We start from the raw sequence: 144,179 nt of genomic DNA, 5'->3' as shown, positions 1-144,179 counted from the left end.
GAGTTAGTAGATGCTAAAACGCCCCCAAGGAATTGAGCATATCCGTTTCTCTTTAAACTTGGCATTTTGCTGGATAAAGTGCTTCCGAAAGATGTTCTTGACTCAACAGGTTTCATGCTAAGGAACTTCAGCTTAGTACAAATCGTGGGCTAATATCTGAACTATGAAACAAACCCTAAAGGATGCACCATTAGAAATGCAGTTCTGCGTCATCTTACAAGTAAGAGAGTAAATATCTTTGGAATGCCAAAAGAATCCAAAAATTGCTACGAAGGATGTACAACCGTAACGTTTCAAGAGAATCTAGTGCACCAAGGTAATGTAAACTTAAAACTAACAGTTGACGACTAGGGCAAGCTTCTTGATAGTGCTTCTGGTAACACATTACCGGTTGATAAATCATTTCATTATCTTTCTAGTATTAGTCTTCAAAAGAAAACAAGAAAAACACAGTCGTATTATTGTAACAACGTCATAAGCCATATTTTGTCTACGTACCTCAACTGTTACCTACGTAAATATAATGTAACGTTAGACGATTCAATCGCAAGCCAAACAAAAGGGGTATTGGCTGAAAATATCAGTAACAAGTACATAAACGAATTGGTTAGAAGCAAAGCGTGGGTGAACGTGCAATGCAGTTATCGATACAACGGATTTAAATTCAGATACAATCATTAAATCTAATAGCATCAATAGCAAAACGCATAACGGACTGGCAGGTGAAACTGCGTACTTCATCGGGCTCATATATGACGAATGTAGGCAAAACTTTCTTGTCTTGGGAGCATCGATAGACGGCCTTCACTAAATCTAACACATTTTCAGAGTCCTTATTAGCTGTTCTCATTCTATCATTGTATCCCAAATTTTCATAAAGTGTCCATAATACTTTCTTTGCATCAAGGATAGATTCACGAGAGAAGAACTCGACAGCTTTATTAACGAAAACTTCTGTGTTTAATCCACATGCTAGTGATCGGGTAAGTTCAGTAACGGATTCCATACAAGTTCGGTTAGCTTGAACGGATTGCATAGTCCCCATTTTACATCAGATTCATCTGCAATAATGCAGTTTTCTTAGGACCAGCTGCCCAATGTATACAAACATAGAGGACATAAGTGAAACATTTTTCTCTATCGACTCTTACAATGCTGTTGTTTTTGTTGTTGTTTAGTTGACGTCTGAGCGAATCAACCGCTCGTATACGTGCGATCCTCTTCTGAAAATAGGGCTTATGAAGCCACGTCACTTTGAAAAACACACAAATAAAATTTTGGCACAGGCCACGTCTACCCTTAAGATATCTTGGGAGAATGCTAGGACGTTGTACAGAGTGTTCTTGCTTAAATCACGTGATATTCAAGTATGAATATCACACCTCTATTCTGCTAATATTGCTTAAAATATCTGTGAAAAGGAACATATTCAGATTTAAATAAAGCTAAAATACAAGAATAAATAGATAGATAAAAAGGTCAATACAATAAAAATATAAGTTAATGCAGTTATTACAATTAAAACATTTATAAATGGAAACAGTAATAAAAGAAACATCAATACAATGAATATAGAAGTCAATACATTATAAAAAAAAAAATCAGAGAATGTTATCTAGATTACAACTGTTTATATACTTAGTCAACAACAACAAAGTCTTTCTATGGATCCACTTAGGGGACTTAGCCTGACCTAGGATTGCTCTCATTGTGAAAACACCAAAATACTTTATAATTTGGTTTCTAAACAAATTTCTTTGTACTTCATATTTTGTGCACTTCATGAGAATATGCCTAACATCATCATACTCATTACAAATATCACAGAAAGGTGAGCTAACTCTCCCCCACTTATGTAAAACTGAACGGGTTTTGACATGACCTGTCCTCAATCTAAAAACAGTAACAGCAACATATCTAATATCATGCACAGATTCATCAGGTGGTGCCTTATAGTCATAAGGTTCTAAAATTAAATTTATGCAACTTCTAATAAAATTATTGGTCTCTCTATCAAATAACACCCTATAAATACATGTAAAATATTCATTTTGAGTGGGCTTTACACTTAGACTCTTACCACTTAAAATACCCCACTTTGCCATTATATCAGCAGATTCTTTTCCTGGAATTCCCACATGTGCTTTTTCAAGTAATTTAACCCGTAGTCAACCTGCGTGTGTTCCCCAGCGAGAACCTCCAACAGGTACAACTCTAGTTTGACATTTGTGAAGGGACACACATGCACGGAAAGGTGTAGCATAAATGGCAGACAGTAACAACAGCAATCAAACGGATAAAATTAACCCTTGACTGGGCTGCCCACTTAATTCAACAATCTGTCTTGGCTTTTTTCTACTATTTGGTGGATAGAATGTAAAATAGCTGAACTATTTGGATGAATCTGATGTAAAGTGGGGACTATGCAATCCATGTAAGCTAACCGAACTTGTATGGAATCCACTACTGAACTTTATTATCCGATCACTAGCATGTGGATTAAACACAGAAGTTTTCGTTAATAGAGCTGTCGAGTTCTTCTCTCGTGAATCTATCCTTGATGCAAAGAAAGTATTATGGACACTTACAAAACAGCATTCCACCCCTCTACCATACTCGGTCGTAGTGAAAAACCCTCCGAAGTCTCCTGAATCTCACAAGGCCTGTAGGGACTTTATTCTGACTACAGGTGGAAAACTAAGTGACGATATATTAGAGCTCAAGAAAAATAAGGACGAGTGGAAAGTAATGGTCAAATCAAAGGATTCCGCTGAAAAGATTGCTAATGCTATGAAGGTAGGAAATAGTCTACTTGAAACAAGCGTTAAGTCAAAGAGGTTCTTAGGAGTTCTGCGATTTGTCCCAAATGATTTTAAAGCAGAAGATGTGGCTAAGTTGATCCCATCCTGCGAAAAAGCTTAGTAGATCGGTCAGTTCCGCACTTTTAGACCTTATTTCCCGTCAAAAGAAGCCTTGGAGCCTAATATGAAGGAACCTCTCAAGATCGGTTTTGAATACTTTCGTATTGATGTTTTTCAAACATTACCATGCCGTTGTTTCAAATGCCACCATGTAGGACATCTGGCGGCCGATTGTCATAATGCCGAGGTCTGTTCCGAGTGCGCAGGCTCCGACCATATAAGTACCAAAGAGCAGCCATGCATGCAGAAAAAAAGTTGTGTTGTGTGCAAAGCTTCGGGTCACTCATGTTATTCAGTGTCCTGTCCCAAAAATCGGAAATTGACTGCTGAACAGTACAAATCTAACATCTTTCAATGAATATTGATGGTTTTCTTTCTGTTATGTCATGGAATTTTAACAGTAGCATTCTTGATAAACTACCAGTCCAGGAAAATTTACGCGAATCCTTTAGTGTCATCTGTATTCAGGAACACTTTTTGACGGATTTGAATTCTCAGCTTTTTTGCCCTTCCTCTAATGTAACAGTACATCTCTCTCCTACAAGAAGATTTAAAGCTAAAGGAAGGCCAAGCGTTGGTTTAGCCGTTCTGACAACTTGTCAATCAGAATTGCTTGAAATGTGTGATTGCTATCTTGCTCTGACGGTTGATAACTTGGTAATAGTCAATCTTTATCTTCCAACCAATTACAGGGACGAAGCTTCTGAAAGAAAATTTGCTATTACTTGCAGAAAGGTGGCCAAACTGTTAAAAAAATCGAGAAGATGAACAGAAAGTGTATACTTATTGGAGACTTTAACTTTGATCTACTTGAGACTTCAAGTGCTAGAGCCGAAACGTTTCTATCTATTCTACCAACCGGTTACTCGATTGTACCGAAAGACCGAAATTATTCGTTTATTTCAACTTTTGGAAACAATTCTAATCTTGGCCATGTAGTCTTTCTCCATCCTCCCAATCCAGATCTTATTGTGAAAGTCGGTTTGGAAGGCGAATATAGTGACCATATCCCTTTGTTCCTGTCGATCTCCATCCGAGATGCTCCCTCTTCTGAATTTGTCGAAGAAATCTAAATTTTTACGTGTTAAAGCTTGGGACAAGATTGATAAGGGTATCTCCCAAGGGGAGTGTGACTTCATGCTAGATCAAATCCGAGTTCCGTTTCAACTGCTCCAACGGCAACCTGGGATGGACAAGTCTGACATTCGTATTGAACTGAATTTTTATTTAGCGCAGATTACCCACGCTCTAAAAATTGCCGAAAAATTCGCTGTCCCTGTGAGAACGTGTAGGTCTGGAACCGAAAAATTTGGATGGTCCAGTAACAAGAGCCTAAAATCCGCTTGTCAGTCCTTTAAATTTTGGTTACGGTTGTGGAATGATTGTGATAAACCTAGTGGCACTGAAAGCGCCACTTTCAGAGGGAGCTCAAAGCTCACCGGATTGGCCAAAGTGTTGCAATTGCTGAATCGATCGCGAATGACCCTAATAAGTTATGAAAAACGCATTTGGCAAATAATAAAACTCGGGAAAGCAAAATTACAATTAGTGAGTACAAGTGGCATTCACATTTCAAAAGTCAGTTCACCGAACCTGACGTTAACATTCTCAAGAAATTTGAAACGGATTTGAATAATCGCTTACGGACTCCTAGACCGGGTATCTTTTTAGTAAATTCTAGTGAATTACGTGATGTTATACGAAAGCTGAACAAAAGACAGTCTATGGGTTATGATGGTATATCCGTCCTTCATTTACAAAATGGATCCGATAAGCTTATGTGTCATATTTCTTTGTTGTACCAAATGATTGCTGCGGTATAGTTCGAGATTCTTTTTGTTTCGGTCGTATTTCACCGATTCTAAAAAAAGGGAAGGATCCGTTTGAATGCTCATCGTATCGACCTATAACTGTTTCAAGCGTTTTTGCGAAGGTGTTTTAATTGCTTATAATTAATAACCTACATTCTATCTCTTATTATATCCTCACCAGTTTGGCTTCCAGCCTAAGCTTGGTTGCTTCCATGCTCTAAATTGTCTGTGCAATTTGTTGATCGATACAGATAAATCCGGTGGTACTCTAGCGCTTGGAACATACGATGTTAGTAAAGCATTTGATTCGTTGTTGCATCCCCAAGCAATGAATGAGCTTTAGAACCGTGGTGTATCGCTAGACTTTTGTACATGTACCGCCATATGAAAGCAAAAATACGTATATCTGGAAGCAATTTGCTGACTTGATGATATGCCAATTCATATCGGGGCTAAGCAGGGTGTGGTTACTTCTCCCACGATTTATAATAATGCAACTCTTCCAGCTCAGTGCCAACTTTCTTCGTGCTGTATATATAAAGGTACCGATTTGTCGATATTATGTTATGCAGATGACGTTTTTAATATTAGTAGGACTATCAGTGGGCTAGAAAAATGCTTTTTGGAGATATGTAAAAACTACAGTGATATTGGACTTTCCCTAAATGCTGAAAAATGTGATGTTTTAATTTTTAATGAAATAGATACGACTAAATCAGATAATATATCTATAAATCTGAATTGTACAGAAGTAAAGCCTTGGGTTAAGTTGAAATATCTTGGCCTTCCTATTGGAAAAAATCTGAGAAAGTATGGAAACGAAAATCCGTCGTACATATGGTACAATTGTTAGTTCTCAGTTCCATTTGAATAGAGCCCATCTTGCGAGAATTTACAATAGAGTCGTCCTGCCACATATTCTGAATTTAGTACCGTTTTACCCTATATTTAGTGAATCTGACAATCTTAGGATGAAACGCGTTCTCTTCAAATTTGCTAAGTTTCTATTGCGAGTTCCTCCGTGGACCCGCAACTCCTATTTGATGAAAAAACATAGCTTGTCTGACCCGTGTGCTAAGTTAGCTGAGCTTAATGTACACATGTGCAATAAGCAAACCAGCCATGAATGGCAAAATTTTGTTTTTTCACGTGGAATTATTTTTGTTTGTATTTAGAATGTAATTACGACATGTTGTTTCTTTCTTCTTTTTTTCCTTTTTTTTCAATGTACTCCATCACTTCATTATTTTGTATGATGGGTTATAAATAAATACATACATACATACATAGAGAATATGCAGTTCAAATTAAAGATTATAATTCCAGTATTATGATGAAGTTTGTGTTTTTCATATAGGAGTATGGCTATGCTCCAATGTCACTATGATAATTGTGAATAGTGGGAAAATAACTATCCTGGTATGATTACAAAGAAATCTATAGGGCACTTGATTTTTATCTAATTATTTTGATATTGATATTGTTTGATATTGATATTGACCCGTTGACCCCGTTGTTTGATATTGAGATTGATATTGTTTCGGTTTTTTATTGTTTTTGGAAAAAATGCTTTAATTGTTTGAACCATAAGAGAGTATGGTTTCTACTGGTTACTATGGTTCATGATACTGGTTCCTTGCAGCTCCTGGTATTGCTTAAGCAAATAGAAACAAGTTGTTTCCTAGTATGAATGAAAAATTGTCCTTTAGCTTACAAATATACACAATAACCATGACGTTACAGTATATTGTAAGAAATATAATCCTGACTTTGTACTTCAAGATACATTCATGATTAATCCTAATGATCCAGCACCTCCAATTTTTTCGACGATGGGCATTTTCATATAGAAGACGAGATTTAAGTTCAATAAGTTCTGTTCTCTTTGTGTTCTTATAGCCAATACATATAATGAAAAGCTAATATAATCATCAGACTCAGCAGGATATATGCCTCGTTGAAACTATTATAGTTGATCTGGCTAAAGTTTTAATCTTAGCCAGTTCAATCACTTTGCTACACTAGGTGACAGCAGGAGATTTAGTCGACATTGGCTTTTGAAATATAACAAACTGTGTATTTCTTGCCGTTCTCAATTTGTCCCTCGTCTAATTTGCAGACTCTATTCTGAATATGAGTTGCACTTTAGAGCGCATTATCTGCGTTTTCAAATCGCTTAAATTCGGCAAGGTAAAAATCAGCCTTGAATTGAATGCTGAGAAATCTAAAGCTGTACTCTTCATCTGGTAGCGAACACCCCCAGAGGATATTTTTCTAGGCGAACAGTAGGATCAGGCCAATCAGCCATATCACTTACCATGGTCTACTCATTGGTTCTTTGATAAAGCACGCACGACAACTCCCAATGAACGACATTGAACGTCGAGTCGGGCTGTCGTATGCATCTTTCGTCCCAAATAATCTACGTTTTAACCACCGTCTTATTTCGAAATTTTTAACTCCATCGCTCTACCACATTAATTATGCATTGCACCCACGGCCGTATCCAGGGAGTTATGACAAATAGCACCTAAAGTCCTCCCCCCCCCCCAAAAAAAAAATCCCCTTAAAGTTTGCCTGACTAAAAAAACGTAACAAAATAAATATAAGAAAAAGGTTTGATACGTTGTTTTAAGTTTCTTGTAATCAAACCCGGAAAAAAAACCCTCGCCAAAAAATTCCTAATAAATCATTGATAGCACAATTTTAGAAAATGTTTACAAGTTCAGGTAAGTTAAAACACCTCTCAGTTTTCTTTCACATTGCAAAATAACCTCTATGTTTCCCCCGGAGACTCGAAACTTATCTTGACAGAAATTTCAACTTAGCTGACCCCGTTATCTCTGAAGAAAAACCATTGTCTGCCACCGTCCTTGGACATCGGTACTAAACCAATAGCTTATTGAAGTACTTGTTCTGTTTTGTAATTCTTTCTTCTTGTGGTTATTTTGGTTTTTCTTTATTATCCCTCTCAATTTTCCTTTGTTTATGCTCAGTCTTCCTGTTTTATTTGATGAATTTGCAAATTAATGATAATACACTTGCTTCAAACTCGTGTGTTTGTGACTCTTATTTTTATAGGAATTGCAACCAATGCCACATGATGTACACGAGAAACTATTTTGACACCCCATCTTGTGGAAAATCATGTGCAGCCGGTAGTGTTTTCAACGATTGCACAGACATTGCTCAAATTGCACCATTTGTCATTGATCCCTTAAACCCCGGAGTGAGACCTTTACTTAACCAGAGAAGAATACACAGGGCAGAGCAAAAAAGAAAGACTTTTCCAAAGTTTTGCAGGATGGGAGTATGCATCTAACTCAGAATATTAGTTTCCTTTTATTCCTTTTATTTATTTTACTGTTTAACAATTTCTTATTCTTTGTCTTAGCCTAAAAATAAATTATGTATGAAGCTGCTTTGTTATTTCCTTGTCTCTCACTTCAAAATATTAAACTATCTGAAATGGTAAAGACTCATCTTGCATAAATTTGTATTTGTCATAAAGTTTTTTTTCAGAGACCAGACCGCCAAAAAGTAGTAGTTTTCTTTTTTAAATCAAGTGGGTTTTGTAGAAAAACTGAAAAATGTTTTAAATTGTCACAAGTGACTAATTTACAAACAAAATGCTGAATTACATTTGCTTTTCCATAAGGTATATCTTCATCCTAGTTTTTTTATTTTTACCTCTTATTTCTGAATTGACATAGCCAAAGCTGTTGACCTTGTCAGTAGGATATATTTCGATTGACTATGTTTCGTCTTAAGAGTCATAACATATTCATTTCAGTCGATTTTTTAATGTGGATAATTCAAATCCATAGAGTGACCGTTCCTAAGTTGTTCTCTTCTTCGTTACTATTTCGATACTAGCTTCGATGCTATTTCTGCTAGGGGGATATCCTATTTTATTAATACTTATTACCCCTTCCCCTTTTCTCCTCATATCTAAGTTGAACAATTTTTTTATTTATTATCAATTTTTTGTTTCACTGCCTTTTATATTGGCTTAAGTTTTTTTTAGCTATCATAATTTTATAAATACGGAAGTTTTTATCTATTATTATGCCAAAGTTTTTATCTGAGAGATTTAGGTAACTTAAGGTTTCCATAGTATGTTTGGTAGTAGCCTAGTAATAGTTCTCTTGGTTATCTCAGCATTTATGCTTCGCTTCTGACACGTAATGTTGTCTGCGTGTTCCTTTTCTAGATTTTTTTATTTCAAGTAAATCAGAGTAAATGAAGGAAAGAAAGCATAGTAGGCATTCTAATAAAAAGTAATTTCAGTAAAAGGCTTTTTTTACTTCCTTTTAATCGCAGTACAAGGCCATTTAAGTGAAATAAATGCAAATTTCCGTAGACTGAATGATTTCCTTGAAGCTAAAAAAAAAAAACTTAAAATGAGCAGTTTTAATTCTTAACTACAATTTTTAATTTTTAGGCTTACGTTGTTTAAGGCATCATCCGTTTCCTAGCTTAAGAGTTCTAAAGCCACTTTCTGTTTTTAACAGTTCCGCCTTTTGAGATAGTAATGGAAAAATGTTTTCAAGGGATATGTAGTATCAACAGTATAATTATAACTGAATTAAAATAAACAAAAAATTAATCATGTCTTAACAAAAATCCTCCAATTGAGTTGATGTTTCCACAGTCTGGGATGAATCTTTGATGATAGGTCATGCAGGAATCGCCACAAAGTTCACCATCGAAAAAGTCGCCAAATATTCTCTTGCACTGCTCACAATTTTGCATACACAAATGCAGAGTTTTCGACCCGTGGATTTCTGCACATATCAGGGATATGAGCATTAATAACATCGTTTTATTTAGGCCCATCTTTCCTTATCTGTAAGAAATAAAGAGAGATATAATGACCTAAAAAATAATTTATATATTTTTTTTTTTATATATAAGCGACAACTCATTCAGATACAAGGTTGAGATTCACAGACATTCCTACATGCATGGATTTCTACTTTGAACTTCAAATTGATGAAATTCCACAGTTTTACATATTTCGTGATAATGTGCCCAAGAGAAGCGCTATTCAAGTATTTGAGCATACGCTTTTAACTTCCAAATTAGATAGATTAAAATTATAGGAACAACCATTTGGATACATGCTTTCAGTCTAACTTGTAGAAAAGTAACTAAAACGAAGTCCTCAGCACATATATTTCCCGCATCGGCCCAAAACTAAAGATGTATTTTCTTTGTTCTTTTTTGTGTGCTGAGGCAGAATCGGTCATTTCAAGCCAACTGCTGTTTTTATTTTGGGTCCACCCTTTTTCAGAATCTACTACCACAGGCGAAAAATTTTTCTTCGTATTTTATTACCGAAAGACGGGAAAAATCATCGAGTTATGTGTCATTAACAATAGCTTTACAGATATTCAGCCTCATATAGTTCAGGATTTTCTATAGTTCCTAGAAAAGGGAAACTTCTAACAACAACTCACTTCAGCACCAAGCCACCTAGGACAACACAGCTACGCATATTCCTCCTTCATTCCAATCTATTCAAAGCCTCCCTTTCTACAACCTCGCAGGAAGTTCCCATTTCCCTTAAATCTTTCTTTACAACGCTCTCTCACCTAACCGCAGACAAACTGCTATCCATTCAGCCCTAGACGGTTGGCCAAAAAATACAATCTGTGGCAATCTGCCGTACTTCATCTGCAGAACGTGCCCTACTGATCTCAACCTGTCTCTCATTATAACCCTAGAAAGCGGGATTGAACTACAATTTTCATACAGTTTACAGTTTGAAATAGAGGTCAGTTAGCAAGGTACCCGAAACAATCCGTAGGCAATTTCTATGGAAAATATTTAATAAATCTTCTTTCGTTTTTCAGAGTGCCAATGCTTCAGAGCTGTATTTGACCTCTGTCATCACTGTAGCTTCCAGTAGTCTAATCTTGAATCAGAGACTTATCTTCTAATTCTCCCAAACTTTTATTTACCTGTGAAAAAACCCCCTGAGCCTTGGTCATTCTATTTTTAGCATCCTCACTGCTTCCAACGTCCTTACTATCAATACTACTACGGTAAGTGAAGCTCTCCATTTGATCAATCTTATTTGTACCCAACGTTACCTTTTATTTTCTCTTATTCATAGCCTTAGTGACTTTTTCTTCTTAACATTTACTATCAAACCTATGCTAGTGCCCTGTACTCACAAAACCTCCAAAAATTCATTCATTTTGCTTACACTTCTGCCTGCAATTCTTAAATAATAAGCATAATATAAGTCCAGGAAACTTTCTTGCCATTTGATTATGTGTTTTCCCATTGCCTTTCTTGTGCTCCTTAAGACTAAGTCCATCAAAATGATCCATTTAAACGGGAATAGAACACAACCCTTCTTAAATACTGGTTTAATACGGAACCAGTTACTAACCTCATTTCCTTATCCGCAGCAGTGTTATTCTCGTATATAGCACTAATTACTTTAATGTGTTTGGCTGGTATACAATACAAGGATAACACCTTCACTAAAACTTCTATTAGCTGAATCGAACGCTTGCTCATAATCTATAAGACTGAGAGCTAAAGGTGTTTGATGAAGCATGCACTTCTCAATTATTTACCTAAGAATAAAAATTTAGCCGACAGATCCTTTACGCTGCTTGACATAGCACTGTTCTTTTCTTTAAACTTTGTCTGCAGAATCTTTCAGTCTAATAAGTGTCATAATGCTAAGTAATTTGCAAGCTGCAGAGAGCAGGCAAGTGCCTCAATGATTATCACACTCACCCTTATCACCTTTCTTATACAGGATTTTAATTGTGCCTTTCCTAAAATCATCAAGTACCCCTTTTTCAAAAACAATATTCATAATCTTCAGTAACTTATTTCTAACCTGATATCCACCAAATTTAAGAAACTCATTTACCATATTATCCGCTTTTGGGACTTTCTATCTTTTAATGTTTTTAGTACCGTCACTAATTCTTCCTCGCAAAATTAACCTTTCTTCACATCCATGGTGTCACGAGCCTTCTCATTTTCATCTATATCTTTTCCTGTAACTCTATTCCGGCTAGTGGTGATGCCTCAGTACGTTTAAAGAGACAGATAGGGGGGGGGATAAACCTGTAGCTACTACTCCCTCAAGGCGTTATTAAGCGCACCTGTGCAATACTATAACGCTATAACGCACCTGTAACGGTACAACACACCTACGTCATAGGGTTTACTTGTTACTTAATAGTTTTTGTTTACTTTTGGTTGTTACATAATACGGTTTGTTTACTTCTGGTTGATGTCTAATGCGGAATATTTTCTAAGAGATACACGTGCTTGTTACGTAATAGAACTTATTAGAATATGTTGGTTAAGTGGGGAGCCCCCGCTTGTAACTGAGGGGGGCACATACATGGGTGTTCCATAATGATGGTACACACGTGGGATGTAACACAATCATGCGTGACTTTATAGATTTATGGGGGGTAACGTAATCTTACGTGACTAGCTAATGACGGTTCACAAATGGGTGTTACGTAATGGCAGCGCACACTTGACTGTTGCATAATGGCAGCGCACATGTGGGGTGTTACGTAATGATGGTACACACACGCGTGTTAAATAATACCCTAAGAGATTTTCTCGGGATTTCATTTTCTTTCACGGCGTAATTCTTTTTTTATGGCACTTGGTATTAACCAAGTGACATATAGCAATCGCAAATTCTGTCGGTCTGTCGATCCCGGTTTTGCTACTTTAAGCACTTCCAGGTATGCTAGGACGATGACATTTGGCAGGCGAATCAGGGACCGGACCAGATTAAACTAGAAATAGTCGTTTTCCCGATTTGACTATCTGGGGGGGAGGAGTTAATTCGAAAAAAATAGAAAAATTGAAGTATTTTTAACTTACGAACGGTTGATCAGGTCTTAATGAAATTTGATTTTGTGGAGGATATAGTGTCTCAGAGCTGTTATTTTAAGGCCCGGCCGGATCTGGTGATATCGGGGGGAAGTTGGGAGGGGCAAACCTAAAATCTTGGAAAACACTTAGAATGGAGGGATCGGGATGAAACTTGGTGGGAAAAATAAGCACAAGTGCTAGATACATGATTAACATAACTGGAACGGATCTGCTCTCTCTGGAGTAGTTGGAGGGGGGGGAGGGGTAATTCTGAAAAATAAAAAAAGAGGTATTTTTAACTTACCAACGGGTGATCAGATCTCAATGAAATTTGATATTTAGAAGGATATTGTGTCTCAGAGCTCTTGTTTTAAATCCCGACGAGATCTGGTCATATTGGGGGGGGGAGGAGTCGGGAGGGGGAAACCTAAAACTTGGAAAACACTTAGAGTGGAGGGATCGGGATGAAACTTGGTGGGAAAAATCAGCACAAGTCCTAGATACATGATTGACATAACTGGAATGGATCTGCTCTCTTTGGGATAGTTGGGGGGGGGGGGGTTAATTCTGAAAAATTAGACGAAATGAGGTACTTTTAACTTACGAACTGGTGATCGGATCTCAATGAAATTTGATATTTAGAAGGATATCGTGTCTCCAAGCTCTTATTTTAAGTCCTGACCGGATTTGGTGACATTGGGGAAGTTTTGGGTGGGGGAGCCTAAAATGATGGAAAACGCTTAGATTGGAGGAATCAGGATGAAACTTGGTGGGGAAAATAAGCAGAAGTCTTATGTACGTGATTTACATAATTGGATCGGATCTGCTCTATTGGGGGGGGGGGTATTCTGAAAAATTAGAAAAAATGACGTATTTTTAACTTACGAAGGAGTGATCGGATCTTCATGAAACTTCATATTTAGAAGGACCTCGTAACTCAGATCTCTTATTTCAAATCTCAACCCGACCCAGCGTAATTCGGGGGGGGGGCAGTTGGGGGGGACCGGAAATCTTAAAAAATACTTAAGGCGGTGAGATCAGGATGACACTGGATGGGAAGAATAAAAACCTGTCTAAGATACGTGACTGACATAACCAGACCGGATCTGCTCTCTTTGGGGTAGTTCGGGGGGGGGGGTTAATTCTGAAAAATTAGAAAAAATTAGGTATTGTTAACTTACGAACGGGTGATCGGATATCAATGAAATTTGATATTTAGAAGGATATCGTGTCTCAAAGCTCTTATTTATGTCCCGACCGGATCTGGTGACATTGGGGGGAGTTTGGGGTGGGGGAACCTAAAATGATTGAAAACGCTTAGATTGGAGGGATCGGGATGAAACTTGGTGGGAAAAATAAGTAGAAGTCTTAGATACGTGATTTACATAACTGGAACGGATCCGCTCTATTGGGGAGCGGGGGGGGTAATTCTGAAAAATTAGAAAAAATGACGCATTTTCAACTTACCAAGGAGTGATCAGATCTTAATGAAATTTCATATTTAGAAGGACCTTGTAACTCAGATCTCTTATTTTAAATCTCAACTGGGTCCAGCGTAATTGGGGAGGGGGCAGTTAGGGGGTATCGGAAATCTTTGAAAATAATTAGAGCGGTGAGATCAGGATGACACTGGATGGGAAGAATAAAAACCTGTCTAAGATACGTGACTGACATAACCGGACCGGATCTGCTCTCTTTGGTGGAGTTGAGGGGGGGAATTTGGAAAATTGATGCATTTGTAACTTACGAAAGGGTGACCAGATCTTAATGAAATTTGATATTTAGAAGGATCTTGTGCTTTAAAGCTCTAATTTTAAATTCAGACCAGATCCTGTGACATTCGGGGGATTGGAGGGGGGAAACCGGAATTCTTGGAACACGTGAAAATTGGGGTATTTGTATCTTACCAATAGATGATCAGATCTTAATGAATTTTGATATTTAGAAGGACATCGTGACTAAGAACTCTTATTTTAAATACTGACCGGCATTAAGCCTCTTATTTTCCTTTTAAATCAATCTACTGATTCATAGAATTTTGTTAGAGCTAATACCATATGATCTCTTGGCTTTTAGCTCTTCATGCCTCGTCACAAGTGCCATATGAGCTCTTAGCTCTTGTTTATCTCAGGTAACCTTAACAATCTAAGGATTTTTTTGTCTACATTAGGATTCGAAAGGGATAGGGCTACCATGGAATGGAGCGCGAGGCAGGTGGACTCTGAAGGCCTTTCTAACGTTCTGGTAGTATATTCCACATGATAACCTTTAGCACGCAAGGAGAATCCCTTGTTCGCACATACTAGAATGATTAAATGAATTGCATGTTCCCATATTACTGCAATAATTGACATGCAGGATGGAAATTGATTACTAGAAATTGCTTACTTTTGGTATGCACTTGCATTTTAAGCAATGCTTTTAGAGATTTTTAAGAGATAATATTGGGGCTTGTTCATAACTCGTCTTTTTAGTAATAGAGTCTTTTACTCTATTGGACCTTGAATGTGTGACTAATTCTTTTACCTTTTAAAACAGCCATACAGGGTTTGGAAAACTCTGTTGCCTGATTCCGTGTGGTTTTTTCTTTACTTAATTCTAAAGCGAAGATTTTATGTTAAATAAATAACTCTCTTATTTTTTAAAATAGCCTTGCGGGGTTTGAGAGACTCTGTTGTCTGATTCCGTGTTTTTTTTCTTTACTTAACGCTCAGGAAACAGAGAACACAGTCTCTCAAACCTTGTAAAGCTCTTTTGAAAGATACAAGAATTATTTTCTCGGCGGAAAATCCTCGCCTTTCAACGAGCGTCAAATAAAGAAAAAAAAACACATTCAATGAGGCAACAGAGTCGCTCAAACCCCGTAAGGCTCCTTTAAAAGACACTATTTACTTGACAGTAAATCTTCACTTTTTAATGAGCGTTAAGTAAAGAAAAAACTATACGGAATTAGGCAACAGAGTCTCTCAAACTCCGTAAAGCTCTTTTAAAAGATACATGAATTATTTATTTAACAATAATCTCTGCTTTTTAGTGCGCGTTAAGTAAAGAAAAAATCAAAACGAGTCAGACAACAGAGTCTGTGGTTCATCTCGTTCAAGGTTGCCCTTAATACATGTGTAAAATTCTCTGTAGTGAAGAGAAAAAAATCTTTTTGATTTTGTATGAAGGTGTACCATATTCTAGCTATAATGATACTATCGCTTTTATTTCATCTCTGATAGCACATTCAATCTCCGACAGAGTAAAAGTCTCTATTACTAAAACAAGGTGTTATGAACCAGCCCCAATATTATCTGATAACACTCTAAAAGCATTACTTAAAATCCAGGTGCATACCAAAAGTACGTAATTTCTAGTAATTAAGTAACAAGGAAACCCTTTGACGTAGGTGCACTATATTGTTACAGGTGCGCTATAGTATTGCGCAGGTGCTCGTAATAACGTCTTGAATGGTAGTAGCTCTGGATTTACCACCTTTCTGTCGCTTTAAAGGCATTGACGCATCATTATTCTGGTTTAGCATATTTTAAAAATGTTCTGCCCCTCTCTCTTCAACTCTTTCCCTATCACTAATTGTGGGCCCATTCCTATCTTTAACTGGGACATGTCCAGGTTGACTACTCTCTCTCAATTTGTTCAAATGCCAGTACAAAGTTTTATTATTATGCTGTCTAGCTGCATCTTCGGCAATTGTATCCATGGTGTCCACCTCACAACTCCTTAGTTCATATTTTAATGTTTTCTCCATTATCTTTGCAATCCTCTTATTTTCATATGATCTATCACTCAAATCCCTTGCACAAGCACCTTCTCCTCAATACAAACATAAAGCCTTTTCACTAATACTCCTATCTGCGATCTTAACTTTCTTCCCCAAGACACCATCAGTAACTTCACAAATTATTTTCCTAAAAATATTCCACCCATCGTTTTCATTGTCAAGTTTTAAATTCTTCAGTATAGTATTCAACTTTCTCAGAAAATTTTGTCTCAAATTCACATCTTGGAGTATACTAACGTCATAACTTCTCAGAAGATAGTTTACCTTTCCAAAATTTCAGCTACAAATTAACCGTAGACACTACTAGATGGCGATCTTTACTTTCAATATCAATAACAGCACTTATTACTTTTTCAAGTTTTCCTATTATCTAGTTTTTGTTTAAACAGTCTATAGTTCTCAAACTCAGAGCGTTGGTCTTGATGCATTTAAGCTGCGAAAAATAGCCTTGTACAACTTGATCGTATGTGGTGCAATATAGGTACCTATTTAAAGAGCAATATGGCTTCAACGGACTATAGGAAAAAATGTTTTAAAACCGGAAGCAAGGACTAACTTTAAATTAAAACGAAAAAAAATTGTTCCGTATATTAGAGGGGCTGCCATCCCTTAAGCCCTTCAGTCTTTTTGCTAAGGTTTGACTGTTTTTCCTGATCGTATATCAACAGTGGCCCAATCACAAGGGGCGTTTAGTTGTAATGAGAGACTTTTTCCAAAAAACCTTAAAGCTTAGTGTAAAGAGCAAGGGATTGAGGAGGGAGCAGCCCCCTCACATACAGGATCGTTTCTGTTGGTTTTAATTTCTAATGATGCTCATTACTTTCATTTGGAAAAACTTGCTTTTTTAATTCAATGCTAAACTCGCAAGGACTGTTTTGTTTGAATCAAAATTTCCAGTTATCCAGTTTCCGGTCATAGAATTATATTTCTTTTTTTTTAAGAAATTTGTTTTGGTGTTTAAATTGTGTTAAATAGAGCGCAATAATTACGGTCATTTAATAAGTGATTTAGTACGGTTATAATCTCTGTTGAACACCGCGCGATTCAAGCCTAAAGCTATTTTTACAAACACTGCGTTCAATAAGCTTATTGTGATTAAGTAAAAAAAACAGGATTTCTCAACAGAAAGCGAGGAGCAACTTTAAAACTAAATGCGAACAGAAACTATTCAGTATCTGAAAGGGTTGCCTACTCCTCAATATCTTGCTCTTCACGCTAAAGGTTTTAGCAGTTTTAAAAATGTTTCTTATTCTAAATAAATGGCCCTTGCGTTTCAGGAGTCGTTCTTAAGAAATTGGGATAATTTCTCAAACTTTAGCGCGAGAGAAACTCAAACTTTAGCGTAAAGAGGAATGTATTGAGGAGGAGAATAGCCCTTTCATATACAGAATATTTTTTTCGTTTTGAGTTTTATTTACTTCTTATATTCAGTTGGGAAATTCAGTCTTTTTATTTAATATCTGACCGTTGTTCCCATAATGCCAGTAAATATCGCTCACTCCCTATAAAAAATTCCGTCCCCTCACGGGAACTCCACCGTGGAAAGTTCCTCCTACGAAAAATAAACCTTTACCCTTTAAAATTCCTTCCAGAAAATTCTATCCTCACTGAGAATCCCCCCTTCCGTAATTATTTTTCGCAGACGATTCAACCTGAAAAAATATCCCTAGCATACTTTCATTTGATGAAAGGCTTTAAGCTCTAATCGTTTTTCCGATCACTCTTGAAATCCCCCTCCATGAAATTTTTTTCCTAGAAATCAAAACACGCTGAAAATTTCCCCAGATCATTTCCTCCGAACATCTCCACGTGCAAAATTGAGTTGCCAAAGATTCTGTCAAATCTCCCCAGTGTAAAATTTTACCTGGAAAGTTCGCCCTTTGAGATTTCTCTCCCCACGGAGAAGTATCACCATGGAAAATCCACCCCAAGCACAAAATTCCATGGGTCGTGGGGGAGGGGTTATGTTGGCTCCAAAGACATAGTTTTGGTACCCTTTAACTATGCTGAACAAAATGGCTATCTTAAAACTTTGATCGACCGATTTTGGGTAGAAAAGACGTAAGAACAGGGCTAGTTGCCCTCTTTCTTCTAGCAAAAAATAAAATATTCATCAGTTTGTAAGATAGGAAATACTGTCCGATCGGTCTTGTGGTCAGCAGACAGTTGAAAGTATTGTATTGAGATCAAAAGCACAGACTGAAACCTAAACAATTAATTCTTTGCTTCTTCTGCGTCAGAGATCAAAGAGCTCAAATTTGATTGTTTTACATAGAAAATTCTTGGCAATATTGCCACCACTTGGCAATACTGGCTCGAAAGTATAAAAGCTCAATATATAGGTTTTCAACAATTTTAAATTGAATTGCTATATCGGTATTTTCAGGTCATGTACAACATAGTTTGTGTATTGAAATCGCTGAAAATATCTATTTCCTGCGTTCTAGCCGTTTTAGCCACTTAAAAGGGTAATTAAACTTTTAAATTGCGTTTGAATGTGGCTATACTTGACTTCCAAGGACCATTGGCTCATTACGGTATACCATGGGGGGTGGGGAAATAAACAGGTATTCGTGTTCTTCTTGGGGAAAACGGAAAATTCAATGATTTTTCAGATATGAAATCTATCAAATCGGGTTCCCTGATAAGCTAAACCTGACGATGTGATTTTCATCAAGCTCTTAACTTCTGATGAGCAAAACTTAAAGCTAATATATTTTATATACTTGCAATAAGCATAAAAAGCAGAGTAATCTGATATAAAAATAGCTACCGAAGTTTTCTAGTTCTGCTGCCTTTTTAAGAGTCAAATGTAACTGGAGGGCATCTATCCTCCTCCCACCCCCTTTTAACTTCCTGGACCCCCCCCCACCGTTCAACTACTAAGGAAATCTGATAAAAACTTTGAATTAGCCATTTTAATAAAAATAGTTGGTAGTTCCAATAACTAGGATAAGTCTCCAGGGATGACAGGACCCCCATGAATAATGGTATATGTTACCGTAAATTTCGAAATTCGTAAATGTTCAAAATATTTTTTTTCTTTTCGGATTTAGTCAGCGTTGCCAGTCAACTTTTCAATTTCATGCAAGATTTGATGATAACAGGTTATCATCAGACCTAAGCTAACAGATTAACTTAGGTTTTTAACCCATTTCAAGCCAAATTTATCTTAATTTAATCTAATCTAAACTAGCATGATACAACCTAACTTTGACTTTTACCGTCACAGCTTGCATTATACTGAAAAAACTGGCTCGCAAAGGTAATTGAATCCAAGAAGAGAAAAAGAAATTTCGGACATTCACTGGTGAATGTCGACATTAACCAGATTTCGAACATTTACGGTAACATATACATTAAAATTTCAATCTACGTTGAGTTCTTTTTCTGCAATTTTCACTATTAAAGTTAAATTCGTATATTGTCAATGATGGTATGACAAATAAAAATTCATAGTTCGAAATATAAATTGTTTCCAGTAAAGGAAAAATTACGTTTTTGTCTTTAAAAGGTATTGGGGGACTTTCTCAGAGTTTTATTCACTATGGATAAGGTTTGCTTTTGACCAATTGTTTACTGATTTGAACAATTTGACTCATTTATGACCTTAGGATATAAGCAAAAAGAGTAAATAGGTGGAATTTTAATTACCATAAACTTATAACATCGTAATTTGGATATCCATTTTAAGGAAATGTTTCACTTGTTGAACATCAAACACTTGCTACTAAGAATATAAACCTTTCGCCTTGCCAAGGTAAGTTGCCTAATAATCAGTAGAAGAAAAAAAAACCTTTAAGAGACTTTATTTGACAACTTGATGAAGAAAAAATCAATGGTCATTGACTTACAAGGAATGAAGGAGCAATCCATTTTAGACGAAAAATAAATCAGGTTTTAAATTGAGCACACCGTCTTTTTTAGATGGGCTATATTTATAAGAGAACATTTTTGTTGAATGGTTTAACAGTAAATAGTGCAAAATTAGCACAAAGAGCCTCTAAGCCGTTCATCAATCAAGCTATTTAACACCCGTAAGTTGAATACAAATATACAATTTTTCAATGAACTCCTTTGGCGCAACCACTCAAGGTAATGATTTCAGGTTTGTGTTAGTTTTTTTTTTAATGTTACTTTTTTCCTTTCTTTTAACTAGTTTCGGTCGTATCAAAACAATAATCATAGGATGTCGAAAGAGATTCTTTCGGAAAGGAAAAGGGAGGTTTTATGACCTTTTCAAATAGCAATAGAAATGGTGCCGCACCGAGGTGCCGATTCCTGCTACACTGTAGCACAATATTTTTTCCAAAGTGTTAGAAAGTAAAAATCCTAAGACATCCAATTAGGTTAAAAATGTCAAAAGCTAATAACTCAACCTCCCAGTTTTAGAAACAATGCTACAAAATGCTGTGCCTTTATCCCTAAACATAAATAGGACACAATTGACATAAAATGAATAGTTATTATTTAAGGTTTACACAGTAACTCGAGAAGATTTGTAGCATTAGATGGTATCATACCGACTATTATAATAGTAATTAAATATGGTATATTTTAATGCTGAGGTGGTAATATTTCTCCTCTTGCTGAGGACACCTTATTTTTCTAACAGAAATTACAATAAATAACCAAGTCAAACTCAAAACGAGCAGAAATTAACATAAGTAGGGCTCATAACTCTTATGCCTTCCAAAGGTCAGAATATAATTTGCACTTTACTGAAAAAATACAAATGAATGTGGATTGTTAGTTTGATGTACATATACTGATATTTATTAATTAAAATGTTGATATTATTTTATTCATTTAAAAAATAAAAGTAAAAATATTTAAAATAAATTTCTTCAGTAAAGTGCAAATTATGCTCTGGCCTTGGGAGGCATAAGGGTTTTGAGCCCTACTGGTGTTAATTTCTGCTTGTTTTTAGTTTGACTCGGTTGTTTATTATAATTTCTGTTCGTTTTGGGTTTTATTCATTTATCAATGCTGACCTGTAGTTTTACGCTTGGTAGATTATTTGATTTAAATTTTGTTTATTTTTGGTTTAATGGAGTTCTTTACTTTTCTTTGAAAAACTTATTTTATGGAAAAACCTTTTTTTAATTAATTTCTATTCGTTCTATATTGACATAGTCTTTTCAGGGAAAAAGAAAATACTAGCTTAAATCTGTTCAGTCTTTCTTTAAGAGATCATAGTTTCGCCTGCTATTTGTGTGCTGAAGAAAATTTTCAATAATTTTCAACACAATTCACCCTTTTAAAAATCTTAACAGAAATATTATTGTTTAATTTAGTTTTATACCTCATCTAGTTAACCTGAAATAGAAAACTTGATATCATTTGCAAAAAAAATCTAACTATGATCTTTGACAGCTTGGTAGCCTCGAAAGTTTCGTTCTTGGGATACTGCTGAGATGCCTTATTGGCTATTAGCATTAACACCGTGCATTTTGATTTAATCTTAAGCCAACATCTAGTTTTTAAACATAATGGGCAAATTGCAACTGCGGGGGTTGACCTATGCAATAGCCAGATAGACACGGTTACAAGGCCGTTCAGCTATGCTGAACAAAAAAACTATCTTAAATTTTGATTGGAAGTTTTTGGAAAATATTGAGCTAAAGAAGAGGGCTGATTGCCCTCCAATTGCTTTTGACTCTTAAAAAGAGGTAACTTTGAATTTTCATCCAAATTAGCTCCTTTAAAATATCAACGATATTACTTGTAATGATAGAGAAGCACTGCCTATGATATTGCTCATATATTGCTCTGATTCGACGTCTTTGAAAAAATGACGAGTGTGGTAGGGGGAGGTTGCTCTCAAATCACTTTTGACTCCTAAAAAGGGCAATATAACTTCAAATTCCAAATCAAATGAGCCCCATCTGAGGTTTATACTACCACCCATTTCATGAAGACCTTATTTGCCTATACGGCATTACTTATAACCTTATCTGCTCAATATTGGGGGGTTTTGTCAACCCTAGAGGTGTTGTTATATCTTCTTTGGACTATTTTGAGCAAAATTTCTATCTCACAATTTTAATCATTTTCCTTTGGTGGACAGGGGTCATTGGGGAGAGGGAGGACACTTGCTCCCCTTAATCATTTGCACTCTTGGAACTAGAACATCCATTTTTCAACTAAATAATCTTCTTTTAAAGTTTATACAGCCATTCCTTCCATAAAAACCCTAAATGCCAACGGGGCATAACTTATAAGCCTTCCCCCCAGTGTCTAGGGGTTTGTTTCAACCGCAAAAGTCTTGTTATACAATATTTAGACTATTTTGAAAAAAATAACCACCTAAAATATTCATTGTTGGAGGAGGGACGTAGCTGCCCTCCAGTAACTTTGACTTTTAAAAAGAGCACTTGAGCTTTTGATTACCAATCTGATTACCAGCCCCCTCCCAAGTTCATATGACTACGTTTTCTACAAGAAACCTATATGCCCCCAGGGCATAACTTACAACCCTTGCCTTGAGGTCTGGAGGGAGGGGGATTTCCATCCTAAAAAAAAATAATTTCCTGACTTTTTGACTACGTTGAAGAAAATGGTTATCTCAAAATTTTCATTGGAAGTGTTTTAGGAAATGACGAGCGTGGGTGGGGGGGGCATTTGCCCTCCGATTAATTTTGACTAATAAAAAATGGACTCGTTCTCTCAATTTCACATCAAATGGGCCGTCCAGAGGTTTCTACGACAACTCTTTTATAAGAACCTTATATGCCCCCTGGGCATAACCTACAACCTTCACCCTTTGGGCTCTGGAAGGGCTGTCATTCTCAAAGACATTACTTCCAGACCTTTCAACTATGTTGAACAAAATGAAATTCTCAAAATTTTGACTGAATGTGCCTGGGAAAATGGTGGGCGTGGGAGGGGGGTTAGTTGCCTTCCAATCACTTTAGACTATTCAAAAGGGTACAAGCCGTTTCAATTTCCAATCGAATGACCCCTTTCTAAAGTTTCTACAACAACTCCTTCCATACAAAGTGCCCAGGTAAAAAAAAAAAAAAAAAAATCTGCCAACATCGTTCTTTGCTTAGGCAATGCTAATGCACTGCTTCTGATTGGAACCTTTTTAAAAGTGATAACAGCTTTAATGGAAAGAGCAAGGTATTAAGGAGGAGGCAATCCTTTACATACGGAATGAATCATCCAAAATGAGTTTGTAAATTTGTATGTTTATTAGTTTTTCATGTACTGTGAGTCAAATTTGAACCTGCTTTAGCTGAAAAACGTTAAGATATTAAATAAAAAAGGACAAACTTTTTGACTGAAAGTAAGAAGCGACATTAAAACTTAAATCAAACAGAAATTATTTTGTATGTGGAAGGGGCTGTCTCCTCTTCAAAGCCTCACTCTTTACGCCAAAGTTTTTACTGTTTTAAAAAATTAAGTTGTGAAAAATTTGTCATGTCATATCATATCTCTTTATGCATGTATGCAATACAGAGGGGAGAACCTTATTTGGGCACTATATCTTCCCTATATTACAGAGGATACACCCTTATTTGGGTACTATAGATTGCTTATACTAAACTTGAGCATTGGCCTACATACATCACCAGCTTCCCACAGGTATTTGACGCATTTGGGTGAATGACCTACATATTCCTGTCAGGACTTGATTACTAAATATTCGATCTTCACTGAATAAAAGGAGTGACTAGTTTTTAAAATACTTAATATTCAAGTCATGATAATTATATGAATACGCTTTTTTGTCTTTTTTTAAAATATTGCTTAATATTAGGAATATGCATAAAGTAAAAACTAATAAAATCGTATATATTTTAAGCAATGATATGACAGCCTGTAGTTATCCAATCTCCAAGGGCCCTAATGCCCCGCCCCTGAACTTGAACCTCCAACTGTTTTGGACTCAAAATTTCTAATTGACTTAGAATTCTATGAACTTATGATTTTTGGAGTCAAAATTTTTTGAACTTACAATTTTTTGGACTTTTAGAGTCAGAATTTTGTACACTCAGAAGTTTTTGGACGTATAATTTTTGGAGCCCAGCCTCCAAGAGCCCAATGTCCCTCCCCCAAACTTTTACCTCTCTGTTCTTGGAATCAAATTTTTTTGGAATTACAATTTTTCGACTCAAAAGTTTTTGAACTTATTTCTGGACTTACAATCTTTGAATAAGTGCTATGTCACGAGAAAACATAATGAAGTATTTTATGGAATGGTTTCAAAGTATTCATTTTTATTTTTATGATGATATCTTACATGTGATTATTTCAATAAAAATATTTTCTGCATTACTTTGTTATGCTTCCATTATTTCAGTGTACGCTAGGAACTCGAACGCTTAGAAGGTCAATGAAAAAGTCGGAGATGTAAGAAAAACAATTTCCAGAGACATAGATACTTCTAGCGGGCTTGTAGAGGGTATATTAGAATCTGAGTTAGGTTAACAGGGATTTTAAAAAAATTACAGACACACAGTTAGACAAAAAAACACGCAAACACAATGCATAGAGAGAGAGACTGTCAAACACCTGCATCCGCACAGACTTTCTGGCATAGTAAGAGAGACAAGCAAATATCCGCTCAGAAACACAAGCAAAGTGAGGGAGAGAGACAGAAACACCTACAAACATACGGAGTCAGACGCAAAAACAAACAAAGACAGAGATTACAACATGCAAACACCAGCTAAGGAAAACATACTTAGTGAGAGAGACAAGCAAACAGCCACTCAGACACACAGGCACCGTGAGAGAGAGACACAAAAACACCAACAAACCACCAGAGTCAGACATACAAAAACACAAAGACAGACATGGAAAAATGCAGACACCGTTCTTATCAATAGGCATAGCGAGAGAGACAAGCAAATCAGCCACCCTGGTGCTCAGGCATAGTTGGAAAAAGAGAGACAAAATATCTACCAATGCACTAGATACAGAAAAACAAAAAGATAGAAACACAAAAAGACAGAAACGGAAACAAGTAAACATCCACTCAGACACAAAGTCGTATTGAGAAAGATAAGCGAACAGCCGCTTAGACACAAAGACATAGAGAGAGAGAAAGAGAGAGAGGAGAGAGAGAGAGAGAGAGAGAGAGAGAGAGAGAGAGAGAGGCAAAAACACTTGCAAACACACAGAGTCACACACACAAACACACTAAGACAGACATGAAAACATGCAAATATCCACTGAGACACACATGCACAATGAGAGAGACAAGCAAATAGCCGCTGACACGCAGGCATGCTGAGTAAAAGAGACGAAAACACCTTCAAACACGCAGATTCAGCCACAAAATCACAAAAGACAGGCACTGAAACATACGAACACCCACTCAGGCACACGGGCATAGAGAGAGAGACAAGCAAAAGCCGCTCAGAAACACAAGTATAGCATGAGGACGAGATAAAAAACACGTACAAAGCACAGAATCAGAGACACAAACACACAAAGACAGAAACGGAAACATGCAAACACAAGGTCAGATATTCAGGCATAGTGAGAGACAAACAAAAAGCCACATAGCCACACAGGCATAATGAGAGAGAGAGAGGGAGAGAACAACACCTACAAACACACAGAGTTAGATACACAAACACAAAAAGACAGACACAAAACATGCCAACACCCGCTCGGAAACAAAGGCATAGTGAGAGAGAGACAAAAAATGTAAAAGCACACAGATTCAGACCCAAAAACACACAAAGAAAGACACGGAAACATGCAAACACCCTCTCAGACGCACATGCATAGTGATATATATATATATATATATATATATATATATATATATATATATATATATATATATATATATATATATATATATATATATATATATATATATATATATATATATATATATATATATATATATATATATATATATATATATATATATATATATGCACAAAAAAACTACAAACACACAGTCAGACAAATAAACACACAAAGACAGACAATTTGCCTGCTCTTTCACTATGCCTATGTGTCTAAGTGGGTGTTTGCATGTTGCCGTGACTGTCTTTGTGTGTATGTTTTTGTTTTTCTCTGTCACTATGTCTGTTTGTCTGAGCTGTTGTTTGCTTATCTCTCTCACAATGTCTGTGTGTCTGAGCGGCTGTTTGCTTTTCTCTTTCACTGTGGCTGTGTGTCTGAGCCGGTCTTTGGATGTTTTGGTGTTTGTCTTTGTGTGTATGTGTATCTGACTCTGTGTGTCTGTAGATGTTTTTTTCTTTCTCTCTCATTATACTTGTTTTTCGATAGGCTGTTCCTTGTCTTTCTCAGTATGCCTGTGTTTCTGAGCGGGTGTTGGCATGTTTCCGTGTCTGTCTTTGTGTGTTTGTTTGTCTAACTCTGTCTGTCAGTAGGTATTTTTGTGTCTCTCTTTTTCACTATGCCTCTGTGTTTGAGCGGCTATATGCTTGTTCCTGTCACTATGCCTGTGTGTCTGAGTGGGTGTTTGAATGTTTCCGTGTCTGTGTTTGTGTGTCTGACTCTGTGTGTTGGTAGGTGTTTTTGTCTCTCTCTCTCATTCTCTCTCTCTCTCTCTCTCTCTCTCTCTCTCTCTCTCTCTCTCTCTCTCTCTCTCTCTCTCTCTCTCTCTCTCTCTCTCTCTCTCTCTCTCTCTCTCTCTCACTATACCTTTGTGTTTGAGCGGCTGTTTGCTTATCTTCCTCAATACGACTTTATGTCTGAGTGGATGTCTGCTTGTTTCCATTTCTGTCTTCTTGTGTTTCTGTATCTGACTGTTTGTTTTTGTATAAGTTTTGGTCTCTTTTTCTCTCTCGCTAAGCCTGTTCTTCTGAGTTGCTCTTTGCTTTTCTCTTTTGCAATGCATGTGCGTTCGAGCGGATGTTTGCATGTTTCCATGTCTTTTTTTGTGTCTGACTCTATGTTTTCTTACGTGTTTTTGTCTCTCTATTTCTCTCTCTCACTCCCACTCTATCTCTCTTTCTCTCTCTCTCTGACTTTGTAGAACATCATCATAAAGATTAATGCTTTGAATGTATTCCATAAGATACTTCATTATTTTTTCTTATGACATAGTACCTATTCAAAAATTCTATGTCCAAAAAACTGAGTCCAGAAAGATTCTAACTGAAAAAAATTCCAAGTCCAAACAATTTGAGTCCAAAAAAAGGGGAAGGGATGAAAAATATTGCGAAGGGCATTGGGGCCCTTTGAGGTTGGGCTTGGATCACCGAGGTCTGTCGTATCCTCGCTTAAAAATATATGTGACTATGTTAATTTCGACTTTATGCATATCCCCAATACTAAGCATTACTTTTTAAAAAAGACAAAATGTATTCATATAATTATAATGACTTGAAAATTAAAAATTAAAATAACTCATCACTCCTTTTGTTCAGTGAAGAAATATTTGTCAAAATCCTGATAGAAATATTTGGGTAATTAACTCAAGAGCATCGGATATCTGTATGGGCAGTTGGTCACGTAAATAGGTCAATATCTTAGTTTAGTATAGGCTATCTTTAGTGCCCAAATAATGGTATATGCTCTGTAGTCTTGGGAAAATTCAGTGCCCCAATAAGGATGTCCCCTCTGTATTGCATGTATGGACACTACTTATATCTTACTAAGAAAACACTTACAATACAATTTCAGAAGATTTTCAAGAGGAAAAAATAAGGCAAGGCCTTTATTTAGCTTTTTATTTATTTTTTGCTTGGAAATTGCAAGTTTACATACAATTTTCGAGCTTTTAAACGGGTTTTAAGCCCCAGAACATGCTTCTTCTTATCTACGAATCCTTTTTGAAGGAAGTTAATACTGCCGATTTATATTAAAGTAAGGAGATAGATCAAGATGACCTAGTACAAATGTCAAAGAAGAATTAAAACATTGTCTATCTTTGAACTGTCCCTTTTATCTGCTTGCCTTAGTCAAACACTTCCATTCAATTCATTGTTTGACGAAATCATAAAGGAGCTTTCTATAAGGAAATTCATTCGTTGGTTGTTTCATTCTGCATCTTTTTAGGTATTTCTAAGCAAGGTGGATAAGAACAGAAGATTGTATCCAAGTAGATCAAAACTTTTTTAATATCTTGATTTTTTTTTTCAAGACAACTGTTGTTGAGAGGAAAGGTATAAACTCTTTTGTCCAATAAAATATTTTTGTCAGCATCATATGTCCCTGTCAAGTAAAGAGTCCAGAGCTTGAATGCCTTATATAATTTTGCTGAAGCAATATAAAGTCAATATTTTTAAGGGTTGGATAGATGAACTGCTTTGGAAACAAATTAAGCGGTTACCTAATGAAATTTCATTTTGAAAATACAAAGGGGCACAGGAATATTTATATCCCATCTTAGAGAAAATATTTATTTACTGGAAGATATTCAAAATTAATAAAACAGACAGTTCGTGATAATGAACTTCAAGTGAGGGACGACTAAGCTCAATAGTCATGAAAACTCTGTAAAACGGAATTTTGATAACATTAGATATATTAAAAGAATTGGATTTTTATAATGATTCCAAATATACAAAAATCTTTAAATCTTTCAGCTTGATGTTACCCATTAAAAGCTACGAGCCTGAGAAAATTCACCAAATTATTATAAAGGAGGAACCACCCTCAAAAAGTAAACTGATCTTCATGAAAATTACGCCATGAGATTTAGCGTATAGGAGAACCTAATTGCAGAGGTTTTAATCTTCCATCTAAAAAAAGTAGAAATTTGCATTTTTTTGCCAAAAGAAAGATCACGGATACAAGTTTGTTTGCTTTTTGTTGTTTTTTACTCAGGAGTGATTGTATCTATCAAAGATTCCAGATGACCGGGAGAGGGCTAATTGGCACGGAAATTATAGTTCTAGAACCCTTTTTAAGCTAACAAAAACATTTAAGGGCAACGATCCCTCCTCCCATTCCCTTTTTTCCTCAACGTCATCTGATCAAAATTTTGAGATGGCCACTTAGTTCAGCATAGTTAGAAGGTACAACAGCAATGCCTATAAAAGCTGTTCACCATCTATACAAAAACGATATTTAATATTTTCTGCATAATTTTTCGCTTTTGTACTTCTGACCACTATAGCGAGTAAGTTAAGCTTTGTGACACAGGTCAAACCATTTAGCATGTTGCCTAACTTTGTATTATCGTTTAGTAATTATGATAGTAATGAAGAGTAGGAAATGAGGATTAAGATAAAACTTATATATTCATAAAACAGGCATTAAACATTAGATATTAGTTCTTTTAGGGGTGTAACAAGAAACATAGAACAAAGAGACATAAATACATAGAAGAGAATTAAAACGAGGGCTTTAAGTACAGGTAATAAAGCATTAACCTGTCGCAATTTCCTTTTAAAAACAATGTTTTAATAAATAGGGTCAACGTTGATGAAATATCAGAAGTATCTAATAAAAATTTCACTTTTCGTAATAACGTAGCGTATCTTTCCACTTTCTAAAGGTCGGTATATTTGGCTTAAGTTCCAGAATTCACATTTTTATAAGAAAAAGTCTATTTCTTTATTTCTACTCAGCCATATCTATTAAATGCACGGTCAATCTCTACCTAAATATTTCGGTGAACGTTTATAATGGCATGTGCTGTCAGTCTAGAGTCCTGTCAGTTTAAAGCTCTTCGTTAGTATATTCCCTTCTATTCATCCTAAAATATTCGAATAAAGACCAAAATCGTCAGAAAAATATGAACTCCAATAAAGATGCATGTAGGTATGTGCTTCAAACTAAGTATATGGGTCGCAACACTTCTTAAAAAATAAATAATTACGTTTGTTATTTTTGTATTTGATAGGCAAAAAATCGGTGATTTAAATTCTCAGGGTTTCAATCTGAGGTAAATTTCTATTGTTTTTTTTGTCCTTTAAAAACTTTGATTTATAAATAAACAATCGTGGAAATATGATTGGATGACATGTATCAAAAATTCCTCGGCGGTATATATAGCAGTTTATACAATTTTATGAACAAAAACATGCAACTCTTAAACAAAAACATAACTATATTTTATGACTGGTTGGTATTGAGAAGGTGAGAAACTCTGAAATAATATTTTAGTTGCAGTCCATTTCCGTGGTCTACTTAAGTAGCCTGAGTTTCCACTTTTTTTCAACATTTCATAAGTAAACGTTTAACAAAATTGATGCCATTCCACTGATTCAAACTGAGAAGTCAGATACCCATCTGTACCCGTTAGAAAAAAAAATACATAATTATTTACCTTCTTTTATAAAATTTTTTTCGAAAATCTATTTTTCCTAAATGACTATGCCGACCCTTGAAGGAGTATTTTCAACTCATATACTTAGTTTTAAGTGTATACTTATACGCACCTTTATTAAACTTCAGGCATTTCTAAAGAGTTTTGCCTTTATTTTAATGTTTTAGGATGAATAGAGGAGGTGATATTCCATATTAAGCAGAGCTTTAACTAGATGAAAATAACCTGTAAAGTGGCCACCATTTGCTCAGCGAAATATAAAACATAAATTAATTATATGTTTGCACTTCTCATATATTTACTTTCTATTATACAAATCCCCTTAAAAACAATGTTGTAAAAACCGCCCCGCTTCGCAAAAAAAGAAACTTTATGACAGCCAAAATAAGAAATGATATTAGTTTCTGTATTTACTATTCCGCTAAACTGGGTTTACTAACGTTAAAATATTTAAGATAAAAATTTTCAACATATTCTGGTTTCAGATAAGGCAAATGATTTTCTGGCAGTTAGATGCCTTAAGCGGTGTCCTTTTCCTTTCTGTGGTAATTTACTGGCTTAGTTTCGGCTTGACTTTTGTTCGTTTTATGTCTCATTGATTCTTTAACGCTAATATCTATTCATTTCAAGCTTAAATTAAAAAAAAAAGCTAGATTTTTTCAACTGAAAGTAAGGAGCAGGATTGAAACTTCAAACGGACAGGATTTTGTCGGTATATTACGGGTGCTAATCCCTCCTCAGACTTCGCTTTTTATGCTAAAGTGTTAAAGTTTGTTGTTGTTTTTTAAAAACTTTCTTTCAAATTTGACGGTCCTTGTGTTTGAGCATTCTTTCTCAAAGAAGGATGACAAAAAGTCACACTTTAGCGTAAAGAGCAAGGGTTAAGGAAGGGGTGGCCCCTTTTAATCTACTGAATAATTCCTTTTCATTTTACATTTTAGTGTTGCTCCTTATTTTCAGTTCAAATAACTTTCCTTTTATCTAATATCTGAACGATTTACCGATCATGCCAGGAAATACCATTCTCTCTCACCTCCATGTGAAATTTCTCACTGAAAGCTTTTCTCCCCTTGGAAAATCCCCCTTCCATGCAAAACCCCCGCAGAAAATTCTCCCAAAAGTGTTCGCATATGTTCCAAATAACAAACACTAAACTTGAACAATGGACAAATTGTTCAACTTACACGCCTTTGCTCTGAGGTAACAGGGGGTCTTGTCATACCCAAAAGCAAAATTATTGGACCTTTCAACTGTATTCAAACAAATTACTGTCTTAAAATTTTGATCGTATGGTTTGAAGAGAAAAAGGAGTGTGGAGGGGGGGGGGTCTAGTTGCCTTCTAATCTTTTTGGTCAAACAAAAAAAAAGTAGGCCTACTGGAACTTTTGATTTCCTAGCACCATTAGTTCGATACTATTACCACTGAAACAAAAAAAATACATCGACCATCTTTCTTGTGGCAAAAATTTCAAAATTTCCCATTTTTGTAGATAGGAGCTTGAAACCTGAACACTAGGGTTTTCTGATATCTTAAATATGGTGGTGTGATTTTCATTAAGGATCCTTGACTTTAGAGAGTGTTTTTCATCTTTTTTTTGAAATCAGGTAAATTTTCTTTGGCCCGTAACTTACAATTGGTTACATTAAACTTGACAGATTGTTATGTATTTGGAACGATCATAAAAATGATTTTATTTTGGTGTATCAACTCTTAATGAAATTCTGTTTTATATGCCTTCGGTTACTATCTGACCGGAATACTCCTTACTAGTTCCTTAAAATGAATTATTTGATTATCAACTTTATTTCTGCTTGTCTTTGGTTTAAAGTATACCTATATTTTTTTTTTAAATATTGTTTTTGGTAAAAGATTTTTTTAGTTAATTGATGCTCGTTTTTAATACAAATTGTTTTTACAATTGGATATTAAAGAGAATATTTGTAATGTTTTGTCGTGCTGGTCAATCAATATTCAATTATCTACTTTTTATTTTCGTTGGCGCAACTGTCTAAGATTGTGAATTGGGTCGCCCGCCTGACACTATAGGTAGCCTAGGCGGGCCCAACTATTTAGTTTTTTTCTGGAAATTATTCCATATAGTAAAGGTGTTCCTCAACACCTCGCTCTTTAGGCTAAAGTTTTTTTTATCTTTTTAAAAAGTAGAGTTGTGACAAAGAGTCAAACTTTAGCGTAAAGAGTGAGGTGTTGAGGAGGGGACAACCCCTTTTAATTTTAATGTCGCTCCTTACTTTCAGTAAAAAAAAACTTGTTTTTTTTTCATTAAATCTATCAAGAAGTGAAAATGACATCATTTTCATAAATTCCTGAAAAAGGCTTATGCCAGCTGTGCCTCTCACTCAGACTATCTGTCTGGGCTTTTTCTCCAATTAGCCATGGATTGATGGCAACTTGATTTTAATTCAACTACTGGGGACCATCCTAACTCTTCTATTATAAAATTTCTAGTCTAAAATTTCTTGTAATAACTTGTATAGATTCTATAGGACATCTGAATAAACCACAGAAAACGAAAAGCCGACACCTGCCTTTCTGGGGAATAAAAACAAGTGCTTAAACTTCTCCCGTTTTGCACCAGGGTTAAAAATATTCACTTTTAACGAAACTTATCGAACAGTCCATGGTAACGAACCGTAAGTAAAGAGCGATGCGGCTGGATTGTAACCAAAAATCAAAAGGTCTAAAAGAGTTTTTCATGGGAAGGGGGGAGGGGCCCAACATGATTTAAAAAACAATGAGAAATTAAAATCTGTTTCAAATGAAAGTGTGCTAAGAAAAAAATTTCAACTGGAATCGTCCACAAGGAATTTTCAGGGAGAAACTTAAGTTAGAATTGAATTATCTGGGGAGAATTCTCCTTGTATGGGGTATTTTGCGGGGAAGAAACTTTCTAACGAGGGATTTTCCATGGATGAGGATTCGGAATTCCTGACATTATTTACACGATCCGAAATTAAATTTAAAGCAAACAAGTTTTTTAAACAGAAAGTAAGGAGCAACATGACAACTTAAAACGAAAGAAATTGGTAGGCACATGAGGGGGCTTACGCCTTCCTCAATTCCTCGCTCTTTACGCTAATTTTATCTTAGAACTTATAAAAAAAGCTTATTATACTATCAAACGGCCTTGTGTTTCAGGAGTCGTTCTTAAAGAATTGGGAGAGAAAGTCAAACTTTCAAACGATTCTTGGTATCGGAGTGTAAGTAAGGAGCGACGCAGCTTAATACTAACTAAAACTCTTAAAAATGGCATTTTGATATCAATTGATATATCAAAATAATTGGGTTAGTCTACTGATTCCCATCATAAACGTTTTATTAAGTTTAGTGTTACTCATCAAAGGCTACAAGCCTGGTAACATCTGCCTGATTTTTGATAAATGCTGAAAAACCCCCAGCAGATAAAGATCAATCAGCTCGTGAATTTAATCAGAAAGTAAATTAAAAAAAAAAATTTTCTACTGAAAGTAAAGAGCAGCGTCACAACTTTAAACGAAGAAAAATTATTAGGTATATAAGGGAGCTTACGCCCTCCTCAATATCTTACTGTTTGTGTAATAGTTTTCCTTTAAAAAAAGAATTAAAAAGAAAAAAGATTAAAAAAGAACTTAAAAAACGTTTATTATACTAATTAAACGGCTCTTGTGTTACAGGAGTTGTTCTAAAGGAATTGAGAGAAAAAGTCAAACTTTCAAACAGTTTGTGGTAACAAATTGTAAGTAAGCAGCGAGGGGACTCAATATTAACCAAAACTCTAAGAAAAAGGATTTTGACATCGACAGATACATCGAAAGAATTGGCTTATTATGTTGATTACAAATATATGAGTTTCATTAAGTTTAGTGCTATTCATCAAAGGCTACGAGCTGAAAATTTGCCTGATTTTCAAAAATATGAAAAGCAACCCCTGAGAATCAAAGAATCTTAATGAATATCACACCATTAGATTTAGAGCATGAAAAAACCTTACTGTAGAGATTTTTAAGCCTCTACTTACAAAAATGTGGAACTATGTGCTTTTTGCCAGAAAAAAGATCATAGATCCATATTTATTTGTTTTTGTTTATTTGTTTTTCCCAGGGAGGATTGTATCGAAGATAGGCCCTAAAACATCGAGAAATCGCTCATTCGACCAGAAATTAAAAGTTATAGTGCCTGAATTAAGTGACCAAAAAGATTGGAAGGCAACTAGGCCTCCTTCTACTCCCCTTTTTCCTTAAATCTTCCTGTCAAAATATTGAGATAGCTATTTTGTTCAGCAAAGTTGAAAGACACAATAACTATTCCACGGGGGGAATTTTCCGAGGGGAGGGAAGTTACAAGGGGACGAACTTTTCGGGGGATATTTTACATTGGGGATTTTTGCCAGAATTTCTCTACGAAAGAAGATTTTTAAAAAATAGTAACAAAATTTCGAGCCAATGATTCTCAGTAGCTCTCATTTGCGGCTATTCCCCTTCGAGAATTTTCTATGGTGTCTTTGTCTTTGAGACCGACAGCCAACGCTGAGGCTTGTAAAAAGATTTTAATACACAGAATCCCCTTAAGAAGTAAAATTTTGGCTTGGTTTTTATATTTTGAATTCAATTGTACAATAAAGATAAAAAAACATTATTATTATTATAGAATTTTGGATAGGTGTGGAGAGTGAACATTATTCAAATAAATAGATTGTAAATCGACCTAACTTTTACCATTCTATAGAACAAGCCCTTCTGATCCCTATCCTGCTATAACCTTTAATATAGCTAAAATATTGATCGAGCATTGTACTTTAAGAATATTACTGTATTAAGTTCTGTCTTTACAGCTTCTTTACTTGAATTAGAAAAAAAAGAAGAAATAATGACGGCAATTAGTATCGCGTCTAGAATCAGTGCAACCAGAATCGTTTCCATTTGAAATTTCCCTGTTTCTAAAACTTCAATTGAGGTGCTTTCATGGCTTTACATTTTGAGCTGATGAGCACAAAAGCAAGAATATTTTGCGATAAGATCCGATGTAGCCGCATTTTTCTTATAAAATTTATCGTTTTTGACAAGTTCTCCTTGGTTCCACCATGAAAATTTTAAATGTACTTGATTCCCTTTCCAATATTTGATAATGACTCTCGGCTGGGTCCCTCAAGCTGTTAATTTTTGCCCTTAGTTGTTCCTGAGATATTAAAAATACACCCCTCTGACAGCCTAAAAGCATATATAGGGTCTTTTGATTTAATGAAACGCCACCCTCAACTTTCCATAGACGTTTTAACTTTCCGCTGTCAAGATATTGCTCTAGATGTTGTAAAAACACCATTTTGACAGCCTGGATGCACTTAAAGTCTTTTGATTTAGTTTAATTTACCCCTTAGTATACCCTGAAAATTTCAACTTAATAGCCTTAGAAAATTATTAGATATTGGTCCTTTTTAACAGCCTGGAGGATTAGTGTCTTGGATTTTATTTAAATAAAAAACAAGTTTTTTTAACGGAAAGTAAGGAGCGACATGAAAACTTAAAACGAATAGAAATTATTCCGTATAAGAAAGGGACTGTCCCCTCCTCAACGCCTCGCTCTTTACGCTAAAGTTTGACTCTTTCTCATAGCTCTATTTTTTAAACAATAAAAACTTTAGCGTAAAAAGCGAGGTGTAGAGGAGGGGACAGCCCCTTTAATATACGGAATAATTTCTGTTCGTTTTATGTTTTAATATCGCTCCTTACTTATCGTTGAAAAAACTTGTTTTTTTATTAAATCTCTGAAGGTTTTGGAATTAATGCAGGTTTTGAATTTGGCTTACCGTACATGAATAACTAATACAAAATTTGCATATTAATTTTACTTTTTTTAAACTAATAATAACCTTATAATAAGCTAACTTTGATTTTTGTTTCAGTTTAAGAATGAATCCTGAATAACAAAGGCTATTTAATTAGAATAATAACCTCTTTTAAAAGATAAAAAATAAACTTCAGCGTAAGAGCGAGCTACTGAGGAGAGGCAACCCGTTTCATAAACCTGATATTTTCTGTTCATTTTACGTTTAAATATTGTTTCTTACTTTCAGTCGAAAAAACTTGTTTTTTATTTCCTTGTTGATCGTTTTCAAATATTATCGGGAAATCCGAGCCTCTTTTTGTAAGGCATAGGAACAAAACGGCCAAAGAGGTCGAAACTATTTTTGTGAAAATGAGAGTCTCAAAAAGATCTTTAAAAGTAATACGTAATAATTTATGCTCGTTTTAAGGTTTAACGTTATTCCTGTCTTTCAGTTGGAATTTTTTTTATTTAATAACAACCACAAGCCAAACCCATACAATATCTCTGGTTTATTATCATATCAAAATCATAGTTATGAAGCTGCTTAAATTAAAATTAAATGCTAAGATTGGCCGGAAAATAAACCAAAAACAAATTATTCCTTATATTGACCATCATTTTACAAAATTCGAACTTTAGCATAAGGACCGAGGTGTTGACGAGGAGGCGAACTTCCTCATATACGTAAAATGAGGGGTTCACCCCTCGTCAATACCTCGAAAGTTTGAATTTTGTTCTAATTCTTTAAGTAAGACCCCTGAATCACAAAGACCGTTTCGGTATAATAAATAGCTTTTTTGAAATAACTTTTGTGTAAAATACTTTAGCATAAACAGCGAGATATTGACGAGGAGACGAACCCCCTCATATAAGTAGTAATTTCTGTTCGTTTTAGTTTTAATGTTACTCCTTACTTTCAGTTGAAAAAACTTTTTTTTTATTTAATCTCTGATCGGTTTTATATAATGCTGGAATATTCAGCACCTCCTTCATAGAAATTATCTTCCCTTATGAAACATTTCTCCATAGAAAGATCCTCCCACGTAACCCAATCCCCCTACCAGAAAAAATCCCCTTGAAAACGTCTGTATACTTACCAATAACGAATACTATATATAAACAATGGGCAAAGTTCATAGTTTGCATCCCTTCCCCAGAGGACTGCACACGATTATGTCATTCTCAAAGCCATAGTTATTAGTTATTTCGACTATGCTGAACAAAATGGTTATTTCAAAATTTTGATTGAGTTACTTTGGAAATAAAATTAGCGTGGGAGGGGATATAGTTGCCCTCCAATTTTTGGTCACTTGATAAGGGCACTAGAACTTCTAATTGCCGTTCAAATAAAACCTCTCGCGAAATTTTAGGACCACTGGGTAGAAACGATCATCCCTGGGGAAAGAAACAAATAAACACACATCCGTGATTTTTCTTCTGGCAAAAACAAATACAAAATTCCACATTTGTGCCGATAGGAGCTTAAAACCTCTATAGTAGGGTTCTCCGATATGTTGAATCTGATAGAATAATTTTCATTAATATTCTATGACTTTTAGGGGTGTTTAACCCTTTATCAAAAATAAGGCAAATCCTCTCCTGTTCGTAACTTTTGATGGGTAGGGCTAAAATTGTTGAAACTTATATATTTAAAGTCAGCATAAAAATTCATTTCTCTTTATGTATCTATTGGTATCAAAATTATGTTTTTAAGAGTTTCGGTTACTATTGAGCAGGGTCGTACCTTACTTACAGTTCGTTACCACGACCTGTTTGATCCGAAATTCCCCTCAAGAGGTCCTGAGCAGGAAGGTGAGGACTGTGAATGCAGATGGCCTCATATTTACAGGTAGATTTTATTGCTGGGAAACAGGGGTACGTTTTGGTCATCAATGTCCTTAGTTTGATCCCTAGCTCCAGATTACCCTCAACATTCTCTCAAAATATTAACATTATAACTTTGGCTGCTTTTGAGATATTTCTGATACAACCTTTCGAAAACCTGAATGCATATATTGTCTTTTGATTTAGTTAAAAAACGGCCTCAAAATTTCATAAAATGCTTAACTAGCTCTCCTTTGCTTTTCCTAAGTATTGAAAAAAACACTTTTTTAGACACCTGGGTTGCCAATGTCTTTTGATTTAGTTTAAAATCACCCTCGACATTCCCTTAAAGTTTCAACTTAATATTGTTGTCGATTCTTCAGATATTGCAATGCAAATGCTTACTTTTGATAACCTGGATGCACATAGTGACTCTGGTTTAGTTCAAGATCCAATAAGCAGTTAATTAAAGTTTAACCTCAATACGCCAAGACTTGTCAGACACCCAGGTTCTAACATGCCCCTTTTCCAAGTAATAAAACATATATGGAAACAATGGGCGACTTAAATAATTCACAGTCCTCATCTTCAGGGCATGTTGAGGAAGATATAAAGCTGAAAAAAAGCTTGCCCTCTTTTCTCAAGGGACGGATTGGCAAAAGGACCTATCTTCAATATCACAGGAACGGATAAGGTTATTAAGTGGAAAAATACTGAGCATGTTCAACTAAGTCAAACGAAACTGTCTGAATCCATGTTGTCGAAAGGGTACATCTGCAATACCTCAGGAACTGTTAGGGTATTGAAATGAAACTTTTAGGACCAATAAAATTAAATAAAAAGATGGTATATGACGGTAATGTCGATATCACCATCATAATTCCCTAAAAATTCCAACTTTATATTCTTGATCATCACTGAGATATTACAGAAATCGCTTTTTGACAACCTTGATGCATATAATGTTTTTTTATTTGGTTCAATAGTTTCCTCAATATTCCCTAAGAGTTTCAACTTAATACTGTTGGCCGTTCCTGAGATAATCCAGATACACCCTTTCGAATCGATGCATATGGTGCCATATGATTTAGCTCAACATCTCCCTCAGTATTCTCTAAAGTTTCAAATTGACCCTTAGCTATTCCTGGGTATTGCAGATACAGAGCGTTGGACAACCTGGATCCACAAGGTGTCCTTTGATTTAGTTCAACTTTTCCCTCAACAAAACATAAAAGTGTCAATTTAATATCCTTAGCTGTTCCGCATATGCTCCAGATACATCTATCTGACAAACTTGATACAGATTATGTCTTATGACTTAGATCGTTATCCCCATCAATTCTTCTTGAAAATTTTAGCTTGGCACCCTTAGCCGTTCTGATTTAGTAGATAGACCCTTTTATCAGTCTGGATGCATGTAGTGTTTTTTAATTAATTTCAACACTCCCTTAGACATTCCACAAAAGTCTCCTTTAGACATTCCGAAGTCTCAACTTAATATTTTCAGCAGTTCCTGTGACTTTGCGGATGCACTTTTTTGGCAACCTTGATCTTATTTAATTTTATATACCCTAAAGGTTCCGACTTAATTCTCCTAGCCGTTTATGAGATACCAAAAGTACGCCCTTTTGACAAAATGGAATTTAAACCAAAAAAAAAAAAAAAAAAAAAAAAAAAAACACAATGTGAATCCAGGTTATCAAAGTGTGTCTGCAATATGTCAGGAGCAACTAAGAGCATTAAGTTAAAATCTTCAGGAAATATTTTTTTCTTTTTTCCTTTTTTGGGGCGGGAAATAAGAAGAATTTTTCCTCACTATAATATATTAAATCCAGTCTATCAAGGTAAGCATCAAAGAGAAAACTACAGCTTTGCAGTTGAGAGGCATTTGATAAACTTACACCCCTACTCGATGGATTAAAACCATGGTAAAGCTGGCCTCTAGACCGAACTATCATCCACAATGTTAGAGTTCTCAACATACATATTGCTGCATAGATTTTTGATGTATGCATTTTTCACTAGAGCAGTATAAATTAAGCCTTGTTATGTTACTACCAATCATACTAGTGCTAACATAAGAATCCGCTGAAAATAGTGTTACCTGTATCATCGAAGCTGAATAATTTTTTTTATCTTCCAAGAAAAGCTGTTTAATTCCATGTTTCGAAAACATAATTAGAAAATGAAACAATACAATTATTACGTTAATGCGTTCCTTTGGGGCAGATTAATGTCAAGTGAAATGAAAATATAAGACCTATCTACGATAAGCTCTTTTTCCAGAAATTGCTTAAAAAAAATTAATTTGATCATGATATGAACTTAGCGAATTAAATCTGAAAAAACAAACAAAATTAGCTTATATACGATGTCAGACATACGACGGGCAGAAATTACTATGCATGAAGGAAAGCAATAAGAAATTACAATGAAAAATGATGCTGAACTTACAACCAGCATAAATTAACAGATATGATGCGGGTACGGCCGCCGAAGGAAACCCCCCGAAAGAATATAGTATCACATTAATTGAATTTAAAATGGAAAATCTTCCTTGAATTGAAGGTTTTGATCAAACAAATAAATTCCCTGTACATTTGAAAGGAATGGATTTAGAAGCAGCACAAGAGTGGTGAAAATAAAGTTTTACTAAAACTTTAAATCCTATTTTCTTATCAATATATTAAATCGATAAACTTTTATCTCAGAAGTGTAGTGCTGTTGCTCTTTAAACCCCAAACAGACTAAAAAGTCGTTTTCACTTTACAAGCAACTAATTAAATAGTTCAGGTTAAAAGTTTAAATTCTCAATCATTTAACAGAAATTGGTTTTAGAGGAATCGTTTATCATTTATTACGGTATATCTTAAGCCTATAAAGGGTAAACAGAACATACTGGCCAAGGAAAGGGATCGTTGGTATTCTGAGAAGTATAAAGTTGTTGTTCTTAATATCTTAATTTCTGGCCCCTGTGTTGAGCTTATTTGTTAGGAAAATGAAAGTTCTTGTTCACTTTTTAAGAGTCAAAAGAGATCAGAAGCCAACTAGCCCCCCCCCCCTTATCCACACCCGTATCCTCCAAATATATAAGTTAAAAAATGTAGCATAGCCATTTTGTTAAACATAGTTGTAAGGTCAGACAACAAAAACTCTGGGTGTAGACCCAAACTCCAGGACCCGGAATAGTCGTTGTAAGTTTTGCCCTGGGGTATAAATGGTTCTTATAGAAGGGATGCTCGTGAAAACTTCAAAGATGGCTCATTTGATTCAACATTGAAAGTTCTAAAAGATAAAAATTTTGAGATAGCAATTTTTAAAAAATATTTCAAACATCAGATAACAAAAACTCTGGTATCGACATAACGCCCCGGGCCCTGGGGGTAGGCGTTGTAAATTTTGCCTTAGGGGCATATATGATTCTTATAGAAGGGATATTTGTATAAACTTCAGAGAGGGCTCATTTGATTGGATGCTGAAATTTCTAGTTCACTTTTAATAGTCAAAAAACATCCAAGGGCAACTAGCTCCCCTCACGCCCATTTTGCCCAAACCCATCTGATAAAAATTTTGAGACATCCATTTCAAAAATGTTTAAGTATTAGATAACAGAAACTCCGGTGTCGACACAGCCCCCAGGGCCCAAGGGCAGGCATTTTAAGTCATGCCCTGGGGGCATATATGGTTCTAATGGAAGGGATGCTCGTATAAACTTCCAAGAGGGGTTATTTGATTCGAAATTGAAAGTTCTAGTTCACTATTTAATATTCAAAAGTGAGTGGGGGCAGTTAACCTCCTCCCCCACGTCTTTATCCACAAATGCACCAAATAAAAATTCTGAGATAGCTGTTTTCTCAAAATTTGTTCAAAGATCAGATATAAAAAATACCGGGTCAACACGACCCCCAGGGCCCGGGGGCGAGCATTGTAAGTGATGCCCTGGGGCCACATGTTCTTATTGAAGAAGGGATGCGCGTATATAATTCCGAGCGGGCTCGTTTAATTGTAAACCAAAAGTTTTAGTTGACTTTTCAGAGTCAAAAGAAATCGGAGGGCAGCTAGCTCCTCCCCCTCTACACCTTTTTCTCAAAACCTATCCGATAAAAATTGTGAGATGACCTTTTTTATAAAAAAAAAAGTTCAAACCTCAGATATTAAAACTCTGGGGTTGACACAACCCCAAGGGCCCGAGGGTAGGCGTTGTAAGTTATGCACTGGAGGAATATATGGTTCTCATAGAAGAGATGATCGTCTAAACTTCAGAGAGGGCTCATTTAATTAAAAATTGAAAGTTCTAGTTCACTTCTAAAAAGTCAAAAGAGATCGAAGGGCAATAAGCCCCCCCCCCAAACCCTTTTTTCCCCAGATTAATTTAACAAAATTTGGAGATGACTATTTTGTTAAAAATAGGTGATCCGTCAGATAGTAAAAATTTCGAAGCTAAACACAAACCCCTTGAGTCAGGGGGCAAGTGTTTTAAGTTATGCCCTGGAGCATATACGGTTTTATATAGTCAGAGGTCGAATAAACTTCAGAAGTGGCTCATTTGATTGAAAATGAAAGTTCTTGTTACCTTTTTATGAGTCAAAAGGTATCAGAGGCATCTACCCACCCTCCCCCCCTCCACACACTTCCCAAATGTATCCGATCAAAATTTTGAGATTGCTAGTTTGTTTGAATTTGTCCAACCATCAGATAACAAAGACTTTGGGGTCAACATATTTCGTTGGTCAACATATATGTTGACCGTATATGTCGGGGCATACAAGGTTTTATGCATGAGATAGTCATATAAACTTTAAAGGTGACTCAAATGACACCGTCCCTAGCCATTTTTCTAAATGCTTCCGATCAAAATTTTGCTTTGGCTATTTTTTTCAAAATCATTCCAGTGTCAAACAGCTACGGTTCCAGGTTTAAATCCCCCCACCCGTGGGGAAATGGCTGTAAGTTATTCTGGCAGTCCATCTTTAAAATATAAAGTTTCTACGGAAACCATGGTCGTATAAAATTTGGAAGAAGTTCATTTCACCGCAAATTGAAAGTTATTATGCATTTTTTGAGAATTGAAAGTGACCAAAAAGTAACAAACCCTACCCCCACCCCGTGTGCATTTTATTCTCAAATGTATTTTATCAAAATTTGGAAATAGTCATTTTGTTCAAAATAGTCCAAAATTAAATTATTATAACTGTTTAGTGATAGTTCAAAATTCAAATTACTATAACTAAAGGGGTTGAGAAATGCTCAATAGCCCCGGGGCAAGGATTGCAAATTATGTAAGTTGTCTATTATTAGAATATGAGGTTTTTGTGGAAGGGGGTATCATATCAACTTTGGAGGGGGTTCATTTCATAAAAAAACATACAAGTAATAATATGAATGAATAAATAAATCTTAAAGCGAGTAATGCTTAACTTGAATATGCAAATCAAGCTTAAAAAGAACAAAAATATTTTGCGATTGAAGTATAAATAAAACTTAAAATGAACAGAAATAGATAAACAATCGATGCAAACAAACATAAAATAGATACTAATATGAATAAATAAACCTTAAAACGAGTGAAACTGAAATTGAATATGCAAATCAAGCTTGAAACGAACAAAATCAATGCAAACAAGAATTTGGGCATCGCCTCCATCTCTCACTGTAAAAGTTTAAAACCAACTGCGTCATTGACCCTTAACTGAAAACTATTTGTGTCGTGAACAGTATAAACAAAATAAAATTGAACATTTGATATATAATGATATTAATTATTGAAAGGTCCATTAATTAAGATTTTATTACACTGCAATTTCATTTTCTTTTTTAATGCTGTAAGAACTGAAAAAGGAAATATTTGTAATATAATTCGTTTTCAGTGAAGTGCCAATGACGCAGTAGGCTTTGGGATTTACATTTAAGGAAGGTCGCAGTATCCAAAATCTTGTATGTAGTGAAACTATATTTGTATTGAACAATGTTAGAGAGAACTAATAAATTAAACTGAATATTGGATGTATAACGATATTAATTGTTGATATCTAGTCAACTCCAAATTTTGCTGCAATTTTCATGTTTGTTTTCAATGTTAAGTGCAAAGAAATATTTGTAATTTAGCTATTTCCAGTAAAGCGCCAATGAAGCAGTAGGTTTTAAACTTTTACAGTGAGAGAAGGAGGCGATACCCAGACTCTTGTTTATTTTGATTTTTGTTCGTTTCAAGCTTGATTTGCATATTCAGTTTAAGTTTAACTCGTTTTAAGATTTACTTATTCATTTATATTAGTATATGTTTTATTTTTGTTTGCAATGATTGTTTATTTAATTTATGTTCGTTTTAGGTTATATTTATACTTCAATAGAAAAATATTTTTTTCACTTAAAGCTTGATTTACTTATTCAATTTAAGTATTACTTGCTTTAAGATGACTGTTTATTTAATTTCTATTCGTTTTGGGTTTCATTTATTCTTTAATAGTAATTTCTGGTCGTTTTGAATTTGAATTTTAACAGGTATTTTTATCTGCTGATCTTAGGTTTAAAATGGCCATTACTTTTCTTTGAAAAACTTCTTTTACATAAATATTTTTTAATTAATATTATAAATTACCCTCAGGTTTATAATCTGCAAGACCAGAAATCCTTAAGGGCATATAAGGATTTGGAATGTAAGCATTCCTGAATGATTCAGGTTCAACAGTAATACACTGCTTCTATATTTGTCAAGTAAGGAAGGCAGGGTCTTAGGATGGAGTACGGGTCCAAGGACTCACTTTTTATCCTCTAATCATAGAAGTTGAAAATTTTGCAATACAGCCCCCCCTTTTTTTGCACACAAGTCCGGTCGACATTGTCCGTCAAGATTCAACCCAAAAATCTCGATCATCCGTAAAGTTCTATTACTATCTACCTTAGTTCTACCCTAAGATGGATGGATGAATGATAGAATATCTATCAATATGTGAAAATGATATCAATTTTATACATTCCTGAAAAAAGCTTATGCCAGCTGTGCCTCTCACTCAGACTATCTGTCTTGGTTTTTCTCCAATTAGTCATGGATTGATGGCAACTTGATTTTAATTCACAAGGTGTGACATTTTCACCATTTATTAGATATAGAGGTAATATATCTTGAATTTCAAAACCCATTTTAAATTTTTAACCTCAGATATTCAATCAGCAAGTTAAGAAATTTTAATAGGCGAATTTATATGGAATTAAGAAGGGTAGCACAAGCGCTACTGATGAAAGAGCTCCAAAGAGACGGACAATTGACAAAATTTATTTCACATTTTCAACAAAGAGATTGAGGAGGGGAGGGGAGGTACAGTAGACCAAAGACACTAAAGACGGAGTGGGTAAAGATTTAACAAAGGCGGTAGAATCCAAAAATTAGGTACTCTACCTAATTTTTACCTACCTAATGGCGGGGGAGGAGATTGTAGGTACTGCTGAGACAAGGGGGTAAGGGCAGATTATGCGTGCCTTTTAACACAGAGGATCGGAGATAAGGATTAAGCGTTACTGACAAACCTGATTAGTTACGGAGCTTACACAACTTTGACCAAATGAGATCAGAGGCATACAATACCAACAGTTGGCTGACGCGAGTAAGTGACAAATACGTACTTTTTGACAAAAGAGACCAGAGACGTAAGCACTATTGGGCAAAGAAGCCAGAGGCAGAGTATAAACATTTTTGAATACTGAGGGCTACATAATAATTTTTTTTGAAGAGGGGCGGAGATGGAACTTTTTCAATTAGAGGAAGAAGAACAACAAATGGACCACGCGAAATTGGGAAGTAATGCTTAGAAGATACGTCACTCTTTTCTAAGTCAATACAATTGTATTGAAGATTAAAAAGAAAAACTTACCTTTATCCTTCAGACTTCTCAGTAGCACTAACAGAATTGCTTAAAAATGTATCCTCTTATATTCTTCTGTGTTAGAACTTTCTTATTTACCCCTTGTGTTGACATAGAATGCTTGCTTACTCGTTTTAATACTGACTGCTTTCATTCACTTATATGATTAGAAACCGTATTGTCTTCGCAGCTTGAGCAGTATTGTGCCATTTGTACTTAAAAGCTTTTAAAATAAAATTATCACCCACGGAAAGCTTTTCTTAAAGTCCTAATGAAGGCCACCATTCTAAGAAGTGATATGGACAAGAAAAGGACTAGGGTTTATGACCCTAAGCCTTAAACAAGATTTATCAAAGAATATTAAGATGGTGCTTCTCTTTTTTTTTAGGTTAAAAAGACAAAATTAAATCCTATAGAAATGTCAACAGCAGGGATTTAATTTAGGTCCAAATTGTTGATCCCTGCAATTTTGAACTACATACCTGTTTTCACAAAACAGACAGAATTTGATTTATCAACAAAATACAAACTTGTTAGATATATGCGTTTATTTTTTTTTTAAGAATTTTTTTTGTTAAAAATATCAATGTTTTTTTTTGTAAGAATTTTTTAATACATGGAAAGTAGATAATTAAAAAGAGTTATTAGTTTTACAGCAATGAAAAGTCTTGGGTAGATTGAAAATTTTGAAACGTAACGTACAATACATTGAAGGCCCAAAAGTTACATAGAAATAACAACCACATTTTAAAAAGCAGAGGTAATATGCAATGAATTACCATAAAAATCGTATAGGTGTGATTTTCCCCTAATATATCATCTTTTTTTCAAAATAAACCATCTAAAATTAAATGATAAATAAATGATAAACTTCACCAAAAATTGTTAGTAGAATAATTCTGCTCGTCCACAGCAACACGTTTATTGATCAAAATTAAATAAAAAAAACAAGTTTTTTTAACTGAAAGTAAGGAGCAACATTAAAGCTTAAAACGAACAGAAATTACTTCGTATATGAAAGGGGCTGCTTCCTCATCAACGCCCCGCTCTTTACGCTAAAGTTTGACTCTTTTTTTCTCTCACTTTTTCTTTTTAAAACAGTAAAAAAAACTTTAGCGTAAAGAGCGGGGCGTTAATGAGGAGGCAGCCCCTTTCATATACGAAGTAATTTCTGTTCGTTTTAAATTTTAATGTCGCTCCTTACTTTCAGTTGAAAAAAAACTTGTTTTTCCTTAAATTTAATTTCTGAACGTTTTTGAATCAATTCATGTTTTGATTTTGGCTCTCCGCAGAGGAATAATTAAAACAAAATTTGCAATTTTTTGTTTTTTTTTGGCTAAATGGCTTTCTCATAATTTTGATCGAATTATTTTGAGAAAAAAAGAGCGAGGGAGGAAGCCTAGTTGCCCACCGATTTTTTGGTTAATTAAAAAGGCAACTAGAACTTTTAATTTTTTACGAATCTTTTTATTAGTAAAAGATTTACGTAACTTATAAATTAGCTTACGTAAAGAACTTTTGTATTCTCATGTTTTTATTACATATATGAGGGGGTTCGCCCCAACATTTTCAAACAGTTCGTGGTAACGAACTGTAGTAAGGAGCGACCCGGCTCAATAGAAAACGAAACTCTAAAAACGGAATTTTGATGCTAAAAGATACATCAAAAGAATCGAATTTTTAGTGATTTTAAATATGTAAGTTTCATCAAATTTAATCATTGTCATCAAAAGTTACGAGCCTTAGAAAATTTGCCTTATTTTGGAAAATAGGGGGAAACACCCCTTAAAAGTCAAAGAATCTTGAAGAAAATCACACCATCGCATTCAGCGTATCAGAGAACCATACAGCAAATATTTCAAGCTGCTATCTACAAAAATGTTGAATTCCGTATTTGTTGCCAGAAGACAGATCACGGGTGCGTGTTTATTTGTTTTTTTGTTGTTTTTTTTCCAGGGCTCATCGTATCGACCAAGTGGTCCGGAAATGTCGTGAGAGGGCTCATTCTAACGGAAATGAAAAGTTCTAGTGCCCTTTTTAAGTGACCAAAAAAATTTGAGGGCACCTAGGCCCCCTCCCACGCTCATTTTTTTCCAAAGTCAACGAATCAAAATTTTGAGATAGCCATTTCGTTCCGCATAGTCGAAAACCATAATTACTATGTCTTTGGGTTGACTCACTCCCCCACAGTTCCTGGAGGAGGGGCTGCAAGTTACAAACTTTATCCAGTGTTTATATACAGTAATGGTTATTGGGAAGTGTAGAGAAGTTTTCAGGGGGATTTTTTTTTGGTTTCGAGGTAGTTTTGAGGGGAGGGGGCTATGTGGGAGGATCTTTCCTTGGAGGAATAGGTCATGGGGGAAGAGAAATTCAATGAAAAGGGCGCGGGATTTTCTAGCATTACTATAAAAAAAAACAATGAAAAAATAAACATAATAAAGTAATAACATGCTGAAAGTAAGGAGTAGCATTAAAACTTAAGCGAACAGAGATTATTACGCATATGAGGGGTTCTAAAAATAATTTAGCATAAAGAGAGAGGTATTTAGGAGGAGATAAATACCTTGCTCCTTATGCTAAAGTATTTTTTAGTTCAACTATTTATTCTACGACCTTTCTGATTCAGGGGTCATTCTTAAAGAATTGGGACAAAACTTAAGATTTAGTGTAAAAAGCAAGGTATTAACGAGGGGACAAACCCCCTCATATACAAAATAAAATATATAAGAATATAAAAGTTTGTTACGTAAGTTAATTCTTAAGTTATGTATATTTTTTACTAATAAAAACGTTCTTAAAAATTAAAAGTTCTAGTTGCCTTATAAATAGCCGAAAAATTGGAGGGCAACTAGGCCTCCTTCCCCACCCCTTATTTCTCAAAATTTTCTCATCAAAACTAAGAGAAAGCCATTTAGCCAAAAAAGAATTAATATGCAAATTTCATTTTAATATTTTATGTGCGGAGAGCCAAAATCAAAAATACATTAATTCCAAAACATTCAGAAATTAAATAAGAAAACTAGTTTTTTAACTGAAAGTAAGGAGCGATATTAAAACTTAAAACGAACAGAAATTACTCTGTATATGAAATGCGTAGTCCCCTCCGCAATCCCTCGCTCTTTACGCTAAAGTTTGACTCTTTGCCACAATTCTACTTTTTAAAACAATTAAAAACTTTATTGTAAAGAGCGAGGCGTTGAGGAGGGAACAACCCATTTCATATCGTTTTAAGTTTTAATATCGCTCCTTACATTCAGTTAAAAAAAAGATAGTTTTTTATATTTAATTGTAGATAGGAGCTTGAAACTTCTGCAGTAAGGTTCTCTGATACGCTGAATCTGATGGTGTGATTTTCGTTAAGATTCTATGACTTTTAGGGGGTGTTTCTCCCTATTTTCTAAAAAAAAGCAAATTTTCTCAGACTAAACTTGATGAAACTTATATATTTAAAATCAGCATTAAAATGCGATTCTTTTGATGTAGCTATTGGTATCAAAATTCCATTTTTTAGAGTTTTGGTTACTATTGAACCGGGTCGCTAGTTACTACAGTTCTTTACCACGAACTGTTTGATCAAAAGAAGGAATCATTTCTAATAGTATAATAAAATTAGAAATTTTTAGGCAAATTTCAAGCAAAGCCCTTAAAATAAGATGAAATAAAAATGATAACAAAATAAAGTCTCTTCGCTTTCAAAATATTTGTCGACTGTTCTTATGTTATGCAGATTTGCTTTTTATGCCCTGTAGGCTTTAAAACGTTATCAGCTGCTTAAAAACGTTGTTTGTAACATTTTATGTTTGTTGAGAATATTAAACAGGAATATAATAGGTTATAATTTGCAAATCCTCCAATCCACAAACGAACTGTTGCCAGTAACTGTTAGAAACAGATGGGACAATGGAAACACGGCTTGGTTACACGCGTTCAAAGCAATCATGTTTTCAGTTTTCTTTCTGGAATAATAGAAAAAAAAACTCTTCTTAATCACTTCTAATAAGGCTGGGTCTTTCAATCTCCAATAAATTTGGATTCATTTTTTCATAGACTCCTGTTACACATAAAACAAAAAAAAAGTTCATAACAGTTTCATTCTTTTTGAACACCATCCAACTATAGATGCTATTTAAAAACGGCCTTACACTGGTGATTGTAGAGCTGATAAATATGGCAATGTGTTAAAGAAAATGAAACTGCTTTAGGTTTTAGCCTCATAACATAAACTCCTAGATTGTAGAACACGTTTAATTTTTAATCGAGGGAGAGCATGCTCTATAATAATACGTGAGATAAGACAGATAATCCCATGTACTGTTTGTTCGTGCAAGCCAACCCCTAGCTGCTCTTTAAAATGCTATTGGTAAAAATAAGAACATTTTACGGGACACTTAAAAAGATACTCAGCTTCTAATGGATTACTTTTGGGACATCCATGATAGGGTTCATAGAAAACCTGGTTGAAGATAAACGTAACATATCAGAATATGAATTTGATTAAAAAATGGCCTTATTCTGCTTTATAGTATTACAACACAAATATTTCTCTTTTGGCACATAGCTATCAAGCCCTTGATTTGGTTTTTGATCAAATCTGATAATTTTGTTTCAAGATTGAACAAACTTTTTAATGTTAAGAAATAACCTTTATTCCTACTCATGCAAAGAATACTTTTGAAAACTATTTATTTCCATCAATAACTTATCCACATATGTATTTTGTACATCAACTACTAAAACACTTTATTGCACACATAAAATATCATTATGGAGAAGAGTTATGTTACTCGTAAAATCTGATTGTAAAGTCAGCTATCTAAAATCAGAAGTCATTTGTTACGAACGTAAAGCATTGTCAGAAACGGGTTAAGATTCTAGACGCCAAAAATGGAGTTCAATTTTATTATTATTTATGTATGTTTCTCTTTGCCTTAAGCAGCAACATCTTCAAAGAAAACGAAGTGGTAAGGTACTTTCCACTTAGTTTAGTTAAGTCCCCTTAAAACAGTTTAAATATACTCTTCGAAAATTTTGTATTGCTAAAGTGTAAGGTAAATTAGTCCAAAGAAAATGGAAATCTCTAAATTAAATATAGTCAATAGAATTAACGTAAAAGACATAATGTCCGAGGATATGTAGGATACTGAAATGAAGTTAGTCACATAGTCATAGCAGGATCTCGTTAAAATATCAGTTATGTTATTTCTAGGGCAGTGATGCAGTGATTCTGCAGTGATTCAGCAGTGATTATTATTAAAAATTAGCATCAAGCAGTGTGGTAGTCGTGAATTCCCACCTCAAATCAATAAATCAAGCAATCAATAAACATGAAAATGTTGGTTGTCATACAGTATTTGTGTTGTATTCCGATATCATACACTCATAAGTCAAATGTGAAATTCTTCAAACGATAATGCTGGTTTGGTTAATAATTACGCAATTGAAAAGCAACTTATTGAAACAGATTAGACAGAAATTGTCATTAATGTGAGACGAAATTAGATGTTTAGTTCAATAGAAGGAATGCATTCCACTATTTTAGACACTGACCAAGGGAAGTTAAATTAATCGATTTGAAGTGGGAATTTTATTAAGATGGTGTAATAACTCAGCTTCACCAAAAATGATGACTTCTACCGTTTTCTTACAACTAAACATTAATTCAATAGAGCATTTAAAAGGGCTTTAATACTACCTTATTGTTAATGCTGCTTTGAAAATTTAATTTCACCGATCAAAAGAATTTTTAAATAAGGTGTCTTTTTGAGGGCTTTTCATGATTTGAAACGTGAAAAAACCCTGATATCGGATTTACACATTTACAATTTAGTCTATGATCTATTCTAGATTGTACCATTCCCCTGTAACATTCAGCGTTACTTAAGTGGAAAGATAGATAGATTTATCCAACAATCATTTGAAAAATTGCTAAATTAATCATATTTCTTCAAAGATAATTAAAAAAATGAATCGGAAGACTAAAAAAGGAGATCCCTATCATTCATCGATTTTTGGTATTAGCTATTTTTCCGAACAGTGAACTTTTTAACTTAGATTTAATGCATTTAATGTAAGTTGTAGTTTTTGACCAAAGTGGAGCACGTACTTTTGACGCAATGTAGATTTTAATTTCGCTTTACATTTGTTAAGGATCATTATATACAATAATATATAAGTTATAAATATTGTTCGAAGAGGCATTATTTAAACTACAAATTAGATTTTTTCTCCAGTTTTTCAATTATATCACGAAAGGTGTTTCGAGTCCTAGAAGGATGTTTACGTTTCCTTAAAGGTTTGTCAGACCTCCGGTTTTCCACAGACAAAGGTTTGGATATTTTCAGGTCGTGTCTACGTCGTAAAGGCCTATTTACTGGATTGAAGGAACCAGGGCAACAGTTTTTCTGAGGATGTCTAAATGGGGGTGGCTCAACAAAGTGAGGACGCTCTTGATGAATAGGTTTCTCAAGAGGCACAATGTCCTTTGAAGGTACAAAGTTCGTGTTATATGCATTAGTAGGATCTATATGTGGTTTCAAGTTAGCTCCAACAGCAGTAATAGGAATGTTAGGGAATTTTGGAAAGTCAAATCCGGGGAGTCCCATGTCTTTAAATGGCTTCAAGTCGAGGTCTAAGTTGTCAAGTCCATCGTTTTGTGTGTCCAATGCATTCAGATTCTGAAAAAAACACAAATCAGTATTTGAAGTTGGCAGAAGTTCTAAAGGCCTTCTCTAAAGATAATTAGGTTTAAAACTTGCTCATAGAATTTAAAATTTAATTTTGTCAGTCTAGTTTGGGTTGTTGGACGTCCCGACCATCAAAACTGAAAATGCAGACGTTCAGAGAAAGAGCATCAAAACTGAAAGTACAAATTTTCAAAGAAAGAGGTCTTTAGACAGATTGAAAAAAAAAGTCTACTTAGAATATAAAAATGATAAAGAAAGCTACCATCTATACACACATCTCTGAAAACTCTTTTAAGTGCAAGAAATAAAATCATATAAAAATATCCATCTCGTATAAAAAAACATACATGTAAATCTATATAAAAATAACTATCTCTTATAAAAATATATAGCGCATACATAAGTGCGTGTCTATGGAATAAATTTAGAAGTTCTACTAAAAACAAAATAAGTTCTGCTCTAAAATTTGTGTCTTTGAGCAATTGTAAAGGTTTCTTGCAGTGAATCTAGAGTGATACAACTCCTAAATAAAGTAAACTATAAAGATTAATCGACAAATCAAACATATGCACTAATGCTAAATTATTCTTCATTCAATTTACCCAAGCTGAAAATCGACTTAGTAAGGAGAACCTACTGGATATATGGAAGGTGAAGGGCTTCTTGGGTTTTCTATCCAGGCAGACAGGTCCATCCTTTGAAGAACACCACTTTTACAGGCAACTCGAGGATTTCTATAACGAAAAAATACATTAGTTACACTCTCTCTTATGATGTCTTTAAAGTATAAAGGTAAAAATAAATTTTGGATAACAAGGTTTTCTTTTTCTTCAAATGAAAGTAAAGAGTCAATTGACATACATTTAAATTTGGAAAATGAAATTGAGATTGTTCTAGAGAATCAAATGATTCCGAAATGTGTTGAACCTAAAATTTTACTCAAAGACTTTTTAGCACCCTTATTTAGCACTCATCGATTAGTCTGAAATTTTCACTCAAAGAACTTTTATCACCCTTTAGACCAAAATTGTTATTTGACGCCACTAAATGACTGAAAAAGCCACTTTTTTGTGGCAGAATCTGTTTTGTTACTTAAAAGGTGATAAACATTTAATGTCATTTCAACAGATCCTTCTACAGACAATCTAAGACCCATCATTCCATACACCCTTAGAATAAAAAACAACTAATAAACACGAATGTGTGATCAACCTTCTCAAGAAAAATACAATATTTCTTGTTTTTAGATAGGGCATGATACCTCAACAATAGAGTTTTTTGACATACTGAAGTCAATGGTGGAATTTTCGTCAAGGCAACTCACTTTCTTGGTGTATTTTCCCTTATTTGGTAAATGGACCTAATTTTTTCAGGCTCATAACTTTTGTTGGGTATCTTCAAAATTACTGAATTTTATGCATTTGGAATCAACATAATGATTCCATTTTTCTAATGTACATATTGCATCAAAATTCCTTTTTAGAGGTCTGATAACTAACATCATAAATCGCAAATAAACATCACTGTAGATAATTTTATAAAACATCAAATGAATCAACTTAGATAAATGAAACTTAAAAGTAAATATCTATATTGAGCGCTTCTAATGACCGTAGGTCATTATTTTCAATATTTTCAGTTTTTCAATAATTGCATTGAGCAGCTTTTTTCGTGCAGATCATCATATGAATATAAACTCTTATGGCACACGAAAAACTTTTTTTTAGCAATATGAGGGAAGCTGTCATAACAGAGCACCCATATTCAGGCTTGGTTTAAATGAATTAGAAGATTATTTCCACCTCCCCAGTCCCTCATACGCACTTCAATAGCTATTTGAATGCTTGTGAAAAGTTAGAAAATTGGCATATATTAATGTATTTCGAGGTACTACGCACACCCCCTTCACACCTAAAAAATGACTCAGAAACCAACCTTGATAATAATGTTATCAAACATTAAGTGAATCATCTTAGTTTAGTGAAGCTTTAAAATGACTTCCTATATTAACCAGTTTTTGTGTGTGATTACGTGACCCTTTGTGAACAAATTCACCACGGTGCGGTATTGTTGCCTCTGAAGCTGGAAAGTTCAATACACAGTTTTTTTATATTCTTAAATTAATTGGCTATATCTGAATTTTTTCTTTATGCCACTCAGTTTTGTACAACAAAGTGGCGGAAAACACCACTTAGCTGCGACAAAAATCTTCTTGGTTACTTTAAAAAGAGCACTAGAAGTTTGAATTTTCGTTCAAATGAATCTTCTCTCGATTTTACAGAGACTAATAGTTCAGTACAATAGCCCATGAAAAAAAAAAAATCAATATGCATCAATGATCTTCCTTCTCAAAAACAAAATGCACATTTCCATATATTAATAAATTGGAGCTTTAAGCCTCTTTACTAGGGTAGCAGCATTGAAACTTAAAATGAACATATATTATCTTTTATATAAGGTGCCCCATCCTCTACTCCCTTCTCTTTACGTTGAAAGTTTGAAAACTTGGGCTTAGAGCTTTTTTGAGGCCTTAGGTACCTCGCTTCCCCATAAAAAAAAGTCCGGTTTCCGCCCGATTATGTGATGAACAACTATGTGATGTTATAGGCTATTAATGCTAGTTTTATCGATATACAGTAATGTTTTGTTTTAATGTTTTTTTTTTGTGAATCGATTTTATGTTTAGGAGCGAGTGTTATACCGTCTGCCAGTAAAGCCTCTAATACTCGGAGGCTGTATAAATGCCCTTTTAATAGTTCTTAGAACCCCGATAGTATTCCGACCCTGTGCAGATCGAAATCCCTTTTTTGCACTTTTATAAATAGTCGCTTCAGCGTTATAGAACATTATGAATGTCATTCTATCACGATCATACTTAAATATTAGGAATGCTTCAATATCCCCTATGCATTAACCAAAGTTTTTTAAATTTAAGTTTATTATCCGTACAATAATGGTTCGACCATCCCTGAGTGTTAACTTACCCTAAATAATTACACACCTAAACATATTTCAAAGCTTGGAGGGGATGAGCAGGTTCTGAGAAACTTAAATAGATTTTTCAGGTTGCAATCTCCGGGATTCTCAAGGGGAAGCTTTAAAAAAAAACTGTTTTTTATATAGATGATACCCCTTTGATACACCACCTTCTGTAGAAGTAAGCAGAGTTACGCCTAAAATAACTGGGCAATAAGAGGAAAGTTGTCACTCCAAAACATCATTTTATAGGCTCAGTCTTTAATGTCTTTTGTAGGAGATTAAATTAAAAACAAGAGCTAAGAGCTCATATGGCACTTGCGACGAGGCAAGAAGAGCTAAGAGCCAAGAGCTCATATGGAATGAGCTCTAACAAAATTCTAAGAATCAATAGATTAATTTAAAAGGAAAGTCAGAGGCTTAATGCCGGTCAGGATTTAAAATAAGAGCTCTGAGTCAAGATTTCCTTCTAAATGTCAAAATTCATTAAGATCCTATCACCCACTTGTAAGTTATAAATACATCATTTTTTCGAATTTTCCCTCTCCCTTTAGCCCCCCAGATGGTCAAATTTGGGAAAACGACTTTATCAAGTCAATTTGTGCAGCTCCCTGACACGCCTAACAATTTTCATCGTCCTAGTACGTCCAGAAGCACCAAACCTGCCAAATCACTGAACCCCTCCCCCCAACTCCCTCAAAGAGAGCGAATCCAGTACGGTTATGTTAATCACGTATCAAGGACATTTGCTTATTCCATCCACCAAGCTCCATCCAGGTTCCTCCACTCCAACCGTTTTCCAAGATTTCCCCCTTCATCTCCCCCCAATGTCAACAGATCTGGTCGGGCTTTGAAATGAGAGCTCTGAGACATGATTTCCTTCTAAATATCAAATTTTATTAAGATCTGGTCACCTGTTCTTAAGTTAAAAACACCTCAATTTTTCTAATTTTTCCAAATTAACACCCCCAGCTCCTCCAAAGAGAACGGATCCGTTCCAATTATGTCGATCACGTATCTAGAGCTTGTGCTTATTCTTCCCATTAAGTTTCATCCCGATCTCTCCACTCTAAGCATTTTCCAAGATTTCTGTTTCCCTCCTCCAACCCATATGTCCCCAGATCCAATTCGAGTCGAAAATGGTGCATCTGAGACATAAGATCCTTCTATATATATCAAGTTTCATTACGGTCCGATCTCCTATTCGTAAGATAAAAATATCCCAATTTTCACGTTTTCCAAGAATTCCGGTTTCCCCCTCCACTCCCTTGAGCTTTAAAGCACAAGATCCTTCTAAATATCAGATTTCATTAAGATCTGCTGACCCGTTCGTAAGTTACAAATACCTTATTTTTTCTAATTACCCCCCCCCCCCCCAAATCCCCCAAAGAGAGCAAATCCGGTCCGGTTAGGTCAGTCACGTATCTTAGACAGGTTTTTATTCTTCTCATCCAGTTTCATCCTGATCTCTCCCATTTAAGTATTTTCTAAGATTCCCCCCCCCAACTGCCCCCCAGCCAATGACGCTGGATCTAGTTGAGATTTAAAATAAGAGATCTGAGTTACGAGGTCCTTCTAAATATGAAGTTTCATGAAGATCCCATCACTCCTTCGCAAGTTAAAAATACGCCATTTTTTCATTTTTTTCAGAATTAAACCTCCCCCTCCCAATAGAGCGGATCTGTTCCAATTATGACAACCACGTATCTAAGACTTCTGCTTATTTTTCCCACAAAGTTTCATCCCGATCCCTCCAATCTAAGCGTTTCCCATGATTTTAGGTTCCCCCCCCCCAATGTCACCAGATCCGGTCGGGATTTAAAATACGAGCTTTGAGACACGACATGCTTCTAAAAATCAAATTTCATGAGAAGCGATCACCCGTTCGTAAGTTAAAAATACCTCATTTTTTCGAATTTTTCAGAATTCAGTCAAACTTAAGCGTAAAGAGCGAGGCATTGAAGAGCAAGGTAAAATCCTCATATACAGAATAATTTTTGTTCGTTTTAAGTTTAAATGTTGCTCCTTACTTCCAGTTGGAAGAACTCGCTGTTCTTATTGAATTTCTGAATGTTTTTCAAATAATGCCAGGAAATCTTGCTCCTTTTCATCTAAAATTCCCTCCACTCACGGGACACTCCCCCACAAAATAGAGCCACCCAAAAAATTCCCTTTGGATAATTCCATCCTTGCTGAAAATCCCCCCATAATCCCCCCACGTTTCTTATGGATGATTCCGCCTTAAAAATTCTCCTTTGCATACTTTCATTTGCATACTTTCATATAGAATTTCTAACCATTTTTCAAATCATGCCAGAAATCTCTCCTTCCGTAGAAAATCTTCCGAGGAGCCTGCGCCCCTTCCCCATAGGAAAGTTGCTCCCATGGAAACTGGCTCCCAAGTTGTCCCATGGAGAATTTGTCCTGCGGAAAGTTCCCCATGGAGAATTTCTTCCGTAAGAAACCCTCCCCCCCCCCAAGAGTGAAATCCTCAAGACAATTCCTACCCCGTGGAAAATTTGCCACTAGACAATTCGCCTAGAACATATCTACATGGAAAATTAAATTGGCAACAGAAAGTAAGACAAATAAAAATAATATCAGATGGAATCCAGTCAAATTTCCCAAGTTTAAGATTCCCCTGGAAAGCTGACCCGCGGAAACGTCCCTCCCTCCCCACAGAACATTCCGCCCTAGAAGCCCAACCCAAATAGACTTTTAATATGCTGAGCAAAAGAGCTATCTCAAAATTTGAACCGAAAAATTTTTCTTATTAAAATTTCTGATCGTTCAGATGGTGTCGATTTTCATTAAAATTGTTTGACTTCCTGGGGAGGTTTCTCTCCTTTTTTTAAAATTAAGCAAATTTTCTCAGACTTTTTAACTTTTGATGGGCAGCAGTAAGCTTACAGAATATTATAAATTTGGAATCAACATAATAAGCCAATTCTTTTGATCTATCTGTTGATACCAAAATTCTGTTTTCATATTTTTCGGTTAGTATTAGGCCAAGTCGCTCCTAACTTACAGTTCGTTGCAACCACTGTAGATAAATTGAAACAGAAGCATTTTTAATAATATTTGTCTTCTATATTCTCGGCGCGTATAAAAGCTCCTACCATTTAATCTCCCATCAACCATCCAGTGCATATTTGTCAGTCACTGAATAATGGTGCGAATTTGTATTGTTCATTGTTGTGAAGGCAGAAAGAAATGTAGTGAGCCGGCAAAGCGGTTCACTACTGTCCCGTCTCACAGGTATGACTTAACTGATTGGCCTATCAAGGATTTCTAAAAGGGAGGTTTGACCTAAATTTTAGCAGAAATACGGAAATTTCTACTGCTAGCTTCTAGTCAACACTGTAACCCAATAGCAATGATTATTTATTAGGTTTCACAATAATCTGTGGTATTAGATAGTAACATTGGGCCCTGGAGCGTCAAAACTTTTTTTTTCTTGGTGAGGAAAAATATTCGCTTGAATTTTCCCTCTTTTATACTCCTTTTTTGGGTCATAAGAATCTCCTTCGAAATTTGATGTAGGACCATTGTTTTTCTTCTACTCACTGGTGGAATAGCCATATCCGATAAAATACCAGATGTCTGTTAAAAGCTGTTCTCCATAAAATTCTTAGCGCGTCTTCGGAAAATTCAAGGACTTCAAAAGAATTGTGTTTGTATTGTAAGAAGAATACAAAGTAATGTTTGTTGTTATTATTGTTGTAAATATTCTGCTGCAAACTTGCAAATTATGCAAAACATTCTCTTCAGAAAGTAATTTTTTATGACTCATTAAGTCGACCCTCATGATTCTTTTCCTTATCTTTCTAGTTTCGGGTTACGTGCAAGTTTGGTATAAAACTTAGAATGTTTCAGAACATTGCTAAGAGTATTTTAAATTGTCTAATCATTCCCTTTGAGAACCATATAATTTCCAAACCAAACGACATAATAATTTCCACGACCATAGCCACATAAGTTTCCCTCTGAGAAAAAACGGACAATAGTATGGAACCGAAATATCAATGTGAAGTGCCAAATTTAACTAATCAAATTTCATCATGTTATGGCATTGTTCAAATAAAACTTATTTTTTCTTGATTGTCCTTATATATTCATTTTTTGTCTTCTTTTCATTCTTAAACCAACGTTATCCTTACCTTTTGCATTATTACAACCATACCAATTATTTCCTTCTGCCACACGTGTGCCTACCCATGAAAAATTCTAATATCGCTTATGTTTATACTTGTTTATATGTTCTCTCGGTCCGATTTTATCTAGTGGTTGAGATAGGGAAGGATTCTTCTGTTTAAATTTATCTACAGGGGTTAGAGCAAATTGTTTGATTAGGGAGGAAATCATTCCTTTTTAATCCATACTCATCTGAAGGTCTCTGAAAGGTAGTACATTTTGGCCAGAAAATTCACTCGTCTAGGCTTCAAGCATACCCCCTCCCGTAGAAACATGTAACAGCCCTCAGCTTACGTTGCTGAGGCATTACTATTCACCACTGTGCATATTTCTATGAGCCCTCAAGTAGAGAAACTCAATTGCGTGCAGTTTAGAAGCAAGTACCTTATAAAGAGTTTTTATTTTGTGTGGACTGCATGTATCTTGGAACAAATGTCCTATCGTATTCATTATGGGCTCTAAAACTAGCAAGCTAAATACAATATTTTTTGATAATTCTGAGGCGATCAGTTATATCAATATTTTCAATCGACTGTTCAATTCCAACTTCCAATCTTCAATCAAAGAGGTCCTCTCTCAATATCTTTGAACCACAAGTCCAATGCAATCGACCCTTGGAAAAGAAAACACCAGTAAAATGAAATAAATAAACATGTGTCAGTGACCATGCTTCTAAAAAAAAATGCTTATAATACTAATAAGCGTAACAGCATATTCGTCACTAATCTAGTGCTGAGTTTGAATACCAGAAGCTGAATGGTATATATTTATTTCTTTACTTACATATCATGATCCGGCAATACCATGGCATAAACTTGAACTGTATCTGCAGTGTCACTGTTGTCGCAAACTAGTGTTGATAGTCTGGACTTTCTAATCTCTCGAATTTGATCTGTTGAGAACGAAAACAAATTCAGAAAGTCATATTTAAATGTGAAAGCAGGGTAGACTTCAGCTAATTGGGATGGTTATGCATTTTCAAAGGCAACTCGAGCAATATTTATCCAAAAAAAAAATTATTTTCCCCTCTTTTTGTACATTCAAAATTAGGAAGTAGTCTTCTTTTGAAAAGACCTATTTTCAATTTCATAATAATAAGCTAAGTTTCCTAAATAAACGATAATTTTCACATGAGACTGTAGTGAAAATTTTAATTTTTAAAAGATTACTTTTACAAATTCGAATAAATGCATGACATTTAAAGAGGAATCAATTTATGTCACATAAAATTTTGGCACGTGGCCAAGGAAAGTAGAGCTTAGGGATTGTATTCCCTCACGCAGAAATGTCAAGGGTCTTAAAGATCCATTCGTATTAATTATATATTTTCAGTTATATCCACGGTAATTGCAGTTTTACTCCAGTTTTGGCACCTAAAATGTTTGATCTCCGACGAAAGCGCCTGATATGCTAGCGAAACTCTCTTTAATATAACTATAACGTAAATATTAAAAAATTATTAATGAATAAAAAAACTTCATTAAAAAGCTGATTGGTAAGCATGATATGTTTTGTGTTATTATTATATCCAGTGAGCTAATTTATTTTTCTTTTCTTTATGTTTTCTTTATAAAGATTAACATATTTCAATACAATTGAAAAGTATAAGTTTTTCACAACCTATTTTTACTAAAAAAGCAAATATTAAAAGTAAATAATAAAATTATGTCAGATCTGTCATTGCCGTTCGGTTCCGAGACTGATTTCGTAATTTTTGTTGAAACACAGAACAAAGACTTTCTTAACGAGCAGTCGAGTGTGCCCAGTTTAATTTTTTTTTGATCTGGCTGCAATATGAATTCAATCAGACCCCCTCATGACTTACTGGATTTAACACTCTTGCTCAGCAGGGTCACCAGCGTAGAGAAAACTAGCTGAAAGCATCGTCAGCCTTCTCCAGGTTGCCCTGTCCCGGGCTAATGATGGGGACTCGATTGGGCTAATATTGCAGCTGAGGAGTCGTTAGCTTACGATATCAGCCCACCTAGTACGCGGTCTTCCTCTAAGACGTGGCCAGCCATTTTCCTAGGGGTTGAAATCCATGATGATCCTTGCAGGGGTGCTTGGCGGGAAAAGGACTAAATGGCCGTACCACATCAAGGAACGAGTTTCTACTTGAGTAGAGAGATCTGCCAGTTTGAAGGTTTTCAGGATCTTGGTGTTGTGGATCTGGTCATACCATTTGATGCCCTTTATTCGACACAGGTGTCTAGGCTGAACAGAATCGACTTTTCGTAGCTGTGTCTTAGTTATCAGCCCTGTTTTAGAAAAATATAGCATGGCACTTGAGAAAGCGGCGTTGTAAATTCGAGCTTTGGTTTGGCGACTAATTTGTGGTATGAGGAAAACTACCCTCAGGAGTTATCCAAATACAGGGTTTGCCTTCATTTATCTGACAAAGGTTACGGAGTCAAGTGTGCCGTTTCAGGATATAATTGATCCGAGGTATGGGAACTGCCTTACCAAGTCGACAGCTTGACCGTTAATCTCAACAGTTAATTGTGTTTTTGAAGCGATCTTATCTATGGTCTTGATTGGAGTTGACTATGACTATGACTATTGACTATGGAGTTGATTTAAAGCCCTAACCTAATGTTCTATGAAGTAGAGTGTCTCGAGTGCAGACTTAAGTTGGTCAAGATTGTCACTAAGGACAGCTACATCATCGTGATATCAATACCAGAGAGGGTCCTCCGGGCATAACCGATTCCAAAGGGTGGAGAAGGTATATATTGTTCGGAATGTGGTCAATGACGCAGTTAAACAGCTCAGGTTGAGTAGGTCATCCTTGCCGTACTCCGTTGTTGAACTAGAAGGAAGAAAAAAGCTTCCTATTAACCAGGACGGCTCTTTCTGCATTGCTATAAAATTTTTAAAGAGGCGGACCTTCTTTGTAGGTAAGCCCGCAGCTTCCAGGATTCACTAAAGGGATCATCTACCCATCATGGTAATATAAAAAATATAAACGTGCTGCATACCGGATAATACTAAATGCAACTTGGCTAAATATAGGTTCTTGGCACATTACATGCTGTTTTGAAACTTATTATTGTTGACCCCTATTAAATACGAAATTTTGTGACGAGCGTAAAAGAATAGCTTACATTAAAGGAGAATATTATTTATGTTGCTGGATTAATTAGTCTCTATCAACTAACCAAGCCAGAATTAAATATTTACTTGGACTATTCCTTATAGATTGATCTAAAACTACTTAAAACATAGAAAAAATTCCTATTTGCACATTTCCTACCGATAAATATAAATCACGGTTTGAGTTACACTGTGGGTAAGACATATGCTGTAGACCAACAGTCTTCTCCTCTCTTATCAGTTCGTGTTCGTTCAAAGTTCGTGGGCACACTCTAGGGTGATAAACTAATGCCGGGAATGGAATTAAGACACTTTGAAGCAACTTTAAAAAGTTACGATAGGTTAGGTTAGCTTTGGCTATGTTTGCCATTGTTAAAGACAAACTGATTTCTAATTTTTTTATGTTAACTCAACTTTTGTTTTTATTTAGGTAAGTTAAACTAGCTTAATTAATTAACATGTCAAAGAGATAAAATGTTGTGGTTTTGAGAAAATATAAAAAGAAATTGTCCCCAACAAAACCCATAAGAAGCTATTTGGCATATTAAGAAGCTAAATCTAAGCTATGAAATGACATAAATTTTTTGTTCTCATTTTAAAATAAAACCAAGTGACTGCAGTAAAATAACACACTAAAATCTTGCAAAGTGAAAATATACATCACTATAAAGGGATTTATATAGTAGGTCCTTAAATATGTCTGTTTACTATATTGTCGGTGCGTATAAAAGCTCTGCCTATTTTCCTTTGTTTATAGTATCCATTACATTCTTAAAAGTTGTCAGACCAACTTTGGAAAATGGTGCGAACTTGTATTATTTATGATTGTGAAAGCAGAAACAAAGGGGATGAGCCGGCGATGCGGTTCACTACTGTCCCATCTCACAGATATAACCTGATTGAGTGGCGTATCCAGGATTTCTGAAAGGCGGGGGTGTTCTTTTTTTCTTCTGGTTAGGCAAAAATATTCCTTCGAAGTTTGATTCTTTTATGCTCTTTTTTGGGTCATAAGAATGTCCTTCGAAATTTGATGTAGGACCTTTGTTTTTCTTCTAATAACTGGTGGAATACCCCTATTCAAGAAAATACCAAACGTGTGTTAAGAACTGTTCTTGTGAAATTCTTAGTGAGTTTTCAGAAAATTAAGGAATATCAAAAGAATTGTGTTTGTATTGTAAGAAAAATACAAAATAATGCTTGTTGTTATTATTGTCGTGAATGTTCTGCCAGGAACTTACAAATTACATACAACTTCACATCAGAAAGCATTTTTTATGACTGATTAAGTTAACCCTCACGATTCTTTTCATTATTTTTCCAGTTTCGGGTTACATGCAAGATTGGTATAAAACTTGGAACGTTTCAGAATTGTGTTGAGATTATTTAAAATTATTTGAATATATATTGATACATTTATGCTGAGTGCAAAGACTTAAACTGGGAAGTTGGTTGCGGGGACTTCCCCCTTAAACAATTTAATTGATATTTTTTGAGCACACGCGCATATTACGAAGTGAAATTTATGAATCGAGAAATCAACAGGAATCCCAATCAAGGAAAATGAACTAGTAAGTAATTGTTTTAGTTTTAGTAGTTTAGACATTTGATCATCTCCTTTTTTGAACAAAGAGGCAACAATTTTTTAGAACTAGTATTTGATTATCTTGTTGATGAGCTCCCCAGTAATACATACAATAAAAATCAGTAAACATATGTAAAAAAAGGAAGTCACTTAATTTAATTTATCTGCGAGTCTGCATTCATGCCAACCACATAATTTCCCTTTGCAAAACAATTTATAAAACTCACGTACTGAAATATCAACGGGAAGCACCAAATTTCCGAATCAAATGTCATCACACTATGGCATTGTTCAAATAAAACTTATTTTTAACTTCAATATCCTTATAAATTCATTCTTTGTTTTTCTTTCCATTTTTCAAACTAATGTTATCTTTACCTTTTGCATTATTACAGCCATACCAATCGTTTTCCTTTTCTTTTTTATCCCTTCTACGTATCGCATTCTCCCTTATCCCGTAGACGCTCGATTCCTCTTATTTCCTTCATTGTTCTCCAGGCTGTGAATACATATGCCACACACTGGCCTACCCATGAAAAAATCTAATGTCGCTTGTGTTTCTCTTCGTTTATATGTTCTCCGGAGGAGCAGCATCGCGGTCCGACTTCGTCTTATTGTTGAGATAGGGAATTATCCTGCTGCTTAAGTCTATCTACAGTGATTTATATTAACGAAAATTCAGAGAATATCTTAACCATTTGGAGTAAAACGTAGCGAGATCTTATAATATAACAAACAGAGATGACGCAGTTTTCCAGTATACGACCACAAAAAATTAAAACGTACTAAAAAGTAAACAATATTTGAATGACCGTTGCTGAAAGTTTAATAGTTGCATGGCCAAGTCAAAAGCCAAAAGCAATTACAAAGCAATTACAAGTCAAAAGCAACTACATTGCCTTTTTTCAGTTGAACGTTACACATACTTCTCCTTTGGTTAGTTTCCACTAAGCTTGCAAACTGATTGTTATGTTCAAATTGGCATTCTGAGCTAGCAAATTGAAGAATGGTATCCATGGGGGGAGGGGTGGGCATAAAAAAGCAGCTAAGAATATTAGCATGAAACCATTAAGCTTCGCACTGTGTTAGGGGTCTGTAGAAAAATTTTTTGTTGCAAAAAAAGGAAGTTAAGAAAATTCAGAATGAATAAAAACAAGTATAACTAATACATGAAATTCAAGCCATGGATAAAACTGCTGAGCATATAAAAAGTACAGGCAGATGAATTAATTGCTAGATATTGTAATGACGTGCTAAAAAGAAAATTCTTTGCTTAATTGTAGAGGCATTAAGCTGATACATTGAATATTCAAATTGTTTAGCATGATAATTATAAACCAAAAGGATGCTGTAGATAGGGTTTTAAGAAAAAACAGTGTGAAATTAGAACAGGGATAGGATGTGTTGACAAAGTGTTAGAGCTTATGTTAATAACTGACAAGTGTCTGAATAATCAAGTACCTACTGTCCTGAGTTTTATTGATAATTAAAAGGCAATTTATTCAATAAAATGTTTGAATAAAAAGTTTTAGTGAAGGTCTTATTCTAGTATTGTATACCAGATCAGTTTGTTAAAATGATTGCGATTATGCAGAAGAATGGCGCTGTTAAGTTTAAGATTGGTCGCTAAGCTGAAAATAGGTCTGGTCGGAATCCTGAATTAATCTGGTTTATATTTTAACCCATTTCTGAGGATTACTTTTGTCGATCCTCGTTGAAAATATGGTTTTAATGGGAAGGTAAAACCCCTTTCGACTTAAATTTCGCAGACATTTTATGTGTACTAGACAAAAATGTAGTGAAATGAATAATTTTCGAGATTCTGAGAGATTTCAGCATGAGAAAAGGCTTGAATATTAGTACTGAGAGGGTAGAGTCACTGAAGTAAGGGATAAAAGAGGCAAAAGTAAATTACAAAAAAAATAGCCTGTTGGTCGACTCACCTACCATGGCAGGACTATTAGTAAGGGTGATGGATAAACTGTAGATATAAAAAAGAATAGCAATAGTGCAGGGAAAAAAATTACCTGGAGTAAATGCACTTGGATATCCTTGATTTTCGTACCAGAATCTATCACCAAACTTTAAATTATAGAAATTCTTTGCAATGATGCAAGAAAATACGGGACCAACTAAACTTCCAGGTCGAGATTTTTCTGATATGCCAGCAGACCAAAGATCCAGATCATCAGGATGACTAGAAATATTCCAATTGATAAAAAATAATACTACTAGCTATTAAGCTTGGTTGCACGCCTTGATCATAAACAAATAATTATCATTTTATCTTGTTGACAAACAATATTTGGGGGATATTACTAGGCAAGAACTTATTTTCAGGTTTTAAGATATTGAGAAACAAGTAATTCGTGTGTTTATTTAACTCAGATATTGTTTTAGTTTTTCATGCAGATAGATTTTTACTTAACATGAAGGGGGATGTTATTCATGCTTGATGCAATATTTGAGGAGATATTACTAAGCAGGAACTTATTTTCCTTACCCCCTAAGCTTTTACATAGAAGTAAGGTATTTTATATCAGTGGTACTGAATTAATCAATATTCAGATATCAGCAGGGTAATTAAAAAAGCAAACCAAAATCTTGCATTAATTTTTCATTTACCCCAATGGACGGTGACAACTGCCCACATGCTTTGTCCTTTCAAAGCTGTAATTTTATTTTACTCATAAAACACAAGAATTATTAAATGCTTGTATCCTGTATATGTTAAAATATTTTTAATTTTGTTTAGTCAATGTTTCAAATGAAACCAGACACAAGTATTTTAGAAGAGCTACAAACAAGATAAAGAGAAAGACGCAAAAATCATAATTAGAAAAGAGGCAGAAAATATATCAGAGCACTGGCAGATAATAGAGAACTACGCAAGATGGAGAGTTGAACAGACATAAAGTTGAATTATACAAAAGCTAATAATATTGTTTTTCTTCTTCCAATATATTGGGGAGTCTACTTAAATCAAGCTTTCATGCTTAAAGCTTAGGTTGGTAAATCATTCAGGTCACAATTGACGAAATTGTTCTATTAATTTGTAAATGTCAAACAGAATAGCAGAGCACATTATTTATTTTGAATTTTCATGTCTACGTTTGAAAGTCGTTGAAAGACTGGTTTCAGGGTCTTAGCTCCTTAACTCTTCTATTATATGACATTGGATTTATCTGTTTGTATGAAAGGACCATCTACATAGCCATGCTATTTCCTACCTTTGTTTGCAGACTACACAAATGTTATCTCCTCTTTCTGTTTTCTTTTTTTAGTGTTCAGAGCAGTTATGATGCAATCAATCAAAAATTAAAAACTAAAATAAATTAAATATAAATACTTCAAGAAATATCTACATATTTGCAACAATGGATCAGTTGCACAAAATTTCGAAGTAAGTAATTCAAATGTACAAACGGATGGTACATCTTTAAAAGTTATGTTGTCACCTTAAAAACTACTAGGTAACAGCTGGGTAACTGGCAAACAGCTCAAACACTGCTATTTATGAAGCAGCATTTCCTATGGGCAATAAATTTTGGCCGGCGAACGGGATTCACAGTTTAATTCATGTACCAAATCCGTTTCACTATGTTGTACCAGGACTCCCAGCAAAATTTAACGAGAATCCCTAGTTTCAGAGACAGGATCGTGAAATTTAATTCTGAACTGTAAATATCATCTCATTACACTTCGTTTTTTGGAAGGGGCAGTAAATATAGTTTCTTAGTTTTCTTTGCCAGTTCTTTACTTTATTCAGCAGTGCTTAACTTTCAGGTAAATTGAAAGTAAAATAACAATTTCAGGTAAAATGAAATTGTCTTGGGTCAATCTGAATAAGCACACATATGGTGAAAAAGCAGAACATGAAATGTCACGAAGGAAGTGTTTGGTTTAATCGGCTGAAGTATTCCATGGGTGCTATTTGCATCGGCGTGGCTCAATTAATTAAAGTTTTAGTAGGTAAATAAATGAGCAGCGGTAGATAACAAGATAGGTAGTCACTCTCTGAATACATTTTCCTTAATTGCAGTTGCCCAAGACGGAAAAGTTAGCAAAAACCAAAAATTTTAAAACCTACTGGGATGTAGAATCACGGCATCAGCATGCTAATTTTGGGACCTAAATTCAATAAACCAATGCTATTCAGAAGCAGAAATGGAAACAGAAAAATTAATTTAAATAGCGACTTGGGTGAAAGTGATGGTTATTTTAAAGAGTATATTGAGTAAAGGTGATGACAAAGTGGTTCGTTTTTTTTCTAGGATGCTTGATAATTTTTTATATGGCTTTTTGGGTTTGGGTTCGAGAGGATTTTATTCCTTGTTTCTAAAATTATAGCAATTTCGAAGTGAATAGCCTTTCGTGAGTAACTTTAAAACATTCCAGATTTAGAACCAGTATGAATAATAAATTTTGTTATTACATATGTTATAATCGACCATAATAGTATGCAAATTTGAATTATGTATGTAATACAAATATAATATCCCATTTGCGTTATTTTTATATGGTTCCACGGAGGAGGGGGAAGGTCTAGGAAAGCTCACCTTTGCCTTTCCCCTTATTTTTAAAGGTTTCGGGTGTTTTGTAGGATTTCAATTTTTGATCTTTAGGGAGGGGGAAAGGTAGAATCAAACTCTCCAAAACAGTTTGTCTCCAGTTTCTTAACATCTGTACTCCTGACTTCAGATTCAATAGTGTCCTAATTTTGCAAAGTAATGATCCCAACAATGGCCAGCAAACACGTGATTGCTGTCTATCCATCCCCTTTATTTTATTAATCTTTATAGGATACCGCCATTAGTACCCTGTAAACTCAAATTTAAACACATTTAAAATTCTTGGGTACCGAAATGTGCTATTAAGTTCTTTATTTGCATCTTTCAGTGTGTCGAACGGCTCCAAAGAACTGATTTTAGTTTGAATGGGTTTAATACAACTGACTTAGAAATATCACATAGGCCAAGAAAGATGTCAAGTATTGTTTTTTGTCTAGTTTTACTTGCCTCCCATTTCCATGCTCATTCCTTATTCTAGTTTATTTCAATAGACTCGAAATGGTTTTACGTTTATTGAATAAATTTTAATTCCAGTGGCGTCTCTTAAAGTATCTTATTTCTTTACCCTTTTTCTGGTTCTGCTTTATGCTCACAGCCTTTTTTTGTAAATATACGATGCATTTTTTCTTGTCTCCCTGCTTCCTCAAGCTTGTGCTTAACGTTATTATAACTTTTGGTTTCATTATTTGCAAAGGGTTTGAAATTAAGATATGTGTAATTGTTGATTCTGATATCAGTTTCAAATCAATTATTATATAATTTGACCCTGAGCATAATTGAAAGTTGCAGTAATATTTCAAAACCATAATTATGGGGAACATAACTTTTGGGAAGTGGATGAAACATACAGACATTTCTTTCGAGCTACAAGTCTGGGCATTAAAAATACTTGAAGCCAAAATAATATAAAAAGCAAACCAAACAATTTCAGTTTTCGAATAAATAACAAATACAAAGATACACAACAAATGCCTACATGGTCTTCAGGCCTACTGTAATGTAAGATTTCCAGAAGTCATGTATTAAACCAAAACAAACTACGACTTATGATACTTTAGATAAAGTCTAAAAGATAAAACTAATACAAATCCAAAAGTAAACAGAATTGGTTTTATATGGATTTTTTAATACCACTATATCCAAATCACTAGGCTTTAAAAACAAAAATAGATCTGAATCAGAAATCTGTCTATCCTAAAATTGTAAGTCATCAAAATCGTTTTCTGATCCCCAAGAGCCTCGGGGATCACAGCCTCTTTTACAGGATTTATTCTGGATTTTCGACTATGTTATATCTACACAGAATTAGCCAAATTTCGTGAATAAAGTTTAAAATAAATAGAGTTTTATCATAAAATCAGTGTTACAGCACTGGCAGAGATGCAAATTACATGCAAGGAGCCAAAATATTGATAATAAATATTTTTGATTTCTCAAAAACGACACGTTGTGTTACATCTGAATAAATTTGAACGAATACGTTTCAATTTACCTATAAAGGGCTGTGTAAGCTCTGAAAGTTTCGTTTGTGAAAACTCCAATAAGATCATCCCACGATCTAGCTCGATTCAAGCCACAGTACTCTCTAAATGCATTGTAGCTAGGGATACCGTGATCTCGGCCACGTTGGATATTAATGGCAGCCAGATCAAGACCCCATCGCTTGTCTTCGTCTTGGAAAAGGTGATTTGTTACCTATAAAAATTAAACATTACTATTCATTGAGAAGTGTTTTCCAACATTTAAAATTCCTGACAAAAGTGCGTAAAATTTCGCTTTATTTCTGGCCTTCATGAGTCTTTTTTTGACAAATTTTTATATAGGGAATTTATATGATAGTATATTATGAAATCATCATTCACTGATATTTAAAGGTATTGCTACATTGGTATAGTTACTTGTTAATTGTATCTAAAAAAAAATACAAGCACTTAACTAGCATGGAAGTCAATTGAGCGAAGTAAAACATCTTAAATATTTCAAAAGAAACGAGGAATTTAATATGTTTAGTGTGTTACATACAGTTTTTATCACATAATTTTGTAATTTTGATCAATTAAATTTTATGGTAATTATAGCTCGACTAGTAAAACCTCCCGAAGGCAATTTTTTTTTTTACCTTTAATTTTGTTTTTTTATAAGTCAAAATAATTTTACTGCGTTATGCATCTTCGATATGAGAAAGTGCCGATTAAAAATATAACTATTTTTGGCTTTTTCGTATATATGACTTAAATGTTAGCCTTACTTACAGTTTTTTTTTAATTTGAAGATTGTTTTATTGACTTTTTAATTGAATGTGACAGTCAGAAAATTTTAGGGTTTAACAGTGAAAACACATCTAAGCCTAAAGAAAAATTTGACTTATTGTTCCTAACAAAAAAGAGGACGAAATTGGGAACACAAATTTTAATTAGTGAATATAACTACTTATACAGAAACCCAAAATGCGCCCTTCTCCCTAAAACTTACTAAATTCACTATAATTAGTAAAAGAGCCCAAACTTCTGTGCGACAGATTAAAAAGTATAAACTAACTTCTTGAGTCATGGATTCATCCATAGCTTGAGCTACTTGGTTCATCATGCCCAGCATGTATTCATCACACACTCCAGGTTTGTACATATCAAACGGTCGTCGCAAAATTTCACTGAGTCTTCTTGATTCTAAAAAAATGAAAAAGAAGTCATTCTATATAAAATCATGAAAACTAAAATCTCTGTAATTGGTAAAATGAACGAACATGTCGACAAACTTTTAGGATATTATTTTCAATATGAAGGGGTTTCTGGCAGAGAGTTCTGGGCAAAAAAAAAGTTCCGCTCATTTCTTGAAAAAAAAATTTGGCAACATTTTTCCTTTGCAAGCTGGTATTAGTTTGCTTTTTGAGGGGAGAAGGGGGGACCCTGAAAAACTATAAGTGCAATGATTGGCTCTTAAATAAACATCAAGTGTGTTGAAATTTAAGTAACAACTACATTTAAGGATATTTCCAGGAAGTAGAAGGGACCTAGCCTCTGAGGTCCTTTCGTAAAATGTGGAACTCTAGCTGAATTACCACATATTATATTAGATTTTAGAAAGCGATGTATAATTCTTAAATGGGTTCAAAAATGATCGTTGTCACTTTTCTATGAGCCAGAGCCCATAGCGTATGGGCTGAATGGGACCTTCGCATTGTGTATTAGAGAAGACTATCTGAACCTCTTGTGCCAGGTTTCCGTTCCTTCGAGACTCGTTTCTACTTTTGAGTAGAAATATCCAACTAAGCAGGCAGTGGACAATTCCAAACTGAAGATAGATTGACATTCCAAATTAAACAGATAGAATAAATAGATAGATTAAAATAAATAGAAAAATCTAGAAATCAAAAAAGGACATTTTTTTTCACAGGTCCAAAAATGGTGTCATCTATGCAAGCCATTTCTGTTTGTGATTCTGTTAAGTATTTGATTTTATTTGGTCTTATTTGTGATTGAGATAGAGCTAAGGGGTTACATTTAATTCTTAAAGTTTAGCAGTTCCCTCATTGCTGAAGAATTTGAGGGTTTGTCTTTGCTCCTTTCTGAGTAAAGATATCAGAAAGCTATACCTTTCTGAAAGCTATAAATTACTCTGTATATGAAAGGGGCTTTTCCTCCGCCCCGCTCTTTACGCTAAAGTTTCTTACTGTTTTAAAAATAGAGTTAAGAGAAAGAGTCAAACTTTAGCGTAAAGAGCGAGGCGTTGAGGAGGAAAAGCCCCTTTCATATACGAAGTAATTTCTGTTCATTTTAAGTTTTAATGTTGCTCCTTACTTTCATTTAAAAAAACTTGTTTTTTTTTTTATTTAATTGCATTTTGAGGCAAAGTGACGTAGCAATAGCTTGTAGACACTGCAAATTTGAAAATAAAAATATAGATTGGGTTTTATGCTTTGAGGGAAAGAAAAAAAAATTAAGCTTTTATACATGGTACATTTTGAAACTAACAAAATTGAATGTGTGTCAGGAAGTAGAGAATAAAGCTGGTTTTAAAGCAACGTATTTCATAACGCCTCTAAAATACATGTCATCATTTGCTTTGTTTTTTTGTTTTGTTCCTAAATGTTTGAAAAAGAATTCTCGAGCCACAAAATTTTATACTTTAACGGGCTTATAGCCACAGAATCATGGTTTTTCAACAAAAGAAACAAAAGCGATCCGCAATGCTTTTGTCAGAAAAGCCTATCAAGTGCTACGAAAGCAAGGTAATGCAAATCAGCAACCTAAATCAAGTTTTAACAGAATTCTAATAGGGGTTTAAAGTTTGCTCATCAAAAAGCATTCTAATTTTAGTTTTCGGTGGTTTGTCCATTAAAAACATTCTGATTTTAGTTTTGGGTAGCTATATAACATTTCTTTATCTCATACTTCAATAACCAGTTCTATAATTCTTTTGCTATATAAATAAAGTGTTTATTAAAGTACCCCTGCTAAGTGTTACTTTGAATGAATAAAGTCTATATGGTACGTTAAATCTTAACTACTATACAATTTACAATAAAAAACTTAAAGTACATAGACAAACGTGTAGTGAAATTTAAACAAGAAACAAACTTACGGTGGTATTTATGATTTTTGTTCCATCTTTCAACAGTAGAAGGCAGCAATGTATGAAGACGAAAAGCAGCAGCACCAAAAGCATCCAACTGAGATGGCTCAAGACTTGGGTCATAGCGGTGTTTTGTGTATCCCTAAGAAAAGAGTTGTGTCAAAAAATGAGGTCTGCCCCACGACAAAATACACCCAAACATCTTTGTTATGCTCATCTGAATCTTGTGTCTTTATTTAGGTCTCATTATCTTTGTCTTTATGGCTTATAAGCCGATCGGCTTATAAGGCATATGGAGCTGAATCATGAACTTATACAAAGGCGGAATTGAAACTGAACATTTCTTTCAAAACTGTCGTCTTCACTTAGTTAACCTATGGGACCTCCTTTGGTCCCAAGGAGGGACCAAAGGAGGTACTACATGCCTTGTAAGTTTCAGACACTGCTTGAAGAAAACAGAATTTTCGTCGTCTAGTTTCTTAGGGCAAAAATATCAACGGAACCTTTTTTTTCAAAGGTTTCTCTTCCTTGATCTGTACCTGTCCATATCTAAGTCCCCCTCAGCTTTTAAGCCAGAAACTGAATAAACAAATTCCTTCTATTTCCAGACGTAACGAGTCAACACAGCCAAAATTAGTTTCAGTTTTATTTCTAAATTGGGTCGGCTTGCCACAAGGACTTACAGATTTAAGGTGAAAGATAAGGTGACCAATCGGAGACATGAAAGATATTGGCCCGTTTTGGTGCATCACTTACCTTTCAATTCTAACCGGAAAAAAAAATATTTGACCCATTTTCAGGTGAACCAAATTTGTTTTTGGGTTCTCTTGACCCTAAGACTTAAAAATAAAAATTTTAAGCTATTCAAAAAAAAAATTATTTTGTCCTTTTTAGACCCCATTTTCGATTGAAACAGTTTGTCTTCAATTTCTTTATTGTAATTACTATAAACGTATGTTTCTATAGCATTTCCTTTCTGTTTCTAATAACGCATTCTGTATGATATAAATATAATGAGTTATCCCATGTTAACTGCTCCTGGCCTTAAAGTTGAAGTTAAGCTTTCACATTGTAATGCTTCGAAAATGACAACACATTTTTTGAGGAGGCTTTGAAATGTTAATAACTTTTCTTGTCATGATGTTTATATATTTAGAGTAAGATATGCTCGAAAAATATTGCTCTAGGGGAATGCCCCTTCCCCTTTCTGCCATTTTACAGTTAAAAATGTGATACGATATTTTATTGACAGCACAATAGCGCTGCCTAAATAAAGAGCGATGTCGGCAAAATGTATTATTTATTTATGTAATTTTAATTTTTTACTTTTATTATTTTTTTTTTTTTGGTTCGTTTGTTTGTCTTAGACCAGGGCACTTCGTATCAAAGGAGTTGCCATAGAAACTTCAAAAAGTACTCATTTGGTTGGAAATCGAAGGGACTAGTGCCCTTTTTAATTGTTGAAAGTGATTGAAGGGCAAATAACTCCACTCCCACGCCTACCGTTTTCCCAAAGACATCCAATCAAAATTTTAAGATAGCCATTTTATTCAACGTAGTTGAAAGGTTCGGAAATAATGTATTTAAGGATGACAACCTCCCCACAGCCCTCAAGGTGAGCGTTGTAAGTTATGCCCTGGAGCAATATAAGGTTCAAATAGAAAAGATGGCAGCATAAACTTCAGAGGGGATACATTGTATTGGCAATCATAATTTCTAGTGCCCTTTTTAAGATTCGGAGTTGTCAGAGCGTAGATTTCCCCCCTCATATTTTCACGAAATGTATTACATAGAAATTTTGAGATGGCCAGTTGTTGTCGTAGAAACTTCGAAAAAGCTCATTCGATTGGAAATTGAAAGACCCAGTGCCGTTTTTAATAGTCAAAAGTGATTGAAGGGCAAACCCTCCTCCACGCCCATCAAATCCCAAAACACATCTAATCAAAGTTTTGAGATAGCCATTTTTTTGACGTAGTTTAAAGGTCTGCAAATTATGTCTTTGAAGATGACAACCCCTCCCCTAGGCAACCCAAGGGTTGTAAGTTATGCCCCGAGGGCTTATAAGCCTTTTTATGGAAAGGGTGGTCGTGAAAACTCTGGAACGGGCTAATTTTCTAGGTTATCAGATGCTAACAAATACAAAGTATAAACAATAGGGAAAATCTTTTCAAGACAGTGGAAATCAGATCTGTGAATATTTCGGCCCTATGTACAAGGGCCGTCTTCAGCACAATACGAGAACAAGAGAGAAAATATGTATATATAAATAAACTTACATTAAATTGTGACAGTTAAAACTAAATAATGTTTTTTAAAAACTTAAAAAAAAACAGCCCTAGCATCCTTACTTCAACGAAGTTCAACCAGGACTGACAAAAAGAATGAAGTGAGAATATAAATTCATTCAAACTAAAGAGAACAAAGTGATTAACTATTCCCTTAAGACCTATCGTAGAGTGTACTGAAGCCTCACTGCCATTATTAGGAAATGGCTTTGGACAGCTTTCAAACCTTTACTGTATTCTCAAAATTCCTATATTCATAATTCGGCAGATTTGGTTGAAAAACTTAGCAACACAAGTATGTCAGAAAACACAATAGTTATTAGTTTTGACATTCTTTCAATGTATACAAATATAGATGTGACTATTTCTGAGGAATTATTAAAAAAACAAAATAGAAGAAAATTACCACTTAATCGAGGCTTCAGCGACGGAAATTGACTGTGAAGTTTTAATGACTCTGGTTAAAATTTGTAATAAGTTTTCTATGTATTTTCAATTTCCTGTCTTTTTATTAGCAAAAAAATGGGTTACCCATGGAGGCACCTTTATCAGGGCTACTGGCAAATATTTATGTCGAGAACCTTGAAAGTTGGGCATCAAATTCTTATTTTTTAAAACACGTCTATTGAGGTCGTTATATGAATGACGTAATTTCACTTTGGAATTATGGGGAAGCTGAACTTCGGGGCTTCTTAGATCATCTTAACACTTATGATCGAAATTTGCAGTTCACCCTAGAAGTTGAAATTGAAAATAAACTACCGTTTCTAGATGTGTTAATTATTCGTAATGCTGATAAACTGGATTTTACTATCTATCGAAAGCCAACACAAAACAATAGATATCTTCACTTTAATTCAAATCACCCCCCACAAGTTAAAAGAGCAGTTGTATCTTCCCTCACCGATCGTGCCCAGAATATTTGCTCCGATTCGTATATAAATGCAGAAATAAACTTTATCAGAGATATTCTTTTTGGTAATGGATACCCCATTCCTTTTATTAATTAAATAAAAAAAACAAGTTTTTTAAACTGAAAGTAAGGAGCGATATTAAAACTTAAAACGGACAGAAATTACTCCGTATATGAAATGGGTTGTCCCCTCCGCAATCCCTCGCTCTTTATGCTAAAGTTTTTAATTGTTTTAAAATGTAGAATTGTGACAAAGAATCAAACTTTAGCGTAAAGAGCAAGGGATTGCGGAGGGGACAATCCATTTCATATACGGAGTAATTTCTGTCCCTTTTAAGTTTTAATATCGCTCCTTACTTTCAGTTTAAAAAACTAGTTTTTTTTTTAATTTCTGAACGTTTTTGAATTAATGCATTTTTGATTTTGGGTCTCCGCACATTAATTAGTAAAATGAAATTTGCATATTAATTTTTCTTTGGCTAAACGGCTTTCTCTTAGTTTTGATCAGACGATTTTGAGAAATAAGGGGTGGGAAGGAGGCCTAGTTGCCCTCCCATTTTTCGGTTACTTAAAAAGGCAACTAGAACTTTTAATTTTTAATGAAAGTTTTTATTAGTAAAAAATATACGTAACTTAAAATTAACTTACGTAACAAACTTTTATGCTCTTATATTTTTTATTATGTATATGAGGGGGTTTGTCCCGTCGTTAATACCTCGCCTTTTACACTAAATCTTAAGTTTTGTCTCAATTCTTTAAGAATGACCCTTGAATCAGAAAGGCCGTGGAATGAGTAGTTGAAATTACTAAAAATACTTAGCATAAAGAGCAAGGTATTTATCTCCTCCTAAATACCTCGCACTTTATGCTAAAGTATTTTTAGAACCCCTCATATGCGTAATAATCTCTGGTAGTTTTAAGTTTTAATGCTACTCTTTACTTTCAGTCGAAAAACTTTTTTGTGTTTAAATTTTCATTGTTTTTTTTATAGTAATGCTAGAAAATCCCGCGCCCTTTTCATTGAATTTCTCTTCCCCCATGACATATTACTCCAAGAGAAGATCCTCCCACATAGCCTCCTCCCCTCAACCCCACCCCAAACCAAAAAAATCCCCCTGAAAACGTCTGTACACTTCCCAATAACCATTACTGTATGTAAACACCGGACAAAGTTTGTAACTTGCAGCCCCTCCCCCACGGACTGTGGGGGATTGAGTCATTCCAAAGACATAGTTAATATCGTTTTCGTTTATGCGGAACAAAATGGCTATCTCAAAATTTGGATCCGTTGACTTTGGGAAAAAAATGAGCGTGGGAGAGGGCCTAGGTGCCCTCCAATTTTTTTGGTCAATTATATAGGGCACTAGAAATTTTCATTTCCGTTAGAATGAGCCCTCTTGCGAGATTCTAGTACCATTTGGTCAATACGATGACCCCATGAAAAAAAAAAAAAAAAAAAAAAAAAAAAAAAAAAAAAAAAAAAAAAAAAAAAAAAAAAACACGCACCTGTGATCTGTCTTCTGGCAAAAAAAAACGAAATTCCACATTTTTGTAGATAGGAGCTTGATTGAATTTTCGATATAGGGTTCTCTTATACGCTGAACACGATGCTGTGATTTTCGTTAAGATTCTATGACTTTTAGGGGGTGTTTCCTCCTATTTTCCAATATAAGGCAAATTTTCTCAGGCTCGTAACTTTTGATGACAAAGATTAAATTTAATGAAACTTATATATCTAGAATCAGCATGAAAATTCGATTCTTTTGATGTATCTTTTAGCATCAAAATTCCGTTTTTTAGAGTTTCGTTTACTATTGAGCCGGGTCGCTCCTTACTACAGTTCGTTACCACGAACTGTTTGACAAAATAATTAACCGTAGAATAAAAAGACATTCTTGTAAAATCGAAGAAGATATTTCACAATGTGAGGCAACTGATAAGCCCTCAAATATTGTCTATCTTCCGAATATCCCAAACATCACTACAAAAGTAAAAAAAAATATTTGCACAAAATAATCTGTACGTAGTTTTTACTAATAATTTTATAATCATTAATTTCTTAAATTCCAGTAAAGATATGACCCCAGTTACTCGCCAAAGAGGGGTCTATCAAAAACCCTGTGATTGTGGAAATTACCATGTCGGCAGGACCCATTAGAATCTAGAAAAACGGTTACAACAGCATAAAAAAGACATAGACAAGGCATTAATTTCAAATAGTTCCAACAACTCCTTTCATTCTGCTTTTGGTTGGCATATATTTAATAATCCATCCCACACGATACTTTTTGAAAAATCTTCACTCATCAGTAATGATTTGGGAATAAAACAGATGGTTCGAGAATCAATCGAAATTAATTTCAAAATAAATAATAATATATCTTTGAACAGGGACTTAGGGGAATACTTACTAAATTATTTATACTCAAATTTAATTAAAAATGATCTAACAAAATATTTTACTAAACCGATTTATAATAGTATTGAGCCAGCTACAAAAAGGCCTTTCAGACAGGCTGCTAAAAAAGTAAGGTTGGCTCTGAGAAATCGCATTTAATCACTTTGTTCTGTTTAGTTTGAATGAGCTTATATTCTCACTTCATTCTTTTTGTCAGTCCTGGTTGAACTTCGTTGAAGTAAGGATGCTAGGGCTGTTTTAAAAAAAAGTTGTTAAAAACATTATTTAGTTTTAATTCTCGCAATTTAATGTAAGTTTATTTATATATAAATATTTTCTTTCTTGTTCTCGTATTGTGCTGAAGACGGCCCTTGGATATAGGGCCGAAATATTCACAGAACTGATTTCCATTGTCTTAAAACGATTTTCCCTATTGTTTCTACTTTGTATTTGTTTGTTATGGAAAGGCAGTGTGGTCTTCGTCGTTATTTATATCAGATATTCTAGTACCCTTCTTATGAGTCAAAGTGATTGGAGGGCAGCCCCCCCCCCAAGTCTTATTTTCCACAAATCCATCCGATAAAAATTTTTAAATAGCCATTTGTCGTATTGATTGGAAGGAAGCTAACTCCCCCCCCCCACACCCATCATTACCCCATACACATTCAATCAAAATTTTGAAATAATCATTTCGTTCAACGTAGTTAAAAGGTCCATAAATTATGTCTTTGATGATGACAACCCCTCCTCCAGCCCTCACCGCAAGGATTGTAAGTTACGCCCCTAGGGCATATAAAGCTTTTATGGAAAGGGCGGCCGTATAAACTCCGGAATGAGTCTCACCTGATTGGAAATCAGATGTTCTACTACTACTTGTACTACTACTACTACTACTACTACTACTACTACTACTACTACTACTATTACTACTACTACTACTACTACTACTACTACTACTACTAAGACTACTACTACTACTACTACTCTACTACTACTACTACTCCTACTACTACTGCTACTACTACTACTAATAACTGACTGCTGCACCAAGCCACCTGAGGCTAACACAGCTACGCACGCTCCTCTTCCACCTCAATCTATTTAAAGCCTCTCTCTTCACACCTTCCCAGGAAGTTCCCATTTCCTTTAAATCTTTCTTTATGACGTCCTCCCACACCAGACGAGGACGACCTGCTTTCCGCTTAGCCCTAGACGGGTGGCCAAGAAGGAAAATTTTCGGCAATCTGTCATCCTTCATCCTCACAACGTACCCTAGCTATCTCAACCTGTTTTTCATTATAGCCCTAGAACTCAGAATTGAACCACATTTTTTTTTTTTTTACAGCCTACTGTTTGAAATACGGCAGTCAGCCGGGAAGGGGTGGTCGTTTGAAATTTAAAAAAGCCTCATTTGATTGGAGGGGCCAATCAAGAGTCAAAGTGATCGCAGGGCACCTACACCCCCCCTCCAAACCCATCATTACCCTAAACACATTCAATAAAAAATTAACGTAGTTAAAAGGTTCAGAAATTATGTCCTTGAGGATGACACCCTCCCACAGGGCAAGGGTAGTAAGTTGTGCCCAAGGGTTGTATAAGGTTTTATTAGAAATGGTGGTTATACATGCTTCGGAGAGGGCTTATAGAACTTCTAATCAGAAGTTCTAGTATATTTTTTTGGAGTCAAAGTGATTGTAGGACAGCTACCCCTCCTCTTCTAATGCCAATCATTCCCTCAAAACTATTCAATAAAAATTTTGAGATAGACATTTTGTTCAGTGTAAAGTCCCACTAAATTGTGTATTTAAAGTTCAAACGGAAATGGTGCTGGTATAAACTACGGAGGGGGTTGAGTGGATTGGTAAGTAGAAATTCTAGGGCCCTTTTTAAGAGTCAAAATGATAAGAGGGCAACTTGCTCCCCCCCCCATATAATTTATTTTCCCCAAATGCATCCGATGGAAATTTTGATATAGCCATTTGTTCAAAAATAGTCCAAATGTCACGTAGCATGGCTTTTGAGATTGACACAACCCCCCAGAGTTTGAATGCCAGGGTTATAAGTTATACTCCTGGGGCATATAACCTTTTTATGGAAGGTGTGGTTGTTTTAACTTTAGAGGAAGCTCATTTGATTGGAAATATATAGTTATGGTTCCCTTTTCAGAGTCAAAATTGATGGAGGGCAACTAGACCTCCACCCCTTCTCCCTGAGAACCTTTTTTCCCCAAGCACAATCAATCAAAATTGTGAGATAGCTATTTTGTTCACATTAGTCCAAAGAGTATATAACAATGGCTTCAAGGTGGACACAGCCCTCTAGAGCCCAAGTGCAAGGGTTGTAAATTATGCCCGGGTATAAAAGGAATGGTTGTATAAGGCTCGGGTCGAATGTGGCGCATTCGATTATAAGTTGAAAGATCTAATACCCTTTTTAAAATTCAAAAGTGAATGGAGGACAAGCAACCCCTCCCCAACAATCCTATCGTTCCCCAGAACATATCAAATCAAACTTTAAGAGAACTATTCTGCAAATTATGTTCTGGTCTTGAGAAGGCATAGGTGTTTCCAGCCCTACTCGTGTTAATTTTCGCTCGTTTTGAGTTTGACTCGGTTATTTATTGTATGATTTAATTTTAAAAAATGCATTTGAAATATTTTCAATTTTTAACTTTAATAAATGAAAAGATATTACAACTTTAAAGCAGTGGTTCCCAACCTTTTTCGGTCCGCGTACCCCTAGTCAAGGCCCAAAAAGTTTGCGTACCCCTTTCTTGAGAATCGTTGTTTTACTTTTTTCTTAACTAAAATCAGATTTTCAAAAACACGAGATTTATTGTCCAATATGACGGTGCTTAAATGTACGTACAAAATCAATGAGAAACTTGAGGCTGCTTTTTTGCTAAAATATTATCAAATCTTGGCTCGATGTCACTAACGGCAATTATAAGGTCATTTTGTACACTCAGTCTGTTTCTGTGTTTGGTTTTGATCAATGACATTGCCGAAAATGACACTTCACAAAGGTAAGTGGATCCGAATGGTAACAAAGCAGACATGGCGATTTCACTTAGTTCCTTGTATTCTCCTTTCACCTCCAGCCAAAACTGGGAAACAGTTACATTTTGGAATTTCAGTTCTAAGGCGCGATCACTGGCAAGTTCGATCAGATTCTCTGTAAGCTTGTCACTAAGACCGGAGCTTGAGGTCACGTCTTCAACAAATGGATTTTGGATCCAATCCTGCGTTCTATCTTGGTTCATAATCGATGGGAAATATGACACAAGTTCATCTCGCAACTTTGTCAGATGCTCCCGAATACAATCACAGATTGTGTTGAGGTTATCAATTTCACTATCGTCCGCAAACTTGTCAAGGGTCGGGAAGACACTAACGCTGTTTCTTTGAACCTTTTTAAGCCAGAACTCCAATTTCTTGATGAAAGCACACATCTTCGAATTCAGGGAGAGTTCGTCTGTCCGGAAACCTTGCATTGACAGATTCAAGTCATTCAGTTTGTCGAAAATATCCGCAAGATAGGCCAGCCTGCAGACCCAGTCCTGGTTTTCAAAAAGTGAACTGAATGCAGATTTTTGCTCCAGAAGAAACATATGAACTTCTTGTCGAAGCTCGAAAGGTCTGTTTAAAATCTTCCCACGAGACAACCAGCGAACTTCTGTGTGCAGAAGTAAATGTTGATGTTCTGAACCCATCTCTTGGCACAGCAACTTGAACATTCTTGAGTTCAGTGGTCGGGCTTTGATGAAGTTGATCACTTTTACAGCCTCGTTGAGGGTCTCGTGCAGATGTGCGTTCATCCTTTTCGATGCAAGAGCTTGCCTGTGAATGATACAGTGCAACCACTTCACCTTTGGATTTTTCTTCCTTATCCAGGCCATGAGCCCATTATTCTTCCCTGTTAGGGCGGCAGCTCCATCACTGCAAACTGATAGACACCAGTCCCACAAGATGCCCCCTTCTGCGAAGAATTTGTCAATCACCTTGAATAGTTCTTCTCCTGTTGTTCTTGACTGTAGGTTTTGACAAAACAGAATATTTTCTCTTATGTCAGAACAATCTTGATATCGAACAAAGACGATCACCCGGGCTTCACCTGACACATCCGTGCTTTCGTCAAGCTGTAACACAATCATCTTCGTCAACTTTATTTGCTCAATAACCTGCATGACAATATCGCTTGCAATGTCTTCTATCCTTCTTGAAATGGTATTGTTCGACACAGGTATAGACTGAAGGGCAGTAGCAGTTTTCGTGTCAAACATTATTTCACTGACTTTCACTAGTGCTGGTAATATCAGACATTCAGCGATGGTGTGCGGTTTTTTCTGTTTCGCAACTAAATATGAAACAGCATACGAAGCCCGGAGAGCCTTTGAAGAAACTGATGCCACTTTTGCAATTTCCAAACAGTTACTAGCGAATGCTTCTTGTTTACGCTTGAAAAACTCTATGGGCTTACCGACATGAGAAGGGTGCACAGTACTGAGATGCCGGTTCATATGCGCAGGTTTCATGGAACTGTTGGCCAAGACTTGACCACAAAGAACGCACTGTGCATTCACTGGATCAGACTTTGTCGCACTAAATCCGAGCCCTAGGTATTCTGACAAATATCGACGCACTTTGACCGATGATTCGTCATATTTCTTCTTCTTAGGTGCAGGTTCAGAGTTTTGGGTACCATCATTCGGCTTCTTGTTATTCCTGATCAGGAATCTATCCATCTTTGTTTGCAACCACAATTCACGAACTTCATGTTTCAACAGATGACAAGATACTGAACCCGCTGAGTTTAAATCGAGACCTTACGGCTATGGAGAAAAATTAGCGGGTTACTGAAAGCGAAAGTTTTGAAAATGAGTCTGAAATTACGTACAATGGGTTATGTTATCTGATTTTGAAGGAAATGTTGGAACTGAGTCAGAAACAAGTTTTAAAGATGTAGACTAAATTAATTTTGGGACCTTCGCGTACCCCCTGCGAGGGTTTCACGTACCCCCTGGGGTACGCGTACCACCGGTTGGGAACCTAAAGAATATATATGAGTACATGCATATTAAAATGACAATCCACAGTCATTTTGTTTTTACTTAAGTGTATTCCAGTCTTGAGAAGGCATGAGAATTTTCAGCCCTGCTCGTGTTAATTTTTGCTCGTTTTGAGTTTGACTCGGTTGTTTGTTGTACTTTCTGTTCGGATTGAGTTCCATTTATTTATTGATGGCGATTAGTACTAGTTTTACGCTTGGAATACGACTTCCTCGTTCCATTGTCTAGGCATTTCTGTTCAATTTGAGTTTTAGTTGAAGATTAGTTTTATTTTTGTGTAAATTATAAGTTCATTATTGGTTTCATTTTTATTAAGTTATTTCTATTAACTTTGGTTTTTTACTTATGTTACAAAAAAAATAAACAGATAATTGCAACAAACAAAATGATCAAAAATAATTAATAAACAAAAAGCTTATCAGCATAAATATAGTTAAATGGAAGTTATTCAGAACGGCCCTACAATTTTCGATGTGTTCCATATTTAATTTGAGGATCCCCCCCCACCTTATTATACAAACTGAAGTGACCTTGCAATTCACACTAAAAATGCTTATGCAATGATTGGGGAGGTATTCTCATCTCAGCCTTTTTATGACATACTTACTTGTGATGGTCTTTTCAATCACACTAAAATGCTTATGCGATGACTAGGGAATCATTCTCCCCTTTTCATTTATGTGACATATTTAGTCCAAATATGTTATTTCCAATGATGGGACATCAGAGGTTAAATCCCTTATCCACAGTGATTGGAAGGACCTATGACGAATAGAGGGATAATTTGACCCTAAAGATGTGCTCTTTGAGAGGTTGGAGGCCACTTCCCAAAGAGAAGACCCATTGAAGCCCCCCCCTCTACCAACAAATGTTGTGCAAAAATAGAATACCATCCAAACGTATTTGAGCTGAAATTTCTCTTTTGTAGCACAAAATGGAAGAAAACAGCAAATTACCGCATTAGGACCTAAAATTTTTAGGCTATTTATATACCTTGTTAATAGTCTTTAACCAATTGGGGATTGTACTAGTTTAACTCGATAGTACTTTCACACCACTCGGACCGAAAATTTTATTTGCAGCACAACATGGCAAAAACCGACTGTTTCCTACAGCACGATCTCTTTCATTACTTGAAGGGGACTATAACTTTTATTTTTCGTCGAGTGGACCCTCTCCCGGTATTCTAAGATCACTGCTTTAAACGTGATTACCTCTTGGATAAAATAAAGAATAAAAATAACCAAACGAAGAAATAAACACTACACCCTTATCGCCCTTACCAATTTCTGGGGGAAAAATCAAAATTTAATATTTGTACTCATAGGAGCGTGAAACCTCTGTAATAATGTTTTTACATATTTTGAATATGGCAGTGCAATTTCCATCAGGATCATCCACCTTGTACGGAGTATCACCCCCTCCTTTCGTGCAAAGAAAACTGAAATTGAAAAAGTTAGCAAATCAACTGAATCTGAAATTTTCATTTTTCCCATATCTTTTCCCACCTAAAGGGAGAAAAGTCAGATTTGAACAAATGAAATATTTTTTAATAAATGCAAATTTTCTTAAAATATGGTCGGAAAATTTTTGGGCGACAGGGGGGGAGGGCTAATCAAGATTTTGCCTCGGCCACAAAAGAGGCCCGAACTACCAGTGATGGCAAGACCGCCCAATCCATTCTAAACAGTTTGGCCATACCAACTAAAAGAGTTTATAATGGAGGTAAGAACAGCATAAAGAAAGTCTTACATTTTTTTCTAGAATCAAATTGTAACGGGTCATCACTTCTCTTCCAAGGACCATAGGCAAGAATTCACTGTATGTAATGTGCTGTACAATAGCCGCAATTATATGTCTTGTTTCCTGAAAATAAATTTAGTTACATAAGTATCAGCTGTTCTCTAAAGCATAAAAATCCAATTGACAAAAATCGTTCATATTATGTAGTTGCAAAATTTTTTAAGTGCTTAGACGATGGTAGTAACTCCAACATAGCAGACTAAAAGCATAAGTATAGCCAATCAGGCAACTCCAAGTCAATTTTTGAAACGTTTAACTTCTTTGATGGCGGAAACAGTCACCGTTTTGACTTTCTTTTTTAATTAGAGGTTTGAAAATAAACTCAAAATAAAATTCACCATTAATATCAAAGTTGCTTCCCTTGCAAAAGAAGGTTGAATGCATGCCTTAATTTTATTTCCTTGGCCAAGGTAACAGGGTGTTCCCCTAAAGAATTTCAAGTTTAAAATTAGCGAAGTTCAGTTGCTGGTCTAACCAGATTTGTGTGACAGTTATGTATTTACTTCCAAAGTTCCAAAGATAATAAAATTTGGCACTCTTGCCAAAGCGAGAACGAAAAAGCGAAACAATTTACTATAAGCTATCTTGTTCGAGCTTCGATCAAACAAACTTAATGGGAAAGTCAAACTTACTAGTTTGATTGTCACTCATAATATTGCAACTATAATCAAACAGTTCGTGGTAACGAACTGTAGTAAGGAGCGACCCAGCTCAATAGTAACCGAAAATCTAAAAAAATGGAACTTCCATACCAACAGCTACATCAAGAGAATCAAATTTTAGTTACGAGCCTGAGAAAATTTGTTATATTTTATAAAATAGGAGGAAACACCCCTAAAAGTCAAAGAGTCTTAACAAAAATCACACTATGGGATTAAGCTTATCAGAGAACCCTACTGTAGAAGTTTCAAGCTCCTATCTACAAAAATGTGGAATTGCGTATTTTTTGCCAGAAGACAGATCACGGATGAGTGTTTATTTTATTTTTTTTTTGTTTTTTTTTTTCATGGGAGATCTTATCGAACAAGCGGCCCTAGAATGTTGCGAGAGGGCTCATTCTAACTGACATTAAAAGCTCTAGTGCCCTTTTACGTGACCAAAAAGTTGGAGGGCACCTAGGCCCCCTCCCACGCTCATTTCCCCCCAAAGTTACTGAATCAAAATTCTGAGAAAGCCATTTTGCTCAGCATGGTCGAAAAATACTAATAATTATGTCTTTGGGGAGAATTGGCTCCCCCACAGTCCCCGGGGGAGGGGCTGCAAGTCACAAACTTTGACCATTCTTTGCATAAAGTAATGGTTATTGGGATATGTACAAAAGATTTTAGGGGGACTTTTTCACGTTAAAGGGGGGCCGGGGGAGGATGTTATGTGGGAGGATTGTTCCGTGGAGGAATTTATCATGAGGGAAGAAAATTTCCATGAAGGGGACGTAGGACTTTCTAGCGTCATTTAAAAGAACAATGAAAAAATAAATATAATAAAAATTTTGTGGTGAAGGTGAGGAGCAGCATTAGAACCTAAGATGAACAGAAATTATTACGTATATAAGGGGGTTCGGCTCCTCCACAATACCTCATTCTTTATGCTAAAGTATTTTTAGAAATTTCAACTATTTATTCTACGGCTTTTGTGATTCAGGGGTCATTCTTAAAGAATTGGGACCAAGTTGAATCTTAAGTGTAAAGAGTGAGGTATTGACGAGGGGGAGAACCACCCCATATACGTAATAAAAATATACAATTATGGAATTTCGTTACGTAAGTTAATTCGTAAGTTATGTATATTTATTACTAGCAAAAACCTTCGTAAAAAAAATAAAAATTTCTAGTTGCCTTTTTAAGTAGCCTAAAATTGGAGTGCAACTAGGCCTCCTCCTCCATTTTTTTAATCAAAATCGTCCAGTCAAAAGTATGAGAAAGCCATTTAGCAAAAAAAATAACATGCAAATTTTGTTTTAATGATTCATATGCGGTGAGCCAAAATCAAAACATGCATTAATTCAAAAACGTTCGGAAATTCAATGAAAAAAAAATTTGAATTGCAAGTAAGGAGTGACATTAAAAGTTAAAATGAACAGAAATTATTCCGTTTATAAAAGGGGTTGTCTCCTCCTCAACACCTCGCTCTTTACGCTAATTTTTTTTTATTTTTAAAGTAGAGTTGTGAGAAAGAGACAAACTTTAGCATAAAGAGCAAGGCATTAAGGAGGGGATAACCCCCATTCATAAACGGAATAATTTCTGTTCGTTTTAAGTTTTAATGTCGCTCCTTACTTGCAGTTATAAAACTTGATTTTTTTCATTTAATAAATTTAAGATCTAGATCTGCAAAAAAGTGCCCATGTATTAGCAAACAAGTTCTCTTTTGAAAATGGAGTAGCAAAACAAAATTTTCTGAAATAAAAGTAAAGAGTGACACTAAAATTCAAAACTCAGAAACGCCCAGTATATGATCCTATTTATATGTGGATCCAATTTATCTGCCTCCTCTCTGCCCCTACGAAGACTTTGAAGTAGTAATGAGCTAAAAGCATTGGCAATTACTACTACTACTGCTACAAACAGCCCACTTCAGCACTAAGCCACTTGAGGCCAACACAGTAGCGTACGCTCCTCCTCCATCCAAATATGTTCGAAGCTTTCCTCTTTAAGCCGTCCCAGGGAGTTCCAATTTCCTTTCAATGTTTTTTTTAAGCCTCGTTCATGCTTTTCACTTGTCCCTAGATGGATGACCGAATAGAACGATCTTTGGCAATCTCTCATTCTTCATCAACAGAACATGTCCTAGTCATCTCAATGTTTCTCTCATTATTGCCCAAAAAAACAGGACTGAACCGCATTTTTCACACAGCTCACTGTAGGAAATACAGTTAGTCAAACGGGTACCATAAACCCGCCGACAGTTCATCTTGAAAACATCTATCAAATCCTACCATATCTTCCAAATCATCCCCATTTTAGAGCCATACTTTACCACTGTCATCACTGTAGCATCCAATTTTCTAATGTTGGTTCGCACACTTATTTCGTATTTTTCCAAACTTTTTTCAATTGTGAAAAAAAAAACAGTCTTGGCCCTAGCAATTCTACTTTTGACATCTTCACTACATCCATCATTTGTACTACTAATACAACCCAGGTAATTGAAGCTAACCACTTGATCAATCTTCTCGTTATTCAACGTTGTCTCTTCACCTTCATTTATTCCTATTCGAAAGTTAGTCTGCTTAAAATTATGTTTGTAAACCTAATCTTGCAACTTAAACTCTTAAAACTTACAAAAAGTCATTCATTTTGTTAACACTTTCATCTTGGGCGCTCAAACCATGTCCAGAATTTAAGCCAAGGAGAACTTATCTTCCTATTCGATTCCCGCTCTCTCATAGAATCTATCGAATTCTTCAGGACGAAGTCCATGAAAATGATCGAGGCAAATGGGGATCGAATGCAACCTTGTTTAGTTTCTTAATCAATATGAAAGCAGCAACTCACCTCATTTCCTGCCTTCACCACCGCAATGTGGTTCGAATACATAACACTAATCACTTTAATGTATTTATCTAATATACCATACAAGGACAGGAACTTCGCTAAGGCTCTTATATCGACTGAATCAAACGGTTATTCATAATGTAAAAACTGAGGACTAAAGGGGACTGAATGACTCAGGCACTTCTCAATTATTCATCTAAGAGGAAAAACTGGGTCGATGAGATGCTTCCCCTTTTTCGAGGTTATGAAAATCATATCATAACCTTCAGTTATTTATAACTCACTTCACAGCCACCATATTTCAAAAATCATTAGCCCAAGTATTTGCACCCAAGGACTTATTGTATTTTATTTCTTCTAGTATTCTGTCTCTAACTCTTCCTCTAGCTCTGTCTCTAATTTTATTTATATACTTAATACCTTCCAAAACACCTAAGCCAGCAGTTTTAGTATTTAAAGTAAATGATAGTAAATAAACCTTTCCATTCTTAAGGCTTTCAAGAATAAATAAACTTTTTATTACATTAGTCGACTTTTTACAGAATTCGTTCGTAACTCATTGGTAGAAAAAAGTAAACCTTTGCAATAAAGAGCCAGGAATAGAGGGCGCTGTATCTTCCCTTACATTACAAAAAATGTCTATACGTTTTGAGTTTTGACTAATCGAGTACTTTACATTATTTTTGAAATATTAATATTTTTTCTAATTTATATTCAGTTTCAATATTAGATTCGTTGTGATCTAGATATAAGGGGAGTTCCACCCCAAACACCTTTTTGTTTTCTCCTCCTGAACGCCCCAATCTTTACGCTAAAGTTTTTATTGTTTTAAAAAGTAGAGTTGTGAGAAAGAGTCAAACTTTAGCGTAAAGAGCGGGGCGTTGAGAAGGGGACAGCCACTTTCATATACGGAATAATGTCTGTTTGCTTCAGGTTTTAATGTTGCTACTTACTTTCAGTAAAGAAAAATTATTTTCTTTTAATTCAATTTCCGAACATTTTTGAATTAGTACAGATTTCGATTTCGGCTCATCGTACCTGAGCAATTAAGACGAAATTTGCAAATTAATTCTACTTTTTTCGGCTAAATGGCTTTCTCAAAGTTTTGATCAGGCGATTTTGAGGAAAAGAGGAGGGGGTAGGGGGCTTAGTTGCCCTCTTATTTTTTGGTTACTTATAAAGGCCACTAGAACTTTTAATTTTACTAACGAACATTTTTATTAGTAATAAATATACGTAACTTACGAATTATCTTACGAAAAAACTTCTATACTCTTACATTTTTATTTCATGTATGAGGGGGTTCACCGCTTCGTCAATACTTCTCTCTTTACACTAAGGTTCGAACTTGTGTTCCAATACTTTAAGAATGACCCCTGAATCACAAAGACCGTTCGATTAGAATAGCTAGCTCTGTTGAAATTACTGTAAATACTTTAGCGCAAAGAGAGAGGTATTGAGGACGGAATGAACCCCCTCTTATATTCAATAATTTCTCTTCGTTTTAAGTTTTAATTTTGCTCCTTACTTTCAGTTGAAAAACTAGAGTTTTTCTTATTCAATTTATCATTTTTTTTTAAGTAATGCTGGAAAATCCAGCTCCCCCTTTATGAAAATTCTTTTCCCCTATGATAAATTCTTCCATGGAAAGATCCTCCCACGTGGCCCCTTCACCCCCCTCCCAGCAGAACAAACCGCCCTGAAAACGTTTATATATTTCCCAATTACCAATACTATGTGCAAACAATGGGCAAAGTTCATAGCTTGGAACTATTCTCCTGGGGACTGTGGGAGATTAAGTTGTCATTAAAGACATAGTTATTAGATTTTTCGACTATGCTCAAAAAAATACTCAAATCTCAAATTTTGATCCAGTGACTTGAGGAAAAAATGAGCGTGGGAGAGGGCCTAGCTGCCCTCCAGTCTTTTTTATCACTAGAAAAGGTCACTAGACTAGTTAATTTCTGTCAGAATGAGCCGTCTTGTGACATTCTAGGAACACCGGGTCGATACGATCACCCCTGGGAAAGAAAAACAAATGAACATGCATCAGTGATCTTTCTTCTGGCAAAAAATACAAAATTCTCCATTATTGCAAACAGGAGCTTGAAGCCTCTAGAGTAGGGTTCTCTGATATGCTGAACCTGATAGCAAGGTTTTCATTAGGATTCCATAATTTAAGGGATGTTTTGCCCTTTTTTTCGAAAATAAGACAAATTTTCTCAGGCTTGTAACTCTTTATGGGTAAGACTAAAGTTGATGAAACTTATATATTTGAAATCAGCATAAAAATAAAATTCTCTTGATAAATCTGTTAGTGTCAAATTTTCATTTTTTAGAGTTCGGTTACTACTGAGCCGGGTCGCTCCTTACTACAGTTTGTTACCACGAACTGTTCGATTATGGTTGATAACTTAAGCAGTTTACTTTCATCAACAGTCTAAAAACAAACGGAAAATGAACTAGGAAAACGAATCTCTTCATTGCGTAATGTGGCTCTTAAAATTGGAATTAATTCACCTTGACATAAAATAAAACCTAATGGCAGAACACCTAATTGAAAGGTTTATTTTCAAGATCAGTTTGATCAAAATAGTCTTATATTTGAATATATATAGATATTTACAAAAATTGGCTTAAGAGTACCAACTGGAGGGTACAAAGGGGGGATGGGTCTTCCATAAGCCTGGAAGATCAAAAATGTACATGAACATGAACATTTTGTACCCCGAAATAAAAATATGGCAGTTGAAGAGAGCTACTTTTACTTCCCAGTCAGAGTAAAAATTTGAATATGGTTTGTTATCCTAAATACAATCAGTTAGACAAAATCTGGCCTCAGTGGCTCTTTTCTAGAAAAAATACGGGCTCATAGGTCAGGTGCCTCTTTTCACTGTCAGCTGTTGTTTTGCTCTGACTTGTGCTTGGGATTCAGCCCTTTTAGCTTGTTTCCTTAGTTCACCGATGACACAATTACCGTCAAAAGGTTCAAAGTCAGTAGTGACGCCTCATTGGCTTTCAGCAGATCCATAGCCGCTACTCCTTTCTTCCTTTAATGATTTAAAGTGAACGGCGATTCTTTCAAGACGCAGGTGTTACTAATTTTTTAAGAAATTCAGGCGCCTGTTACGTCATAGGGAATATTTGTTTTTGGGTCTTACATAATAGAGGGTGTTTAAAAAACCTACGAGATTCAGGGCTTCCTTACTTCAAGATGACCGTGGGTGTTACGTAATGACAAAGGGGAAGGGGCAAACGTGGAATGTGACACAGTCTTACACATTGGTGTTACGTAATGGAGGTGCACTCGTGGGTGTTGGGTGTTACGTAAAGGCGGCACACACCTTGGGTGTTGCGTAGTGACAGTGCACACTTGGATGCTACTCAATCTTACACGTGGTTGTTACCTAATGATGGGGGTACACGAGGGTGTTACAGTAAAAATGGTAATAAAGTAATATAGCTAACCTGAAAAAGTCTTTCATCATCCCAGTGCTGATTAAGTCGACCAAGCTCAGTTGCAATTCTATTATGCTCTCTTAGAAGAAGAAGATGAATGGTAGTTAACATTGGTTGCTGATTAACTCGACCATCACCTATATCGAAAAGATAACTTTAAAAATCTATCAACTCAAACCATAAATGTGTATCGACAAAGTTCGGATCTTCCCGACCTGAAGATTTTAGTTTCCTTCCCGAAATGTAAATATTTTCACGATTATTTCATAGTTTGCTGGTTTTTAATATTTCATAAATGTTTTGTCGCTTTAAGTTATTCCTCTCTCCCTCTGGAAATAAATCTTGCCTAGGGATTGAAGTAAGTTTCTGAGTAAGCTGGTGATGGATTAAAGTATATTGGGCAGAAGGAGGACGGGGGACAGAGAGAGCACAATATTGAAAACCGATTTTTAGTCTTTCTGAAGCAAACCTCTTTCGGAAAATATTTCAAGGGGTACAATATTTAATGGAAAATTTTTATCCACGAAGCATTGTTGTACAAAAATATGACTTGAAGATAAACAGTAAGTGTTAAGGAGGTGGAAGCTTCCTTCGACTTTAAGTAAGCTCCAGATTAAAACGTTCACTGTAACAATCTTTACTTATTTAATGACCTTTTTCAATGGATACTGAAACTTTGAAAACAAAATCTTGATTACAAAGCACCCATCAATAGAATTTGTTTTTATACTGATTTTAAATATTTCAAATTTGGTAATCTGAAATATACTTTCAAAAATTAGTACCAGAAGAAAATTTGCACAATTTTAGTACAGTAGGAAAAATGAACTCCGAAAAGAAAAAGCGACCTTGATGGAAATCGCGCCATCTAATTCCACATTTCAATGACTCAGTTGTCTCAGGTTCCTCCACATAAAAACACGAATTCTTTTTTCCAGAAAAATTGTGACGGAGCGTGACTATTAATTTTTTTCCGGGGGGGGGGTGTTTATTTTTTAATTAATGTGTAGTTTAAAACAATTTTGACTTCGATATAGACAGAATAGTAGGTCAAAGCGCCTCTTAGAATTTCAGAAGCCCACTGTCCTTTTCTGCTAGGAAAATCCTGTGAGTTTCCTCATGATGGTAAAAAAGAGAGCCCACAAGGTTTTTTTTTCCAAAGGCAAGGGATTTTAAATCATGTTGGTTGTTTTTATGTAAAAAAAACATAATTTGTTCCTCCTAGTTGTTCCATCCAAATTATGCCTGTTTTTAAATATCCGTTGCATAGGTAAATCAGGTATAAAAACTGCTATTTCGAGGCAGAAACATTCTGATAGCCTAAACTAAGCATTTATTATCCAGTAGAGATGTAACACAAAACAGTTGTAGGTGCAACACGGAGGAAGTCCAAGCGTTAGTCCTCCAAATCCATAAAAATGGAGAAATGAGAAAATGTGAAAATTCGTCGTTTAAGTCGTCTGCATTTTCATTGCCTGATATTCACTGATATATAATTCCCTCAGCCCCCTCAGAAAATTACTCTAAGGAGACTTAAATAAATTATCAGGCTCATAAAGAAAAAATCTTGTCATTGGCAGAAGTACAGAAATGAGCCTTCTGTAAAGAAAAAAAAAGGAAGGTTCTTCATAGATTTAATGTAGACTTTACGGTCAAGAGAAACAGACAATTGAACTGGATTAATGTTTGAAGACACTGAGCGTTCTTTTCAGTAAAGAAATATTTATGATTGTACCACAAGAATCCAGCACTGTACCTTCGATGATTATAACAAACACGGTGGTGTATGAACTAAAACGGTGTTCTTACCAAAATGAAGACTCTGAATGTTGCATATTCCTTTACTGTCAAAATAATTTTCGCTTTCAAAGATCTGTTTCCCTTGTTCATTTGTTTCTAAAATACATGGCAACTTCATCACCCCTTAGTTGATGATCCTACTGTGAAGGTGTTTTTTATAACGTGTATATATATATATATATATATATATATATATATATATATATATATATATATATATATATATATATATATATATATATATATATATATATATATATATATATATATATATATATATATATATATATATATATATATATATATATATATATATATGCTAAAGTTTGACTCTTTCTCTCAATTCTACTTAATAAAACAGTAAATAACTTTGGCAAAAAGAGCGACACGTTGAGAAAAGAATAGCCCCTTTCATACATGGAGTAATTTCTGTGCGTTTTAAGTTTTAATGTCGCTCCTTACTTTCAGTTAAAAAAACTTATTTTTTAATTTAATTTCCGAGCGTTTTTGAAGTAACGCATGTTTGATTTTGGCTTTCCGCAAATGAATAATTTATATGAAATTTGCCTATTAATTTTTTTTTTGCTAAATAGCTTTCTCTTAGTTTTGACCACACGATTTTGGGGAAAAGGGTGGGAGAGGACGCCTAGTTGCCCTCCAATTTTTCGGTTACTTAAAAGGGCAAAAAATTTTTTGATTTTAACGAACGTTTTTATTAGTAAAAAATATACGTAACTTAAAAATTAACTCATGTAACAAACTTCTATATTTGTATACTTTTATTATGTATATGAGGGGGTTTGCCCCCTCGTTAATACCTTGCTCTTTAAATTAGAGCTTTAATCTTGCCCTTATTCTCCTCTGAACCACAAAGGCTTTAGAATAAATAGTTGAAATTACTAAAAATACTTTAGCGTAAAGAGAAAGGTATTTAGGAGGAGGTGAACCCCCCATATGCGTAATAATCTCATTTCGTTTTAAGTTTTAATGCTGGTCCTTACTTTCAGTGGAAAAATTTTTTCATATTTATTTTTTCATTATTTTTTCCTTAATAATGCTAGAAAATCCTGCGCCCTCTTCATGGAATTTCTCGTCACCCATGACAAATTCCTTCAAGGGAAGATCCTCCCACGTAGCCTGGGTCTGTACACTTCCAAATAACCATTACTGTGTTTAAACACTGGTCAAAGTTTGTAACTTGCAGACCCTCCCTTGGGGACTGTGGGGAAGTAAGTCAACAACAAAGACATAGTTATTATTATATTTTTTTACTATGCTGAACAAAATGGCTATCTCAAAGTTCTGATCCGTTGACTTTGGGGAAAAAATGAGCATGGGAGAGGGCCTAGTTGCCCTCCAATTGTTTTGGTCATTCAAAAAAGGGCACTGAAACTTTTAATTTCCGTTAAAATGAGCTCTCTTGCGACATTCTAGGACCTCTTGGTCGATATTATTATCCCAGGGGATGATACGCACACGTCGATCTTCTGGCAAAAATACTAAGTTCCACATTTTTGTAGATAAGATCTTGAAACTTCTGCAACAGGGTTCTCTTATACGCTGAATGCGATGGTGGGATTTTCGTTAAGATTGTATAACTTTTAAGGGGTGTTTCCCCCTATTTTCCGAAACAAGGCAAATTTTCTCAGGCTCGTAACTGTTGATGAGTAAGACTAAATTTGATGGAACTTACATATTTAAAATTAGCATAAAAATCCGATTCTTTTGATGCATATATTAGTATCAAAATTCCGTTTACAGTTTCGTTTACTATTGAGCCGGGTCGCTCCTTACTACAGTTCGTTACCACGAACTGTATCTGAATCACAGAGATCCTTGATAAATTTAAGAAGTTTTAGATCAAAAAAATTATATAAATGTTCTGTCTCGAGCCTATCCAGAAGGTATAACAGCAGAAAATATATATTTAGCTTTGGCTGCCATGGTGGCTACAGCACATAGCTTTCAAAACCTCACAAATGAAGAAACACCCTAATCTCTTGAGTATTTGTTACTTCAGTCGGACAAGACTGAGCGCATTCTTACCAGCAGAGAAGCAGAAGATATCTGGACTGGGTCGGAGACATCCGTCATCAGGATTTTCCATTCTTAGTGGAAGCAGTTCCCTCAATCCGAGTTCTTTAAAAGCTGGAAATGATTTCATCATTCCTCTTCTAAAGGCCCGAAGAGTGTCTGACGCCTCTTTGTTTGAACCGTAGACAAAGTTGGCATCTAGAGGATGAGTTACCATGTTGAGTTGTGTTCTTGGACCTGAAACAGAGTTCCGTGATGAATGAAGCTTTGAAGGATGGGGGACTAATTCTGGGCACATTTATTAACAATTAGGTAATACTCATAGAAGCTTGAACAACCTGTAATCTATAAAATAAAAATAAACTCGGTTTTTTATGCGCTGTGATTGAAAGAATTATGCACAACGTTGGCATCCCCATCAGAAAAGGAAAAAATAAAGTACTAGCTTATTATGAACAACGCTACAGCTTAGGTGTTTAACATTGTTTCGTTAATTTACATAACCAACTTGGCCTGAAACAGAGTTTACTGTTAAATATAAGTTGAAAATCAACATGAAGCTTATTTCAAAATCATTTAAGACGCATTTTTTTCGAAAATAAATTTAGTATTTTCAAAAATTTTTACATGCTTTTGTTATTTCATTTCCTTTAAAAAGAAAAAGTTCTTCTTCCTTCCATGGAAGCCTTTTTTTCTTTTCCATGACTAACAAAAGATTAAAAAATAGTTGCAAATTAATCCCTTAAACTGCCTCCAGGACTCCAAAATAGGAGCATAAGGCATAACATTCAGCTCTTTCCGAGTACAGAAGAGGAAATGCCTTAAGCTGAATACGTAAGGTATGGCTTTTTGGGCACTGCACAGCCTTTTGGATCGATAAGCGGAAGATATCCTTATAAGCCATCTCCTGATTTCTTCAATCAAAATTCCACAAAACTTCTCATGGAATGGATAGGCCTAGCTATAGAACTAAAAGATATAAAGAACTAAAAATATCAACTGCATAAACTCTGTTGTAAGTTTCATTCCTTTTTTTTCTTCATGATTCAGACTTATTTTATGATCTTTAGTACAAAGGCTTCAATAAAGCGGATTTCATTCAGAGTAATTTCGTGTGTAACGAACTTGAAACACAAATATTATGCTCATAGTGAAAGGGGCTATTGTTTATCATTTTTCTATGTGGAATTATTATAAGTCTGGTCAATATACACCATTATTGACAGTCTAGTCTCAAAATGAAGCTTAGGTTCTGAAAAAAGATTAATTTAAACTGAGGCTCTTAGGTAAAATAACATGAAAAATAAAAATAAATAGCCTACCCTTTAGTCACAGCAAAGAATACATACAGGCTGTTTTCAAAACTTAACTCTAGGGAACTTTGCTCAACTATCATGGGAGCCTCAACATAGATTTGATCTACATTGTATTGGCGGAGCTTTTTTTCCCCTGGTAGGCTGATGATAGTGACGATAGACACGATAATCATCTGCACCACTTACAACACACAACTAAACAAAAAACACAACAGACAAAAATTTGCATAAATGATTAAACCATAGCTTACCTTCAACCATCACTTTTCAGTAAACATTTATTTAGTAGAATGCTCAATACCAACAAGCTACTTGGCATTGAACATTTTAATTTTGAAAAACAGTAAACATTTTACTCATTTGGGAGGATTTGCGAGAGTTTGCTCAATTTCATAGCTTTTCTTTCTCTAAAAATTTTTTGGCTTTAGCTACAGAGTTATTTTTGAGCTTCTAGAATGATTGAGAATAGTTTAGACTGGTTGAATTCGTTGATATAGATTTAGGCTTACCTAGTTTGCACTCATATTTCAAAGAAGCAGCAGATCTTGCAAACTCGTGGCACCGTTTCCTGAACAGCGAATAAAACTTATCATTGGGAGGAATTTCGATTGGTAAACAAGATGGGTGACTTTTTTCTGGCGGAATGTCACAGCATACTGGATCTTCATCGGTAGCTCGGTCTAAAATAGGTATAAGCATTGTCACAATGTTTAAAAACAAAAGTAATTTGCGCTTGAAACTGGTTAAGTTTATGTCTTATTTATTGTTTTTGATCAAAATATGTATATGCACTAAAAAGAATAAATTGCATGCTTTTCTTGGCTCTTTAAACTATTTCTGTGATAAATATATAGAATAATATTTCTTTTAATTATTATTACAGGAATATTTGTAATAAAAAATACTTGTTTTCTGTTGAAACTTAGTTAACAGAATTAAAAGTGTTGTGGATAGCTTTAAATAGAAGTGCAAGAATACAGAATCTACTCAGAATAGTTTTATTGAATATTGTTTGACCTAGTTTGTGTCTCGTATGTAACTTCAAATTTATGTTATATATGGCTGGAAAAGCAGATGGGTGAAAAAACAGTTGAAAAAAGAGAGATGGCTAAAAAAGCAGCGGACAAATGGTAGATGGTTGAAAAAGCTGGAAATGAACAGAAATGTCCAAATATTGTTTCCGGTATCGATACCGTACCACATCACGCGCAAAATTCGTGTTTGCTGTGGCAACGAAAATCGCTGCTTAGAACGCAAAATTGGACATTTGTAATACTTTATGGGCTAATTATTGTGGCAACCCTGTAAACATAACTTCCTTGTGCTATATCAAATAAATTTGATGAAAAGAAGCAGCTCAGTGCTTAAAAAGTTTGACAGTGTTTTCTAATCAATGGATGTCGGAAAAAATTTTCAGAAGAGAATATATGGCTGCCCCTCCCCCCTCCCCCTAGACGAGAAGCTACGTACGCCCATGTAAAGTAGTTCAAAGCCTAGAATTCAAAATTTAATATATTATTAAGCTTTGTTTCACTACACAACAATCTTTTACACTATTTCTTATCAAAATGTTGGAATTCTCTTTTTTACACAGGGAAATGTAAAATGATTCGCTTCCATCCAGCCATTAAATTGGCTTCTTTCCCTTGTTAAAAAACAAGAGCCAAGAGCTCATATGGCACTTGTGACGAGGTCGGAACCTAAAATTAGACTCGGTACTAGAGTTATCAATTTTGCTGTTCTTCGTTTATTGGCTTTTATTACAAAGATAAACTTACAAATACAGTGTTCCTGTAGTTCCTTCTTATTCAGTGTTGTAACGTTTGTCCCACCAAGTTTCATCCCGGTCTCTCCACTCTAAGTGTTTCCCGAGATTTCTGGCTTCCCCCTCCAACTCCCCCAAATATTACCAGATCCGGTTGGGATATAAAACAAGAGCTTTGAGACACAAAGTCCTTCTAAATGTTAAATTTCATTAAGATTCGATAACCCGTTCGTAAGTTAAAAATGCCTCATTTTTTCTAATTTTTCCGAATTAACTGTCCTTCCACTCCCCCAGATGGTTTTATCGAGGAAGCGACTATTTCTAATTTAATCTGGACCGGTCCCTGATACGCCTGCCAAATTTCAGTGATCGCTATATTGATCGAGTTTCTAGTTTCGGATCTTCTTCCTGTAAAACTGGGGGGGGGGGGGGGCGGGGTCCGGGATTCAAATCTGGTACTTCTCACACCCTTGGCGAAAATCGTACTCCTAGACCAGCAAACCACACTTAAGAAGAAAGATCATTTGTTTTATGGGCAAATAGAATTTTTCTCAACTATCGTGTTTCTCACTCCCCCTCCCCCAGAGGGTCAAATGAGGGAAGCAACTACGTCTAATTTAATTCGGTCTGGTCCCTGATACGCCTGCCAACTTTCATCGTCCTAGCTTATCTGGAATTGCCCGAACTAGCAAAACCGGGACCGACAGACAGATAGACGGACAGAAATTGCAATCGTTATACGTCACTTGATAAATATCATGTGTCATAAAAATTGAAAACACTTTACCTTTATGCATTGCCTTTCCTGTCTTATTTAAATGCACAAGTTTGACTTCTCCTAAGCTTCAGGTAAATGTGAATTTTAGCTCAAAACAGTACCATCTGAAGGCGTTGAATTCAACAACATGTGAAAAGGGACCCCACGTATTGGGTTAAACCTAAGCCATAGATTTTTATTCTATAAAGGTGGTGTATATAAAAAAAAGTTTTTCTTCCACCCATCTTCGTGACTTTCGGAAATAAAACAAATTCAAATACTGAAGCTATTAATTAATTAATTAATTTTATTTTTCACCCACACGATACATAAAGTAAATATGGTGGAGTAAAAATTAATATAAAAAAAGCACTAAAAGAAAAACAATAAACACAAATAATCAACGAAAGAAAACGGACAAGACGGTGGCGAGGGGATAGTCGCGCAGAAGCTGTACTAGAGAGTTTTCTGTGAAGAATCTCCAACTTTAAAGTTATATCAGGAACTGAGAATTTTTTAATAAGAGTCCGGTTTTTTGAAGATAAAGATAATTGTAATAATAAAATTGCTAAAAGGTTTTTTTAAATGCCAGAATAAAATATTGTGTCGATGGTAATAATAAGCATGTCAAATTATATTTATACTAAATGCCTCTGTCAAAGATCAAACGATAAATCGATGGAAGTGGCCTTAAGGAAACCTGACCTACATGCGGAGTTAAGTTACCATTTTCCCATTATTAAAAGTACCCTGTGCGCGGGTACTTTTGCGCGCACGACAACTGAATTAACTGTAGCAGGTGGATAGCAATGTAGTTTCCTTTCTTTCTAAAAATTACGGTTTCCCGATGATCTTTCCCCTTTAAACACATAGCGAGACAATAATTTCTAGTTGTATTGCCTCGCTGATATAGCTGATCTAATGACGATCCAGATAAGGTTAGATAGTTTTAAAACGTCATGTTTATCCTTCAGAGAAATAAAATTGTTTGATTGACTAAAACAAATCGTTATTTGAAAATAAAAGTGAGAGCTTACAAGCCTGAAAGGTCAATAATGACACAGCAGCTTTTTAAGAGGAATATTCAAGCATGAACTTTTATACTTATTCAACACTTTGATCATAAGCCAGAGAACTTGTAATTTCTCGTGTGTAAAATTCCGCGTGTTGTTTTTCAATTTGTTTATATTAAGTCAGCCCTTAACTGGTATTTGAACAAGTTTCAGAAGGAGGGCGCTTCCGAAAATGTTAAAGACCATTTTTTGTGACATATCGGTTTGTTAAGATTTTTTTTCGATGGATTCGTAGGCTAGAATTTCGAAACCTTTTTTTATTTTGCTCGGCTAATTGGTAGGCTGGTACTCAGATTTTCTTTCATCTCGACAGATACGTAAAACTGTAAATGATTGCAGATGTAATTTGAATAAAAGCCGAGGAAAGGGTTAACGTTCTTTGATTTATAAAAGCTATTTCTGGTAGGAAACATTTGGACATTAAGCTAAATGATTAAAATATTTAGACATCAATAAAAACTTGCGTTTTAGAAAACTTCCAAAATTTAAATTCAAAGTCCTTGGATTGGAAAAATAATAGAAATGGTGCTATTTATTTGCGTGATACACGAAGCACGATAATTCCGAAGCTTTAATTATATATAGAAAATTATACCTTGAATACATATTGAGTGCCTAGTGCGGCGATAGTTTGGAAAACTAATTGTGTTACTTCCTTTGTTGCCATTATTTTGCATTAGATACCTTGCATCAAAAGAGACACAAATAAACGAATTGATGCATTACCTTTACTATCAGCAGTCAATGTCAAATCATGATCAATTGCTTGGCCCCAAGCAGTAAGAAACACAGTTACAGCATGGTCGTGGTAGCCCAGGTCTCTATGAACGGCAGCTGAAACTAACCGAGGAGATGGAAGTGGACCAGCAACTCCCTCTCTCGGAGCGCTAATGCCTAAAAGTATGAAGAATATTTTATTTTAAACAAACCAGTTATTAAGAAAATATATTGCAAAATATCGAAGAAAAATTTTAAGCACAAGTATATTTTATACTAGTAGCGTCTACAAAGGAGGGGAAGGGGCATAGGCATACGCCCTCCATCCTTCATTCACTAAAACGCAAATTTTTAACAATTTCTCACTAAGTAGGGTGTCTGTATTTTTTTCAATTTAGTTGTTTTAGGTTTTTGCTTTTTTTTTTCCAAACAAATTAATCATTACGTTTATTAGTCTGTTGCTTATAAGAATATGTTTGAAAAAAAAGAAATACAGGTTTGTCCAGTGATCAATTCGGGCACTGGAAACAATTTCTCGAGACTGTTACTTAACTTGTATGTGATGGCATATTTCTTTCAGTTTTGAAAATGTTGACCTCTTCTTACTAAATCAATTCCTGTATACTTACCAAACCTAATTACTTTTATTCAAGCATTAAGCCTTCAATCAATGCTTCGATAATTAAAGATAAAACGGAAACACAAACAAAATAAGACGAAAAAGTTGCGTTAAGCATTCCTATTTGCAATACCCGACCAAAAATGAAGTCTCATTTGGAAAAAAAATGCTGACGATAGGATAGTAAGTAAGCAGTAGTAAGTAAGACAGCACTAGACTCTGAAGGTCCAAAACGGTGGTACTGATTTCCATTTCATGGCCCTTTAGCCAGGAAGTGCAATGGAAGGGGCCAACCATCCTGTGCTTTCACACACCCTTCCTGCTTACCTTCCCCAGATTTCTCCAGGTACCCATTTAGAGCTGGGTTGACTCTGGCTGAGCTTACAGAGTCACGCCACTGGCCCCCATCCCAAACTTAATAATTAGCCCCAATTGGGATTGAACTCGTGCCCCTTGGACACGGAATTCCCACGCCAGCGTACCAACCACTCAGCCAGGACGGCTCAAATAAAATTTCTAATTATCCATTATGTAAAAAAATGACACAACTAACTTTTTGGATTAAATCAGAACCTACACTAAGTAAAATGGTATATGGTAAAGTCACGATCCTTCAATGGTCTGCAATTGCTAAATCTTTCTTCATCATTGTCAGGGGCAAGGTTGACTTGTTATTTTAAATGTTTAGCAACATCATACATCAATCTCAAATAGATTCACAAATGTGAAATTACAACTTCAGTTTAAGATTGTTTCATTTGAGAGGATCTATTTAGACTAATGCTCTCTTCCCTCTGATGATATTAATGTTAACATCTTCCTTAGACATGATTAAATAATAACAAAAAGTTTTTTTTTTAACTGTAAGTAAGGAGCGGCATTAAAACTTAAAACGAGCAGAAATTATCGCAGTTAAAGTGTACCACTTCATGCATTTCTTAAGAGGGGTTAGGGACACAAATCAATAAAATGTAAGGTTTGGGGGATAAAGTTTAATTTTCAAACTCTAGCCTAAACAGTTATGACATTTGTTGAATGGAGTTACCATAAGAAAGTATTTTTCACTGAAAATTTCCCAAAAAGGCATTTAAAAAACCTAAATAAAAGGGCAAAAACCTAAGTACTAATTGCTCCCTCTCCCCCACATCTGCAAATTGATGCTTCCAGAAAGTGAGGGGTCTGAACATCAAGAATACATTTTATGGTTATTATTTTTAAAGTTTCGTTTTTACAGGGATATCTCCTCTTGCCTCCCCCTTTCAGTTCAAGAACTTTCAATTTTAGTTGGCATGAACCCTGTTTTGATATTATAGGACCAATGTCTTGATGTGATCGCACTTGGGGAAAATATGCTCGAACATTAAGCGACTTATCTCAGGCTCATAACTTTCGATAAATAAAGTTAAACCTATTTATTCAGAGTCACCATAAAAGCTAATTCTATTGATATATGCGTTGATGTTGAAAATCTTTTTTATTTAGAGTATTAGTTATTAGAAGCACAAGTCTCTCCTAACTTACAGTTCGTAATCACGATTTGTTATCACAAACTTTGATTTAAACACATTGTAAAATTCATAATGTTTTACCAGATCTAGAAAAGAATTTAAGCTTCTATTTATATATTTAGAATCAAATTCAAAGAGGAAAACCCTAACACAGCCAATTTTGTCGTGACTAGATTCTTGGCTAGATGTCAAGAAAGGACTTACCATCCGCATACGCTGCAGGCAGAACTCTTCTGTTGGCGGTTAGAGCGGCGCCCCAATGTGGGTTTTCTAGATTGTTGCACATTCCGTTATATTCTCTGTACCTTTTGACTTCACATTTGGGGTTTTTTAGGTACGCAGGACAAAACTTGTTTATAACCGTTTTCTTTGTGTCTATTAATGGTAAGCCATTGTATACAGCATCCCTAGGTAATCCATACCTGCAAGGACAAAAAATTTTGAGCAGGGCAATATGTAAAAAGGGTACTGGTTAATTATTCAGAACACTTTCAAGTTCTTGAACTGAATGTAAGATTTGAGAAAACTGGTTTCATAGCCACAAAGACAAGCGACGGATGACAAAATGCATTGAACTTACATAATTTGGGCTATATATTTGCACATCACGGGAGGGGTGACGGTAAACTATTTGGACAGCATGAGGTTAGAAAACAATTTTACTTCATAATATGCAGGAGAATTGTAGCTAACACATCTTGTATGCAGACACGCTTTATTTTACCCCTACCCCCCAATGTGCAAATATATAGCCAAGATTATATAAGTCCAATATATTCCTTCATCCGTCAGTTGTCTTTGCGGATATGAAACCGGTTTTGTCATTTCTAAATTCAGATCAAAAACTTGAGTATGTTCTTAATAGTTAACATGTATCGTAAAAAGATTACCCCCTGCCCCTCACAGCTCAACTTCTGTTATGGGATCTTCAAATTCATATGAAAAAACAGACAATAGTTTTTATCATCTTATGGGCACTAGGTACTCCACAAAATTTTCTTTCTTACACTGAAATTACTTGCCAGTAATCTAGATAATGCTTTTAGAATCATGTCCGGTTCATGGTTTGATGTGTAGACTATTATTTCTGCGTAACGACAGTGAACTGTAAAACCATAATTACGCGAATAACACGGTTAAGAAATTCATAAGTTCAAAAGTGCTGTTAACCTAGGAAACCAGTGTCGATGCAATGACATTTTGGCCTGAAATGGAAAATGCTAGAGCGTTTTATGCAATTTTCATTAGTATATACATAACTTATTGTCCATGAAAATTAAAACAATAACCTCATTCTTCTGAAAGCGTCATCTAGATTAACAGTGTTGCAATAAAAAGAAAAATTGAATATAAAAAAGCAAGTTTTTTTCGAATGGAAGAAAGGAGCCCCATTAAAACTTAAAACAAAAGTATTTTGTATGTGAGGGGGCTGCCACTACTTCAACCCTTGTTCTTTACAATAAATTCTTAAAGGTCTTTAATAATACTTCTCATTCAAAATCAAAGCCCATGTCTTTGAGTAGTCTTTCCTAAGGAATCAGGACAAAAAATAAAGCTTTAACGCAAAGAGCGAGTGTTGAGGAAGCGCCAGACCCACCCACATACAGAATAATTTCTGTCCGTTTCAAGTTTTAGTGTTGGTTCTTACTTTCAGTTGAAAAACTTTTGTTTTTCATTTTTACTTTTTTTCAAATGATGCCAAAAATCCCCCTGTCTCCCCCTTTTAATAATTTTCCTGGAAAATTTTCCGTATATTTTCCAATTACCAAAATTGTATGAAAACAATGTGGGCAAATTGTGTAACTTACGGCCCTTTCCCCAGGGACTATTGAGGGTCATATCATCACCAAAACACATTTATTGGACCTTTCGAGTGTGCTGAATTAAAAATAGATATCTTGAAATTCTGATTGTATATCTCTGGGAAACAATGGGCATAAGAGGGAGGATCACCACTAGGAAGAATAAAAAACAAAACAAAACAAAAAGACAAATGTGCAGGCATCCGTGATCTTTCTTCAGGCGAAATATGCAAAAGTCAACATTTTAGTAGATAAGAGCAAGATATCTCTAGATAGGTTTCTCTGATATGCTGAATCGACGGCGTGATTTCCGTTAAGAACAATTGATTTTTCGGGGTGTTTCCCTCTTTTTACGAAAATCAGGCGAATTTTCTCAGGCTCCTAGATTTTGATGGCTAACCTCAAGCTGAATGAACTTCATGTATATAAAGCCAGCATAAACACTCAATCCCTTTGATGTATTTATAGTTATCAAATATCCGTTTTTTTAAAGTTTCAGTTAATATTGGACCAAGTCATTCCTTATTTACACTTCGTTACTACGAATTGTGTGATGCCAGTAATTGCACAACGATCAAACAGTTCGTGGTAACGAACCCGGCTCAATAGTAAACGAAACTCTAAAAAACGGAATTTCGATGCTAAAAGATACATCAAAAGAATCGAATTCTTATGCTGATTTTCAATATATGAGTTTAATCAAATTTAGTCTTTGTCATCAAAAGTTACGAGCCTGAGAAAATTTGCCTTATTTTGGAAAATAGGGGAAAACACCCCCTAAAAGTCATAGGATCTTAACGAAAACCACAGAACCGCATTCAGCGTATCAGAGAACCCTATAAAAAAATTTCAAGGTCCAATATACAAAAATGTGGAATTTTGTATTTTTTGCCAGAAGACAGATCACGGGTGCGTGTTTATTTGTTTTGTTTTTTTTTCCAGGGGTCATCGTATCGACCAAGTGGTCCTAGAGTGTTGCAAGAGAGCTCATTCTAACGGAAATGAAAAGTTCTAGTGCCCTTTTTAAGTGACCAAAAAAATTGGAGGTCACCTAGGCCCCCTCCCACGCTCATTTTTTCCCAAAGTCAACAGATCAAAATTTTGAGATAGCCATTTTGTTGCGCATAGTCGAAAACTATAATAACTATGTCTTTTGGGATGACTTACTCCCCCACAGTCTCTGGGGGAGGGGCTGCAAGTTACTAACTTTGACCAATGTTTACATACAGTAATGGTTTTTGGGAAGTGTACCAACGTTTTCAGGGGGATTTTTTTGGTTTGGGTGTAAGGTTGAGGGGAGGGGCTATGTGGGAGGATCTTTCCTTGGAGGAATAATTCATGGGGGAAGAAAAATTCAATGAAAAGGGCGCAGGATTTTCTAGCATTACTATTAAAAAAAAACCAATGAAAATATAAACATGAAAAGGTCTTTTTCAATTGAAAGTAAGGAGTAGCATTAAAGCTTAAAACGAACAGAGATTATTACGCATATGAGGGGTTCTAAAAATACTTTAGCATAAAGAGCGAGGTATTTGGGAAAAGATAAATACTTCGCTCTTTATGCTAAAGTATTTTTAGTAATTTCAACTATTTATTCTACGGCCTTTCTGATTCAGGGGTCATTCTTAAAGAATTGGGATAAAACTTAAGATTTAGTGTGAAGAGCGAGGTATTAACGAGGGGACAAACCCCCTCATACGTATAATTAAAAATATAAGAATATAAAAGTTTGTTACGTAAGTTAATTCTTAAGTTACGTATATTTTTTACTAATAAAAACGTTCGTTAAAAATTAAAAGTTCTAGTTGCCTTTTTAAGTAACCGAAAAATTGGAGGGCAACTAGGCCTCCTTCCCCACCCCTTATTTCTCAAAATCGCCTGATCAAAACTAAGAGAAAGCCATTTAGCCAAAAAAGAATTATTATGCAAATTTCATTTTAATAATTTATGTACGGAAAGCCAAAATCAAACATGCATTAATTCAAAAACGTTCAGAAATTAAATAAAACAAGAGCTAAGAGCTCATATGGCACTTGTGACGAGGCGAGAAGAGCTAAGAGCCAAGAGATCATATGGTATGAGCTCTAACAAAATTCTATGAATCAATAGATTGATTTAAAAAGGAAAATAAGAGGCTTAATGTCGATCAAGATTTAAAATAAGAGCTCTGAGTCACAAAGTCCTTCTAAATATCAAAATTCATTAAGATCCGATCACCCAGTCGTAAGTTATAAATACCTTAATTTTTTCTAATTTTTCGTCTCCCTTTTGCCCCCCAGATGGTCGAATCTGGGAAAACGACTTTATGAAGCCAAATTGTGCAGCTCCCTGACACGCCTACCAATATTCATCGCCCTTGCACGTCCAGAAGCACCGAACTCGCCAAATCACTGAACCCCTCCCCCCAACTCCCCCAAAGAGAGCGAATCCAGTACGATTCTGTCAATCACGTATCAAGGACATTTGTTTATTATATCCACCAAGCTTCATCCCGATTCCTCCACTCCAAGTTTTTTTCCAAGATTTCCACCTCCAACTCCCCCCAATGTTAAAAGATCTGGTCGGGATTTGAAATAAGAGCTCTGAGACATGGATTCCTTTTAAAAATCAAATTTCATTACGATCCGATCATCTATTCGTAAGATATAAATACCCCAATTTTCATGTTTTCCAAGAAATCCGGTTTACCCCTCCAACTCCCCCGAATGTCACAGGATCTGGTCGGAATTTGAAATTAGAACTTTAAAGCACAAGATCCTTCTAAATATCAAATTTCAATAAGATCTGGTCACCCTTTCGTAAGTTACAAATACCTCAATTTTCTAAATTACCCCCCCCCCCCAATTCCACCAAAGAGAGCAGATCCGGTCCAGTTATATCAGTCACGTATCTTAGACATGTTTCTATTCTTCCCATGCAGTTTCATCCTGATCTCACCGCTTTAAGTATTTTCTAAGATTCCCGGTCCCCCAACTGCCCCCCCCTCCAATTACGCTTGATCCGGTTGAGATTTAAAATGAGATATCTGAGTTACGAGGTCCTTCTAAATATGAAGTTTCATGAAGATCCGATCACTACTTCGTAAGTTAAAAATACGTCATTTTTTCTTATTTTTCCGAATTACCCCCCCCCCCCGCAATTGAGCGGAACCGTTCCAATTATGTAAATCACGTATGCAAGACCTCTGCTTATTTTTCCAACCAAGTTTCATCCCAATCTCTCCAATCTAAGCGTTTTCCCTCATTTTAGGTTTCCCCACCCCGAACTTCCCCCAATGTCATCAGATCCGGCCAGGATTTTAAATAAAAGGTTTGAGACACGATATCCTTCTAAATATCAAATTTCATGGAGATCCAATCACCCGTTCGTAAGTTAAAAATAACTCGTTTTTTCTAATTTTTCGGAATTACACCCCCCCCCCAACTACCCCAAAGAGAGCGGATCCGTTCTGGTTATGTCAATCATGTATCTAGGACTCGTGTTTTTTTCCCACCAAGTTTCATCCCGATCCCTCCACTCTAAGTGTTTTCCAAGTTATAGGTTTCCCCCTCCCAACTCCCCCCCCAATGTCACCACATCCGGTCGGGTTTAAAATAAGAGCTCTGAGCCACGATATCCTTGTAATTATCAAATTTCATTGAGATCCGATCACCCGTTCGTAAGTTGAAAATACCTCATTTTTTCTAATTTTTAAGAATTACTCCCCCCCCCCAAACTACCCCAAAGAGAGCGAATCAGTTCCGATTATGTCAATCATGTATCTGGGACTTGCGCTTATTTTTCCCATCAAGTTTCATCCCGATCCCTCCATTCTAAGTATTTTCCAAGATTTTAGGTTTCCCCCCCTCCAACTCCCCCCAATTTCATCAGATCTGATCGGGATTTAAAATAAGAGCTCTGAGACACAATATCATTCCAAACATCAAATTTAATTAAGATCCAATAACCCGCTCATAAGTTAAAAATACTTCATTTTTTCTATTTTTTGCGAACTAACCGGCCCTTCACTCCCCCCCCCAGATGGTCAAATCGGGAAAATGACTATTTCTAATTTAATATGGTCCGGCTCCCGATACGTTTGCCAAATTTCATCGTCCTAGCTTACCTGGAAGTGCCTAAAGTAGCAAAATCGGGACCGACAGACAGACCGACAGACAGACAGACCGACAGAATTGGCGATTGCTATATGTCACTTGGTTAATACCAAGTGTCATAAAAAATAGTTTTTTTTTTAACTGAGAGCAAGGAGCGACATTAAAACTTAAAACGAACAGAAATTACTCCGTATATGAAATGGGCTGTCACTTCCGCAATCCCTCGCTCTTTACGCTAAAGTTTGACTCTTTGCCACAATTCTACTTTTTAAAACAATTAAAAACTTTAGCGTAAAGAGCGAAGGATTGCGGAGGGGACAACCCATTTCGTACACGGAGTAATTTCTGTTTGTTTTAAGTTTTAATGTCGCTCCTTACTTTCAGTAAAAAAAACTAGTTTTTTTTTATTTAATTAACAATAGGATTGTTAAAACAGAGCATTAAAATACACTTTTCTTCTCATTTTAGTTTCATTAATACAGCAGAAAGAGAGCCAAAAAGAGATAGAGAGAAAGAGAGTGAAAGATAGAGAGAGTGGGATGGAAGGAGACGGATAGTGATAAAGTAAAGAACGAAATTAAAATGTGCAATGACTGGTTCAGCAAATAACAGCAAACTATTCTGACAAACAAACAAAAACAACAGTATCTAGTAACAAGAGGCATATTTCTCCAAGTTTTTTGTTTCTTAAGTAGCATATAATTGTAGTTAAGTTTTGAGGTTACGTAACCCTTTCGAACGCACCTGGGAACTACTGCAGTGCGTCTTCCATCTGTTTAAGCTTTGCACAATTATCACAACAACAAATGACCATGCCATTGAAAAATATCCATCCAAGGCGTCGTTAGTCCAGGACTTATAGCTCAAAAAAGGGTCGAACCCGGACAAAATTGCAATATAAACGAAAATGGTATCAAAATGATCAGAAAAAAATTCTGTACAACATACTAAAGGTCCCCATAAATCCGAGTGGGGCGAGTACCCGAAAAACAGGGGAAAAGGGGGAAATGCGGGGGAAAATGGGAAAAATGCCGAACATGCCCAGAAAATAGTTTAAAGTGAGTTTTCTGGGGTTTTCACATACGCTGATTTCGAAATTGACATCTAAAATTCAGTATAGAAAAAGAGTACTACGGAAAACGGGGGAACAGGGGAAAGAGGGGAGAAAAGAGAAGAATACAGGGTAGGGGTAGAAAGCGGTTTGAAAGATATTTTCTGGGGTATTCCTATCTGGTGATTACGAAATTGAGAAATAAAATGATATAAAAAAATCGATTAACATAAAACGGGGAAATGGGGGGGGGGAGGGGAAAAGGGAAATATACAGGGTAGGGGTAGAAAGCATGTGGAAATGTGTTTTCTGGGGTTTTTCTATCTGCTGATCACGAAACTGACCCCTAAAATGAAGGAAAGAAAATGAGAACCATGAAAACCGAACAAAACTGGAGGAAACAACGGAAAAGGGGAAGGGAGGCCTGACTCCTGAGCCAGCTGCTAATGGCTAATAAGTAGGCCTATGGACAAAATAACTCGCTTAAGTATCAAACTTGTACTTTCTTGAATCACAGACATTTCTTACAACCATTTGAATTACTAAACATAAAGAAAACAACCGCTTGGCAGTTATATATAAAATGGCTATTATATGTAAAATTTGCACTTTCGAAGGCAGTATAGTTGACTTGAAAAACACAGCATTGATATCACTAGTCGAGCTCCTCGTCTTCGACAATCTCGTTGTCCCTGTTCAAACAGTTGATACCCTGACATTCTCCGCACGCGAACGTACACGCTAATCCATTTTTCTTGCAGCTGCATCGCGAGTTCTCGCAGCCTGTCTTACAGTTGCATCTCACGACACTCAAAAGTGTCTGAGGTGCGGGCAACAAATGGGTCATCACAGGTGAGTATTTATGGTCTCTGAGGACCCAACCCCAGTCAGCCGGGTCGAGGTCAGCTGGTTCCCCTTTCCAACGGGATACCTGGAGGCGCACTCGCTGGGATTGGAATGAAGCTGCAGCTTCGGTTGGCGGAAGCCTTTCAGGCTTAACAAACGCCGTAGTATTAGACGAAGAAACTTTTTCCAAGAAAATTCGATGTCGCAGCTTAGTGAGATCTTCGTTTGGTCGTGCTTTATACAAGCTGAGGAGAAGATATTCACCCGCTTTCACAATTTCATCTTTGGACGATGATTCATCCAGAAACACTTTGCATTTTTTCCTGAACACTTCGCTCTTCTTCAAAAGAGGTAGCACAGCTTGCTTTCCAAGTCCGAAAACTCGTGAGGTCGTGTCACATCCCAAGAGTGCGTGCCCTACCAGAAGCAGCCTGGATACTTCTCCCATTTTTTTTGCTCTTCGTTGAGGCACCAGAACCGTGTTATCGCTTCTTTTGCGTTCGTTGACGATTCGAAGTAAAGTGTTTTTGCATTAGGCGGGAGGTGATACAAGAGTAGAATCAGAAGGTCAGTGTCGTTGCCAAGAACTATTGTTTCACAGAACTCGCGATGCAGCTGCAAGAAAAATGGATTAGCGTGTACGTTCGCGTGCGGAGAATGTCAGGGTATCAACTGTTTGAACAGGGACAACGAGATTGTCGAAGATGAGGAGCTCGACTAGTGATATCAATGCTGTGTTTTTCAAGTCAACTATACTGCCTTCGAAAGTGCAAATTTTACATATAATAGCCATTTTATATATAACTGCCAAGCGGTTGTTTTCTTTTTGTTTAGTAATTCAAATGGTTGAAAGAAATGTCTGTGATTCAAGAAAGTACAAGTTTGATACTTAAGCGAGTTATTTTGTCCATAGGCCTACTTATTAGCCATTAGCAGCTGGCTCAGGAGTCAGGCCTCCCTTCCCCTTTCCCGTTGTTTCCTCCAGTTTTGTTCGGTTTTCATGGTTCTCGTTTTCTTTCCTTCATTTTAGGGGTCAGTTTCGTGATCAGCAGATAGAAAAACCCCAGAAGACACATTTCTACATGCTTTCTACCCCTACCCTGTATATTTCCCTTTTCCCCTCCCCCCCCCCCATTTCCCCGTTTTATGTTAATCGATTTTTATATATCATTTTATTTCTCAATTTCGTAATCACCAGATAGGAATACCCCAGAAAATATCTTTCAAACCGCTTTCTACCCCTACCCTGTATTCTTCTCTTTTCTCCCCTCTTTCCCCTGTTCCCCCGTTTTCCGTAGTACTCTTTTTCTATACTGAATTTTAGATGACAATTTCGTAATCAGCGTATGTGAAAACCCCAGAAAACTCACTTTAAACTATTTTCTGAGCATGTTCGGCATTTTTCCCATTTTCCCCCGCACTTCCCCCTTTCCCCCTGTTTTTCGGGTACTCGCCCCACTCGGATTTATGGGGACTTTTAATATGTTGTACAGAATTTTTTTCTGATCATTTTGGTACCATTTTCGTTTATATTGCAATTTTGTCCGGGTCAAACCCTAAAAGTCCTGGACTACGTATAAGAAATTGATGATCGAGGAAAATTAGGCTAATCTCTAAGATAAAAGCCAGTTATGATGTGTGTCATTACGCAGCACAATATTAAAGCTATTAAGAACAAGAGCTAAAAGCTCATATGGCACTTGTGATGAGGCGAGAAGAGCGAAGAGCCAAGCGATCATGTGGTATGAGCTCTAACAAAATTCTATGAATCAGTAGATTCATTTAAAAAGGAAATTAAGAGGCTTAATGCCGGTCAGGATTTAAAATAAGAGATCTGAGTCACGATGTCCTTCTAAATATCAAAATTCATTCAAGATCCGATTACCATCTCGTAAGTTATTTACCTAATTTTTTCTAATTTCTCCTCTCCCTTTAGCCCCCCAGATGGTCGAATCTGGGAAAACGACTTTATCAAGTCAAATTGTCCAGCGCCCTGACACGCCTACCAATTTTCATCGTCCTAGCACGTCCAGAAGCACCAAACTCGCCAAATCACTGAACCCCTTCCCCCAACTCCCCCAAAGAGAGCGAATCCAGTACGATTCTGTCAATCACGTATCAAGGACATTTGTTTATTCTATCCACCAAGCTTCATCCCGATTCCTCCACTCCAAGTGTTTTTCCAAGTTTTCCCCCTCCAACTCCCCCAATGTCAAAAGATCTGGTCGGGATTTGAAATAAGAGCTCTGAGACATGAATTCCTTCTAAAAATCAAATTTCATTAAGATCCAATCATCTATTCATAAGATAAAAATACCCTAATTTTCACGTTTTCCAGGAATTCCGGTTTCCCCCTCCAACTCCCCCCAATGTCACAGGATCTGGTCGGAATTTAAAATTAGAACTTTAAAGCACAAGATCCTTCTAAATATCAAATTTCATTAAGATCTGGTCACCGTTTCGTAAGTTACAAATACCTCAATTTTCTAAATTACCCCCTCCCCCAATTCCACCAAAGAGAGCAGATCCGGTCCGGTTATGTCAGTCACGTATCTTAGACAGGTTTCTATTCTTCCCATCCAGTTTCATCCTGATCTCACCGCTTTAAGTATTTTCTAAGATTTCCGGTCCCCCCTACTGCCCCCCCCCCCAATTACGCTTGATCCGGTTGAAATTTACAATAAGAGATCTCAGTTACGAGGTCCTTCTAAATATGAAGTTTCATGAAGATCCGATCACTCCTTCGTAAGTTAAAAATATGTCATTTTTTCTTATTTTTCAGAATTAACCCACCACCACCCCACCCCCCATAGAGCGGATCCGTTCCAATTATGTAAATCACGTATGTAAGACTTTTGCTTATTTTTCCCACAAAATTTCATCCCGATCCCTCCAATCTAAGTTTTTTTACATGATTTTAGGTTTCCCCACCCCAAACTTCCCCCAATGTCATCAAATCCGGTCAGGATTTAAAATAAGAGCTTTGAGACACGATATCCTTCTAAATATCAAATTTCATTGAGATCCGATCACCCGTTCGTAAGTTAAAAATACCTCATTTTTTCTAATTTTTCAGAATGAACCCCTCCCCCAACTACCCCAAAGAGAGCGGATCAATTCCGGTTATGTCAATCATGTATCCCAACTCCCCTCCCATGTCACCAGATCCGGTCGGGTTTAAAATAAGAGCTCTGAGCCACGATATCCTTCTAAATATCAGATTTCATTGAGATCCGATCACCCGTTCGTAAGTTAAAAATACCTCATATTTTCTAATTTTTAAGAAATAACCCCCCCCCCTCAACTACCCCAAAGAGAGCGGATCCGCTCCGTTTATGTCAATCATCTATCTAGGACTTGTGTTTATTTTTCCCACCAAGTTTCATCCCGATCCCTCTACTCTAAGTGTTTCCCAAGTTTTAGGTTTCCCCCTCCCAACTCCTCCCCAATGTCACCAGATCTGGTCGGGATATAAAATAATAGCTCTAAGACACGATATCCTTCTAAACATCAAATTTCATTGAGATCCGATCACCCGTTCGTAAGTTAAAAATATCTCATTTTTTCTAATTTTTCAGAATTACCCCCCCCCCCCCACCTACCCTAAAGAGAGCGGATCCGTTCCGATTATGTCAATTATGTATCTGGGACTTGTGCTTATTTTTCCCATCAGGTTTCATCCCGATCCTTCCACTCTAAGTGTTTTCCAAGATTTTAGGTTCCCCCCCCCCCCTTCAACTCCCCCCAATGTCATCAGATCCGATCAGGATTGAAAATAAGAGCTTTGAGACACAACATCATTCCAAACATCAAATTTCATTAAGATCCCATCACCTGCTCATAAGTTAAAAATACTTCATTTTTTCTATTTTTTCCGAATTAACCGGCCCCCCACTCCCCCCCCCAGATGGTCGAATCGGGAAAACAACTATTTCTAATTTAATCTGGTCCGGTCCCTGATATGCTTGCCAAATTTCATCGTCCTAGCTTACCTGGAAGTGCCTAAAGTAGCAAAACCGGGACCGACAGACAGACAGACCGACAGACCGACAGAATTTGCGATCGCTATATCGCTATATCGGTTAATACCAAGTGCCATAAAAACTCAGCAAAATAACAGCATAATTTTTTCTTTTTTATATTTTACATTAATTTTGGCCATTTATATGTAAAAGTTTCTTCTGACAAAAGAGACTTGGCTCTAGTAAGTGCGCTAGCTAATGTTTTTGCACTTTCCTTGCCTTATCTGTTTCAAAATAAATAAATTCTCCCTAGAATTATATTACTACTTTTAGGAAATTTTAGGTTGGAACGAGAGAAACTTCAGTTTAGTTGAAACACATATTTTACTGAAGTAACGTTGTATTTGTATGGAAATTAAAGTGTTTTAGGACAGCACTTCACTATTAAAGACAAGAGTAGTTTGAATTTCCAATAAACTCATGTTGAACGTCAAAATTTCATTTAAAATTATTGCTCGGATTTCCATACTGCATGTTTTGATGTTTAGTTCCATGTTTAGTTTCATGTTTAGAGAGAAATTTATCTAAAAAATTGACATTCAGACTGAAAAAAGTAGCTTATAAAAATTAAAGAACTAAAAATTCTTAAGAAGTTAAAGAAACTAAAGAAAGAATTAAAGAAATGACTTAAAAAAAAGTCATTCAGAAGTCTGCTCTGGGAGTCTGTGGTGCAGATGAGAAGATCATTTACCTCCTTAAATTCAGATAAGTAGTTATTTTAGCTTTCAGGAGCTGTAGACATGGACCTTGTAGACCTGAGCCTTGTCTTGGATTTAAGTCTTTGTCACACCTTTATTTCCTAGTTTTCCATATTATTTATTTTGTGGGGTTAAACCTGATAGCTACGCATTTGCTCTTGGGAAATCATTTTCCATCATACACACTTCCAGCCTTAATTTTGTCCGAATCAGTTCTGAAATCGATCTGTATATTTTATTTTTTGTCAAAACATTCAAATAACTAAAATTAATAATACTTACTGATGAGCAATAATCCTTGTAGTTTCTACAATAACGTTTCCTAGATTGTCAATGTCTTGATCCGTCAAAGTTTTTCCCTTTGGGGCAGGTAAGCCAATTTTCGATCTTGCTATTTGGAAAGCAGCATTAACAGAGTCATATGTAACACATGTTTCTCCGGGAATTGCCAGATGACTAGAAGTAAAAATTTGTTATTTTTGGTTATGAAAATATATCTACGAAAGAAAATCTCACTTGACAAAAAAAGATAGTAGCCACTTGATTCATTGTACTTACTTTATGAAAAACTTACGTGCAAATTCAATGCATTTGGGATATTGGGATATAGTTTTCAATCAATCAATCAATATTTATTAATTCAAATTAAAAATATACAGAAACAATATTATGCCCCGACAGAGAGCAGAGCTCGTAAGGGTTCAAGTCAATACTAATTACTCTCTGGATACATAAATATAAGTTTACGTCCTTCATCAATGTCTTAAGGACACCTCCATTATAGCTTTTTTAGTTTGTATAGCCAAACTGTTAATAATTGATTGGACGGTCTTGCCATAGCTTATATGGCTTTAATGAATGACAGAAAATTGAAGCCGACACATATTTTCCTTGAAATCTTAGAAAAAAAACATATAACTTTTCCCGATTTGTGCTGGAGATATAGATATTCAGATTTAATGAAATTTACTCTATTAGAACACCTTTATTTTCTTCTTCTTTTTGAACAGAGCATATTTATCTTTTTAAAGTTCAGAAAAAGACAATCCCTAAAACTATTCTACCATATCTGCATGGAAAAAATTAAATGCAGCTCAAAACAATTGTCATTAAATAATTTGACAGATCTGGAAGTCTCCTGTTGATTAAACCAATCAATCCTCAGAAGGTGCCCTAGCCATCTCAACCTTTCTCTCATTACAACCCTAGAAAGCAGGATTGAACAAAAATTTTCGTACAGCCTACTGTTTGAAATACGGTCGGTTAGTCAGGTATTCGAAAGAATCAGTAGACAATTTAACCGGAAAACATCTAGCAAATCTTCCTCGGTTTTTCGGAGCACCCATGCTTCAGAACCATATTTTACCACTGTCATCTTTAATCCTCAGAACGTACCCTAACCGTCTCAACCTTTCTCTCATTACAGCCCTAGAAAGTAGGATTGAACCAAAAAATTTTGTACAGTCAACTGTTTGAAATACATTGGAAGCTACAGCCTGTTGTAGTTTATAATATTCAAATATTTGTTCACAGTATTATCTTCCTATTTTTCCAAAATAATTTTTTTTTCAACTTCAAACTTGGTTTAGAGTGAGCAGAACGATATCCAGACGAGGGACTTCCCCTATCCATAGAAATTAAGCCCTATGGTTTAGAAAGAGAGTCGGCAAAATATTTTTTCAGAGAGGAGGGTTGGAAACACTACAAGTACTTTTGTTACAAATATTTTCTAGCTTCTCTTAGAGAGCATTTCAGACCGATTTAGACAATTCAGACCCCTTTCCCCACTCCCCATGTGTATGTGTGCTTTTCTGACTTTTGATGTTCTATTATTCAGGATGATACTGAGGAAGCCGACAAATATTTTTTTACAGAAAGCAATTTACAGAATCAACAAAAACACTAGAACCTTTCAAAGTTACATTTTTAGAAGAATGTGTATGGAGATTTTAGCAAAAACTTGAAAAAAATTTCCCATGGGTTTTATCTCAAATGAGTTTTATGGGTTTTAAACAAATTTTAAAATATTATTCTAAGATGCAACCTCGAAACATTGCCTAGACAAAATCCTTAATTACTAAATCAGTCAATATCATAACGTGTGTTCATTGTTATGGCACTTGGTATTTACCAAGTGACATTTAGCAATCGCAAATTCCGTCGGTTGGTCTGTCTGTCTGTCTGTCCCGATTGTGCTACTTTAGGCACTTTCAGGTAAGCTAGGACGATGAAATTTGGCAGGCGTGTTAGGAACCAGACCATTTTAAATTATAAATTGTCGTTCACCGATTCGACCATCTGGGGGGAGTGGGGGGACGGTTAAATCGGAAAAATTAGAAAAAGGAAGGTATTTTTAACTTACGAAAAGGTGATCAGATCTTAATGAATATTGACATTTGGAAGGATATTGCGTCTCAGAGCTTTTTTTTTAAATCCCGACCGGATCAGGTGACATTGGGGGAGTAGGGGTGGGGAAACCTAAAATCTTAGAAAACGCTTAGAGTGGAGGGATCGGGATTAAACTTGGTGGGAAAAATAACCACAAGTCCTAGATACATGATTGACATCACCGGAACGGATCCACTCTCTTTGGGGGAGTTGGGGGGTTAATCCTGAAAAATTAGAAAAAACGAGGTATTTTTAGCTTATGTAGGAGTGATTGGATCTTATTGAATTTTGAAGTTTCGAAGGATATCGTGTACCAGAGTTTTTATTTTGAATTCCGACTGGATCCGGTGACATTGGGGGGAGTTGGGGGGGGCGAAAATCTTGGAAAACGCTTGGAGTGGAGGGATCGGGATGAAACTTGGTGGGACGAATAAGCACAAGTCCTAGATACGTCATTGACATAACCGGAACGGATACCCTCTCTTTGGGGGAGTTGGGGGGGGGAAGGGTTAATTCTAAAAAATTAGAAAAATGAGGTATTTTTAACTTACGAAGAAGTGATCGGATCTTAATGAAATTCTTCATTTAGAAGGTCCTCATAACTCAGATCTCTTACTTTAAATTCCGACCGGATCCAGTGTCATTGGGGGGGGGACCGAAAATCTTTGAAAACACGTGAAGCGGAGAGATCACATGAAACTTGGTTGGAAGAATAGGCACATGTCCAAGATAAGTGAATGACATAGTCGGACCGGATTTGCTCTCTTTGGTGGAGTGGGGGTGAGGGTAATTCGGAAAAATTAGAAAAAATGAGGTATTTGTAACTTACGAACGGGTGATCAGATCTTAATGAAATTTTATATTTAGAAGGATCTTGTGCTTTAGAACTCTTATTTTAAATCCCGACCAGATCCAGTGACGTTGGGGGGAGTTGGAGGTAAAACCGGAAATCTGCTGATGACGTAAAAGAGTTTCACTGCTGATGATGAACACTGTATATGTGTTCGAAATATCCAGTTAAATAATTTTATATCTATTCACTGTCAATAAAAAGGTTTCATCCCTATTTTGAATTGTTTTACTTTTGTCATGGAAAGGCAGTGTGGTCTTCGAAGTTATTTAAATTGGTATTGTTGGATGGCTGCAGGCATCCGGGTGAAGGTAGAAATTGACTTGCTGTTTGCTTGTCTCTCTTACTGTGTCTGTGTTTCTGTGCAGGTGTTTTCCCGTCCCAGTGTCTGTCTTTGTCTGTTTATATGTCTAAATCTGTGTGTTTGCGTGTGTTTTCGTCTGTCTCTCTCTCTCTGTGTGCGTGTGTCTGGGCAGGTGTTTGCTTATCGCAGCGTCTGCCTCTGTCTGCTTTATGTCTGAGTCTATGTGTTTGTATGCGTTTTCGTCTCTCTCACTTTCTGTGCTTTTGAATCTGGATGGGTGTTTGCTTGTCTCAGTGTCTGTCTTTGTCTGTTTGTATGTCTAAATCTGTGTGTTTGTATGTATTTTTGTCTATCTCAATCTTTGTGCCTGTGTGTCTGGGCGTCTGTTTGCTTGTCCCTTTGAATTCCTTTGTCTATTTGTATGCCTGAATCTGAGTCTTTGTATGTGTTTTGTTCCTCTTACTCTCTGTGCTTGTGTGTCTGGGCGGGTGATTGCTTGTCCCAGTGTCTGCCTCTGTCTGTTTTTATGTCTGAATCTGTGTGTGTATATGTTTTTTGTCTCTCTTACTCTTTGTGCCTTTGTGTCTGGGTGAATGTTTGCTCTTTGTCTGTTTGTATGTCTGAATTTGTGTGTTTGTATGTGTTTTTGTCTCTCTCACTCTCTTTGTCAGTAGGCCTGTCTGGTATTTGCTCATCCAAGTGTCCGTCTTTGTCTCTTTTGATGTTTGAATCTGTGTGTTTGTATGTGTTTTTGTCTATTTTAATCTCTGTGCCTGTGTGTCTAGATGGGTGTTTGCTTGTCCCAGTGTCTGTCTTTGTCTCTTTTTATGTCTTAATCTGTTTGTTTGTATGTGTTTTGTCTCTCTCACTCTTTGTGCCTGTGTGTCTGGGCGAGTGTTTGCTTGTCTCCGTAACTGTTTTTGTCTGTTTGTCTGTCTGAATCTATGTGTTTGTTAGTGTTTTTGTCTCTCACCCTCCCTGTGCCTGTGTGTCTAGGCTGGTGACAAAGAAAGAGTTCAAGTCCCAAAAAATTTAAGTTAGAAAAATTTCTCTGCAAACATAATTTTTCTATTAGAAAAAATCACGACTATCATATCTATATCATCTTCTTCTCGTATATCAAAAATATTACAAGTGATTTTTTTTTTGTTTTAAGCATATTTTATGCTATTTAAGACACAAAAAAGTTGAAAAAATTTCTTAATCCCCAAAAAATATAAATAAAAAAGGAAAATTGTTATTACAAACAGTATTTTTCTAATAAGTAAAATCATGACTAGTATATCGATAACATCTTCATTTTGTATTTTAAAAATATCACAAGTGAATTCTTTCTGTTTTAAGTATATTTAATGTCATTTTAATATATGGAAAAAAGGTTGAAGAATCTCTAAGTCTAAAAAATAAACTTAAAAAAATTACGTACCAACAAAAGTACGGGGGAAAGAGTTTGGGGAGGGACATAGGGCTCCATTGAGGTTGAGAAATAGATAACCAAGGGGTGTTGTATAATTGCTTAAAATATATACAACTTTATTAATTTCAAATTTATGCAGACCCCAATACCAAACAATATTTTCAAAAGACAAAACATTTATTTACATATTTGCCGTGACTTGAATTTAAGTATTATAATAGCAGGACACAGCTTTAATTCAAGGAAGATTGAACATTTGCTAATCATATCCTCACAGTAATATGTAGGTCATTCACCCAAAAAACTCGGATATCTGTCTGGGCAGCTGGTTTTGTATTTAGGTTAATGCTCTAGTTTTGCATAGGTAAGCTTTAGTGCCCAACTAAGGGTGAATCTTCCGGACTATTGTAGAATACACTACTAAAGTGACTTCTTTATTTTGAAAGAAACACCTTCATTTTGTAAAAGAAACTTTTCTGCTTACGCTTATGCTTTAATACAAACTTAAATCAATAGCTTTTTTCCACTCCGAATGTGCTGCTCATGATGCTCAAGAGCACAATGACGGTAATCTTGGCTTGTTTGATTTTTTTGTATTCCCCTCCTTTTTCTGATAGCCTGTTAAATTAGATTATTACTTATAATAGAATAACACAAAAGCTTAAAATCAAAAATTTGGATTTTTATAAGAAATAAAGTGATTTTCATTTTTTAGCAGATGTATGAGCCTACCACCTACATAAGTGCTAAAATTGAGATCATTAATTAGTTGGCCAACAACAGGAGGAACTCAACGCGAAAATTTAAATTAAAACTGGTTCCCAAAAATTCAAGCTTCAAATTCAATGTACTAACTGCACCTCCTAAACAGTTTTCAATTTATTTCAATCTATATGAGGGTTTTTCTCTTTTTTCTTCTCTTTTTTCTTCTTTATTTCTTTCTTCAAGTCTTTCTTTTCTTTTTTTCATTTTCTTTATTATTAAAGGAGACGTAACGAGTCTTAAAAAGTAGAAGACGTAAAAAATTGCATTTTTGGTGAATAAGGTAAAGTTGAGTCAAAAAGTCGATTCATTCAATGTACTAACTGCACCTCCTAAACGGTTTTCAATTTATTTCAATCTATATGAGGGTTTTTTCCTTTTTTCTTATCTTTTTTTCTTCTTTATTTCTTTCTTCAAGTCTTTCTTTTCTTTTTTTCATTTTCTTTATTATTAAAGGAGACGTAACGAGTCTTAAAAAGTAGAAGACGTAAAAAATTGCATTTTTGGTGAATAAGGTAAAGTTGAGTCAAAAAGTCGATTCATTCAATGTACTAACTGCACCTCCTAAACGGTTTTCAATTTATTTCAATCTATATGAGGGTTTTTCTCTTTTTTCTTCTTTATTTCTTTCTTCAAGTCTTTCTTTTCTTTTTTTCATTTTCTTTATAATTAAAGGAGACGTAACGAGTCTTAAAAAGTAGAAGACGTAAAAAATTGCATTTTTGGTGAATAAGGTAAAGTTGAGTCAAAAAGTCGATTCAATGTGCTAACTGCACCTCCTAAACGGTTTTCAAATTATTTCAATCTATATGAGGGTTTTTCTCTTTTTTCTTCTCTTTTTTTTTTCTTCTTTATTTCTTTCTTCAAGTCTTTCTTTTCTTTTTTTCATTTTCTTTATTATTAAAGGAGACGTAACGAGTCTTAAAAAGTAGAAGACGTAAAAAATTGCATTTTTGGTGAATAAGGTAAAGTTGAGTCAAAAAGTCGATTCAATGTACTAACTGCACCTCCTAAACGGTTTTCAATTTTTTTCAATCTATATGAGGGTTTTTCTCTTTTTTCTTCTCTTTTTTTCTTCTTTATTTCTTTCTTCAAGTCTTTCTTTTCTTTTTTTCATTTTTTTATTATTAAAGGAGACGTAACGAGTCTTTAAAAGTTGAAGACGTAAAAAATTGCATTTTTGGTGAATAAGGTAAAGTTGAGTCAAAAAGTCGATTCGATGTACTAACTGCACCTCCTAAACGGTTTTCAATTTATGTCAATCTATATGACGGTTTTTCTCTTTTTTCTTCTCCTTTTTTCTTCTCTATTCCTTTCTTCAAGTCTTTCTTTTCTTTTTTTCATTTTCTTTATTATTAAAGGAGACGTAACGAGTCTTAAAAAGTAGAAGACGTAAAAAATTGCATTTTTGGTGAATAAGGTAAAGTTGAGTCAAAAAGTCGATTCAATGTACTAACTGCACCTCCTAAACGGTTTTCAATTTATTTCAATCTATATGAGGGTTTTTCTCTTTTTTCTTCTCTTTTTTTCTTCTTTATTTCTTTCTTCAAGTCTTTCTTTTCTTTTTTTCATTTTCTTTATTATTAAAGAAGACGTAACGAGTCTTAAAAAGTAGAAGACGTAAAAAATTGCATTTTTGGTGAATAAGGTAAAGTTGAGTCAAAAAGTCGATTCAATATCAATCAGATGAAATGAAACGTTAGTTTTTACTCATTTGCAGCTAAAAGTAATTAAGAACAATTCTTTTATTATTATTTTTCAACTTTAATTCATTTAATCAAACTTCATAATTTAGTTACCTTTATCCTAATAACAAGAAAACAAAATAATGAGAGAATACAGTAAGAATTATTGTTGGCATTCATTTATGACCGACAATATAATGAATAATTAAGAGCACTACAAATTTTGCAAAACAAGAAATTTCGATAAATTTCCCCGTCGACCATATGTCATTGCATGTTTTTTCAGCTGATGAATGAAAATAGTGAAAGTTGTGTCAGAAAACATTTTCTCCAGGCACGAATGAATTGACATTTGCATTTTTATTTGCATATTTGATTTCGATTGAACATTTGCTTGATTATCTTTGTTTTTTTATCTTGTTAATATTTAATTTAATTTGCTACTTATTTGTTTTATTCCGTAATGGTAGAGTGAGCTCAAAGATACGGCTAGTGGGAAATGACATTATCTAGAATGCGTTAATACTGGGCACTGTATACACTAATAGCGCTTGAACTAAAATATATTAAATTAAAAAAAAACATTTTTAACTGAAAACAAGGAGCAACATTAAATAATTAGAACGCTCAGAAGTTATTCTGTATATAAGAGGGAATGTCCCTTTTTCAATAACTCACTCTGTAGTCCCATAAAATGTCTCCGTGGAAAGTTCCTCTTTAGTAGTATCTCCCCTGGAACATTTTCCCTGGACCATTCTGTCCTAACTGAAAATTCCCGTTGGAGAATTTTCTGCGGACATTCCCACTTGAAAAAATCTTCCTTATATATATTTGAAAAAAAAACTTTGTTTTATTTGGTTTCTGACAGTTTTTCAAATCATCCTTGAAATCATCTCTGACGGGAAATTTTTCCTCAGAAATTCACCCTCATCCGTGGAAATATTCTCCCGTGAAAACCTCCCAGACAATGTTAACCCCACTGCAAATTACCCATGGAACAATTCCACACGTAAAATTGATTCACCAAAGAGAAAGTAAGACCAAAAAAAACAATTTTGCTTGGGAATTCTGTGAAATTCCCCCTTTGGAAATTTTTAGTGGAAAATTCACCCCTGGAAACTCTCTTCCCCATGAAAAATTCACCTCCCCCAAAAAACAAATTGCATGCTTCCAAATACCCAATCATAAGCCTATATATAGACAAAGGGAAATTTTCAGTGCTTGAAACCCTTTCCCAGGGACTCGGGGAAGGGGCGCTATTTCATCCCCAAATGCATAGTTATTGGACCTTTCAATTGTGCTGATCGAATTACTCTGAGGAAAAAACGGTGCTTGGAAGGGGGGCTAGTTGCCTCCGACCGTTTGATAACTAGAAGAAAAGCACTAGAGCTTTTAATTTCCGTTTGAATGAGCCCTTTTCCGATCTTCTAGGACCATTTGCTCCATACGATCACCAATAGGAAAAAAGAAATAAACACGCATCCTTGACATTTCTTCTCACAAAAAATAGAAAAGTTCTATAATTTCATTGATACAAGATTGAAACAGTTATATTGGGGTTCTCTGATGCGCTAAATCTGATTGTATGATTTTTATTAGGATATCTTAGGATGTCTCTTTGGGGGTCCCCCCATTTTGCTGAAAATCAGGCAAATTTTCTCAGGCCCGTAGCTTTTTTCGATATTATTAAACTTAATGAATTTTATATACTTGAAATCAGCATAAATAGCTTATTTCCGTGACGAGTTTCGGCGACTATTGCGCCGTGTCACTCCTTACTTACAAATTGGTACCACGAACTGTTCCTAGGATGTTCATTAGTTTACGCGGCCTAAACATCCGATCATGGATGTTTCAGTATTTTTGTCAGATGTGTGGAGATCTGGATCACATTATATGAAATTAAGTCTTTCTGATAAAAGCAGAGATTAAGTAGAAACTTAAAACGGACAAAATTACTGCTTCGCAGTTTATAACATCTATTTTAGAAAAACTGTTTCAAATAAACCGGTTGTTAAGGATTCCCGTCATTTGTGTAATTATGGAAAACTAGAACTTTACTGAAAACACAAAACTGAAACAACAATAAAGGATTAGAAGCAGACAAGGATAATTAATAGAAAATACTCGAGAATTTGGATCACAAGCATGAGACATTACCCGTTTTTCACAGTGTTAATACCAGACAATTTAGCTTCGGCTCGCTGGGATAATACATAGTAGTTATATTTTAACTAAATATTTAGTTAGTGTCTTGGTTAGGTTAGGTTACATATGCAATATATTGCGCTCTGGGTGGCTCCCCTTCCATAATTCTTTGATGTAGTTTTCTTAATTTTGCTAATACAGTATTTTATTTTCATCATATTTTTTTTATTCCATTTGTATTAACCAAACTTTACTTTTCGAGTGTTTATCGTATACTACTTAAACACCAAACATATCCTTAAGTGGCCTGCAGACAATAAAAGTCTCATTTGGAAAAGATCTTCATAGTATTTTACCAGCGATTAAATCAATAAATATTATTATAAACTTAGTATAATTCTTTAAGTTCGAGCAAGCTTAGTTTTCAGTAAATCATTGTTTTTTCAGAATTTTAGAAGTAAGCAAAATATCAAAGGCCTTTTTGTTTAAAACATTTTTTTCCAAAATATGTTGCATAAACAGCGAAATAGTAGTTTTTGTTCATTTTAAATTTTAGTTTCTCCCTTCACTTTCTTCAGAAAAACAGTTTTCAATTAATTTCTATGCATTTAAAAATTTTAAAAATAGGCATAATAGACCTAGCAAGAGAAGATCTTTGTCCACCTCATTCAAGCAAACTATACAATTCAATATGAGGTTTTCCTAAAATAAAACATTCAATCCTAGTTGTTTCCTGAGGGAGCAATCTAGTATAGAAAGAACCTTAGTCCATAGTAATCGAAAATTTATAAACATGTATAAAAATATAAGGTAACGAAATATTGCCACTTGAACCTGATCATAAGAATTACAATAACCAAAAACCCCATCTACGATAATAAATTTCCTACATCTTGAACAATAAGGAAAATCACCTTTTCACCAACAAATATTAAAAATAAAACAGAATTTTGACAGAAAATGCGTCTTCGTATACGAAACGATTTAACACACGCAACTCTTTAAAAAAGCTTCTCTTCAGTGTAATGTGGTTTTTCAGTGACTCCGCTGCCTTATTTCTTATGTTTCGTTCTTTATTAGCTTCAACTAAGTAAAACCCGAAGGCTTTTTCTTAGCTTAGACTTCATTCCTACTTATGTTTCCACTACGAAGACTATGATGCTACTATTTTGACACTTTCTAGCCTTTATACTCCGGAAATTGCACACAAAGTGCTATCTCTTGAAGGTGATATGTAAAGCACCTAGATTCAGAAATTAGCTTTCAAAATGAATCCTTAAACGATTCCATGATGTTCCAGCGGCCCACTTGTGGCAGAGAAAGAAAAGAAAATGAAACACATCCAGTGATTTCCATGTCAAAAGTGATTGTTCTTGTTATTGGGTTGGGGGGGGGGGGGTTGTAGTTCTGCTATGTGGGTTCTCGACCTTGCGATTCTAATTGTACAATTTCATTTTCTGTAGGCAACTCCCATTATTTAGGGTCGTTAACCTTCGACCAGTGGGGGTGATGTTGAACTGGATGCACAATCGTTACAACTTTGGACATTTCTAATACAACACTTTTTGAAACTGAAATCTGACTTCTTGGTGGTTAAAGGCGGTCCAGGTATTAGAAAAGAGCACAGGCAGAGTGATTGTTTTCTAATCAATTTTTGCCCTTAGAAAGTCCACTAGAACAACAAATTTTTCAATCAAAACTGCCCCCCTCCAAAGCCATCCTTTCCATGGGAGATTGCCAAGGAAAGATTGTTATTTCTTTTCTAGCCCTTTTTCAGGCATCATGGGGAATCCAATCACACTCAACCAAACATTTTTGACTTCCCAACTAAATGAGCTTTCTCCCAAGCCTCTTAATATAATTTCGTCGTATAAAGTGGCCAGAAAAAATACAAATAGAAAATATATAAAAGCCACATGGCTATTTATTTAGATAGCGCAACACTGTTGCTTTTGAAACAATCATTGAATAAGTAGATAGACACAAAAAACACAAAAGACTTACTCAGAACCATGGAATCGATCCAAATTAGAGCTTTTTCCAATTCCTGGTATAATCAAAGCACAACCAGACTGACCGGATGCTTGAGTACAGGAAAAAAGTGCTACGCCAAGATAATATAAGAAGACTCTCATCCTGAAATAATTGCTGTTTTTATAAAAAAAAAAAAAACAATTAAGAACGATAAATATAAATGTGTTATAATTAAAGTTTTATTTTTGTGACTTCAATACCTACTTACAGAAATGGGTCAGACCTAGAACTTTTTAAGTGAAAACAAGGACATTTATTATCAACGCAACTTTGTATGATAGTCTTTTCGCTCATTAGTAAATCCTTTCTTAAAAACTTAAGATTTAGTATAAAGAACGAGGGATTAACGAGGGGACAAACCCCCTCATATACATAATAAAAATTTAAATATATAAAAGTTTGTTCTTAAGTTAATTCTTAAGTTACGTATATTTTTTACTAATAAAAACATTCGTTCAAATTAAAAGTTCTAGTTGCCTTTTTAAGTAACCGAAAAATTGGAGGGCAACTACGCCTCCTTCCCCACCTCTTATTTCTCACAATCGCCTGATCAAAATTAAGAGAAAGGCATTTAGCCAAAAAAAGAATTAGTATGCAACTTTTATTTTAATAATTTATGTGCGTCGAGCCAAAATCAAACATGCATTAATACAAAACGTTCAGAAATTAAATTTAAAAAAAACTAGTTTTTTTAACTGAAAGTAAGGAGCAACATTAAAACTTAAAACGAACTGAAATTAACGAACATCCGTATATGAAATGGGTTTTCCTCTCCGCAATCCCTCACTCTTTACTCTAAAGTTTGACTCTTTGCCTCGATTCTAATTTTTAAAACAATTAAAAAAATTAGCGTAAAGAGCGAGGGATTGTGGAGGGGAAAACTCATTTCATATACGGAGTAATTTCTTTTCGTTTTAAGTTTTAATGTTGCTCCTTACTTTCAGTTAAAAAAAACTAGTTTTTTTTATTTAATTTCTACACTGACGCGTCACCTCAACAATGATAGGTTAACAATAAACCTACCTAAAAGTGTTGTAATGAGAGTATCGTTTTTAAAGCCTTAATTGCCACCTGTTAAAAGTATCTACCCCACTGTTATTGAAAAGGTTGATGAACAGCTGTATACTAGATAAGGATTACTATTTTAGCTTTCATATGTATAAAAAAACGAATACTCTTTTCCTCAATTTTTACCGGTTTTCTCTTTGTGTGTGTACGTTTACCAATTTGTCATGCGTTTGCAATTTGTTACAGTTAAATATAGCAGAAATCATCAAACCATTGATTGTCAGAATTCAACTCGTACAGGGCATTGAATGCTGTTTCAGTACACTTTTCCCCAAATTCGCTTTAACTCTCTTGAGATTCGTCTGTTTTTAAGGGATTTATAGAATTTAGTATAAAACAAACTAAAATATTCTGTATTACATGAAATGTTTTCTTTTAATGTTTATGCAAAAAAGAATCCTACGTTGTCCTATTTTCGTTAAAGTTTCCTCCTTTTGGGTGTATATTTTATCAGATCTTCACATTTGGGTAACTTATCATAGTTCAACCCTATAGAAAAAAAAAGTGATAGAATTCAACGTAAATAGGCAGGGCTGTATCTGAGATGTTTTTGCGGAGGGGGTGTAGAATAAGATTTTCATTGTTTTTTATTACAGAAAAATACTTAAAAAAACGCATCAAAAATTTGGTTATATGCATTTTGTTTCGTTTTTATGAGCCGGACACACATTTTGGGGGGCTATCTAACCCCCACCATGGATACAGCCTTGTGTATGGACCTGTGAAATTATTGGAGCACCGGTACTATTTTAAACGTAACTTGCCAGTTTTCAAGGATTTATTGAATTTAAGGTAAACTATAATAAAACAAGTTCTAATTTGATTATTGTTGGCATTTATATGACCAAGAAAGACTTTATTCTACCACGCCCATTAAGTTTTTCGCAATGTTGGGGCACGTTTCATCAATTTTTCATACTTTAACAGCTAAATCATATATAAATGGCCAAATAGCTTACATTTTTTTTCTTTAGGCATTACTCGCAAACTGCAATTCCTAAATAACTATTCAACTAGGGCAGTTGAGCATGAGCTTTTCAAGTTGGAAGGTACTTCAAGGCTAGGCAATTTTTAATGATCATTTCTCATACTAAAAAAATAAGTTTAATTTGAAATTTTTCAGAAATTAGAATAATTCAGCGAAGATGACTTAGTTTGGAAAACATGAATTGTTATTGAGAACAAAAAGCTTTATAATGCAAGTAGGTTTGTATTTTGGCTTTTAAATCCGAAAGAAATATTTTAGAAAGTCTTCAACTTCGAGAGCGACTCAAAAAAGTTTATTTTTTGAAAGTTATACGCTAGTTAATATATCTTTTTTGGGAGTTTTATACGAAATTTCATAGTTGTCACTCTTATAAAAACACCCGCAAGGACACTTTCAAAGACACTTCCATTGGGGAAATTATGTAACAACCTTTTTTGGTCCTGTTGCCAGCAGGCTCAAAATTTCAAAAGTCGGGGTTCTCCAAATTATGAAAATTTTAAGTCTACTAGTGCCTTGACTGTGAACTTCAAGCCTCTAACAGTTCTGGGGGAAGTTTCTTTGTATATAGGTACCTTCCTACCAATCAACAGTTCGTGGTAACGAACTCTAGTAAGGAGCGACCCGGCTCAATAGTAACCAAAACTCTAAAAACGGAATTTTGATACCAATAGTTACATCAAAAGAATCGTATTTGTATGCTGATTTCAAATATATAAAATTCATCAAGTTTAGTCCTACCCATCAGAAGTTACGAGCCTGAGAAAATTTGCTCTATTTTAGAAAATAGGGGGAAACGCCCCCTAAAAGTCATAGAATCTTAACGAATCAGACCATCAGATTCAGCGTATCATAGAACCCTGCTGTACAATTTCCAAGCTCCTATCTACAAAAATGTGGAATTTTGTATTTTTTGCCAGAAGACAAATCACGGATTTTTTTTTTTTTTGCTTTTTTTCTTTTTCCCAGGGGTGATCGTATCGACCCAGTGGTCCTAGTATTTTGCGAGAGGGCTCATTCGAACGGAAATGAAAAGTTCTAGTGCCCTTTTTAAGTGACCACAAAAATTGTAGGGCACCTAGGCCCCCTCCCAGGCTCATTTTTTCCCAAAGTCATCGGATCAAAATTCTGAGATAGCCTTTTTATTTAGCATAGTCGAGAAACCTTATAACTACGTCTTTGGGGACGACTTACTCCCCCACAGTCCCCGTGGGAGGGGCTGCAAGTTACAAATTTTGACCAGTTTTTGCATATAGTAATGGTTTTTGTGGAGGGGGATTTTTCAGTTGGGAGGGGGGTTGAGAAGAGGGGGATATGTGGGGGATACTTTCCATGGAGTAATTTGTCATGGGGGAAGAAGATTTCCATAAAGGGTGCGCAGCATTTTCTAGCATTATTTAAAAAAGACAATGAAAAAATAAATACACAAAAGTTTTTTTTAACTGAAAGTAAGGAGCAGCATTAAAAATTAAAACGAAGAGAAAATATTACGCATCTATTTATTCTACTTCCTTTGTGATTCAGGGAACATAATTTCAGCATTAGTGTAAAGAGCGAGGTATTGACGAGTGGGTGAGCCCTCTCATATACATAATAAAAACGTACGAATATAGAAGTTTGTTACGTAAGCTAATTCGTAAGTTACATATATCTTTTACTAATGAAAACGTTCGTAAAAAACTAAAAGTTCTAGTTGCCTTTTTAAGTACCCAAAACATTGGAGGGCAACTGGGCCTTCTCTCCCTCCTTCTTTCTCAAAATCCCCCTGAAAAGGTCTGTTAACTTCCAAATAACCATTACTGTATGTAAACGCTGGACAAAGTTTGTAACTTGCATCCCCTCCCCCGAGGACTCTGGGGGAGTAAGTTAGCCCCAAAGACATAGTTATTATGTTTTTCGACTATGTTGAACAAAATGGGTATCTCAAAATTTTAATCCGTTGACTTTGGGAAAGAAATGAGCGTGGGAGGGGGCCTAGGTGCCCTCCAATTTTTTTAGTCATTTAAAAAAGGCACTAGAACTTTCAATTTCCGTTTGAATAACCCCTCACATGACATTCTAGGACCACTTGGTCGATACGATCACCCCTGGGAAAAAAAACAACAACAAATAAACACGCACCCGTGACCGGCCTTCTGTCAAAAAATACTAAGCTCCACATATTTTGTAGATACTTGAAACTTCTACAGAAGGAACTTGAAACTTCTACAGTATGTTTCTCTGATACGCTGAATGCGATGGTGTGATCCTATAACTTTCAGGGGGTGTTTCCCCCCTATTTTCCAAACCAAGACAAATTTTCCAAGGCTTGTAACTTTTGATGAGTAAGACTAAATTTAATGAAACTCATATCTTGAAAATCAGCACAAAAATATAATTCTTTTGATGTATCTATTAGTATCAAAATTCCGGTTTAATAGAGTTTCTTTTACTATTGAGCCGGGTCGCTCCTTACTATAGTTCGTTACCACGAACTGTTTGGTTGACATGTATCATCATAAATATAAATAGCATCCCTGACTAACAACTTCCCCCCTCCTATTGACACAATGCCGGTTCCTGATTGATATCAAAACAGTTAATGCGCTTTGAATTTGGAAATGGAAACTTTTTTGGGTAAACTTTAATTTGTTTCGCCATATAATGCAATAATCATCAGTAACAATTCTTCAGCAAAAATATTCTTTATTAAAACGCTTTAATAAAAAGCTTTTGTGTTAGAATGTTATTTTATAAAAATGAATAAACTTAATTTTGTTTAAAGACAGTGAAAATAACTCCTACTGCTGACGTAGCTAAAACCTAGTAAAGAGCTTAAAGAAGCCGGAATCTAAGCAAGGGGGGCTTTTAAAGAAATTGTCAAATGATATGTATATTACTGTGATTGTCTGAAATCTGGTTAATGTCGACATTCACCGGTGAATGTGCAAAATTCCCTTTTCTCTGCTTAGATTCAATTAGCTTTGCGAATCAGCTTTTCACTCATATGCAAGCTTTGATGGTAAAAGTTAAAGTTAGGTTTGTTTAAACTAGGTTATAGATCTCAGCAGTGGGTTAAAAACCTAACCTAAACTAACCCAACCAACCTAACGAGTCACCATCAAACCTTGCAAAAAACTGAAAAAGTCGACTGACAACACTGACTTAATCCACGGAGAAAAAGAGGTTTTTCGGCACCGCTGAATGTTGGCATTCACAAATTTCGGACATTCACGGTAACATATATATTCCATGTACCGCTATTTTTAAGAAACTAATTTTTATTCAGCTGACAAATAATTTATGCTTAAGAGAAGAAACTGCAAATTTTTAAAGAGCCTGAAATTCCACTAAAACGACGTCCAATTGAAATAAAAAGTATACTGTTAAATTTCTCATACACTTTTATTCAAGGACTACAGTCCCCCTATCCTTGAGCAACAAGGAAAACATTATTGCATAGTTAGCACTAATGTGTTTGCTTTTGCTCAATCTGTTTGTTTTTCCCAGGAGGGATCATATTCAACCAGCAGTGGAAAAAGATTCATCAAACAGTGAAAAAATAGTGCTTTTTTCAGTAGTGTCAGAGATTTAGCCGCAGAAAACTGAAGTTTTTAGCCATTTTAGGGTGCAAAACATCAATGCTGACTAAAAATAAAGGTCAAAATGGTGAAAAATAAAATTTCTTAAATAACCAATTACTTCTTCAAGGTTAGAAACCCCTTTTTCAGCGGTTTACAGTTACCCTGTCCAAAAATCAAGGAGTATCACATTTTAGCACCGCTAGTTCAATCCTATAGGGGCAAAATTGAACAAAATGAGCCAAAAACGCATGAGGTGCCACCAAAATAGAGTAGAATGTAACCGAGATTCCTGCTTTTGACACCCAAGTTTGTTATGCACCAGATATTCTATTTTTTGGAGCTGAGACTTACAACTCTAACTCCGGTTATTCAGCAATGCCGAAATATTATCGTAGTCAAGGATCTTGAACCCATGGTAATACAAACTGGAACTGAGGATGCAGGCATAGTCACAAAGAATACAAAAAAGAATGTTACTAAGAATGCAAAAAAAAAATACATGAAATCACCATTAGAAAAAGAAAAGATAAAAGGTTCATTCACATATATAAAAAAAAGTCGCTCCCAAAACTAGAAAAATAGAGTAGAAAATCAGGAATTTTCACTGCGCATTTCCAAGTAATGTCACTAAAATGCAAAAAAGGGAGCTGAGATTGCAAGAAAAGTAGTCAAGTTTTTTTTTTTTTTAATTAAAATCTTGACTCCGAAATTGCCATTCTTGGGTTATTATCTTGAGTTCAAAACACCTCTTGGGCTATCGAAAAGTTGTGGGCATCAAGTCATGGCTAATTGTAGAAAAAGCCAAGACAGATAGTCCACTTGAGTGAGAAGCAAATCTGGCATTAATACCCCCCTCCCCCTCTTATTAGGATTGAATAAAAATGATGTTAGTTCATTTGCTAGAACATATGTCTATCTATTATCCGTCCATGCGTTATTCCTAGGGCAGAAGAACTAAGGTAGATAGTCATAGAGCTAAGATAGTCATAGAACCTAAAGTTTTTCAAGTGTTTGGTTAAATGGCACGGGTAAACGGTGGGAGTAAGTATGCCTCTCGTATTGGACCAACGCTTTTTCTTTCTTTTAGCAAGTCACGTTCGCCTAGAGTCTCAGGTAGGTTGACCAAAAATTTAAAATTGACATAGGACCATTAGATTGTCTGGAATTAGAGGTAAACAAGGCATACCTACCTATGCTCTTAGGCAGGTTGAACCAGGAATTATTTATATAAGAAGTTCCGTATATTTTGTGAGGAAGTTTGAGAGAGGTAGGGAGTAAAACTTGATTCAACACCCTATTTTAACAAAAAGTAACTTCGATCTTCTTTGGATCATCACCTAAGTTTGATAAAAATTTCGATATCAGGCTTATAAAAGACATGAGTAAAATTGTCTTAATTTTAGCACCCGTACAATAAATTCACCACACTAGCTTCCTATTCCATTACAGTTTATATTTCGTAAGAGATTGACGAGTAAATGGAAAAAAAGATCACTCCATGTTTATCTTAATCACTTTATTTTAGGGCCAAAAATCATTCTCAAAGTAATGCTCGTGTGACAACCTTGACTCTTAGCAGCCACTGGGCATCATGAAAATTAATATTAAAGGACACACTGATCAATTTCATGATTAGTGAATAATTCTGGCTTCCTTGATTCTGGAACTATTAAACTACATATAGGTGTGTTTTCTGGCATTAGATTAATGACATTTATATAAAACCAAAAAGCGAATTCAAAACCTGATACGAGCAAAAATTAAGTTGTATATGAATTCAAAATGAGCAGGAATTAATAATAAGTACGACATGCAGTTAAAAACAAGCCAAGATCACAATGAACATTGATGCTAAACTTAAAACAAACGAAAATTGCCAAAAGTAGTTATGATTTTCTCGTTTCTAACTTCCCCTCCCAAGCAAAAACCGTAACACTATCTAGCCTATGTATTGCTGAAAACTGAAGACACAATTAGAACAAAAATTTATATTTAGCCAACTGATATTCTATACATTTGAGTTTAAAATTAATAAAATTTTGAAGCAGCAAATATACTGCATACTAGACTAATAAAAACGAAATATTTTTCTATAAAATAGAATGACATAAATCTCATATGATATTACCTCTAGCAAAATTCTAAGAATCAACAGATTGCTTTAAAAGGAAAATCAGAGGCTTAATACCGGTCGGGATTTAAAATAAGAGCTCTGAGTCACGAGGTCCTTCTAAATATCAAAATTCATTAAGATCCGATCACCCACTCGTAAGTTAAAAATACCTCAATTTTTCTAATTTTCCCCTCCCTTCAGCCCCCCCCAGATGGTCGAATCGAGGAAAACAACTTTATCAAGTCAGTTTGTGAAGCTCCCTGACACACCTACCAATTTTCATCGTCCTAGCACGTCCAGAAGCACCAAACTCGCCAAAGCACCGAACCCCACCTCCTAACTCCCCCAAAGAGAGCGGATCTCGGTCACGTCAATCACGTATCTACGACATTTTTAAGCGTTTTCCAAGATTTCCCGTTTTCCCCTCCAACTCCCCCCAATGACAACATATCTGGTCGGGATTTGAAATAAGAGCTCTGAGACATGAGTTCCTTCTGAATATCAAATTTCATTAAGATCCCGGTCACCCGTTCTTAAGTTAAAAATACCTCAATTTTTCTAATTTTTCCAAATTAACAGCCCCCAGCTCCCCCAAAGAGAATGGATCCGTACCAATTATGTTAATCTCGTAGCTATAACTTCTACTTATTTATCCCATCAAGTTTCATCCCAATATCTCCACTCTAAGCGTTTTCCAAGATTTCCGGTTTCCAAGATTTCTGTTTCCCCCCTCCAACCCTCTATGTCCCCGGATCCGATTCGAATTGAAAATGTAGCATTTGAGACATAAGATTTTTCTATATACCAAGTTTCATTGAGATCCGATCACCCATTCGTAAGATACCTCGATTTCACGTTTTCCAAAAATTCCGACTTCCCCCTCCAACTCATAATGCAATTACCAACTTCATAATAGCTAGGTGTTATTACCAACACTATTGTAATCAGTATGTTCAAGTGGACAATCTGGTTTCTCTAGCATCGGGGCAAAATCTTGATACGACCCCTCCCCCTGTCTCCAAAAATTTTCCGGCCAAATTTTTAGCAAAATCTTCATTTATTGACAAAATTCGGACACAAAATGTCAAAAAAATTTAACTGATTAAGATTCGGTCTGCTTACTTTTATTTTCAAGGAATGGTGATGGAGACATGGAAAAATTAAAATTGTGGATTTAATTTGCTTATACTTACAGCCAACGGCGCCTTCTACTTTATTTTAGTGGATACAAAATCTCAAAAATTACAAAATGAATATAGCTTAACCACTAAATCATTTATTTGCAATTTTGTGCACCTAAAATTTCTACGCCCGGGGCATGTGACCTCTCTGCCCCCCCCCCCTAAAATGCCTCTTTGATGTTCATAACGTGTCAAAGAGCATTACTGTTATTGCTAGCTGCTAATGCACATGCAAGAATCCTTTCTTAAACAAAACACAATGAGAGGAACTGTTTTTACTGAACACGATGCTAAAAAAATTGCTTCTTTTAACGACATGACTTGGCAAACTGATATGGTGAATTTATTCGAATTTGCGTACGATTAACAATAGCTGCTAGTCAACTTGCTTTTCTGTTCATATAAATATTGCATTACTTCCTAGTTCCAAACGAATAAAACTAGTGATTCTTCTAGCTATTGCGTTTGTATGAGGACATGATCATAACACAAATGGTTTTTTTTTGTACGAATGACACTAATCCTACCAACCTGTTTCAGAGTTCAGCCTCTAAAGGCCAGCGAGCTGCTGCTGCTGTACTAAAATTGCCACAAAAATGGTGAAAAAACCACCGCTGACCAAAAGATTGAGCCACGTCAAGAAAAATTACCGCTTCATGATGAAGTAATTCAGAATTCTAGAAACTTCCTTTTTTGTAAATAGATAATAAACGTAAATTTAGGCTGAAATATTCGTTCCAATTTACCAAGACTAGTCAAAAGTTTTTATAGTGGTGGTTTTTGTTGAACATCATAAAAAAAACAAATGAAACGTTTGAGTCATCTGGATTTTTGACAGCCCAAGAAAGATTCAGAAGCAAACGATGGATTTGACCGATTACACATCCAGGCAACGAAAAATCCCAGATAAAAACACAGCTTAAATACACCTGTCTTTTTATGTTTACGTTTGGTTGACTTTGTCCCCACAGACAACAAAATGGTTGACTTTGGCCCCACGAACAACAAAATGGTTCACTTTGGCCCCATGAACAACAAAATGTTTGACTTTGGCCCCACGAACAACAAAACGGTGGACTTTAACGCCATGAACAACAAAATGGATGACTTTGGCCTCACGAACAACAAACTGGTTGACTTTGGCCTCACGAACAACAAAATATATGAAATTGGCACCACAAACAACAGAGTGGCCGACACTGGCCCCACGAACAACAAAATAGTTGACTTTGACCCCACGAACAAAAAAATAGTTGACTTTGACCTCCCGAACAACAAAATGGTTGGCTTTGGTCTCACGAACAGCAAGATGTTTGGCTTTGGCCCAACGAACAAAAAAATGGTCTGCTTGGCCTTTACAAACTCCTCTACCCTATAGTGAGATTTTGGAGATAGTCTAGGGCTCAGATATATTTTTTATGTATTTGTAATAGCAGTTTGAAAACGAAGTATTTAAACTGTCTAATATGTATCTTGTACAAGCATTGAAACTTTTTTAAACACAGATGTAACATAGAATTTTTTTATTTTGACAGCGATATCATGCATATTTACTTTTTTCAAACAGTTCGTGGTAAGGAACGGTAATTATGAAGTGACCCAGCTCCATAGTAGCTGAAACTCTAAACACGGAATTTTCATACCAATAGATGCATCAAAAGAATCGGATTTTTATGCTGATTTAAAATATATTAGTTTCATCAAGACGTATTTACATTTAAATCTCGATACAAAAGCTCCTGGCAACATTTGATCCCCCCCCGTCGCAAATTCTACTGGCGGCACTACAACGTCCCCACCTCTCCACATTTTATGCTTTAATTTAAGACCACTGGGTTGATACGATCATCCCTGGGGAAAACAAACAAATAAACACGCATCCTAATATTTCTTCTGGTAAAAAAAAAATACAAAGCTCCACATTTGTGTAGATAGGAGCTTGACACCCATACAGTACGGTTCTCTGATATGCTCAATCTGATGGTGTAACTTTCATTGAAATTACTCAAGTTCTAGAAGGGTGTTTTTCCCTTTTTTTGCGAAAATTTCTCAGACTCGTAGCCTTGAATGAGTAAAACTAAACTTAATGAAATTATACATATTCGAAACCAGCATATTAAGTTAATTCTTTTAGTATATCTATCGGTATCAAAATCCTTTTTTACCGTTTTCTACAGTTTCGGTTTCTATTGAGCCGGGTCGCTCCTTACTTACAGATGTTTACCACGAACTGTTTAAACCTCAATTTTCTCAGATTTCCCTTTGGTTGCTATTACATATGTGAGGGAGTTGCCCCTCCTCAATACTTCGTTCTTTACTCTAAAATGTTTGTGAATTTGTAAAAACCTTATTATTCTAATGAAACGGTCTTTGTGTGGACCGTTAAAGACCGTTTAAGGAGTCATTCTTAAATAATTGGTACAAAAAGCCCAAAATTAGCGTAAGGAGCGAGGTACCGAGAAGGGGGCAACCCCGTAATACACGTAATAATTTCTGTTCGTTTTTAGTTTTAATGTTTCTCCTTACTTTCAGTTGAAAAACTTTGTTTTTTTAAATTTAAATTCTGTTTGTTTTGTAAATAATGCTTCATGGAAATTCTCTTCCCCCATGAAGAACTCATCCATTGAAATATCCTCCACGTAACATTCACCCCCCTCCCACCAGAAAATCCTCCTGAAAATGTCTGTATACTTCCAAATAACCAATACTATATGTAAACATAGGCAAAGTTCGTAACTTGCAGTCCCTCCCCCAGAGACTGTAGGGGATTGAGTCGTCACCAAAGACGTAGTTATTTAGTTTTCGACTAAGCTGAACAGCTTAGTCGAGGTCACACAGGTCAGAGCTTAGTTTTTGAACAAAATTGCTATCTCAAAATTCTGATCAAACGATTTTGAGGGAAAAAGTGGCATGGGGGGGGCCTAGTTGCCCTCCAATTTTTTGGTCACTTAAAAATAGTACTAGAACTTTTATTTTCCTTCAAATGAGCTCTTTTTCCAAATTATAGGACCACTGGATCGATACGATCACACCTGGAAAAAAAGAAGCACGCATCCGTGATCAAAATATAAAATTTACATTTTTGCATATAAGAGCTTTAAACCTATACAGTAGGATTCTCTGATACGTTGAAACTGATGATGTGATTTTTATTACGATTCTATGAGTTTTCAGGAGTTTCCCCCTCTGTTTTCGAAAATCAGGCAATTTTTCTCAGGCTCGTAACTATTGATTGGTGAAACTAAACGTAACGGATTTTACATATTTGAAGTCAACATAAAAAGCCAATTCTTTTTATATTTCTATTGATATAAAATTCCGTTTTTTAGAGTTTCGGTTACTATTGAGCTGGGTTACTTACAGTTCGCTTCTTACTTACAGTTCGTTACCACAAACTATTTGATTTTTATACAAATGGATTGAGAATTGAACCAAAACAAATTCAAGATTTCTTTCTTAGGGCAGCATGGTTTCCGTTTTAGAAGGTCACACAGTGACCTACTGTTTGGATTTGGCGTATTACTTGATGAAGCAAAGGAATGGCAAATACAAGCCTGCTAGTCTTTATAGACTTCTTGAACGCATTTTGATCTGCGTCTCAATCCACTTAGGACTATGTAGGAAATATTATTATATTACAGTGTAAATTTTGAACGCGATGAAATCCCTTTACCTTTGTGCAGTGCAAAAAAAAAGAATACTACTGCTGCTAACAACTCACTGCAGCAACAACCCGCCTGAGGCCAACGGAACTAAGTACGATCCACCTGCATCCCAATCGTTTCAAAGCCTCCCTCTTTACACCCTTCCAGGAAGTTCCAATTTACCTAAAACCTTTCCTTAGGACCTCCTACCACTCCATTTCGGAGATTACCTGCTTTTAATTAAGCTTTAGATGATTGGCTGACAGGGAAGACTTTTGGCAATCTGCCATCCTTTATCCACAGAACGTGCCCTAGCCATCTCAATCTTTCTCTCATTATAGCCTTAGAAACCAGGATTGAACCACATTTTTCGTACAGCTTACTGTTTGAAACACGGTCAGTCAGACGGGTGTCAAAAACAATCTGCAGACATTTTCTCTGGGAAAAAAAATCTAACAAATACTCTTCCGTCTTTCGTAGTGCCCACCTTTGACCACTGTGATCACTGTAGCTTCCAACATTCTAATCTTGGTTCGCAGACTTATCTTCCTATTCTTCCAAACTTTTTCAACATTGAAAAAATATCATAGGTCATGGTTATTCTACTATTAACAGTGATTAATAGAATAATCATGATTGATACTATGAGCTTTGGTATCTTGGCAGTGAATTAACGCAAGACGGCAATTGTGACACGCAAGGACAGAGTTCAGCCAGCTAAATAATGTATAGAGTGCCTCTAAATACTCCAAAAAGCTTAAGCTAAGATTTTTGAATAGTATTTTAGTCATGGTCCTACACCGTTTCGAGTCATGGAGCTTGTCAAAAACAGACGGAAAAAGACTGCTAAGACTAAAAAAATTGTCCGATAAAAGTACTAGCAGTACACTGAACTGAAAGAATGTGGAACGTAGAGATTGGAAACTTCACCAATCTGACTCTAATCCTCGATGAAATTTACAAGTGATGTTGTAAACACTGGGGACATACGATAAAAAACGAAGGAAGGCAAACGTCCATATAATTGTGGTTCTGGAAACCACCTGATCTGCGTAAAAACTGTGTGCGGAGTACAGTAATCTGGCGGTTATCTGAAAAAGGGGCCACACAGTCCAAGAAGGTCGACGGAGGAGCCCGGGACTGAGAAATGGGGATTTTAACAGTTGTAGCCTCATGTGCCCCAAGTCGTGAAAGTGAGTAAGCTTAAGTCTAAGGAACTAAGTAAGTAAGAGATGACAATAATTTCAAAATTCATAAGTTTTTTATCAATTGTTTTTTTTTACAGCATAACCCATTAGCCCCTAATTTTTTTTTAGTGCTTGTCTCTGAGAGAAAACTAAACTCAAAATAGCCTGCAAAAATTTTGTAACAACGTTGTACGTTGTACCTTGGAAAATTCTTGTCAGCTTCAAATATTTTCATTTAAGTTCTGAATTGCCTAACGTTTGACGTCGACACTTTTAACAAATCAAATTCCTTGAGGTAATGAATATATACAGTATGTAATAATTCAGAGGCAATAAAGTATGGAAATACCTGTTAGCCCCGGAAATTCTATGGAATGTTTTATTGTTTAATTTTCCATCGACTGTTGCATAAATCTTTGCCAAAAAATGACCGTTAATTTTCCCGATTATTTACCATATTTTGCAGTCAGCACATACTTCCTTTGATTCGTTTGACAATTATCCCATTTTGAACTAAGCAATATATATATATATATATATATATATATATATATATATATATATATATATATATATATATATATATGTGTGTGTGTGTGTGTATATGATCCCTATGTTACCCCTTGTTCATTCACTTATGCAAAAAACTTCGTAGAAATAAGCAAGTTCATGGATTCACGGAATGACAGATGGGGTATCCCTCTCTATATCCCACATGACTTGACTAATCAACGATAAGACTAAGGTGCGGGTGCTCCTATCATATCCTTAAAAGGCAGAGTTTCAATTTAGCTAACAATTGAGAGAAATCTGGGTTGAAATGTCAAGCGATTAAAGGTGGGTTCTTGGGTTTGACAATATTGTGAACCTTAACATGTTTCGAGAATTTTTAAATTCTGGATTTCCTGTTTTTCATAGGTCTTACAGCATATTTTCTCAATCTTTCCATACTACAAGATAAATTTGTGATTGGTATTTAAGAAATATTCAATAACTTTTAAATACCTTTAATTGCTTTATCTACAGTCTATTGTTTTACACATGAGGTACACTGCATTTGTACCATTAGCCTACGCTTTACCTGCGAGTTAGCAACAGTAGCTAAAAGTGCGGTAAATCTTACTTTAACTAGTTTCTTTATCCTTATACAAAAAGCATCCGATTATTCTTATTATGAACTTCTTTAACGACTACTTCAAAAATGAAACTAAATGAAAATCATCACATAAGAGCGGTACTCCAGTTGTTTTATCGGACCTTCAGGGTATCTACCCAATGTCAATGCTAAAAGCTTTCCAGTAGACTTAAAACCAAGCCGGGTTTAACTTTAGAACTGTCCAGGGTCACTCCCCTATATTCTTTTTTCAAATTTAATGCTCTGTTTATTTCATATTTCTCCTGCCATACATAAAGACTAAATCAGATAATGTATTTTTGAGTAAATTAAGTCTTTTGAATTGGTAACACGCGCGATAGTAACCAAAATTCTAAAAAACCAATTTCTCATACCAATAAATACAATCGGATTTTTATGCTGATTTCTAATATTC

General features: G+C 35.4%; 1 protein-coding gene and 1 long non-coding RNA gene across 3 annotated transcripts; one reads left to right on the top strand and one right to left on the bottom strand.

The window, feature by feature from the left end:
• Positions 1-5,085: 5,085 nt before the first annotated feature.
• On the top strand, positions 5,086-8,154 carry LOC136035400 (uncharacterized). The gene is made up of 2 exons (XR_010619413.1): positions 5,086-5,274; positions 7,814-8,154. It is a non-coding gene; the product is annotated as an uncharacterized LOC136035400 (long non-coding RNA).
• A 42,619-nt stretch (positions 8,155-50,773) lies between these two features.
• On the bottom strand, positions 50,774-143,896 carry LOC136035397 (peroxidase-like). Of its 2 annotated transcripts, none has more exons than XM_065717178.1 (16): positions 143,753-143,896; positions 128,859-128,990; positions 117,583-117,756; positions 104,992-105,209; positions 102,670-102,837; positions 98,858-99,028; positions 97,045-97,269; positions 93,208-93,335; positions 86,195-86,308; positions 73,788-73,920; positions 71,745-71,872; positions 70,699-70,901; positions 66,663-66,832; positions 60,744-60,852; positions 53,428-53,524; positions 50,774-52,781 (listed from the first exon to the last, which is right to left on the bottom strand). In XM_065717178.1, the coding sequence occupies exons 2-16, from the start codon at positions 128,987-128,989 to the stop codon at positions 52,314-52,316; spliced, it is 2,637 nt and encodes an 878-aa protein (XP_065573250.1). In that variant the 5' UTR covers position 128,990; positions 143,753-143,896; the 3' UTR covers positions 50,774-52,313. The 2 variants fall into 2 exon arrangements, with proteins under 2 accessions (XP_065573250.1, XP_065573251.1); XM_065717179.1 differs by having other exon boundaries at positions 128,859-129,010; positions 143,755-143,838.
• Positions 143,897-144,179: the final 283 nt, after the last annotated feature.

Source organism: Artemia franciscana, chromosome 14 (assembly GCF_032884065.1).
Source record: "Artemia franciscana chromosome 14, ASM3288406v1, whole genome shotgun sequence".
Lineage (NCBI taxonomy): Eukaryota > Metazoa > Arthropoda > Branchiopoda > Anostraca > Artemiidae > Artemia > Artemia franciscana.
Note: the sequence above shows the minus strand (reverse complement) of the source record. Positions and strands in the feature narration are given on the sequence as shown.

Coding starts and splice junctions, on each gene's coding strand:
- LOC136035397 (XM_065717178.1), bottom strand. CDS start 128,989: ATGAGAGTCTTCTTATATTATCTTGGCGTAGCACTTTTTTCCTGTACT. Junction 117,757..128,858: donor GATCGATTCCATGGTTCTGA/GTAAGTCTTTTG, acceptor TTTTACTTCTAG/TCATCTGGCAATTCCCGGAG. Junction 102,838..104,991: donor GCCTGCAGCGTATGCGGATG/GTAAGTCCTTTC, acceptor TCATACTTTTAG/GCATTAGCGCTCCGAGAGAG.